The 144179-nt window shown below is 46.4% G+C and overlaps 1 protein-coding gene across 1 annotated transcript; it reads right to left on the reverse strand.

Annotated features, from left to right (window-relative positions):
* Positions 1-25398: 25398 nt before the first annotated feature.
* LOC139242360 (uncharacterized) lies at positions 25399-99895 on the reverse strand. The gene is made up of 6 exons (XM_070870338.1): positions 99724-99895; positions 87350-87421; positions 70194-70220; positions 67894-67968; positions 41143-41275; positions 25399-25613 (listed from the first exon to the last, which is right to left on the reverse strand). Exons 1-6 carry the CDS (start codon positions 99881-99883, stop codon positions 25448-25450), a joined length of 633 nt encoding a protein of 210 aa, XP_070726439.1. The 5' UTR covers positions 99884-99895; the 3' UTR covers positions 25399-25447.
* Between the last annotated feature and the right edge of the window lie 44284 nt (positions 99896-144179).

The raw sequence follows: 144179 nt of genomic DNA on the forward strand, positions 1-144179 counted from the left end.
ACTGAAATGACGGGGGTGGTGGTGGTGGAGGTGAGAGAGGAGAGGTTCAGCAATACATCCATCCCCGGCTGGATAAACTTGCACTTTAATGTCATATTTATAAAAAAAGAAAGATGTAGAGTTGTAGAGCATTACTTTACCCATGTGCTTAACGGCGAGAAAGAATATTACCGCCCGCCCACCTGTTTTGGGCAGAATCAGCAGAATGGGCGAATTCAATACCCATAATATCACCCACGGAATTAACGCTGAGATTCAATATTAATGCCCACCCACTGTTTTTTGTTGTAAAGAGCATATTTACCCAAACTAGTGGCCATGGAGATCGTCCATCGTCAATTTCACCACCTCGCACATATTTTGCCCACAATATCGCTCACTCAAAAAACCGCCCACAAAAAGTGGAACTTACTGTAACGAATCACAATGTTATGTACATCATGTTGTAGATCACATGTCACATCCTTTAAAAGACTGCTGTGTTTCAACCTCGGCGGCGTTCGGATGTACTGTGTAGGTCGTTGGAGTTGATGTGAACATCTTTAAAAACATCTTGACCACACTGTGACCGATTGGAATTGAAGAGGTGTGTTTGTCGGGATATTCCTTGTTAGTGAGCAATCGTTGGAAACCAGAGGGCTACTGCAATGGGGCCTGTCCTTTCTCACCCTTTCATCACCGAAGGTACGCTCCACTGCATTATGTGCCCAATGTATGAAGTGACAGACAGATGAGGAGGACCAGATGTTACACCCTCCGCAAGTACAGGGAGAAGCAGTCTTACCTCGACTTGCCTGACACCACCTGCCTTCAGAGACTGCGCTTCCACAAAGAGGTTATCACAGAGGTATGCCAGCTGATAAGGGCAGATTTGCAGCTTATCAGCACCATCAGAACTGCACTGTCCGTCAAGGTCAAAGTCACCGCGACACTGTCGCTCTACACCTCGGGTTCTTTTCAGGCCACAGCTGTCGACATTTGCGGACTTTCTCAACATGCCACACATCGTTGCATTAGACAAGTCACTAAAGCCCTGTACGCACGCAGGAGGGACTTGATCAGCTTCCCTATGACCAGGGAGGCACAGAGTGAGAGGGCTCTAGGATTCTCCAGAATTGCAAACTTCCCCAAGGTGCAGGGAGCAATAGACTACACACATCGCGATGCGGGCATCTTTTCAGGATGCAGAACTTTTTAGTAACCATAAGGGATTCCATTCCCTGAATGCCCAGCTAGTTGTCGACCACCAGCAAATTATAATGGCAGTGAATGCTCAATTTCCGGGCAGCATCCATGATTCTCACATCCTGCGTGAGAGCACTGTATCTGACTTGTTTAACAATGAGCCACAAGGTTAATGCTGGATGCTTGGGGACAAAGGATATGGCCTCGCCACCTGGCTGATGACCCCCCTGTGTGACACCCACAGCAAAGCCGAGAGGTGATACAACAAGAGCCACAGAGCCACTCGCAATATCGTGGAGAAAACCATTGGAGTGCTGAAGCACTGCTTTGGATGCCTGGACCGCTCAGAAGGCGAGCTCCAATACCACCCTGAGCAGGTAGCTCAATTTGTGGTGGTGTGCTCCATGCTACACAACTTGGCTATCAGGAGGGGTCAAGAATTGCCTGATGAGTCTGACAGTCCACCTCACCAGAGAGAGGAAGAGGAGGACGAGGAGGCGGACACTGACATCGGGCCAGACAATCAGGATGACGCTGAAGCCATGACCCCGCCCTCCTGTAGACTGCATGAAAGGGCCCATGGTGGCATGATAGCTGCAAGAGCCTTACGTCAGGAGCTCATCAATGATCGCTTTGCCTGAAAGAACGTTGGTGTTATTTACAAGGCTGACACACCGCTGGGTATGCAGGTCAGACATCAATGGTGGTCATCACCTTGGTGACAGTTAAAGTTTAAGTTGATTGAAGTTAAGTGTGATTATACCCTTTGATAAGGAATCACCAGCATGTAATGGTGCAGCTATCTGAGCTAATATGCTACAAGGTTTTGTTAAATAAAAAACATTTAAACTGAACATTAGTCTGAAATCATCAGTATTTCTGTACAAACCAACCCTTCCCCCCCCCCCCCCCCCACCCCCACTGCTTCTTCTCCCCACCTCTAACCCTTACCCTTACCCTCCTGACTCCATGCCGCCTGACCCAGGAGGTCCTCAGGCGATGCTTCATTGGGGGGGGGGGGTGTCGGCTGAAGCGCTGCTTGGACTGATTCAGGAGAGGACGGTCCCGAGGTGGGAGCGTGCTCCGAGCCATAAGCAAGATGTTGCTGCTGGATCTCGTGTGGTTGGCAATAGGAGTGCGTCACCTTGGGGTGCAGTGCGGCGCTCTGGGACCACTGGGAGCCTTGTGCCACCAGTGTTCCTGGCTACCAGCTCCAGAGCCTCCTCCATCCCTTCAATGCTATTTCTTCTTTGTTGGACAAAAACTCGGTGCCAACTATGTTCTTGGTGCTTAGCAGGCTTTCTGCTACTGGTGAATCTCCGTCGTTCCTCCCACAACAGCCAAACAAGCACACACCACAGCCACACACGCTTTCAGTCCCTCTGAGTTCTCTCTCTCTCTGTCTCCTCTTCTGCGCATGTCATGACCTCCTGAATCGCGGGAATCGAGTGTTGCCATGCTGTTGCTAACGACGGCCACACTTTACGGCAGAAGGCCAGAAAAATTTAACGCTACTGCCCATTTGATATCGCTCGCGGTAACGCCCATTTTCAAAAATGTAAACTAGGTGTTTTGAGAATGGGCGAGAAGCCGGCACCCTGAAAACCTTTTTTTAATGCCCACGCCAGAAATAACGCCCATTTTTGGGCGATAAGCTCAAAAGTGGAGGTTCCAACCCCTAGCCTTGTACAAGAATGAGTCACGTATACACATTGCCCTTTCCATTTAAACTCTGTCACGTTCTCATGTCTAATTTAGCTTTTTTCATTTAATGTTTTTTTTAAGTCTTATATGGAAAGCATATGTTAAGGAGATCTGTTTTTCTTCCCTTTGTCTTCTGCTCATTACTAATTTTCAAAGCTTGCTCTGAAAGGTTTGGCGAGCTAAGGGGCACCATCATTCTTTCATATTGATCCTGTTGGCAGATACTGAAATGATTTCTGAACCATTTCTGCATTTAGTAATAATCTCTTCAAAAGACACAAGCGGTTTGTTGACAAATATATCAAGAAACATTTCTGTCCTCATTTTCTTCCAAATCTGCCTTGTTTAAGAACATACGAATGTAAGAAATAGCAGCAGAAGTAAGCCATACGGCCCCTCGAACCTGCTCCATCATTTAATAAGATCATGGCTGATCATTGACCTCAACTCCACTTTCCCCCCCGATCCCCATATCCCTTGATTCCCCTAGACTCCCAAAATCTATCTATCTCAGCCTTGAATATACTCAGAGACTCAGCATCCACATACCTCTGTACCAGAGAATTCCAAAGATTCACAACCATCTGAGTGAAGAAATTCCTCCTCATCTCTGTCTTAAATGTCCTACCCCTTATCCTGAGACTGTGCCCCCTAGTTCAAGACACGCCAGCCAGGGGAACCAACCTCTCAGCATCTACACTGTCAATCCCCTTCAGAATCTTGTATGTTTCAATGAGAATACCTCTCATTCTTCTAAACTCAAAAGTGTAATGTATCTACAATAAGGTCTGCCCACCACCAGGGGGCACTACCGTCAGAGGGCCTAGGGTCATAGGTACACTCGTGCTGGGTATATAACCTGAACTTCACCTTTGTATCTTCAATTCTGGAAGCCATTAAAGACTGACTAAATTACAACTAGTCACTGGCTCACAGTACGGAGTTCATTGTATCATTACATACACTACAACTGGTGACGAGGCAAATACGAACCCACGCAAAGTATGGCAAGCACAGCACGATCAAGTACTGTTGGAATTCTCGAGAGATTCAATGAGGGAGAGGATTGGGAAGATTTCATGGATCATTTTGACCAGTATTTTGTGGCAAACGACCTAAACAAAGATGAAGATGCAGAGAGGCGCAGGGCAGTTCTCACTGTCTGTGGCCCCACGATCTATGCACTCATCAAGAACCTGCTCTCATCCACTCTTTCTACAGAAAAGGATTACAAAGAACTGTGTGCTCTAGTTCGGGAACACCTTAAATCCTCAGAAGGAATCCTCCTATCCAGATATCGCTTCTATATGCACGTTCGTCCAGAAGGCCAGGACATAGCGGCATTTGTTGCCAACCTGAGACGTCTTGCAGGGCCTTGCAAATTTGGGCCTGTGTTCGAAGACATGCTGCGTGACTTTTTCGTGATCAGGGTCAACCATGAGGCGATCTTAAGTAAGCTGCTGGCTGCGTAGATGGCGGACCTCAGCAAGGTCATCACCATTGCACAGGCTTGCATGTCCACGCAGAAAAGCACGAAGCAGATATCGTGACAAAACAGGAACTCCACGGCAAATATTGTGTACAAAATTGTATCGCCGGTCGGCAGAGCTGCACATGGCAGGGACTACTCGACTGCGTATGCGAGAACGGGAGGCACTCAAAGCCCGCCATCGGGCGCATATACGAGCTCAACGTGTTGGCATTGCGATGGCAATCACTGACCCCATCAATGCCGCTTCAGGCAGTATTTATGCAGAGGCTGTGCAAAGACGGGGCATCTTCAGCGGACGTGTCCGCAGCGGAGCAAGCGAGCTGCGACACACCATGGTGATGTTGATCAATTCAGTGTGGATATGGCGATGCAGCCTGAGGCATTTGAAAGCTCTGAGGAGGAAGTGTATAGCATATGTGCATTCCTAACAAAGAGCCAACCGATAATGATGGAGGTAAAATTAAATGGCGTGCCGGTATCTATGGAATTAGACACGGGTGCAAGTCAGTCAATAATGAGCCAGAGGACTTTCGAAAAGCTGTGGGAGAGCAAGGCAGAGAGACCCAAGCTGAGCCTGATAAATGCGAAGTTGCGTACCATGATCTACCATTATGGATTATCCCGGGCAACGGCCCATATTTATTTGGCAGGAGTTGGCTTGAGAAAATAAAATGGAAATGGTACGATATCGAAGCTTTGTCATCAACGGATGATGATTTGTGTGCTCAAGTGCTGAACAAATTTCCCTCACTGTTTGAACCGGGAATTGGCAGCTTCAAGGGAGCCAAGGTGCAGATTCACCTCGGCCCAGACGCAAGGCCCATCCATCACAAAGCCAGGGCGGTCCCGCACATGATGAGAGAAAAGGTTGAGCTCGAATTGGACAGGCTACAACGGGGGTCAAATTTAATGACTGGGCCAGCCCCATTGTTCCAGTGTTAAAGAGCGACAGCACGGTCAGGATTTGTGGTCACGATCAACCGAGTTTCGAAACAAGATCAGTAACTACTACCGAAAGCTGATGACCTGTTTGCAATGCTAGACGGGGGAAAATCGTTCACTAAATTGGCTCTAACATCGGCCTACATGACACAGGAACTGGTTGAACCATCAAAGAAATTTACGTGCATCAACACGCACAAAGGACTGTTTATTTACAACAGGTGCCCTTTTGGCATTCGTTCGGCGGCAGCCATATTTCAGAGAAACATGGAGAGCCTATTGAAATCCGTCCCCAGGACCATGGTATTCAAAGACGACATCCTAGTCACAGGTCGTGACACTGCCGAGCACTTGCACAATCTGGAAGAGGTTCTGCGTCGTCTAGACAAAGTGAGACTCAGGCTGAAACGTTCGAAGTGCGTTTTCATGGTACCAGAGGTCGAATTCCTTGGACGAAAGATTGCTGCAGACGGAATCAGACCTACAGACGCGAAAACAGAGGCCATCAAAAATGCACCCAGGCCCCAGAATGTGACGGAGCTGTGTTCGTTCCTGGGTCTTCTCAACTACTTCGGTAACTTCTTATCCAAATTGAGCACAGTATTAGAGCCTTTGCACAAGCTGCTCAGGAAAGGAGATGACTGGGTATGGGGTGAACTTCAAGGCAGAGACTTTGAGAAGGCTAGAAATCTGTTGTGTTCCCATAAGCTACTGGTACTGTATGATTCATGTGAGCATCTAGTTTTGACCTGGGATGCGTCGTCCTATGGGGTCGGCTGCATACTTCAGCAAGTCAATGAGTCAAGCAAACTACAACCAGTTGCATACGCGTCTTGAAGCCTATCCAAGGTGGAAAGAGCCTACGGCATGGTAGAGAAAGAGGCTTTAGCATGTGTTTATGGGGTAAAAAAAATGCACCAGTAATTGTTTGGTTTCCATCTCGAAGTGAAGCCCAATCACAAACCGCTTATATCGTTGTTCTTGGAACATAAAGCTATCAATACCAATGCGTCGTCCCGCATCCAGAGGTGGGCGCTGACACTGTCTGCCTATGATTATGTCATTTGCCATAGACCAGGCACCGACAACTGCGCTGATGCATTGAGCCGGTTACCGTTGCCCACACAGGAGGTGGAAACGCCAATACCCTCAGAGCTACTCATGGTCATGGGTGCCTTTGAGAGTGACGGGTCACCTGTCACTGCTCAACAAGTTAAGACCTGGACCAGCCAGGATCCGACCCTATCGGTTGTAAAACATTGTGTTCTTAACGGGGACTGGTCGACCATCCCCAAGGAAATGGGTGATGAAACCAAACCCTACAGCTGTCGCAAAGATTAACTTTCCATCCAATCCAACTGTTTACTGTGGGGTAATCGTGTTGTAATGCCCAAGAAAGGCAGGGCGAGATTTGTACGGGAGTTACATAGTACGCATCCCGGTACTGTCATGATGAAGGCCATCGCCAGGTCCCATGTTTGGTGGCCTGGCATTGACTCGGACTTAGAGTCATGCGTGCATCAGTGCAGCAATTGCATGCAGTTAAGCAATGTCCCAAAGGAAGCTCCGCTCAATCTGTGGTCATGGCCATCCAAACCGTGGTCTAAAATCCATATCAACTTTGCGGGTCCTTTCCTCGGTAAATGCATACTCCAAATGGATAGTGTTATGTATGAATGTCTGACTAGATACTGTGACCTCAAAATAAAGTGTGACCTTGCAGGTCTCCAGAGTGCCTCTCCAGCCTATGAGGCCTCCTTAAGTACAGGTGCTCCCAAGGGATTGTGGGTTCCCTTGGGACTCCAGGGGATGAGCCCTCTGGTGGCTACACAAGGTATTTACAGGTTTACATATATAACAACACTCCCCCCCAAAGTCAATAGTGCAACTATTTACAAGGTGAGTCGATCTGGGGCCTTTCTTTCCCTGGTTGGTCGTCTCGGTGCAATGCTGGTTTTGATGAGTCATTGTTGGGCCCTTGCTGGGCTGCTGTGCAGCTGGGCCTTGCTGGGCTGCCTGTTGTGATGAGTCCTGCTGGGCTGCTGTGGATGATGGAATCTGCTTCATGATCAACCGCTGTGTCGGTTGCCACTGGTGTGTATGTTGGGGGTCAAAGAAGTTAGGGTCCAATGTGGGTTGTTCTGGATAGTCTGTGAATCTGAGTTTGATTTGGTCCAAGTGTTTCCGGTGAATGAGTCCATTTGAAAGTTTGACCCAAAACATCCTACTCCCCTCTTTGGCCACAACAGTGCTGGGAAGCCACTTGGGACCTTGTCTATAGTTCAACACAAATACATGTTCATTGATTTCAATTTCGCGTGACACATTTGCGCTATCATGATATGTACTTTGTTGAAGCCGCCTGCTCCCTACCTGTTCATGTAGATCAGGGTGGACTAACGAGAGCCTTGTCTTAAGTGCCCTTTGCATGAGCAGTTCAGCGGATGGAATCCCAGTGAGCGAGTGGGGTCCCTGTTATATATGTGGACTTGTATTTACTCTGTACAGCCACCAGAGGGCTCATTCCCCGGAGTCCCAAGGGATTCCATAATCTCTTGGGTGCACTGGTATGTAAGAATGCTTCACAGGTTGGAGAGGCACCCTGGTGACCTGCAATAAAAGACTAAGGTCACACTTTACTTTGAGGTCACAGTGTTCAGTCTGACTCTTTCTCCATACACAACAACTGGCAACATGATACAGATAGTGAACCCAAAGCTGCAGAGATCAGTGGGCATCCTGGAGAAATTTTAGGAGGGAGATGATTGGGAAACTTTTATGGAGCGACTCGACCAATACTTCGTGGCCAACGAGGTAGATGGGGAAGAGAGCGCTACCAAATGTAGAACGATCCTCCTCACCGTCTGTGGGGCACCATCGTATGGCCTCATGAAGAATCTGCTTACTCCAGCGAAAACCACGGAGAAATCGTATGACGATTTGTGCACACTGGTCCGAGAGCATTTGAACCCAAAGGAAAGCGTTCTGATGGGGAGGTACCGGTTCTGCACCTACAAAAGGTCTGAAGGCCAGGAAGTGGCGAGTTATGTCGCCGAGCTGAGACGCCTTGCAGGTCATTGCGAATTTGAAGGACATTTGGAGCACATGCTCAGAGACTTTTTCATACTTGGCATTGGCCACGAAACCACACTTCGCAAGCTTTTGACTGTAGAGACCCCAATCTTGAGTAAGGCCATGGCAATAGCCCAGGCGTTCATTGCCACTAGTGACAATACGAAGCAAATCTCTCAGCACACAAGTGCTGCTACAAGTACTGTGAACAAAGTGATGTTGTTTTTGAATCGTAACGTACAGGGCAGGCCACACATACGTGCAGCTACATGTCCGCAGATGTCTCAGAGTCCACCATCGAGGGTGATGAATGCAAGGCCATTAACTCCTTGTTGGAACTGCGGGGGTGATCATCGTTTCCATTCATGCCGATTCAAAGGATATGTTTGCAAGGGCTGTGGAACAATGGGATACCTCCAATGAGTGTGCAGGCGAGCTGCTAAGCCTGTTCAACCCGCAAACCACCATGTTGCAGAGGAGGACAGATCCACGGAAGATCATAACGAATGAGAGCCTCAGATAGAGGAGGCAGAGGTACATGGGGTGCACACATTCACCACGATTTGTCCCCCGATAATGCTGAATATTGAACTAAATGGACTCCTGGTGTCAGTGGAACTGGACACGGGCTCGAGCCAGTCCATCATGGGCAAAAAGACTTTCGAAAGATTGTGGTGCAACAAGGCCTCAAGGCCAGTCTTAACTCCAGTTCGCACGAGACGAAGAACGTACACGAAAGAACTGATTCCTGTAATCGGCAGTGCTATGGTAAAGGTCTCCTACGATGGAGCGGTGCACAAGCTACCACTCTGGGTGGTACCGGGCAATGGTCCCACGCTGCTCGGCAGGAGCTGGCTGGGAAAGATACGCTGGAACTGGGGCGACGTCTGACGCTATCGACCGCTGACGACACTTCGTGTGCCCAGGTCTTAAACAAATTTCCTTCGCTGTTCGAACCAGGCATCGGGAAATTCCAAGGAGCAAAAGTGCAGATCCACGTAGTTCCAGGGGCGCGACCCACCCATCACAAGGTGAGAGCAGTACCGTACATGATGAGAGAAAGGGTAGAGATCGAGCTAAACTGTCTGTAACGAGAGGGCATCATTTCACCGATCGAGTTCAGCGAGTGGGCCAGTCCTATTGTCCCAGTCCTCAAGGGAGACGGCACCGTCAGAATCTGTGGCGATTACAAAATAACTATCAATCGTTTCTCTCTGCAGGACCAATACCCACTACCAAAAGCCGACGACCTCTTTGCAACATTGGCGGGAGGAAAGACGTTCGCGAAGCTGGATCTGACTTCAGCCTACATGATGCAGGAACTGGAGGAATCATAGAAGGCCCTCACCTGCATCAACACGCACAAAGGTCTTTTTGTTTATAACAGATGCCGGTTTAGAATCCGATCAGTGGCGGTAATATTCCAGAGAAACATGGAAAGTTTACTGAAGTGGGTCCCGCACACCGTGGTCTTCCAGGACTACATCTTGGTCACAGGTCGGAACACAGTCGAGCACCTGCAGAACCTGGACTCAACCGCGTGGGGCTCAGGTTAAAACACTGGGGCCTGAAGTGGAGTTCCTGGGAAGGAGGATTGCGGCGGATGGCATCAGGCCCACCAACGTGAAAATGGAAGCAATCGAGAACGCACTGAGGCCACAGAACGTGACGGAGCTGCGGTCCTTTCTGGGACTGTTGAACTAATTTGGTAACTTCTTACCGGGTCCCAGCACACTGCTAGAACCACTGCATGTCTTACTACAAAAAGGGGGCGAATGGGTTTGGGGTGAAAGCCAAGAAAATGCCTTTGTAAAAACGAGAAACTTGTTATGCTCAAACAAATTGCTTGTGCTGTATGATCCATGTAAGCATTTGGTACTAGCATGTGTTGCGTCGTCATAGAGCGTCGGGTGTGTATTGCAACAAGCTAATGATTTCGGGAAACTGCAACCGGTTGCTTATGCATCCAGGAGTCTGTTTAAGGCCGAGAGAGCCTATAACATGATTGAAAAAGAAGCATTAACAGGTGTCTATGGGGTAAAGAAAATGCATCAATACTTGTTTGGGCTAAAATTCGAATTGGAAACTGACCATAAGCCACTTATATCCCTGTTTTCCGAGAGTAAAGGGATAAATACTAACGCATTGGCCCGCATCCAGAGATGGGCACTCAAGTTGTCCGCATACACCTACGCCATCCGCCACAGACCAGGCAAAGAAAACTGCGCCGATGCTCTCAGAAGGCCGCCATTGCCCACCACGGGGGTGGAAATGGCGCAGCCCGTAGATCTAGCCATGGTTATGGAAGCTTTTGAGATTGAGCAATCACCCGTCACTGCCCAGCAGATCAAAACCTGGACAAGCCAGGACCCCTTATTATTTCTAGTCGAAAGCTGTGTGCTTCACTGGAAATGCAGGAATAGATAAAGCCGTTCAGCGGCGCAAAGATGAAATGTCTACACAGGCATACTGCCTTCTGTGGGGCAATCGAGTAGTGGTTCCCAAGAAGGGCAGAGACACCTTCATCAATGACCTCCACCGTACCCACCCAGGCATCGTAATGATGAAAGCGATAGCCAGATCTCACGTGTTGGCTCGGTATCGATGCGGACTTAGAGTCCTGCGTTCACAGATGTAATACATGCTCGCAGTTAAGCAATGTACACAGGGAGGCACCACTAAGTTTATGGTCTTGGCCCTCTAAACCGTGGTCTAGGGTACACGTCGACTATGCAGGCCCGTTCTTGGGTAAAATGTTCCTTGCGGTTGTAGATGCGTACTCCAAGTGGATTGAATGTGAGATAATGTCGGCTAGCACGTCCGCTGCCACTACTGAAAACCTGTAGGCCATGTTTGCCACACACGGCTTACCTGATGTCCTGGTGAGCGACAACAGGCCATGTTTTACCAGTGCTGAGTTCAAAGAATTCATGACCCGTAATGGGATCAAGCATGTCACATCTGCCCTGTTTAAACCAGCGTCTAGTGGTCAGGCAGAGAGACCATCAAGCAAGGCCTGATGAGGGTAACTGAAGGCTCACTGAAGCTTCGCCTATCGCGAGTCCTGCTTAGCTACCGCATGAGATCACACTCACTCACTGGGATCCCACCTGCTGAACTGCTCATGAAAAGAGCACTTAAGACAAGGCTGATCGACATGAACAGGTAGAGAGCAGACGGCTTCAACAAAGTACATATCATGATAGTGCAAATGTGTCACGCGAGATTGAAATCAATGACCCTCTATTTGTATTAAATTATGGACAAGGTTCCAAGTGGCTTCCCAGCACTGTCATGTCCAAAGAAGGGAGTAGGGTGTTTCGGGTCAAACATTCAAATGGACTCATTCACCGGAAATACTTGGACCAAATCAAACTCTGATTCATGGACTATCCTGAGCAACCCACCTTGGACCCTACCTTCTTTGATCCCCCAACGCACACACCAGTGGCAACCGACACCACGGTTGACCACGAAGCAGAACCCATCATCCACAGCAGCCCAGCAGGGCCCAACACACCAGGCAGCCCAGCAAGGCCAGCTGCACAGCAGCCCAGTGAGGGCTCAACAAATGATTCAACAACACCAGCTTTCACACCGAGATGATCAACCAGGGAAAGAAGGGCCCCAGATCGACTCACATTGTAAATAGTTACACTATTGACTTTGGGGGGAGAATGTTGTTATATATGTGGTCTTGTATTTACTCTGTACAGCCATCAGAGTGCTCATTCCCTGGAGTCCCAAGGGATCCCATAATCCCTTGGGAGCACAGGTATTTAAGAAGGCTTCACAGGTTGGAGAGGCACTCTGGAGACCTGCAATAAAAGACTAAGGTCACACTTTATTTTGAGTTCACAGTGTTCAGTCTGACTCTTTCTCCATACACAACAGTCTCGTGTGGTAGCTATGCAGGACTTGGGATAGGCGAGTCTGCAGTGAGCCTTCAGTTACCCTCTTCAAGCTCTACTTGATGGTTTGCACTGCTCTCTCTGCCTGATCATTGGATGCTGGTATGAACAGGGCAGATGTAACATGTTTGATCCCATTACGGGTCATGAACTCTTTGAACTCAGTACTGGTGAAACATGACCCGTTGTCGCTCACAGGGACATCAGGCAGGCCGTGCATGGCAAACATGGTCCGCAGGCTTTCAGTGGTGGCAGCGGACATGCTTGCCGACATTATCTCACATTCAATCCATTTGGAGTACGCATCTACAACCACTAACATTTTACCCAAAAATGGGCCTGCATAGTCGACATGGACCCTGGACCACGGTTTGGAAGGCCAAGACCATAAACTTAGTGGCACCTCCCTGGGTGCATTGCTTAACTGCGAGCATGTGTTACATTTCTGCACGCAGGACTCTAAGTCCGCATCGATACCGGGCGATATCGATATCGATGGGGCATCTGGTTATCACTTTCATCATTACAATGCCTGGGTGAGTACTGTGGAGATCACTGATGAAGATGTCCCTGCCCTTCTTGGGGACCACTACCCGATTACCCCACAGAAGGCAGTCTGGCTATATAGACATTTCATCTTTGCGCCGCTGGAACGGCTTTATCTCTTCCTACATTTCCACTGGGACACTAGACTAGCTCCTGTGAGGCACACAATTTTTTACTCGGGACAGGAAGCGGTCCTGGCTCGTCCAGGTTCTAATCTGTCGGTGATTGCTCACTCTCGAATGCTTCCATTACCGTGACTAAATCTGCGGGCTGTGCCATTTCCACACCTGTGGTGGGCAATGGCAGCCTACTGAGAGCATCGGCACAGTTTTCTGTGCCTGGCCTGTGGCGGACGGCATAGTTGGCCATCTCTGGATGCGGGTCGATGCATTCGTATTTATCCCCTAACTTTCGGAAAAAAGGGATATCAGTGGCTTATGGTTAGTTTCCAATTCAAATTTGAGCCCAAACAGATATTGATGCAATTTCTTTACCCCATAAACACACGCTAACGCTTCTTTTTCAATCATGCTGTAGGGGTACTGAGGTGAATGAACATATTGAATGGTGGTGCAGGCTCGAAGGACCGAATGGCCTACTCCTGCACCTATTTTCTATGTTTCTATGGAACAGTTGGAAGAAGACACCGCGAGCTTAGAAACATAGAAACATAGAAAATAGGTGCAGAAGTAGGCCATTCAGCCCATCGAGCCTGCACTACCATTCAAAATGATCATGGTTGATTAGTTTTGCAATTTCAGTACCCCATTCTGCTTTCTCTCCATACCCCTTGATCCCTTTAGCCGTCAGGGCCACATCTAACTCCCTTTTGAATATATCTAACAAACTGGCCTCAACAACTTTCTGTGGTAGAGAATTCCACAGGTTCACAATTCTCTGAGTGAAGAAGTTTCTCCTCCTCTCGGTCCTAAATGGCTTACCGCTTATCCTTAGATTGTGACCCCTAGTTCTGGACTTCTCCAACATTGGGAACATTCTTCCTGCATCAACCTGTCCAATCCCGTCAGAATTTTATACGTTTCTATGAGATCCCCTCTCATTTTTCTAAATTCCAGTGAATATAAGGCTAGTTGATCCAGTCTTTCTTCATATGTTAGTCCTGCCATCCCGGGAATCAGTCTGGTCAACCCTCGCTGCACTCCCTCAATAGCAAGACTGTCCTTCCTCAGATTAGGAGACCAAAATTGTACACAATATTCAAGGTGTGGCCTCACCAAGGCCCTGTACAACTACAATAAGACCTCCCTGCTCTTATAATCAAATCCTCTCGCTATGATGGCCAACATGCCATTTGCCTTCTTCACCACCTGCTGTACCTGCATGCCAACTTTCAATGGCTGATGTACCATGACACCCGGGTCTTGTTGCACCTCCCCTTTTCCTAATCTGTCACCATTCAGGTAATATTCTGCCTTCCTATTTTTGACACCAAAGTAGATAACCTCACATTTATCCACATTATACTGCATCTGCCATGCATTTGCCCACTCATCTAACCTGTCCAAGTCACCTTGCAGCCTCTTCGCATCATCCTCACAGCTCACACTGCCACCCAGCTTAGTTTAATCTGCAAACTTGGAGCTATTACATTTAATTCCTTTGTCTAAATCATTAATGTATATTGTAAATAGCTGGGGTCCCAGCACTGAACCTTGTGGTACCCCACTAGTCACTGCCTGCCATTCTGGAAAGGACCCGTTTATTCCTACTCTTTGCTTCCTGTCTGCCAACCAGTTCTTTATCCACATCAATTCATTACCCCCAATACCATGTGCTTTAATTTTGCACATTAATCTCTTGTGTGGGATCTTGTCAAAAGTCTTTTGAAAGTCCAAATACACCACATCCACTGGTTCTTCCTTGTCCACTCTATTAGTTGCATCCTCAAAAAATTCTAGAAGATTTGTCAAGCATGATTTCCCTTTCATAAATCCATGCTGACTTGGACCGATCCTGTCACTGCTTTCCAAATGCGCTGCGATTACGTCTTTAATAATTGATTCCAACATTTTCCCCACTACTGATGTCAGGCTAACCGGTCTATAATTCCCTGTTTTCTCTCTCCCTCCTTCTTTAAAAAGTGGGGTTACATTAGCTACCCTCCAATCCATAGGAACTGATCGAACGTCCATAGAATGTTGGAAAATGATCACCAATGCATCCACTATTTCCAGGACCACTTCCTTAAGTACTCTGGGATGTAGACTATCAGGCCCTGGGATTTATCGGCCTACAGTCTCATTAATTTCCCTAACACAATTTCCTGACTAATAAGGATTTCCTTCAGTTCCTCCTTCTCGCTAGACCCTCGGTCCCCTGGTATTTCCGGAAGGTTATTTGTGTCTTCCTTAGTGAAGACAGAACCAAAGTATTTGTTCAATTGGTCTGCCATTTCTTTGTTCCTCATTACAAATTCACCTGATTCTGACTGCAAGTGACCTACATTTGTCTTTACTAATCTTTTTCTCTTCACATTTCTATAGAAGCTTTTGCAGTCAGTTTTTATGTTCCCAGCAAGCTTCTTCTCGTACTCTATTTTCCCCTCCTAATTAAACCCTTTGTCCTTCTCTGCTGAATTCTAAATTTCTTCCAGTCCTCAGGTTTGCTGCTTTTTCTGGCCAATTTATATGCCTCTTCCTTGGATTTAACACTATCCTTAGTTTCCCTTGTTAGCCACGGTTGAGCCACCTTCCCCGTTTTATTGTTACGCCAGACAGGGATGTACAATTGTTGAAGTTCATCCTTGTGATCTTTAAATGTCTGCCACTGCCTATCCACCATCAACCCTTTAAGTATCATTCGCCGGTCTATCCTAGCCAATTCACACCTCAAACCATCAAAGTTACCTTTCTTTAAGTTCAGGACCCTAGTCGCTGAATTAACTGTGTCACTCTCCATCTTAATGAAGAACTCTACCATATTATGGTCACTCTTCCCCAAGGGACCTCGCACAACAAATTGCTAATTAATCCTCTCTCATTACACAACACGCAGTCTAGGATGGCCAGCATTCTAGTTGGTTCCTAGATGTATTGGTCTAAAAAACCATCCCTTATAGACTCCAGTAAATCCTCCCCACCATATTGCTACCAGTTTGGTTAGCCCAATCTATATGCAGATTAAAGTCATCCATGATAACTGCTGTACCTTTATTGCACACATCCCTAATTTCCTGTTTGATGCCGCCCCCAACCTCACTACTATTGTTTGGTGGTCTGTACACAACTCCCGCTAGTGTTTCTGCCCTTTGGTGTTCCGCAGCTCTTCCCATACAGATTCCACATCATCCAAGCTAATGTCCTTCCTTACTATTGTGTTAATCTCTTTAACCAGCAAAGCTACCCCACCTCCTTTTCCTTTCTGTCTATCCTTCTTGAATATTGAATACCCTTGGATGTTGAGTTCCCAGCCTTGGTCACCCTGGAGCGATGTCTCCGTAATCCCAATTACGTCATATCCGTTAACAGCTATCTGCGCAGTTAATTCATTCACCTTATTACGAATGTTCCTCGCATTGAGATGACCAACCAACTCACGTCCAGCCATCAGAAGAACCCACTGTGGTCAACGTCCAGCCCCAAGTCGTGAGAGACTCGGAAGCACTGGGATTGTACTGAAATGGTCAACCAGGTAGTGAAGGGCTCTGGACCATCTGAACTTGTAATATGGATTTGTGCCAAGAACTGGAGTGGGGTCCGGGGGGCGGGGGGGACAGGGGATGATGTAATGTATGTATAATAAGTGTGCCCACCACCAGGGAGCACTACCATCGGAGGTCCAAGGGTCATAGGTACACTCGTGCTGGGCCTGGTATATGACCTGAACTCCACCTTTGTATCTTTACTTCTGGAAGCCATTAAAGACTGACCACGTTACAGCTAGTCACTGACTCACAGTATGGAATTCATTGTATCATTTCATACACTACAAAAAGAGTATAGGCCCATTCTACACAATCTCTCATCATAAGACAGCCCCCTCATCCCAGGAATCAATCTAGTGAACTTCTGTTGCCCCGCCTCCAAGGCAAGTATATCCTGACACACCACATAATACACTGTCAGGTATCTTTTCTTCCATTTTTTACTAGTATTGACTATTGCTGACTGGAGAAAGATATTCTTCTCATTCTGACAAAGCTTGTGGCGTTCTACCTCCAGCTCTATTTTATGGCTTTCTTCGCAATCCTTAATGATGTAACTTGCACATACAGAGTTCTCTTTGTTGCCACAATAGAAACAGCCCCGTGGCAAACATTTTTACCTAAAAATTTCTGCTGAAGTCAAGCTGTGTGCCAATGGCCATTTTATGATACAAGGCAGCAATGCCTGCCCTGATTCCAACCCCCCACAACTACTGTTTAAGCACTGAGAATGTTGTGTGTAATTGCATCTAAACCACGTATCATCCTCGTTGTGCTAATTGTTTCCTGGACAATTGCTGAGTGGGTGGGTAGTCCATTGAACAGCAGTCGTCCATGTGTCAGCTGTGGCTCAGTGGGCGGCACTCTTGCCTCTGAGTCAGAAGGTTGTGGGTTCATAACCCCACTCCAGAGACTTGAACACAAAATCCCGACTGACATTGCCAGTGCAGTACTGAGGGATTGCTCTGCTGTTGGAAGTGCCAAATTTCAGATGAGATGTTGAACTGAGGCCCTGTCTGCTCTCTCAGGTGGATGTAAAAGATCCTACAGGACCATTTCAAAGAAGAACAGGGGAGTTATCCCCAGTAACCTGGGCCAATATTTATTCCTCAACCAACATCACGAAACAAACAGATTATCTGGTCATTTATCAGATTGTGGTTTGTGGGGTCTTGCTGTGTGCAAATTGGCTGCCGTGTTTCCTACATTACAACAGCGATTACACTTCAAAATTGGCTGTAATGCATTTTGGGACATCCTGAGGTCATGAAAGGCAAGTTATTTTTTTTCTTTTTTTACGTATGCGTTCCTACCTCCAAATGTAACATTCGATGCAGCTGAGGATTGATGGGGAACTGCTGTTTCACTGAGCCTTTGTTGCAACGGAAATGCATTCAGTGATCCTCTGGCATGTGACTGAGTGCATACTCATGACCAGGAGCAGAGATGGGAATTCTGAGATGTAAAGTGGTATTCAATCCCAAACTATTGCGTTTAATGTATCACTCTGCAAAGGTCAATGGCCAATGCTGTGAAGCTATAGCCAAAGTGAACAGGATTCCAAAGTGTATTCACAGGACAATTCATAAGAACAAAAGAATTAGGAGCAGGAGTAGGCCATTTGGCCCCTCGAGCCTCCTCCGCCATTTAATAAGATCATGGCTGCGCTGCTTTTGGGCTCAGCTCCACTTCCTTGCTTGCTCCCCATAAGCCTTCACTCCTTATCGCTCAAAAATCTGTCCATCTCCACCTTAAATATATTCAATGACCCAGCCTCTACAGCTCTCTGGGGCAGAGAATTCCACAGATTTATGACCCTCTGAGAGAAGAAATTCCTCCTCATCTCAATTCTAAATGGGCGACCCCTTACTCTCAAACTATGCCCCCTAGTTCTAGATTCCCCCATGACGGGAAACATCCCCTTTGCATCTATCTTGTCGAGCCCCTTCAGTGTCTTATATGTTTCAATAAGATCACCTCTCATTCTTCTAAACTCTAATAAGTATAGACCCAACCTGCTCAACCTTTCTTCATAAGTCAACCCCTTCATTTCAGGAATCAACCTGGTGAATCTTCGCTGAACTGCCTCCCATGCAAGTATATCCCTCACTCAATAAGGAGACCAAAACTGTATGCAGTACTCTAGGTGTGGCCTCACCAATACCCTGTACAGTGTCACAGGATTTCCCTGCTTTTATACTCCATCCCCTTTGCAATAAAGGCCAACATTCCATTTGCCTTCCCGATTACTTGCTGTACCCTGCATATTAACTATTTGTATTTCATGCACAAGGACCCCCAGGTCCCTCTGTACTGCAGTATTTTGTAATTTCTCTGCATATAAATAATAATTTGTTTTTTTATTTTTCCTGCCAAAGTGGATAATCTCACATTTTCCCACATTATACTCCATCTGCCAAATGTTTGCCCACTCACTTAGCCTGTCTATATCCCTTTGCAGATTTTTTGTGTCCTCCTCACAACCTGCTTTCCCACCCAAGTTTGTATCATCAACAAACTTGGCTACATTACACTCGGTCCCTTCATCCAAGTCAAATTGTAAATAGTTGAGGCCCCAGCACTGATCCCTGTGGCACTCCACTTATTATCGTTTATGACCCATTTATCCTGACTCTCTGTTTTCTGTTAGTTAACCAATCCACTATCCTTGCTAATATGTTACCCCAACCCCATGAGCTTTTATTTTGTGCAGTAACCTTTTATATGGCTTCTGGAAATCCAAATACACCACATCCACTGGTTCCCCATTATCCACCCTGCTCGTTACATCCTCAAAGAATTCCACTAAATTTGTCAAACATGATTTCCCTTTCATTATACCATGCTGACTCTGCTTGACTATATTATGCTTCTCCAAATGTCCTGCTACTGCACCCTTAATAATGGACTCCAGCATTTTCCCAATGACACTTGTTAGGCTAACTGGTCTATAGTTTCCTGCTTTCTGTCTGCCTTCTTTTTTTAAAGAGGGGCGTTACTGTTGTGGTTTTCCAATCTGCTGGGACCTCTCCAGAATCCAGGGAATTTTGGTAGATTACAACCAATGTATCCACTATCTCTGCAGCCACTTCGTTTAAGACTCTAGGATTCAGCCATAAGGTCCAGGGGACTTGTTCATCCTTAGTCCTATAATTTTACCAAATACAATTCACTATAAAACAAAACATACCATTTTGTCCTTGTACAGACCTTGGTTAGACCTCAGATAGTTTACTGTGCCAAGTTTTGGTCTTCGACAGGGTGGAGAATATTGAGGCTTTGGGAAGGGTGCAGAGCAGAGCCAATAGACTAATTTCCAGTTTAAAATACCTTTGTTACCCAGATTGGCTCATTGTAGATTTAGGGGTGATTTGATGGGAGATTTATAAAACAATGAAGGGATTAGATTGTGTTCGTGTAGACCAAATATTTCAACTTAATAGATTAGGGAGGACCAGCATCATGCTTCTAAGTTATGTTAGGGCAGAACTAAGTTAGATGTTGGATGCTTCTTTTCTTCCCAGAGACTAGTGGGTCTCTGGAACAGGCTGCCATCACGTGCGGTGGATGCCGATTTGCTGAATTCTTTCAAGCGAGAACTGGACCTATTTTTGGCTGGGGCGGAGCTATCCTGGTACAAGAGGACATTCAGTGCCAGAGTGCTCTCCTGAACTAGTTTTGATTGACTAAAGTGTCGGAGAGGAATTTTCCAATTTTATTTTCGCTCATTGGCCTGTGCTTTTAATCTAGCTTTGCCTCTAGCAGGAGATTGCATGGTCTCAGATAGGGTGGAGCGTCAATGCCCTGGATTTTGTGGTCAATGGCAAAGGAGACATTTTGTGGGTTTTTGAACGGAGGTTTCCTCTAATCCGGCATCTGATCCAGTGTGGCGTCCTCTACGGGGGATCTGTGATTTGTGTGAGCAGTTGAAATAACAATGAGGCTCTTCAACCAATCAGACTGAAGAATCCTCACTGAGACACGAACTAGAAATTGGCCTCGTTTGCTTCCGGGGCGAGGTAAGGGGACGCTAGTGGCTCTGCGTCCGGGCACTGCGAGAATGCCAACGCTCACTAAATTCCCGTGGAGCTTTGCAGCAGCAGTAACTGCTAGCGCCACGATCTTCTGCTCCTGAAGATTGTGACATCATCGTGCTGCGCATCGCCCTGGTAGTGCTCAGACCCGAACTTCAGTTCCGCCCCCTGCAGCATCTCTGGGCGACAACAGCGACAGCTGCAGGATGCATTGTTAGGGAGGCTGGCCGCTTGGGGAGTGGTAATTAAATCAGGCCATTTGTGTCCATAAAAAATGTTTTTTTTATCCCTTAGGTTGTGTTTTGTAGATCTTAATGTGCCACGATTGATCAGCCCTGCACTTTGTTACAGTGCTTGGGGCTGATCGTAACAGATTGCAGCTGCCATCAGCGACGAGGGACATCGTTGAAATGCAGAGCCTGCAGCAATGACCCTTCCCTTTAAGGGAGGGAAGGAGCCTCCGTTCCTGGCAGTGCTAACCTCGACATTGGGCAGCGCTGCACCACTACTGCTCCTCATAGTGCTCCTAGGGAAGTGGTAGTGCTTGATTTAGCACTCCAATTCCTTCCTGGAGGGCTAAACCGGATGTTCATGTCAGAGTCCCTCATGTAGCACCTGGCGATACTTTTGCGCTACCGCAAAAGTTATTGCTCCAAACGAGGATCTACACAATTTCACCCCCGCAGAGTCTAAACCAGGAAGTATAAATTAGATTTAAATCATGTACATAAAGCAAAATAGAGATTAAGAAAGACAGATGGGATTAACAGAGAGAGATAAAAGAGACAGACAAAATTAAAAAAAAAATCTCCAACACTAATTATCTTCTGAGGGAATGAGACTCCGCACTTGTAAAATTAATTTTTCAGCGGCAGAGAGGTGGCTCAGCAGTAATTATCACTTATCACGCCGTTAAAAATTCACTTACTCCTGAATGCACCAGATCTAACATTTTCTGCCATCTTTAGTGGGGAACTAGTGGGTAAGTATCCCAAGTTCACGCCATTGCATGTCTTTCAAATCCGAGTCTATCAGTGAGGACAGCAGCGATGCACTCTGTGAAGGAGCAGGATATCTCCAACAGCAACTTCTGAATTTCCGCGTTTAAATGCGCATGTGCAGATGCTAGAAGTTGCTGTCAGATTTATCCTGTTATAATGGTGAGCGCTGTTAACATAAGAACATAAGAACATAAGAATTAGGAACAGGAGTAGGCCATCTAGCCCCTCGAGCCTGCTCCGCCATTTAACAAGATCATGGCTGATCTGGCCATGGACTCAGCTCCACTTACCTGCCCTCTCCCCGTAACCCTTAATTCCCTTATTGGTTAAAAATCTATCTATCTGTGATTTGAATACATTCAATGAGCTAGCCTCAACTGCTTCCTTGGGCAGAGAATTCCACAGATTCACAACCCTCTGGGAGAAGAAATTCCTTCTCAACTCGGTTTTAAATTGGCTCCCCCGTATTTTGAGACTGTGCCCCCTAGTTCTAGTCTCCCTGACCAGTGGAAACAACCTCTCTGCCTCTATCTTGTCTATTCCTTTCATTATTTTAAATGTTTCTATAAGATCACCCATCATTCTTCTGAACTCCAACGAGTAAAGACCCAGTCTACTCAATCTATCATCATAAGGTAACCCCCTCACCTCCGGAATCAGCCTCGTGAATCGTCTCTGTAACCCCTCCAAAGCTAGTATATCCTTCATTAAGTAAGGTGACCAAAATTGCACGCAGTACTCCAGGTGTGGCCTCACCAATACTCTATACAGTTGCAGCAGGACCTCCCTGCTTTTGTACTCCATCCATCTCGCAATGAAGGCCAACATTCCATTCGCCTTCCTGATTACCTGCTGCACCTGCAAACTAACTTTTTGGGATTCATGCACAAGGACCCCCAGGTCTCTCTGCACCTGAGCATGTTGTAATTTCTCCCCATTCAAATAATATTCCCTTTTACTGTTTTTTTTCCCAAGGTGGATGACCTCACACTTTCCAACATTGTATTCCATCTGCCAAAGCTTAGCCCATTTGCTTAACCTATCTAAATCTCTTTGCAGCCTTTCTGTGTCCTCTACACAACCCGCTTTCCCACTAATCTTTGTGTCATCTGCAAATTTTGTTACACTACACTCCGTCCCCTCTTCCAGGTCATCTATGTATATTGTAAACAGTTGTGGTCCCAGCACCGATCCCTGTGGCACACCACTAACCACCGATTTCCAACCCGAAAAGGACCCATTTATCCCGACTCTCTGCTTTCTGTTCGCCAGCCAATTCTCTATCCATGCTAATACATTTCCTCTGACTCCACGTACCTTTATCTTCTGCAGTAACCTTTTGTGTGGCACCTTATCGAATCCCTTTTGAAAATCTAAATACACCACATCCATCGGTACACCTCTATCCACCATGCTCGTTATATCCTCAAAGAATTCCAGTAAATTAGTTAAACATGATTTCCCCTTCATGAATCCATGCTGCGTCTGCTTGATTGCACTATTCCTATCTAGATGTCCCACTATTTCTTCCTTAATGATAGTTTCAAGCATTTACCCCACTACAGATGTTAAACTAACCGGCCTATAGTTACCTGCCTTTTGTTTGCCCCCTTTTTCAAACAGAGGCGTTACATTAGTTGCTTTCCAATCCGCTGGTACCTCCCCAGAGTCCAGAGAATTTTGGTAGATTATAACGAATGCATCTGCTATAACTCCCGCCAACTCTTTTAATACCCTGGGATGCATTTCATCAGGACCAGGGGACCTATCTACCTTGAGTCCCATTAGTCTGTCCAGCACTACCCCCTTAGTGATCGTGATTTTCTCCAGGTCCTCCCTTCCCACATTCCTGTGACCAGCAATTTTTGGCATGGTTTTTGTGTCTTCCACTGTGAAGACCGAAGCAAAATAATTGTTTAAGGTCTCAGCCATTTCCACATTTCCCATTATTAAATCCCCCTTCTCATCTTCTAAGGGACCAACATTTACTTTAGTCACTCTTTTCTGTTTTATGTATCTGTAAAAGCTTTTACTATCCGTTTTTATGTTTTGCGCAAGTTTACCTTCGTAATCTATCTTTCCTTTCTTTATTGCTTTCTTAGTCATTCTTTGCTATCGTTTAAAATTTTCCCACTCTTCTATTTTCCCAGTAACCTTGACCACCTTATACGCATTGGTTTTTAATTTGATACTCTCCTTTATTTCCTTGGTTATCCACGGCTGGTTATCCCTTCTCTTACCGCCCTTCTTTTTCACTGGAATATATTTTTGTTGAGCACTATGAAAGAGCTCCTTAAAAGTCCTCCACTGTTCCTCAATTGTGCCACCGTTTAGTCTGTGTTTCCAGTCTACTTTAGCCAACTCTGCCCTCATCCCACTGTAGTCCCCTTTGTTTAAGCATAGTACGCTCGTTTGAGACACTACTTCCTCACCCTCAATCTGTATTACATTGTTAGACTGTTAGACTCACCATTATTCTTATTGCAAAATCCATCCCAATTATATTGCGATAAACTGTGTGGGAAAGGCTCAATGGTCCACAGGATCTTTTCCTATCCGTCATTGTTTGTACGTTCTTAAATTGCAATCTTCAACTCACTGATCTCACTCCTTTCACTTTCCTGTAACTGATTTTAATAATTTGTCTGGTTGTGACATTTTCATGATGGCTTAAGTGAATTTACAGCACCCAAACCAAGCCTACACTTTAATTGTTTAGTTCTATTTTTGACTCTTGATTCAAGTTTTGGCTGACTTCATCTAATAATCAATCATCCAGCATGATGCCCTTAGGAAGGGAGACTTCAATTGTTTAAACAATGATACACTTATTAGCATTCTAGGCCTAGAAGTTTGGGGGTTTAGTGCTGGCTGTTAAGGCCAGTTTTATGAGAAAAATGGCATTTGCTCGCTTCCAACTAGTTCCAGAGTGGGCCGTGCAGAACGCCATATTGGTGAAGGCAAAATAAGAGCCATTGTTTAGCTTCATCTGCAGCAGGTGTTAGGCAGGCCTAGCATCTGCTTCTATTCCCTCTCGCAAATTTGGCTTGTGTGTGAGGCAGGCAGTGCCAGCGACGTTTACTCCTGGGAAAACAAACGTTAAACAGTGCCAAATGAAAGAAAGGTAAGTACTTACCATTATCGTTTCTGACCTCACTCCTGACTCTGACCTCCAGGCCCTTTCCGATCTCCCCCCAATTCTGGCCCCAAGCTCTAGGTCCCCGCTAATCCTGGTGCCAACCTCCCTCCAGATCCTGGCCATGACCTCCCCTCTGCCCCGCCCCCCCCCGCCCCCTGCCATCCTCGCTGATATTGGCCCTTAGTCCTGACCTACCTCACAGTTCTGATAAAGGGTCATCAACCTGAAACGTTAACTCTGTTTCTCTCTCCACAGATGCTGCCTGACCTGCTGAGTATTTCCAGCACTTTCTGTTTTTATCTCACTGTCCTTGCTGGGTGTTCAGCCATGCAGCGCGGAGCTGAACGCCACAATAATGATAATGAGCGGGCAGCACCAAATAACGGTGCTGCCTGCGATGTTCTTACAAACTTTGTCCCACAGTGGTACCGCTTGTTTACGGGCTTTATCGGATTTCTCGGCCTTCAACCGTATATGATATATATTAAGTGTAAATAAATTCAATATCTGGCTGTTATTCTCCACTCTGAATAAATCAAAATTCTTCCTCTTCCGTGTATTTTACAAAATGTTATTAAAATTCCAGTGTGTTTAATGATGCAACTACAGAACATTCAAGAACATGCTTCCAGTTTAAGATATTTTCGTATATTTTAATAAAGGGTTCAAGCTCTCTACAAAGTTGGTAATCTAATTATTCTATATTCGGTTTAATTTATTTTGAGGCTTTGTGTGTTTAGTGCATCGCCGGGTTACTTCAATCAGTTGAATTCATCTCATGTTTCTTTCTCCATTTTCTTCTCTTCCATTTCTTTAGATGCCGACGTTTAGAAACCACTTTGCCGGACGAGTTTATTTCCCCATTCTTTGACATTTCTCTCTTCCCCTCAGTATCTTTATTCTTTGGACGTTTTCTGCAAAAGCTAAAGAGAAGCACAGATTATAATTATATGTGTATATATATATATATAAATATACATATATACAGACAGAGAGTTCAAGATTTACAGCTGCAGATTTGAAAAAGCCAGAACTAATCTTGGTTAATATCAAATGTGATATTCATCCCTTCTGCCTTTATTCATTATGTCATAACATTACTCATTATATCAATTGGTAGAGTTGTTCCACAGACAAGTCAAGCAACAACCTGACATAGACATACTCACAGAATCATACCATCCCAGGGTATGTCCTGTACCACTGGCAGGACAGACCCACCAGAGGTGGCAGCACAGTGGTATACAGTCAGAAAGGAGTAGCCCAGGGTGTTGTTAACATTGACTCCGGACCCCATGAAGTCTCATGGCATTAGGTCAAACATGGGCAAGGAAACATCCTGCTGATCACCACGTGCCGCCCTCCCTCACGTGATGAATCAGTACTCCTCCATATTGAACACCACTTGAAAGAAACATTGAGAGTAGCAAGGGCACACAACATACTCCCAACATTGCAGATGGTGGGAGAACCAACATGAGAGAAAAACCTACTTGACCTTGTTATCACCAATCTACCTATTGCAGATGCATCTGTCCATGACAGTATTGGTAGCAGTGACCACCGTACACAGAGGACACTCTCCATCATGTTGTGTGGCACTATCACTGTGCTAAATGGGATAGATTCAGAACAGATCTCACAGCTCAAAACTGGACATCCATGAGGTGCTGTGGGCCAACAGCAGCAGCATTTATTCCACCACAATCCGTAACCTCATGGCCCAGCATTGGTCTCAATTTACCATTACTATCAAGCCAGGGGACCAACCTGGTTCAATGAGGAATGCAGAAGTGCATGCCAGGAGCAGCACCAGCTGCACTGAAAAATGAAGTGTCAATCTGGTGGAGCTATAACATGAGACTCCCAAAGCAAGCGCTCTACTGGGAACTCCTTCATGGCAAACGAGCCAAAGGTGGGCAGAGGAAACATTACAAGGACACCCTCAAAGCCTCCCTGAAAAAGGGCAACATCCCCACTGACACCTGGGAGTCCCTGGCTAAAGACTGCGCTAAGTGGAGGAAGAGCATCCAGGCGGGCGCTGAGCACCTTGAGTCTCATCACCGAGAGCTGCAGAAATCAAGCGCAGGCAGCGGAAAGTGCATGCGACAAACCTGTCCCACCAACCCTTCCCTCAACGACTATCTGTCCCACCTGTAACAGGGACGGTGGCTCTTGTTCAGCCACCTAAGGACTCATTTTAAGAGTGGAAGCAAGTTTTCCTCTATTGTGAGGGACTGCCTAGGATGATGTGATGATAACACAGGACTACATGCATGCTAATCAGTGGAAATAGCATGCTATAGACTGAGCTAAGCGATCTCACAACCAATGGATCAGATCAAAGCTCTGTAGTGCTGCCACATCCAGTCATAAATGGTGGTGGACAATTAAACAACTAACGGGAGGAGGGGGCTCCATGAACATCCCCATCCTCAATGATGGCGGAACCCAACACATAAGTGCAAAAGACAAGGCTGAAGTGTTCGCAATCATCTTCAGCCAGTGGATGATCCATATCGGCATCCTCCTGAGGTCCCCATCATCACAGAAGCCAGTCTTCAGCCAACTCGAGTCACTCCAAGTTATATCAAGAAACGGCTGAGTGCACTGGATACAGCAAAGGCTATGGGCCCCGACAACATCCCGGCTGCCATACTGAAGACTTGAGCTCCAGAACTAACTGCGCCTCTAGCCAAGCTGTTCCAGTACAGCTACAACACTGGCATCTACCCAACAATGCAGAAAATTGCCCAGCTATGTCTTGTCCACAAAAAGCAGGACAAATATAATCCAGCTAATTACCATCATTCTACTCTCAATCATCAGCAAAGCGATGGAAGGTGTCGTCGACAGTGCTATCAAGTGGCACTTACTCACCAATAACCTGCTCATTGGTGCTCAGTTTGGGTTCCACCAGGACCACTCAGCTCCAGACCTCATTACAGCCTTAGTCCAAACATGGACAAGAGCTGAATTCGAGAGGTGTGAGAGTGACTGCAAAGCAGCATTTGACCGAGTGTGGCATCAAGGAGCTTTAGTAAAATTGAAGACAATGGGTATCAGGGGGAAAATTTTCCATTGGCTAGAGTCATACCCAGCACAAAGGAAAATGGCTGTGGTTATTGGAGGTCAATCATCTCAGCCCCAGGACATCATTGCAGGTGTGTTCTTCAGGCCAGTGTCCTAGGCTCAACCATCTTCACGTGCTTCATCAATGAACTTCCCTCTATCATGAAGCAGAAATGGGGAGGTTCGCTGATGATTGCAGTGTTCAGTTCCATTCACAACACCTCAGATAATGAAGCAATCCGTACTCGCATGCAGCAAGACTTGGACGACATTTAGGCTTGGGCTGATAAGTGGTAAGTTACATTCATACCAAACGAATGTCAGGCAATAACTGTCCCCAATAAGAGAGTGTCTAACCATCTCCCTTTGACATTCAACAAGTAACATGTCCCAATCCCCCACCATCAACATCCTGGGGGTCGCCAATGACCAGAAACTTAACTGGACCAGCCACAAAAATCATCATCATCATCATCATAGGCAGTCCCTTGAAGTCGAGGATGACTTGCTTCCAAACTAAAAATGAGTTCTCAGGTGACTGAGGAGTCCAATGCGGGACCGACAGTCTCTGTCACAGGTGGGGCAGATGGTGGTTGAAGGAATGAGTGGGTGGGGTGCCTGGGTTGCCGTGCGCTCCTTCCGCTGTTGACTGGAACGCTTGGCTTCCGCGTGCACTCAAGGAAGGGACTCGAGGTGTTCAGCGTCTCCCCGGATGCTTTTCCTCCACTTTTGGCGGTCTTGCGCCAGGGACTCCCAGGTATCGGTGGGGATGTTACATTTTTTCAGGGAGGCTTTGAGGGTGTCCTTGAAGCGTTTTCACTGTCCACCTGGGGCTCACTTGCCATGTTGGAGCTCCGAGTAGAGCGGTTGTTTTGGGAGTCTCGTGTCAGACATGCGGACAATGTGGCCCGTCGAGCGGAGCTGATTGAGCGAGGTCAGTGCTTCGATGCTGAGGATGTTGGCCTGAGCGAGAACACAGACGTTGGATTGGCAGGATCTTGCAGAGGCAGCGTTGATGGTACTTCTCCAGTGTTTTGAGATGCCTGCTGCACATAGTCCATGTCTCTGAGCCACATAGGAGAGCGGGTATCATCACTGCTCTGTAGACCATGAGCTTGATGCCGGGTTTGAGGTCCTGGTCTTCAAACACTCTCTTCCTCAGGCGACCAAAGACTGCATTGGCACACTGAAGGCGGTGTTGAATCTCGTCGTCGATGTCTGCCCTTGGTGACAGTAGGCTCCAGAGGTATGGAAAATGGTCTACGTTGTTCAAGGCCTCATCGTGGATTTTTATAACCAGGGGGCAGTGCTGTGTGGTGGGGACAGGTTGGTAGAAGACCTTTGTCTTACGGATGTTTAGTGTAAGGCCCATGCTCTCGTACGCCTCGGTGAAGGTGTTGATGATGGCTTGGAGACCGGCCTCCGAATGTGCGCAGACGCAGGCGTCGTCTGCATACTGTAGTTCGATGACGGAGGATGGGATAACCTTGGATCTGGCCTGGAGTTGGCAGAGGTGAAACAGATTCCCATTTGTCTTGTAATTTAGCTCCATTCCAGCGGGGAGCTTGCCGAGGGTGAGATGGAGCATTGCAGCAAGGAAGGTCGAGAAGAGCGTCGGTGCGATGACACAGTCTTGCTTGACCCTGATCCGAATGTGGAATGGGTCAGTGATGGATCCGTTGGTCAGGATCACGGCTTGCATGTCATCACATAGCAAGCAGAAGATGGTGTCGAACTTTTGAGGGCAGCCGACTCTGAGGAGGACACTCCATAATCTCTCACGGTTGACAGTGTTGAAGGCTTTTGTGAGGTCAAAGAAGGCCATGTACGAGGCTTGGTGCTGTTCCCTGCATTTCTCTTGTATCTGCCGTGTGGTGAAGATCATGCCCCTTAGTGAGCGGAATCCGCATTGCGACCCTGGGAGGGAGCTCTTCAGCCACAGGGAGAAGATGATTGAGGAGGATTCTTGCGATGACTTTCCCTGTGGTCGACAGCAGGGAGACTCTTCTGTAGTTACCGCAGTCGGACTTGTCACCTTTCTTGAAGATGGTCACAATTACAGCATCTCTGAGATCTCCTGGCATGATCTCCTCCTTTCAGATAAGAGAAATGAGATCATTGATCCACGCCAATAGTGCTTCTCCGTCATGTTTTCGTCCTTCGGCGGGGATTCCACCTGCTTCTGATGACTTGTTCTTCAGTTGTTGGATGGCCTTCTCAACCTCGTGCCGGGCTGGGGTTGTGCTGAGATGGTGGTGGATGACATGCTGTGGGATGGAGTTGAGGACACTCATGTCGAAGACTGAGTCTTGGTTGAGGTGCTCCTTCCAGCGGGCACTGACTGCCTCTCTGTACTTGATAAACACCTCTCTGTTCTTGGCCAGTAATGGGGTAGGGCCTTGGGTGCTTGGGCTGTAGGTCGTCTTGATTGCGCTGAAGAATCCTCGCACATCGTGGTTGTCGGTTAGCTGCTGGATTTCTTGAGCTTTCTCCACCCACCATTTGTTCTTTAGGTCACGGGTTTTCTGTTGGACCTCGGTCTTCAGATGTCTGTAGAGCTGCTTTCTTGCCCTCGAGTTGTGTTGCTGTTTCCAGTCCAAGAATGCCTTGCGCTTGCGGCATATTAACTCCTGGATCTCCTGGTTGTTCTCGTCGAACCAGTCTTGGTGTTTCCTGGTCGAGTGACCGAGCGTCTCTTCGCAGGTGCTAGTTATGGAAGCTTTGAGGGCAGTCCAGGCAGTGTGGACACATTGCGTCTCTGGGTCACTGGAAGTCGTCAGGTTGGTAGCGAGGCGCTGACTGAATAGAGCTTTCTTAGCAGGATCATTGAGTGCTCCGCCGTTGATTTTCCTGCAGCATTGTTTCTGTTGTCGTCGCTGTTTTGGGGAAATGTTGATGGTGATGACAGAATGAATTAAGCGGTGGTCCATCCAGCAGTCGTCAGTTCCTGTCATGGCGCGGGTGATGCGCACGTCTTTGTGGCCCCTCGTTCTGACGATGACGTAGGCTAGCAGATGCCAGTGCTTGGAGCGAGGGTGCTGTCATGAAGCTATATATTTTTTCTTCTGATGGAACAGGGTATTGATTATGACGAGGCATTTCGTCAGGAGGAGGGTGCCATTGGAGTTGGCTTTCCCTACCCCCTTTCTACCGATCACACCTCCCCAGAGATCAGTGTCCTTTCCAACTTCGGCAGTGAAGCCGCCAAGGGGGATCAGCTTGTCGCCCGTTGGAATTCGGGACAGGAATTGTTCGAGGCTGGAGTAGAGTTCCTCTTTGGTCTCATCTGTAGCTTCCAGTGTTGGGGCGTATGCGCTGAAGACCATAGTGCACTGGTTCCATGCTAGGTTGAGCCGAAGAGTCATGAGGCATTCATTTATCCCACAGGGGGAGTCTCTGAGATGGCCCGCTAGCTTGTTTTTTTACGGCAAAGCCAACCCCAGGGAGGCAGCTTTCTGCTTCTGGTTTGCCTTTCCAGAGAAGGTGGAGCCACCACCTTGTTCCTTGAGCTGGCTTTCCCCTGCCCGCCGGGTCTCGCTTAGGGCGACGATACCACTGTCGAAGCGCCTGAGTTCCCGGACAACGATAGTGGTGCAGCGTTGCTGTTAGGATTGCTTCATCAATGAACTTCCCTCCATCATTAATCAGAAATGGGGATGTTCGCTGATGATTGCACAGTATTCAGTTCCATTCGCAACTCCTCAGATAATGAAGCAGTCCGTACTCGCATGATGCAAGACCTGGACGACATTCAGGCTTGGGCTGGTAAGTGACAAGTTGCATTCATGCTACACGAGTGCCAGGCAATAACTGTCCCCAACAAGAGAGTGGCTAACCACCTCTCTTTGACATTCAACAAGTAACACGTCCAAATCCCCCACCATCAACATCCCGGGGGTTGCCAATGAACAGAAACTTAACTGGACCAGCCACAAAAATACTGACAACAAAAGCAGGTCAGAGGCTGGGTATTCTGTGGTGAATGTCTCACCACCTGATTCTCCAGAGCCTTTCCACCATCTACAAGGCACAAGTCAGGAGTATGATGGAATACTCCTCTTGCCTGGATGAGTGCAGCTCCAGCAATACTCAAGAAGCTCGACACGATCTAGGACAAAGGGACCCACTTGATTGACACTCCATACACACCTTAAACTTTCACTCCCTCCATTACCAGCGCACCATCGCTGCAGTGTGTACCATCTACAAGATGCACTGCTGCAACTCGCCAAGGTTTCTTCAACAACTCCTCCCAAACCCGCAACCTCTACCACCAAGAAGGACGTGGGCAGCAGGTGCATGGTAACACCATCACCTCCAGTTCCCATCCAAGTCTCACGCCATCCTGACTTGAGAATATATTGCGATTCCTTCATCATCGCTGGGTCAAAATCCAGGAATTCCCTCACAGCACTGTGGGAGTACCTTCACCACATGGACTGCAGCGGTTCAAGAAGGCTGTTCACTACCACCTTCTCAAGGGCAATTAGGGATGGGCAATAAATGCTGGGCTTGCCCGCGACGCCCATATCCCATAAACAAAAAAAATAACATTATTCATTGTACATAGTATATTAATGAATGTGCTTATTTGTACTGCAAAAATGGCCACCCTTTTCTATGATTGGTCCCCTTGGAAGATAAGCCACATCCTGAAGTTTCACTGGAATGTGTAACTAGAGCCGCCCATCCCAAGGTCTTACTGATTTTGCACTTTGACTTCCTGAAGCAACAGAGGACAGAGCTCCCCAGAAGACAGCAAGGGCCAGCCAAAGTGCCTTATCCCAGTCCAAGTACATCCCTCCCCCAGCCAAAGTGTCTTACCCCAGCGCAAGTGGATCCTCCCCCCCCCCACCAAAGATGGGACAGGCATTGTGTATGGATTATTGGGTATGAAGTGAATAGTGACAGTGTCATGACTTATGGATATCAACAATATCCCTTGTAGGGGATTGGAAGAACGTGATCCGTCTTCCCTGAGTTCCCTCTCTCCCCTCTGATTTCCCCCCCCCCACCCGTGTCTCTCCCCCACCAGTGTCTCTCTCTCTCTCTCCCCCAGCCTCTCTCACACTCTCTCCCAGCCTCTCTCACACTCTCTCCCAGCCTCTCTCACACTCTCTCCCAGTTGTTTTTCTGCTCGCCGCCGCTATCGCTGTCAGCCGTCCATGGGCTCTCTTGGCCCCAGGCCGGCCGGCGGGCGATGCGGGGGTGGGGAGAGAGAGAGTCAGAGGGGGGCGGAGTCGGGTGGGGGGGGAAGAGAGTTGGTGGGTAGAGAGGTTGGGGGTGGGGGGGGGGGGGGGTGGTGTGGAGAGGGCCAGGGTTGGGGCCGGGGCCTGAGCAGGCAAAGAGAGTCAGAGTCTCAAGTCCTGCTTCTCGGCACCACATGGAAGGATTGATTCGGGCCGGCGGGGCGGGGCTTGACACATGCATGACTGTCAAAAAGAGTGCAGTACAAATAGTTACTACCTACATTAATTGTGACAGAACCTTATTCATTATCGTAACATTATTTACTCTGTTGTATTTATTATGTCCTACCATAGCAGGTGTGGAGAAGGAAAAGTAATTCCAGTTATAATCTAGTCACACCATGTGATCATTTGGTAAACTAGAATGGTATGCATTCTCGGAGGCTTTCAATGTTTTGTTTATATATTTGTTTTTGGGTCATGAATACACCTCATCCTTAAGGTCTTTAGTATTCTATCACGACTGTGGGACTGGAGCCAAGTGTGGCTGGACAGAAAGGTCCCTTTCCTCGAAGAACATTAGAAAACCAGTCTCAAGGCCCCAGCAATGTCCAGCAATGCCTCAATTTAAAAATTCTTTCCCTTGTTTCAAATCCCTCCATGTGCATTCGGCCCATCGTACCTGTCCTGGCTCTTTGAAAGAGCTATCCAATTAGTCCCAGTCTCCCTGCTCTTTCCCCATAGCCCTGCAATTTTTTCCATTTCAAGTATTTATGTAATTCCCTTTTGCAAGTTACTATTGAATCTGCTTCTACCACCCCTTCAGGCAGCGCATTCCACATTATAACTACTCGCTGCGTCAAGTTACAACTAACTTTTAATTTTCATGTCATCACATTCAATCAGTAACTTAATGACTAATGAAAGATTACACTGGAGGAGAGATGTGGAAAAGAAAGGATAAGGGAAATAAGCCAATCTAAATGTGTCTGGTTTGAATAAACCCAATTTCTTTGAGTTCTTTAGCTATTACACCCCCAAAAACAGGAATTCACCTGTTAACTATGCTGCTTGTAGCCTTGGGAAAACATTTCAATATGTGATAAAGTAATGCTAAGTGTGCACAATTCCATGATTGGCTTGATTCCTGCAGCCAAGGATACAGAGGCTGGTTTTGTGCCAACAATGGTATGAAATTGCAATTATTGAAACCGTGTCAGTGATATAAACAGACATGAAATTGGATCTACACAAAATGTCATCTATTTTTATAAATTGAGTCAAAATTTCTTGTTCAACTCTCACTTGACATGCACTAAAAATGGCAAATATGGTTAAAAAAAACATTCCCCTTCTTTGCAGTAAACGGAACAACAACTACTTTTATTAAATTAGCGCCTTTAACATAGTAAAACGTCCCACAGCGTTTCACAGGAACGTTATCAGACAAAATTTGACACTGGGCCCCTGGTTAAAGAGGTAGGTTTTAAGAGGCATCTTAAAGGAGGAGAGAGAGGCAGAGAGATTTGGTGAGGGAGTTACAGCGTTTAGTGCCTAGGCAGCTGAAGGCACGGCCGCCAATAGGAGAGAAAGAGGCCAGAATTTGAGATGTGCAGAGATCTTGGAGGGGCTGGAGCTTCCCTATCAATTTCCCGAACCTCTGGTGAGGACCCAGGTGTATCCTGAGAGTGCACTGAATCCTGACCAAAGGTTCAGAAAACTCTTCGGTGCAGTTCCATTTATCTCAAACAAGGAGATAGTTTGCCTCAGTTGGAAAGTCGAATGGGAATTTCTCAGCGTCCTGGTCTATGTACTGTCATCCTGGTCTATGTACGTACTACACTGTGCTTTCCTACTAATGGAAAACATAGGGGGTGAATTTCCACAGGGCTGTTCCTGCTCCACCGCTGGAAGGTCCATTTGGATGGAAAAGCGGGGTCTCCAACCAGCGCTATATAAATCACCCCAATAAACCGCCATAAATCTATAACTTATCCAAGAAACCAAAGGGAATACTACTCAATAAACCCTTCCTGTCACATTTGTGCACATTTAACGGTAATGAAAGTCTGCAGCATCTTGTTTTAATGCAAAATATCAAATTTGATACAAGGCTTCAAGGCTGTTAAACATTCACGGAAAAATGGCTTCATTCGCAAAATGCTAAACTTGTTGATCACATTCAAATTCCTTGCATTGGTCGTAGAGGACCTTGGTTATGTAAAGGGAAGGTTATGACTCCTCCCATCTGAGGGAAGGATGAGCTGGATATAGAAGTCAACAACTGGAGGATTCTAAGGGGAGAAAAAATGGGGAGTGGGACAAAGGGCAAAATGTTTCATTCTGTAGCAGTTGATACCTGTTACTCTTAAACACTCCAGGGGTGGAATTGGTTTTTGGCAGAAGGGCAAAAGAGGCGATAACGAATTGGCAGCCTGTTTCATGTGGCTAAAAAAAAACCTAGCACTTGTCATTAATAGTAGGCCATTCAGCCCTTCGAGCCTGCTCCACCATTCAATAAGATCATGGCTGATCTTCTATCTCAACTCCACCTTCCTGCACTATCCCCGTATCCCTTGAGTCCCTTAGTATCCAAAAATCTAGCGATCTCTGCCTTGAATATACTCAACGACTGAGCACCCACAGCTCTCTGGGGTAGAGATCCAAAGATTCACAACCCTTTAAAGAAATTTCTCCTCATAGAAACATAGAAACTTACATCGCAAAAGGAGGCCATGTCGGCCCATCGTGTCCAGGCCGGCCAACAAAGAGCCATACGACCCTCGGTCAACAGCCCTGAAGGTTACATACAAACCTATGAACAATGAACAATGGCGGAAAGGTAAAGAGCACCCAGCCCAACCAGTCCGCCCCACACAACTGTGACACCCCTATACTGAAACATTATATACTTCACCCCAACCGGAGCCATGTGATCTCCTGGGAGAGGCAAAAAAGCAGGTAAAAAACCCAGGCCAATTGGAGAAAAAAATCTGGCAAAATTCCTCTCCCACCCATCCAGGCGATCAAAACTAGTTCAGGAGATCACCCTAGCCGTATTCGATTCCCTGCAGTACTTACCATCATATCTGCGCTAGCCAACAAAAAGGTTATCCAGTCTAATCCCACTTATCCAGCTCTAGGTCCATAACCCTGCAGGTGACGGCACTTCAAGTGCCCATTCAAGCACCTTTTAAATGTGGTGAGGGTTTCTGCATCCACCACCCATCCAGGCAGTGATTTCCAGACCTTCACAACCCTCTGCATGAAGAAGCTTCCGCTCAAATTCCCTCTGAACCTTCCACCAACCACCTTAAAACTATGTCCTCTCATAATTGACCACTCCACGAAGGGAAATAGGCCCTTGCTTTCCACTATATCCATGTCCCTCAAAATTTTGTACACCTCAATGAGGTCTCCTCTCAACCTCCTCTGTTCCAATGAGAACAGATCCTGCCTATCCAATCTGTCCTCATAGTTAAACTTCTCCATTCCAGGCAGCATCCTAGTAAATCTCCTCTGCACCCTCTCCGGTACAATCACGTCCTTCCTGTAATACGGCGACCAAAACTGCACGCAATACTCCAGCTGTGACCCAACCAGAGTATTATATAATTTAAGCATAACCTCCCTGCTCTTGTATTCTATGCCTCGGCCAATAAAGGCAAGCATTCCATAGGCCTTCTTAATCGCCTTATCCACCTGGCTTGCTACTTTCAACCATCTATGAACAAGCACTCCAAGGTCCCTTTGTTCATCTACACTTTTAAGTAGCCTACCGTTTAATGTGTGTACCCTTTCCTTATTAGCTCTCCCCAAGTGCATTATCTCACACTTTTCCGAATTAAATTCCATTTGCCATTGCTCTGCCCACCTGACTAGTAGATTGATATCCTCCTGCAGGCCATGACTTTCCTCTTTATTATCAACCACACAGCCAATTTTAGTGTCATTTGCAAACTTCTTAATCATACTCCCTATATTCAAATCTAGATCATTGATGTATACCACGCAAAGTATTCATTAAGAATCATACCAACATCTTCCGCCTCCACACAAAGATTACCCTCATGATCTCTAATAGGCCCTACCTTTTCTTTAGTTATCCTCTTGCTCTTAATATATTTACAGAACATCTTTGAGTTTTCCTTAATTTTACTTGCCAAGAATCTTTCATGCTTTCTCTCAGCATTTCTAATATCCTTTTTAATTTTACCTCTGAACTTTCTATATTCCTCCAAAGATTCTATAGTATTTAGCTGTCGGCATATGACATAAGCTTCCCTTTTTTTCTTTATCCTCCTCTATAAGTCCCTAGACATTGTTATTCCCACCCTTTTTCTGTAAGGGCACATGTTTGGTCTGAGCCCTCCGGATCTCCTCCTTGAATGCCTCCCATTGATCCGACACTGATTTACCTACAAGTAGCTGTTTCCAGTCCACTGTGGCGAAATCAGTCCTCAACTTAGCAAAGTTAGCTTTCCCCCAATTTGGGACTTTTATGCCTAGTCTATCCTTGTCCTTATCCATAACTCACTTGAATCAGACTGAATTATGGTCACTGGCATTCGAGTACTCTCCCACTAATACCCCTTCCACCTGCCCAGCTTCATTCCCCAAAACGAAAGCCAAAACCACCCCCTCCCACGGTGCCTTGGACTTGGCTGCACTCCAAAGGCACCATCACCCTCACCGGTGCTCAGAAGATAATTTCATTTGGAAAGTGAGATGGACTCATGAGGGGACTCCTGCACTACCTGCCTAGTGTTCTTATTCTGTCTGGTGCTCACCCACTTCCCTTCCACCTGCATGCTTTTAAGTTGCAGGGTGACCACCTCCTGAAACGTGCTACCCATGTAGCTCTCAGCCTCGTGTTTGCACCGTATTGACTCCAGCCGCGCTTAAGCTCCGAAACGCGGAGCTCGAGTACTTGAAGCTGGAGACACCGACTGCACACATGGTTGTCTAGGCTGTGCGAAGCAGCCAGGACTTCCCACTGCCAACCCTCTAATTAGACTTATCTGATTAAAATCTAATTAAAAAGAAAAAGAAAGAAGATACTTATCATTCAAACAGCCAAACAATTACCTGCCCGGACGAGGGCTGTGAGCTCCGCACCAGAAGCGAACTCCTCGCCTACCTCCGGCCATTCTGCTCCTCAGACGCCTGGCCTCCCGAACTCACTGAACTCTCTGGCCTCTCGGACTCACCGAGGTCAGGGCCGCTCGGGTTGGGGCCACTCGAGTCGTGGTCACTCGGCCCTCGGGTCGAGGCCGCTCAAGTCAGGGTCACTCGGCACTCGGGTCGGGACTGCTCGGCTCGGGGCTGCTCATGTGGGGGTCACTCAGCGCTCGGGTCAGGACTGCTCAGAGTCATCGAGGTCAGGGCCGCTCGACGCTCATGCCGGGGCTGCTCGGTGCTCGAATTTTAGTCCAATCCGACCGCTATGAAGCTAAATTGTCAAAAGGAATAAAGGGGATCGGGAAATTCAAATGCTTAAACCACTAAAACTACCAACACGTTGAAAATAGAGTTAAGATTAACAATGATCTCCCGTGCGCGTCTAAGAGCACTTCACGCACTGAGAGCATCATCTCAGTCCTAAATGGTCAACCACTTATGCTAAGACTGTGGCCCCTAGTTCTAGACTCTCAGCAGAGGCAACATCCTCCCAGAACCTACGCTGTCAAGCTCATTAACAATTTTGTATGTTTCAAAGAGATCACCTTTCATTTTTCTAAATTCTAGTGAATGTAGGCCTGATCTCCTCAATCTCTCCTCATAGAACAATCCCCCCATTCCAGGAATAAGAACAGAAGAAATAGGAGCAGGAGTAGGCTATTTGGCCCCTGAGCCTGCTCTGCCATTCAATAAGATCATGGCTGATCTGATCATGGGCTCAGCATCATTTCCCTGCCCGCTCCCCATAACCCTTCCCTCCCTTATTGCTCAAAAATCTGTCTATCTCTGCCTTAAGTATATTCAATGACCCCGCCTCCACAGCTCTCTGGGGCAGAGAATTCCATAGATTTACAACCCTCTGAGAGAAGAACTGGTGCAGCACATCCAGTGGGGGGCGGAGCCGGATCCCGGCGCTGAAAACAGTGCCGGGACCTCTGCACATGCACGCTAGATTGCCGGAGGCCGAAATTGCCCACTGCTGGAAATTGGGCACACCTTCCCTGTTTCTGATGATTTTACCGGCGCGGTGGATGCAGTGGCCTCTTGAGCGAAATTTCGCTCTTTGCCTCTTTTTTTCCAGCGGACCGGAAGTTGGTCATAATGGGAGATGGAAGTGGGGCGGTAAGTGGAAGTTCGGAGTCTAGAGGGGCGGAAGTTGGGGGTAGGCGGAGTGGCCACCGTTGTCAGTCATCAGTAATAGCGCTGATGACGTCATTACGGTGCCGCGTCACCACGGCTCTCCCCTTCACTTAAAGCGGAGAGCCTGCGTGATTTTTTAAGTTCGGTCCACTGGGCCACCTGGGAGGGTTAGGGTCAGGCCAACGGCCAGGCACCCAAGAGGGGGTGCCAGGCTGCTGGTTGGCGGCCTGGCCAAACCCAGGAGGCATAATTGTCGGCCCAACATGGCAGTCGGTCGACAAAAAAAATATGGTGGCAGCGGCAGTAGGTCCTCCCCTTTAATGGGAGCCACACCTCCATTTTTCAAGGACTACAGCCTCACTGCACCAGCCAAAAAAAGCAGCTTTTGGCACCGTTCAGCGGGGACAAGATTTTTGCCATCAGAATTTTGCCATCGGGGGGGTGGGGGAGGGGTGAACATCGGCGGTGTGCGATCTGATGACACACTTAGGATGGATCGGCAGCAGCGGAGCAGTGGCGGGGGAGCGGGTCACCACCGGGATACTGCAGGAGCACAATTTTCAAAATGGCAGCCATTACACTAAAAATCGGCAGCTATTCCACTCCAGAGCATGGCCGCCGGACAGGCCTTAAGGGAAGGGGTAATTACGGCCCCCCACATCTCCATATTTTATTCCATCTGCCATGTTCTTGCCCACTCACTTAACCTGTCTATATCCCTTTGCAGCCTCTTTGCATCCTCTTCACAGTTTACTTTGCCACTTAACTTTGTATTATCAGGAAACTTGGATACATTACATTCGGTCCCCTTATCTAAGTTATTAATGTAGATCGTAAATAGTTGAGGCCCAAGCGCTGATCCTTGTGGCACCCCACTTGTTATAGCCTGCCATCCCAAAAATGACCTGTTTGTTCCTACTCTCTGTTTTCTGTCTGTTAACCAATCCTCAATCCATTCTAATGCATTACCACCAATCTCATAACCTCTTATATGGCACCATATTGAATGCTTTTTGAAAATCTGAACACACTACATCCACTGGTTCCCCCTTGTCTACCCTGCGAGTTCCAACCTCCAAAAACTCTAACGGATTTGTCAAACATAATTTCCCTTTCATAAATCCGTGTTGACTCTGCCCAGTCATACTATGATTTTCTAAGTGCCCTGTTACCATATCCCTATTAATAGATTCTAACATTTTCCCTACGACTGATGTTAGGCTAACTGGCCTGTAATTCCCTTTTTTCTCTTTCCCTCCTTTCTTGAATAGCGGGGTTACATTTGCTACCTTCCAATCCGAGGGGACCATTTTAGAATCTAGGGAATTCTGGAAGATCACAACCAATGCATCCACTATCTCTGTAGCCACCTCTTTTAGAACCCTAGGAATGTAGGCCGTCAGGTCCAGGAGATTTGTTGACTTTTAGTTCCATTATTTTCTCCAGTACTATTTCTTTACTAATTCTAATTTCTTTAAGTTCCTTATTCTCGCTAGACCTTTGGTTCCCCACTATTTCCGGAATGTTTTTTTGTGACTTGTGCTGTGACGACAGATACAAACTATTAGTTTAATGTCTCTGCCATTTCCTTATTCCCCATTATAATTTATATTATTTCTGCATGTTTACTTTCACCAATCTTTTCCTTTTTACATACCTATAGAAGCTTTTACAGTCTGTTTTTATGTTTCTTGCTAATTTACTCATATTCTCTTCCTATATCAATTTCTTAACTTCATTTAATGTTCTCAATCTCATTTTCATTAATTTGCCTTATCTTTGTTTTTTCTCAATTAAAGACAATAATGGAGAATTTGAATCATAAACTTAACTTGAAGGTACGAGTGAAGTGCTTTAATGCATTACTTACTATAAGCCCACAAGAGCTGCTAGGAACAGGATGATGGCAGCAAGAATTGGGAGTACAATTATTGCTGTAGTCTCACTTGCAGTGTGGCTTTCTCCTGCACTGGTGTTCATTGGGTGTACCAATGCTCTTTGTCCTGAAAGATAATTCATTCTAATTAATTCCGCTGTTTTAATTCTAATTAATTTCGCTGCATTCAAATATGTCATGGTTTATTTTACAAAGAGACTTACTCTGTAACATTCCCTAAGAGCTATCTTCAAAATAATTGTTTGGCAAAAAGGTATTTTCCAGTATTTGTTTTACTTCTCTTGCATGAGTCTCAGTATAAAGAGGAAGATGAACGCAGAAACAACCAACAGGCGGAGGAGCATCATGAGTATTTGGTCATTGGGGTCAAATCACTCGGTTATGACTCCTAACCTCTTTTTGTGTCGGCCCAACAGATTGGAAAAAAAGAAAGAACTTGTATTTATACAGCACCTTTCATGACCTCAGGTCATCCCACAGTGCTCTACAGCCAATGAAGTACTTTTAAAGAGTAGTCACTACTGTAATTTAAGAAATCCGACAGTCAATTTGCACACAGCAAGCTCCCACAGACAGCAATGTGATAATGATCAGATAATCTGTTTTTATATGTAAGTTGAGGGATAAATATTGGCCAGGACTCCAAGGAGAACTCCCCTACTCTTCCAATAGTGGCATGGGATCTTTTATATCTACCTGAAAGGCCAAACGTCTCATCCGAAAGATGGCACCTCTAACAGTGTAGCTCCCCCTCGGTACTGCACTGGAAGTGTCAGTCTAGATTATGTGCTCAAGTGTCTGGAGTAGGATTTTAATACATGTGGAGGTGAGAGTGTGACCAACTGAACCACTACTGACTGACAGTTCCTGCTCCCACCCAACAAACATGGGTGATAGATGTTTGGAGGAGGCCATTGTGAGTGTGCATTAAAGGGATCCTCAGCTATAGTCCACAAAACGTGGATGTGGGTTCGGCACAGTTTTCTTTTTTCGCAGTTGCTTGAGGGCTTTGAGCTTTTACAGGCTTCTGGAAGTTTCAGCATGCAGCTTTAAACCAATGCTTCTGCCACTCACTGGTACAGCTCCTGGCACTACAAGTTCAACCGCCACATGGGGAAGATTCACATCCCTCCCAGATTGGCGAGTGGCCGATTGGGAGATCATCTAATGCTGGCAGATGGGTCAACTCATTTGAATTAATTGGAAAATAGCACGGACACCACTCTGACTCCTTTGGGTGAGGAGGCAGCTCACACTGCTTGGAAGTGACATCACCAAAATGGCCGGTCCTGGGCAGTGCCCTCATCAAGATGGGCACAGCAGCCAGGAAGTGACATTATCAAAAATGACCAGTCCCGGATGGTGCCCTCATCAAAATGGACGGTGCCAAGAAGTGACATGTTTGGGGCATTTGGTTGCCTGCCTTCTAGGATTGCCCTGGAGTCTCCAGGAATTAAAGACTAATCTCCAGGGGCTAGAACCTCCACTTTTGTACTTATTACCCAAAAATAGGCGTTATTTCCGTCGTGGGCGTTAAAAAAGGGTTTTCAGATCGCCGGCTTCTCGCCCATTCTCAAACCACCTAATCTCCACTTTTGAAAATGGGCGTTACCGCGAGCGATATAAAATGGACAGTAGCGTTAAATATTTTTGACCTTCTGCCGTAAAGAGTGGCCGTCCTTAGCAACGGCATGGCAACGCTCGATTCCCGCAATTCTGGAGGTCAAGGGTCACAATGACATGCGCAGAAGAGGAGACAGAGAGAGAGGGAGCTCAGAGGGACTGAAGGCATGGCTGCGTGTGGTGTGGCTGCTTTGGGAGGAAGGAGGGAGACTTCAGAGCTTCACAGCAAGTAGGCAAACAAAAATTAGCTGATACCAGCCACATATTTGACTGAATTTGGCCTATAATGGAAAGAGAGGAGGAGGCATCACAGCACGCTGTGGAGACTGACGCTGGAAAGAACAGCGAGGTGGGAGAGGTGCACATTGGAGGCCACAAAAAAGACAGGAGGTTCTCGGACGAGGCAAATGCCTCCCTCCTGCAGGAGGTCGAGTTATGCTGGGGTGATTTGACACAGGGAGGGCGTGGGAAGCCTACCCCAAAGGCCTACCGGAGGATATGGACCGAGATAGCAGAGGTGGTCTCGTCGGCGACCAACGAGGTGCGTGAGGGAAAACAATGCCGCAAACGATAGAACAACCTTTTGGGATCCACAAGAGTAAGTATTACATTGATTTACATGTACTTTTGTATTTATATAATTTGATTTGTAGCAGTCATAAGTGACTATCAGCAGATGTGAGCTTTTGCACTTTTACCGGGAATATTTTTCTCAAAGCCTGCGGTCACGGTGTACATCTTTAGGTAAAGAATGATAATAATCATAATAATCATGATTACATCTGCCGGTTATGTGTTGTATCAGTCTCTGTGACAGTACCTAGCAATGATATCACGCAATGATCTCATGCCATGTCGTCCTGTCACCTTTTACAGGAGAAGCTATCGACGATGAGGTCCGTGCAGAGGTGAACAGGTGGGGGGCCACCAGTTCCCAGCGATATCACTGAAATGGAGGAGCGGGTGCTCGCACTCGTGGGGAAGCACCCCCGGAGAGCCATGAATGCATCTGCAGACCCTGAAGTGATGCCACCTGAGTAAAGCTTACACCATTGCGTGATGTAAAGTCAATAGATGCCACACCCACTCATATCCGAGCAATCATATATGATAGATGATTTCTAAAATTGTCACAGAAATAATGCTGGTCTAATGAAAATCATTGCAATGCAAATGTGTTGATGGTCATGAAATGTGATGTCTGTGATGATTTTGACAGTGGTGATGCTTTTATCGTGTATATGCTGTGTGTTGCCCTAGCACCCACTTCTCCTCTAATAACCTCATTTGTGTTTTGCAACTCAGCCAGCAGTGTGGCCCCAGGCAAGACCACAGAGGCCAGAAGGTGGGGGCACGGGGCAGGAGTCATCGGACGATCCTACAGCTGCTGCTGAGGAGCTCCGATTCTCGCCCGTCAATCCGCTGGGTCTGTTCTCGACGGATGAGAGCGCGGACTTTGAAGAACCTGCATCGCCACGTTCCAGAAGACATTCCACGCCAAGGCTATCGAGTGGACCTCCAGTCATTCCCGCCTCCACTCTGGAGGTGCCAGCCCCAAGCACCTCGCCACAGGGCAGCCCATTTGTGCCCAGGACGCCGCCGACCCCGCAGAGGTCCCGTGGACGCGGCAGGTCTGTTCCACAAGCGCCACATGACAGCGGAGAGATGGTTCGGTGTCCAGGAGGACTGTAGACATTGGTGACCAGCTCATCGAAGCATTGGGGAGCATATCCCGACAGCCGGCTACCATGACCGAGTACATTCCGTGCATGGCTAAGTCCCTGGAGGCGATAGCCAGGAACACTGCTGCCACAGGCCTCCCTGTGCTCTCCGAGCGCGGCACTCCACCTCTAGGTTCCGCACCACCACTGCGAACAACAGATGGGAGCAAGGACCAATATCCTGCTTCTGCATCAGCGAATGTTGCCCCCTCGGCATCCCCAGTTCCCGTACCTGTGCAACGACCACATCTGCCTTCATCCCCCCCCAATGAGGCACCGCCTGAGGAGCTCCTCAGCCAGGCGCCATGGAGCAAGGAGGGAAAGGGGTAGAGGTGGGGAAAAGGAGAGCGGGGAAGGAAAGTGAGGTGCATGTGCTCAGGTGATGGCTGTGTTATATCTCAATCAGGGTGTATGCAATTTGTTGCAATGTATGGGGGCTGGGGACCACGCTCCTGCTTTGCCTTTGTATTCTGTATTGCCGAACATGTTGAACATGTGATTGATATCAATGGTGGAAAAAGTTGGGTGTTATTGGCTGTGTTACTTGTTGTTATATATGTATACTTGTATTTGCTCTGTACATCCACCAGAGGGCTCATCCCCTGGAGCCCTAAGTGATCCCATAATCCCTTGGGAGCACAGGTATTTAAGGAGGCCTCACAGGTTGGAGAGGTACTCTGGAGACCTGCAATAAAAGACTAAGGTCACACTTTACTTTGAGCTCACAGTGTTCAGTCTGACTCTTTCTCCATACACAAAAACTGGCGACGAGATACAGATAGCGAACCCAAAGATGCAGAGAACAGTAGGCATCCTGGAGAAATTCTCAGAGGGAGATGATTGGGAAACTTTTGTGGAGCGACTCGACCAATACTTCGTGGCCAACGAGCTAGATGGGGAAGAGAGCGCTGCCAAACGAAGGGTGATCCTCCTCACCGTCTGTGGGGCACCAACGTATGGCCTCATGAAGAATCTGCTCACTCCATCGAAACCCACGGAGAAATCGAACGACGATTTGTGCACACTGAGCCGAGAACATTTGAACCCAAAGGAAAGCATTCTGATGGCGAAGTACTGGTTCCACACCTAAAAATGGTCTGAAAGCCAGGAAGTGGCGAATTATGTCGCCGAGCTAAGATGCTTGCAGGACATTGCGAATTTGAAGGACATTTGGAGCACATGCTCAGAAACTTTTTCATACTTGACATTGGCCACAAAACCATACTTCGCAAACTTTTGACTGTAGAGACTCCAACCTTGAGTAAGGCCATAGCGATAGCCCAGGCGTTCATTGCCACCAGTGATAATACGAAGCAAATTTCTCAGCACACAAGTGCTGCTACAAGTACTGTGAACAAAGTGATGTTGCTTTTGAATCGTAACGTACAGGGCAGGTCACAAATACGTCCGCAGATGTCTCAGAGTCCACCACCAAGGGGGATGAATGCAAGGCCATTAACACCTTGTTGGCGCTGCTGGCATGATCATCATTTCCATTCATGCCGATTCAAAGGGTACGTTTGCAAGGGCTGTGGAACAATGGGACACCTCCAACGAGTGTGCAGGCGAGCTGCAAAGCCTGTTAAACCTGCAAACCACCATGTTGTAGAGGAGGACAGATCCATGGAGGATCACAATGAACCAGAACCTCAGATTGTGGAGGCAGAGGTACATGGGATGCACACATTCACCACGAATTGTCCCCCGATAATGCTGAATGTTGAACTAAATTGACTCCCGGTGTCAATGCAGCTGGACACGGGCGCGAGCCAGTCCATCATGGGCAAAAAGACTTTCGAAAGGTTGTGGTGCAACAAGGCCTCACGGCCAGTCTTAACTCCAGTTCGCACGAAACTAATAACTTACACGAAAGAACTGATTCCTGTTATCGGCAGTGCTACTGTAAAGGTCTCCTAGAATGGAGTGGTGCACAAGCTACCACTCTGGGTGGTACCGGGCGATGGTCCCACGCTGCTCGGCAGGAGCTGACTGGAAAAGACACGCTGGAACTGGGACGATGTCCGAGCGCTATCGCCCACTGACGACACTTCGTGTGCCTAGGTCTTGACCAAATTTCCTTCACTGTTCGAACCAGGCATCGGGAAATTCCAAGGAGCAAAAGTGCAGATCTACCTAATTCCGGGGGCGCGACCCATCCATCATAAGGCGAGAGCAGTACCATAAATGATGAGAGAAAGAGTACAGATTGAGCTAGACCGGCTGCAAAGAGAGGGCATCATTTCCCCGATCGAGTTCAATGAGTGGGCCAGTCCTGTCGTCCAAGTCCTCAAGGGAAACGGCACTGTCAGAATCTGTGGTGATTACAAAGTAACTATCAATCATTTCTCCCTGCAGGACCAATACACACTACCAAAGGCTAACGACCTCTTTGCAATGCTGACGGGAGGAAAGACATTCACGAAGCTGGATCTGACTTCAGGCTACATGACGCAGGAACTGGAGGAATCATCGAAGGCCCTCACCTGCATCAACACGTACAAAGGTCATTTTGTTTATAACAGATGCCCGTTTGGAATCCGATTGGCGGCGGCGATATTCCAGAGAAACATGGAAAGCTTACTGAAGTCGGTCCCGCACACCGTGGTCTTCCAGGATGACATCTTGGTCACGGGTTGGAACACAGTCGAGCATCTGCAGAAACTGGAGGAGGTTCTTAGTGGACTCAACCGTGTGGGACTCAGGTTAAAACGCGTGGTGCTTTTTCCTGGCGCCTGAATTGGAGTTCCTGGGAAGAGGATTGCGGCGGACGGCATCAGGCCCACCAACGCGAAGACGGAGGCAATGGAGAACGCAGCGAGGCCACAGAACGTGATGGATTGCGTTCGTTTCTGGGACTCCTGAACTACTTTAGTAACTTCTTACCGGGTCTCAGCACACTGTTAGAACCACTGCATGTCTTACTACGAAAACGGGAGGAATGGGTTTGGGGCAAAAGCCAAGCCTTTGTAAAAGCAAGAAAATTGTTATGCTCAAACAAATTGCTTGTGTTGTATGATCCATGTAAGCGTTTGGTACTCGCATGTGATGCGTCATCATATGGCGTCGGGTGTGTATTGCAACAAGCTAATGATTTCGGGAAACTGCAACTAGTTGCTTATGCATCCAGGAGTCTGTCTAAGTCTGAGAGAGCATACAGCACAATTGAGAAAGAAGCGATAGCGTGCGTCTATGGGTAAAGAAAATGCATCAATACCTGTTTGGACTAAAATTCGAATTGGCCACTTATATCCCTGTTCTCCAAGAGTAAAGGGATTAATACCAATGCATTGGCCCACATCCAGAGATGGGCGCTCACATTGTCCGCATACAATTACGCCATCCGCCACAGGCCAGGCACAGAAAACTGCGCCGATGCTCCCAGTAGGCTGCCATTGCCCACCACGGGGGTGGAAAAGGCGCAGCCCGCAGATCTAGCCATGGTTATGGAAGCATTTGAGAGTGAGCAATCACCCGTCACTGCCTGGCATATCAAAACCTGGACAAGCCAGGACCCCTTATTATCTCTAGTCAAAAGCTGTGTGCTTCATGGGAGCTGGTCCAGTGTCCCAATGGAAATGCAGGAAGAGATAAAGCCGGTCCAGCGGCACAAAGATGAAATGACTGTACAGGCAGACTGCCTTCTGTGGGGCAATCGAGTAGTGGTCCCCAAGAAGGGCAGAGACACCTTCATCAATGACCTCCACAGTACCCACCCAGGCATCATAGTGATGAAAGCGATAGCCAGATCTCATGCATGATGGCCTGGTATCTATGCGGAATTAGAGTCCTGCGTTCACAGATGTAATACACGCTCGCAGTTAAGCAATGTACCCAGGGAGGCGCCATTAAGTTTATGGTCTTGGCCCTCCAAACCATTGTCTAGGGTACATATCGACTATGCAGGCGCATTCTTGGGTAAAATATTCCTTGTGGTTGTAGACGCGTACTCCAAGTGGATTGAATGTGAGATAATGTCGGTTAGTATGTCTGCTGCCACTGCTGAAAGCCTGCCAGCCATGTATGCCATACACGGCCTACCCGATGTCCTGGTGAGCGACAACAGGCCATAGAAACATAGAAACATAGAAAATAGGTGCAGGAGCAGGCCATTCAGCCCTTCTAGCCTGCACCGCCATTCAATGAGTTCATGGCTGAACATGAAACTTCAGTACCCCCTTCCTGCTTTCTCGCCATACCCCTTGATCCCCCGAGTAGTAAGGACTTCATCTAACTCCCTTTTGAATATATTTAGTGAATTGGCCTCAACTACTTTCTGTGGTAGAGAATTCCACAGGTTCACCACTCTCTGGGTGAAGAAGTTTCTCCTCATCTCGGTCCTAAATGGCTTATCCCTTATCCTTAGACTGTGACCCCTGGTCTGGACTTTCCCAACATTGGGAACATTCTTCCTGCATCCAACCTGTCCAAACCCGTCAGAATTTTAAACATTTCTATGAGGTCCCCTCTCACTCTTCTGAACTCCAGTGAATACAAGCCCAGTTGGTCCAGTTTTTCTTGATAGGTCAGTCCCACCATCCCGGGAATCAGTCTGGTGAATCTTCGCTGCACTCCCTCAATAGCAAGAACGTCCTTCCTCAAGTTAGGAGACCAAAACTGTACACAATACTCCAGATGTGGCCTCACCAAGACCCTATACAACTGTAGCAACACCTCCCTGCCCCTGTACTCAAATCCCCTCGCTATGAAGGCCAACATGCCATTTGCTTTCTTAACCGCCTGCTGTACCTGCATGCCAACCTTTAATGACTGATGTACCATGACACCCAGGTCTCGCTGCACCTTCCCCCTTCCTAATCTGTCACCATTCAGATAATAGTCTGTCTCTCTGTTTTTACCACCAAAGTGGATAACCTCACATTTATCCACATTATACTTCATCTGCCATGCATTTGCCCACTCACCTAACCTATCCAAGTCACTCTGCAGCCTCATAGCATCCTCCTCGCAGCTCACACTGCCACCCAACTTAGAGTCATCCGCAAATTTGGAGGTACTACATTAAATCCCCTCGTCGAAATCATTAATGTACAATGTAAACAGCTGGGGCCCCAGCACAGAACCTTGCGGTACCCCACTAGTCACTGCCTGCCATTCTGAAAAGTACCCATTTACTCCTACTCTTTGCTTCCTGTCTGACAACCAGTTCTCAATCCACGTCAGCACACTACCCCCAATCCCATGTGCTTTAACTTTGCACATTAATCTCCTGTGTGGGACCTTGTCGAAAGCCCTTCTGAAAGTCCAAATATACCACATCAACTGGTTCTCCTTTGTCCACTTTACTGGAAGCATCCTCAAAAAATGCCAGAAGATTTGTCAAGCATGATCTCCCTTTCACAAATCCATACTGACTTGGACCTATCATGTCACCATTTTCCAAATGCGCTGCTATGACATCCTTAATAATTGATTCCATCATTTTACCCACTACTGAGGTCAGGCTGACCGGTCTATAATTCCCTGCTTTCTCTCTCCCTCCTTTTTTAAAAAGTGGGGTTACATTGGCTACCCTCCACTCCATAGGAACTGATCCAGAGTCAATGGAATGTTGGAAAATGACTGTCAATGCATCAGCTATTTCCAAGGCCACCTCCTTAAGTACTCTGGGATGCAGTCCATCAGGCCCTGGGGATTTATCGGCCTTCAATCCCATCAATTTCCCCAACACAATTTCCCGACTAATAAAGATTTCCCTCAGTTCCTCCTCCTTACTAGACCCTCTGACCCCTTTTATATCCGGAAGGTTGTTTGTGTCCTCCTTAGTGAATACTGAACCAAAGTACTTGTTCAATTGGTCTGCCATTTCTTTGTTCCCTGTTATGACTTCCCCTGATTCTGACTGCAGGGGACCTACGTTTGTCTTTACTAACCTTTTTCTCTTTACATACCTATAGAAACTTTTGCAATCCGCCTTAATGTTCCCTGCAAGCTTCTTCTCGTACTCCATTTTCCTTGCCCTAATCAAACCCTTTGTCCTCCTCTGCTGAGTTCTAAATTTCTCCCAGTCCCCAGGTTCGCTGCTATTTCTGGCCAATTTGTATGCCACTTCCTTGGCTTTAATACTATCCCTGATTTCCCTTGATAGCCACGGTTGAGCCACCTTCCCTTTTTTATTTTTATGCCAGACAAGAATGTACAATTGTTGTAATTCATCCATGCGGTCTCTAAATGTCTGCCATTGCCCATCCACAGTCAACCCCTTAAGTATCATTCGCCAATCTATCTTAGCCAATTCACGCCTCATACCTTCAAAGTTACCCTTCTTTAAGTTCTGGACCATGGTCTCTGAATTAACTGTTTCATTCTCCATCCTAATGCAGAATTCCACCATATTATGGTCACTCTTCCCCAAGGGGCCTCGCACAATGAGATTGTTAATTAATCCTCTCTCATTACACAACACCCAGACTAAGATGGCCTCCCCCCTAGTTGGTTCCTCGACATATTGGTCCAGAAAACCATCCCTTATGCACTCCAGGAAATCCTCCTCCACCGTATTGCTTCCAGTTTGGCTAGCCCAATCTATGTGCATATTAAAGTCACCCATTATAACTGCTGCACCTTTATTGCACGCACCCCTAATTTCCTGTTTGATGCCCTCCCCAACATCACTACTACTGTTTGGAGGTCTGTACACAACTCCCACTAATGTTTTTTGCCCTTTGGTGTTCTGCAGCTCTACCGATATAGATTCCACATCATCCAAGCTAATGTCTTTCCTAACTATTGCATTAATCTCCTCTTTAACCAGCAATGCTACCCCACTTCCTTTTCCTTTTATTCTATCCTTCCTGAATGTTGAATACCCCTGGATGTTGAGTTCCCAGCCCTGATCATCCTGGAGCCACGTCTCTGTAATCCCAATCACATCATATTTGTTAACATTTATTTGCACAGTTAATTCATCCACCTTATTGCGGATACTCCTTGTATTAAGACACAAAGCCTTCAGGCTTGCTTTTTTAACACCCTTTGTCCTTTTAGAATTTTGCTGAACAGTGGCCCTTTTTTTTCTTTGCCTTGGATTTCTCTGCCCTCCACTTTTCCTCATCTCCTTTCTGTCTTTTGCTTTTGCCGCATTTTTGTCTCCCTCTGTCTCCCTGCATAGGTTCCCATCCCCCTGCAATATTAGTTTAACTCCTCCCCAACAGCACTAGCAAACACTCCCCCTAGGACATTGGTTCCGGTCCTGCCCAGGTGCAGACCGTCCGGTTTGTACTGGTCCCACCTCCCCCAGAACCGGTTCCAATGCCCCAGGAATTTGAATCCCTCCCTGCTGCACCACTGCTCAAGCCACGTATTCATCTGTGCTATCCTGCGATTCCTACTCTGACTAGCACGTGGCACTGGTAGCAATCCTGAGATTACTACTTTTGAGGTCCTACTTTTTAATTTAGCTCCTTGCTCCTTAAATTCTTTTCGTAGGACCTCATCCCTTTTTTTACCTATGTCATTGGTACCAATGTGCACCACGACAACTGGCTGTTTTCCCTCCCATTTCAAAATGTCCTGCACCCGCTCCGAGACATCCTTGACCCTTGCACCAGGGAGGCAACATACCATCCTGGCATCTCGGTTGCGGCCGCAGAAACGCCTATCTATTCCCCTCACCATCGAATCCCCTATCACTATCGCGCTCCCAATCTTTTTCCTGCCTTTCTGTGCAGCAGAGCCAGCCACAGTGCCATGAACTTGGCTGCTGCTGCCCTCCCCTGATGAGTCATCCCCCTCAACAGTACTCAAAGCAGTGTATCTGTTTTGCAGGGGGATGACCACAGGGGACCCCTGCACTATCTTTCTTGCACTGCTCTTCCTGCTGGCCTTCCATTCCCTATCTGGCTGTGGACCCTTCTCCTGCGGTAAGACCAACTCACTACACGTGATACTCACGTCATTCTCAGCATCGTGGATGCTCCAGAGTGAATCCACCCTCAGCTCCAATTCCACAACGTGGACCATCAAGAGCTCGAGGCGGATACACTTCCCACACACGTAGCGCCCAGGGACACCAGAAGTGTCCCCGAGTTCCCACATGGTACAGGTGGAGCATATCACGTGACCGAGCTCTCCTTAGATACACTTAAATTGGTAGTAACAATGCTAAAGTTCACTTACTGATATAAAAAATAAAAAGAAAAGCTACTCACCAATCACCAGCCAATCACTTACCCCATTGGCTATGACGTCACTTTTTGATTCCTTTCTACTTCTATTTTGCTTTCTCTCCCGCTGTAGCTGCACCGGTACGCCTTTTATAGGCCGCTCCCCTCTCACCAACTGCCGCTGGCTCTCGATCTCCAACTGGGCTTTTGATAGGTTGCTCCCCTCTCACCAACTGCCGCTGGCTCTCGATCTCGCGCTGGGCCTTTTATAGGTCGCTCCCCTCTCACCAACTGCCGCTGGCTCTCGATCTCCCGCTGGGCCTTTTATAGGTCGCTCCCCTCTCACCAACTGCCATGTTTTACCAGTGCTGAGTTCAAAGAATTCATGACCCGCAACGTGATCAAACATGTCTGATCTGCCTCGTTTATACAAGCGTCCAGTGGTCAGGCAGAGAGAGAAGTGCAAACCATCAGGCAAGGTTTGAAGAGGGTAACTGAAGGCTCACTGCAGACTCGTCTATCCTGAGTCCTGCTTAGCTACCTCATGAAACCCCATTCACTCACTGGGATCTCACCTGCTGAACTGCTCATGAAAAGAGCACTTAAGACAAGGCTCTCGTTAGTTCATCTTGATCTACATGAACAGGTAGCGAGCAGGCGGCTTCAACAAAGTGCATACAATGATAGCGCAAATGTGTCATGCGAGATTGAAATCAATGATCCTGTATTTGTATTAAATTATGGTCAAGGTCCCAAGTGGCTTCCCAGCACTGTCATGGCCAAAGAGGGGAGCAGGGTGTTTCGGGTCAAACTTTCAAATGGACTCATTCACCGGAAACACTTGGACCAAATCAAACTCAGATTCACGGACTATCCTGAGCAACCCACCTTGGACCCTACCTTTTTTAATCCCCCAACATACACACCAGTGGCAACCGGCACCATGGTTGACCACAAAGCAGAACCCATCATCCACAGCAACCCAACAGGGCCAAAACACACCAGGCAGCTCAGCAAGGACAGCTGCATATCAGCCCAGAGAGGGCTTAACAAATGATTCAACACCAGCAGCTGTCGCACCGAGATGATCAACCAGGGCAAGAAGGGCCCCAGATCGACTCACATTGTAAATAGTTACACAATTGACTTTGGGGGCGGGGATTGTTATTATATATGTAAACTTGTATTTACTCTGTACAGCCACCAGAGAGCTCATCTCCTGGAGTCCCAAGGAATCCCATAATCCCATGGAAGCACAGTTATTTAAGGAGGCTTCACAGGTTGGTGAGGCACTCTGGAGACCTCCAATAAAAGACTAAGGTCACACTTTACTTTGAGCTCACAGTGTTCAGTCTGACTTTTTCTCCATACACAATACTTATGATTTCAGACCAATGTTGGTATTAAACTTTTGTTATTGAACATAACCTTGTTGCGCATTGTCTCAGATAGCTGGACCATTACACACTGGTGATTCCTTACCATGAAAGGGTTAAATACAACTTAACATCAATCACCGTGAACTTTAACTGGCACCAAGGTGATGGGCACCATTGATGTCTGAGCTGTGCACACACAGAAGTGTGTCAGCGTTGTCACTGACATCAGCGCTCTTTCAGGCAAATCTTTCAGATATCAGCTCCTCATGTAAGAGTGGGATTTAATAAATGCCACCACACCACTGCCGTTCGTTCCAGCTAGTTCTACTTTTTGTGGCCGTTTTTTTGAGTGAGCGATATTGTGGGCGATATGTGTGCGAGGTGGTGAAATTTACGATGGGCGATCTCCATGGCTGCTAGTTTGGGTAAATATGCTCTTTACGGCAAAAAACAGTGGGTGGGCGTTAATATTGAATCTCGGCATTAATTCTGGGCAGAAAGTTACGCTGAGCGATATTAAGGACGTTGATTTTGTTCATTCTGCTGATTCCGCCCCAAAAAAGTGGGCGGGCGATAATACTTTTTCCCGGCATTAAGCACACGGGGAAAGTAACGCTTGGTGATAAGTTTCCTGGAAAAGCCCGTCAGTTTCCATTTTGTGCCAAAATGGGAGATATCTGGGTGTTATACATCATTTCAGCGGGAAAATGAACATTAAGTGGGCGTTAAGCATGCAAAAAAAGTAGAGGTTCTAGCCCCAGGACACTGGTGCGAGCAAAAGCCCAAGAAAAAACATCGGGGCATTAAAAAAAAGTTTTTTTTTGTCATTTCCTTTGAACACTTTCATTTATTGTAAAAATATTGGAGATGGGGGATAAAAAGGCTTTTTGACCAGATGGGGTGGTTGGAGGTGAGAGGTCATGTGATGAAACATCTAGGAATACATCCAATCAGATTTGGCAACCCCAGCTCCATTCCAAAATCAGCCTTACCGATTGTCGATCTCTTACTTGCTGTTCGAGTATGCCCAGGGTTACCAGAGGGAAAACCCCACCCCCAATTCACATCTGGAACTCAAATATCAAGGGCAGGCTGGTGCACATCTGAGTGAATCGACCTTCTAAGTGACCCCTTGCGCAGGTACTGAAGAATGTAGCATAAATAAGTAGAATAACAACTTGCATTTATATGGCGCCTTTAACACAGTAAAACATCCCAAGGCGCTTTGTGGGAATGTTATAAGACAAAATTTGTCAATGAATCACAAATGGAGATATTTGGACAGATGACAAAAAGCTTGGTCAAAGAGGTAGGATTTAAGGAGGGTCTTAAAGGAAGAGAGAGAGAACTAGAGAGGCAGAGAGGTTTAGGGAGGGAATTCGCGAGCTTAGGGCCCAGGAACTGAAGGCACGGCTGCCAATGGTGGAGCGATGAAAATCGAGGATGTTCAAGAGGCCAGAATTGGATAAAAGGTAGGCTTATCTACCTTTGGGCATTAATATAATTCCCCAAGATGTTATTTACATATACAGGAAATTTCTGTCCACTCCTGTGGATCCTTCGGACATATTGAACATCTTTAAATAAAAGGACCTGTCAAGCAGCACTGCGCATTGGAAGAGTCATTGAGTGGGGGGTTGCAGACGTGTGCCCCTGGTTCCAACGTGTTGGGTTCCTGATTTCAGCGACACCACAGGGTAGATGGGAAAGTAGCATGGCGGGGGAGTGGGGCGGGTGGGGGGGGGGGGGGCTGGTGATGGAGAGAGTAATTTCTGGGCCACCTTTGTGCACTTTCTAGAAACTAGTTTCAAAGCAGCATTGTGGAAACATGGGTGTAGAAGTCTCTCAGCCATCAATGGGGCACAGCCCAAGAAGACAAGATTGGGTGAGATAGAAAAATATCTTAAACGGGAACAAGTATTACTTATATCTTGCATTAGAGGAGCACTTTCTATTAGTATCTGCCATGGTTCACGGGTAGCACTCTTGCCTCTGACTCAGAAGGTTGTGGATTCAAGTCCCACCCCAGAGACTTGAGCACAAAAATCTAGGCTGATGCTGCTGTCTTTCAGATGAGACATTGAATCAAGACACGGTCTGTCCTCTCAGGTGGACATGTTCGGCTGGATTTTCAGGTGCTTTGCGACCAGGTTTTTGCGGCGGTTTGACCCTTTGTGGCGAAAACCTGGTTGCTAAGCCCGGTCGCGATCATTGGTTCCTTGTTTGCAGCGGCGCTTGGAAGCACCGCTGGGGAGAGCTGCGGCGGATGTGTAATGACTCAGATTGTGTTACCGTCTGAGTTTCGGCACTCACCCGACCTGTACACCGCACCCAGAAGACCGCCAAGTAAAACCTAGTGGTGGAGCCCTGCCAGCAGCGGTAAGTTAGAAAACCTGAAAAAAAGGTAAGTTAAAGTTTTTTTTGGTTTTTTTTGTAGTGATTTGTTAGGTAAGGGTCGTGGTAATTTTTGGGGGACTTTTTTCCCCCTCCCAAGGCCTCTCTCGCAGCGCTCCTAGCTCCGCACTAAAGTTGGCGAGGATCGTGTTTTTGCGCAAATAATTGTGCAACACCTTCCTTTGCGATGCGACCCCAAAGGCCAAAAGTTAGGCCTGAAATCATTAACGCTGCGAAAACGGTAATTTTCATGTATCACTTAAGTTTCCACCCAAAAACGGAGACACCCGAAAATCCAGCCCAAAAGGCCCCATTTCAAAGAAGAGCAGGGAATTCTCCCCGGTGTCCTGGAGCCAATATTTATACCTCAACCAAATTCACTAAAACAGATTATCTGGTCATTATCACATTGCTGTATGTAGGATCTTACTGAGCACAGTTTTGACTGCCGCATTTCCAACATTGCAACAGTGGCTACACTTTAAAAGTACTTCATTGACTGTAAAGCGCTTTAGGATATCCTAAGGTTGTGAAAGGCACTAAATAAATGCAAGTTATTTCTTTATTCTAAATCCCATGTAATGGAATACACTGCACGAGCAGTGGATTTAAATGTCATTTTCTGACCTTGTGCTCCCATTAGAGAACTGCTCCCACCAGGATTGAAAATTGGAGATTCAGGCGTGTGCTGTGCATGATTTTCCGACCATTAATTTAAATGGTTGGGAATTTATACAAAGCATATGTGCAGATTTCTGACATGCATTCCTGGAACAGTGTTCCCTGCCAGAAATGCAAGGTCAGAGCATGATCCCTTTACTATTAATTTTAACAGAGATGGGGGAAATCGGAGCACACATATTCCGCAGGGTAGAATTTTAGCAGCACAATGTGGTAATTTAAGGCTATGATTAATGCAGAGATAAATGTCCCATATACATGGATTAAACACATCACTTGAGACAGTTATTGAAGGGAAGAAAGATTAAGTTAAACTGAAGCAATGCTAAATTGTAACATGGTGTACACAAACGGTATGAATAGGCCACACCTGGAGTACTGCGTGCAGTTTTAGTCACCTTACTTAAGGAAGGATATACTAGCCTTGGAGGGGGTACAGAGACGATTCACTAGGCTGATTCCGGAGATGAGGGGGCTACCTTATGATAATAGATTGAATAGACTGGGTCTTTACTCGTTGGAGTTCAGAAGGATGAGGGGTGATCTTATAGAAACATTTAAAATAATGAAAGGGATAGACAAGATAGAGGCAGAGAGATTGTTTCCACTGGTCAGGGAGACTAGAACTAGGGAGCACAATCTCAAAATACGGGGGAGTCAATTTAAAACCAAGTTGAGAAGGAATTTCTTCTCCCAGAGGGTTGTGAATCTGTGGAATTCTCTGCCCAAGGAAGCAGTTGAAGCTAGCTCATTGAATGTATTCAAATCACAGATAGATAGATTTTTAACCAATAAGGGAATTAAGGGTTATGGGGAGCGGGCGGGTAGATGGAGCTGAGTCCACGGCCAGATCAGCCATGATTTTTTTGAATGGCGGAGCAGGCTCGAGGGGCTAGATAGCCTACTCCTGTTCCTAATTCTTATGTTCTAGATACAGACCAAACTTCCTCAGCACAAATTCACCATCTTAAAAATATAAATATACAGATGTTACAATATAAAATGAGCACCTATATCACACTATTGTATGAGGAGGATTAGTACCCAATGATCTTCTCCCACACTGTCACTCAATGCAATACACAACAAACCCTCTATCCCACACATTGGTGGGAAAGAGGGTTTCTTGATTTCAACAGAGAGGAAAATTGGGTGGGTGTATAATGGGCAGGTGTATAATGGCCGGGTGTATAATGGACGAGGTGTATAATGGATGGGGTGTATAACGGGCAGGGTGTATAACAGCGGGGTATATAATGGGCGGATGTATAACGGGCAGGTGTATGGCGGGTGTGGGTGTATAACAGTGGGGTGTATAACGGGCAAATGTATAACGAGTAGGTGTATAACAGCCAGGTGTTAAATTGGCAGGGTGTATAACGGCTAGGTGTTAAATTGGCAGGGTGTATAACGGGCGGGTTTATAATGGGCTGGATGTATAACGGCAGGTGTATAACGTGGGTGTATAACGGTGGGGTGTATAATGGGTGAGTGTAGAATGGATGTGTGTTTAACAGGCAGTTGTATAATGGTGGGGTGTATAATAGACGTGTGTATAATAGGCGTGTGATGGTGGGCGGGGTGTATAACAGGCGGGTGTATAGCGGGCGGATGTATAACAGGCGGGGTATATAACATGCAGGTGTATAACGGGCGGGTGTATAACATGTGGGTGTATAGTGGTGGAGTGCTTAACGGGCGGGTGTATCACAGGCGGGTGTATAATGGGCTGGATGTATAACGGCAGGTGTATAACGTGGGTGTATAACGGTGGGGTGTATAATGGGTGGGTGTAGAATGGATGTGTGTTTAACAGGCAGTTGTATAATGGTGGGTTGTATAATAGGCGTGTGTATAATAGGCGTGTGATGGCGGGCAGGGTGTATAACAGGCGGGTGTATAGCGGGCGGATGTATAACAGGCGGGGTATATAACATCCAGGTGTATAACGGGCGGGTGTATAACATGCGGGTGTATAGTGGTGGGGTGCTTAACGGGTGGGTGTATCACAGGTGGGTGTATAATGGGTGGGGTGTATAACAGGCGGGTGTATAATAGGCGTGTGATGGCGGGCGGGGTGTATAGCAGGCGGGTGTATAGCGGGCGGATGTATAACGGGCGGGTATATAACGGGCGGGTGTATAATGGGCCGGGTGTATATCAGGCTGGGTGTATAACGGGTGGGGTGTATTATGGGCAGGTATATAACAGGCTGGGTGTATAACAGGTGGGGTGTCTAACGGGCGGGGTGTATAATGGGCAGTGTGTATAACAGGCAGGTATATAACAGATGGGGTGTATAATTGGCAGTTGTATAACAGGCGGGTGTATAATTGCCAGTTGTATAACGGGCAGGCATATAATGGGCGGGTGTATAATGGGGGAATGTATAACGGGTCGGGTGTATAAAACATGGGTGTATAACGGGCGGGTGTATCACGGGCAGGTGTAGAATGGGCGGGATGTATAACGGTGAGTTGTATAACAGGCGGGTTGTATAATAGGCAGGTGCATAACGGGCAGGTGTATGGCGAGTGCATGTAAAATGGGCCGGTGTATAACGGGCAGGTGTATAACAGGCGCATGTATAACGGGAAGATGTATAACAAGGCACGTGTATAATGGGCGGGTGTATAACGGGCGGGTGTATAACGGGAGGGTATATAATGGGCGGGGTGTATAACAGGCTGGGTGTATAACGGGCAGGGTATATAACGGTCTGGTGCATAATGGACGGGTATTTAAAGGGCCAGGTGTATAACGGGCGGGTATATGACAGACTGGGTGTATAATGGGCGGGTGTTTAAAGGGCGGGGTGTATAACAGGCGGGTATATAACAGGCGGGTCGTATAACAGGCGGGTATATAACAGGTGGGTATATAACGGGCGGGGTGTAAAATAGTCAGGGTGTAAAATGGGCAGGGTGTATATTGGGCAGTGTGTATAATGGGCAGTGTCTATAACGGATGGGGTGTATAATTGGCAGTTGTATAACGGACGGGTGTATAATTGGCAGATTTATAACGGGCAGACGTATAATGGATGGAGTGTATAATTGGCAGGTGTATAACGAGCGGGTGTATAATTGGCAATCATACCAGCTAACAACATGCAGGGAGGGGACTTGGCATTGGTACTTTTGCATTGGCACCACACTCCCTCATAGTCACCCTATACAGATGTAACCCACACATTCCTTTCATTCATTCCATCGCTCTCACTCAAGCTTCTCTTCTTTCCCTCCTTGCAGGAGAAAAGAGCCCACATTAGCAGGAAGAGGAGTGAACCAGACGTGGCCTTCCACCCTTCGCCACTTTGGCAGCAGCAGAGATCGCCCTGGAGGTTTCAGGAGTTGCGGAGCAGCTGGCGGTGGGAGACGGAGACAGGGGGACCTCGCAGCAACCCGATGACAGAATTACATCCTCATATAGTCACATGGCATATAGCAATCACTCATATGGGACATGTGTCAGCAGAGTGCATGGTCAGCATGTGTATAATGGTATTGTGACCCATTCTCAATATAACCTTTCTAAGTCATCTCTTTATTCTCCCACAGGTCCATCAAGTGCCCACCGCGCTCCCCCATCCCACCCTCCCAATATCCAGCTGGAGGAGGAAGACGACTCCTCAGAAAAGTCTCCAGCCTCTGAGGGTGCACCATCACCAGACATAAGCGCACACAGCACGAGCACAGATACACACATTTCGGTGGGTCCAATGTGAAATAGAGTAGCGTTGTCATCTGGTGTCTCACAACTCACAAGTGAGCAAGAGGCGATGGTGGAGACAGGGACAGCAGTGGAGAGTCCTCGCCGGAGGGCACAGGACACTCCGAGCTTTGCTCAGCTGCATGCAGATGCTGAGCCTCAGGGGGCCATCCAGAAAGTGGGTGATCCTGGAGGTGCAGGAAGAAGTGCAAGAGGGCCCTGACAGGTATTGCAAGAGCGATGTCTGCAAACATTCAGAGAATGGAGGATTCCATCTCCAACATGAGCACACCGTGTTGCAGGTAAATGTGACTGTAGGCTCCTCCATGGAAAGGATGGCCGCCTACATGGAACAGCTAATGTGCCATTCACATGAGCTGTGGACAACAGATGGCAGTGGCTCATAGACCTCCTCTCTAGGAGGGATGTCAAAGTAGACTTGAATCCTTATGACCCCACTGTGTGCAGCAAGGTGCTCTCTAGCTTCTTGCTAGCAGGGAAGTGCAGGTGGCCTATGAGAGGGATGATGGTGAGAGGGGATATGAAAGTAAGGGCTGCTCTCACAGTGCTCACACTTCTCCTCCGTTGCCTCCCCCGAGCCAGAGCCCCAGATGCTTCCTCGGATCCCGATGGCTGAGTTTGCCCTTGCACAATCACAGGAGGTGCAAACTTTGGCGGGGCCCTCACAGGCTCCAAAAGCCAGTGGACGGTTGGCAAAAGTGTCTATGCAGTTGCAGCAAGGAAGTGAGCAGCTTGCTTCTACCTCTGCTGAAACCATAGGGGTTGCACCTCTTAGAAGCACGCTAAAATGGATTAAACAAGTGTTTTTATTAAGGTTCCATTACTGTTATGTCACATATAAAACTACTTATTTTCACTACTTTCTGGTCATGCCCATTTTTGTCTGCTACTTTGGAAGCTGCTTAGTGAGTTGGAGTGAATAGTGAGACATAATGTTACCTCCAACAATGGGGGTTAGTGTGAAAGGAATGGCCTGGTCATTGTAGGGGTGCTTTATAGTGTTGTTGGGTAAGGGAGAACCTGACACAGCATGTGACAGCCATATGAGTGTAATGCAGGATGTTATGTAAATCTGGCCATGATGAGGCCATCCCTAGTCTTCCAGGCAACAATGTGTTCAGGTGTTGCTGGCATCTGGACCTCAGTTTCCTCCTGCTCCTCTTCATCTTCCAGCTGATGTTCCTCCTCCTCCTTTGAAGAGGGTGTGCACTCAATGCCTTGCTCGTCATGCAGCGCTACTTCTTGTTGCTGTGCTATGTTGTGCAATGCACAGCAGATATGACAATGCTGCAGACCCTGGCTGGTGCACACTGAAGGGCACATCCAGATCTGTCAAGGCATCTGAAGCGCATTTTCAGCATGCCTATTGTTTTCTCTTTAACAGATCTGGTGGATTTGTGGCTTTCATTATAATGCTCCTCGGCTTCATTGCCTGGCCTCCTCAAGGGTGCCATGAGCCACATCTTCAGTGGATATCTCTTGTTTCCAAACAGCTCAACCTCTCTTTATCAGACAACCCCTTCATCTCAGGAATCAACACCGTGAACCTTCTTTGAACTGCCTCCAATGCAAGTACATCCCTCCTTAAATAAGGAGAGCAAAACTGTACGCAGTACTCCACGTGTGGCCTCACCAATGTCCTGTACAGTTGTAGCAAGACTTCTCTACTGTTATACTCCATCCCCCTTGCAATAAATGCCAACATTCCATTTGCCTTCCTAATTATATGTTGTACCTGTATGCTAACTTTTTGTGTTTCGTGTACAAGGACCCCCAGATCCCTCTGTACCACAGCATTTTGTAATCTCTCCCCATTTAAATAATAATTTTCTTTTTTATTTTTACTACCAAAGTGGACAACCTCACATTTTCCCACGTTATATTCCATCTGCAAAATTTTTGCCCATTCACTGAGCCTATCTATATCCTTTTGCAGCTTCTTTGCTTCCTCCTCACAACTTACTTTCCCACCTATCTTTGTATCATCACCAAATTTGGTTACATTACATTTGGTCCCTTCATCCAAGTCATTAAGATAGATTGTAAATATTTGAGGCCCCAGCACTGATCCCTGTGGCACCCCACCAGTTACAGTTTGCCAACCTGAAAATGACCCATTTATCCCAACTCTCTGTTTTCTGTTAGTTAGCCAATCCTCTATCCAAGCTAATATGTTACCCCCAACCCCGTGAGCTCGTATCTTGTGCAATAACCTTTTATGTGGCACCTTATCGAATGCTTTCTGGAAATCCAAATACACATCTACTGGTTCCCCTTTATCCACACTGCTCATTACATCCTCAAAGAACTCCAGCAAATTTGTCAAACATGATTTTCCTTTCATAAAACTATGCTGACTCTGCTTGACTGTACTATGATTTTCTAAATGTCCTGCTTTTACTTTCTTAATGATGGACTCCAGCATTTTCGCAATGACAGATGTTAGGCTAACTGGTCTATAGTTTCCTGCTTTCTGTCTCCCTCCTTTCTTAAATAAGGGCATTACATTTGCGGTTTTCCAGTCTGCTGGGACCTTTCCAGAATTCAGGGAATTTTGGTAGATCACAACCAATGCATCCACTATCTCTGCAGCCACTTCTTTTAAGACCCTAGGATGCAGGCCATCAGGTTCACGGGAACTGTCCACCTTTACACCCATTAGTTTGCCTAATACTTTATCTCTAGTGATGGTGATTGTTTTAAGTTCCACCCTCCCCCAATAGTTTCTTGATTATCAATTATTGGGATGCCTTTAGTGTCTTCTATCGTGAAGACTGATGCAAAATATTTGTTTAAAGTTCTGCCATTTCCCTATTTCCCATTATTAATTCTCCAGTCTCATCCTCTAAGGTACCAATGTTTACTTTAGCTATTCGCTTCCTTTTTATATACCTGTAGATGCTCTTACTGGCTGTTTTTATATTTCCTGCTAGTTTACTCTAATATGCTATCTTTTCTGTCTTTATCATTTTTTTGGTCGTCCATTGCTGGTTTCTAAAAATTTCCTAACCCTCTGCCTTCCACTGTTCTTAGCAACATTGTATGCCTTTGTTTTCAATTTGATACCATCCTTTACTTCCTTAGTTAGCCAGGGATGGTTCATCCTTCTCTTAGTGTCTTTTTTCTTACTGGAATAAATCTTTGCTGAGAGATATGAAATATCTCCTTAAACGTTTGCCACTGCTGATTTACAATCTTACTCTTTATTCAATTTTCCCAATCCACTTTAACCAACTCTGCCTTCATACCTTTGTAATGATCTTTATTTAAGTTCCGGACACTATTTTGAGTTCTAGCTTTCTCACCCTCAAACTGAATTTGAAATTCTACCATGTTATGATCACTCTTCCCAAGAGGATCCTTCACTGCAAGATCATTAATTAATCCAGACTCGTTACACATTACCAAATCTAAAATAGTTTGCTCCCTGGTTGATTCCACAACGTATTGTTCCAAGAAACCATCCCGCATACACTCTATGAACTCTTCCTCAAGGCTATCTTTGTCAATTTAATTTGTCCAACCAATATGAAGATTAAAATCACGCACGATTCTTGCACTGCCTTTCTTACAAGCCTCCAATATTTCTTGATTTATACTCTGTGCTACAGCGTGGCTATTGTTTGGGGGCCTGTAGACCACTCCCACCAGTGACTTCTTTCCCTTATTATTTCTTATCTCCCCCCAAACTGATTCTACATCTTGATCTTCTGAGCCAATATCATTTCTCACTACTGCACTGATCTCATCATTTATTAACAGAGCTACCCCATCTCCTTTTCCTTTCTGTCTATCCTTATGAAATGGCAAATACGTCTGAATATTTAGAAACATAGAAACATAGAAAATAGGTGCAGGAATAGGCCATATGTCCCTTCGAGCCTGCACCACCATTCAATCACGGCTGATCATTCACCTCAGTACCCCTTTCCTGCTTTCTCTCCATACCTCTTGATCCCTTTAGCCGTCAGGGCCATATCTAACTCCCTCTTGAATATATCTAACAAACTGGCATCAACAACTCTCTGCGGTAGAGAATTCCACAGGTTAACAACTCTCTGAGTTCCCAGCCTTGGTCACCTTGCCACTACGTCTCTGTAATGGCTATCAGATCATACCCATTTATTTCTATTTGTACCGTCAACTCATCTATCTTGTTATGAATGCTTTGTGCGTTCAGATATAGAGCTTTTAATTTTGTCTTATGTGTATACGTTCTGTCCCTTCCTGTCACATTCTGGTTATCATTACTCCTATCGCTACCCTGCACTTTTGCCTTCTCCTTTCTCTTTGACTTTTTTAATTTCCGCTTACTGGATCCCTCCCCTTCATTATTTAGTTCAAAGCCCTATCTACAGCCCTAGTTATTTGATTCGTCAGGAGACTGGCCCCAGCCTGGTTCAAGTGAAGTCTGTCCCGACAGAACAGCTCCCTCCTATCCCAGTACTGGTGCCAATGCCCCATGAATCGAAACCCATTCCTCCCACACCGATCTTTGAGCCACGTGTTCATCTCTCTGATCCTATTTACCCTATGCAAATTTGCTCATTATCTTTATGGTTCTGCTTTTTAATGTAGTCCCTTGCTGCTCATACTCCCTGAGCAGAACCTCTTACTTTGTTCTACCTATGTCATTGGTACCTACGTGGACCACAACAACTGGATCTTCCCCCTCCCACTCCAAGTTCCTCTCCAGCCCAGAGGAGATATCCTTAACCCTAGCACTGGGCAGACAACACAGCCTTCGGGACTCAGGATCTCGGCTGCAGAGAACAGTATCTGTCCCCCTAACTATACTGTCCCATACCACTACCACATTTCTTTTTACTCCCCAATAATCCTCTCCAGTGAATCAGTGTTAAGGCTTCCAACCAATATAACTGAGGTAATAAACTAAAAGTAAATAAGTAAACTCTACAGCTGGCCCCAAGTTAGGTTCACTGCCAACCAAAAGATCTTGGGCTAGACTTTCCTGAGAATGCCTCAACGCCAGATTGCTTGCCCAGAAAAACGCTAACGTTTAGTAAGTAATGCTGGTGAAAATTTGCACTTTTATGTTAAAACTAATTAAAACTAATTGCCCGGCAAGAAAATGGGCCTTGTACCTTTAGTTTTGGTGGTTTTCTCGGTGGTTAAGGGGACACTAAGTAAAACGGACATTTTAAAAAAAAATTTAGTCCATGGCTGTGGTTGGGCCTAGGGAGGGGGAAAACTTTTTAAAAAAATTTCACAAAATAAATATAAAAAGGTAAAAAGGATTCCCAAGACACTTTTACACATAATTGCCATTTAATTTTTTTTTTTAAATAAATAAAGAGCCTTTAACTTACCTTTCTTTGCAGAGTACTCAGCTAGCACCCTGTTTAATCAGCTTTTACAGGGCGGTTCCCCCGGTGATCTGGATGGGCTTCCGTTGAGACAAAACTTACACCCTGGCGATTTTCTCGGCAGTGCACGTCGGCAGTTTGGTCCCGGCGGACGTTTTCAGATTTGGGCGATACCACTAAAACAATGTGGAAACTTTTGCCGGGCAGAAAAAGAGCTGTACCACCGAGAAAATCTGTGAGAAGCCGCTGAAAATGATAGGAAAGTTTAGCCCCTTGTTTCGACGTACCAGAGCTTCCCATTGCCCAAATCCGCTTGCCTCAGTAACATCACTGTTGTCAAACGTCATCATACGGAAGTGAGACGGTCCATTTGAGGAGCAACACTGTGCAGGAATAGCTGAAATTGGTCAGCTTGCCCCCCAACTGTCTAGGTGGGTGGCAGTGATCAAGGTTAGACCATGCCACTCTCCTAACTGAAGTAGACATGTTGCCCAGTCTTTATTTTGTCACTATCTTCTGTAGAATAGGATATCAATGATCAGATTGCATGTGTGCACGGCACTGTAACATGTCAAAGTTGACTGACTTCACAAACAATGCAATGATTAATGCATCTGTTGATTAACATCCTTAACCAATCAACATAGAAATATAGAAACATAGAAAATAGGTGCAGGAGTAGGCCATTTGGTCCTTCGAGCCTGCACCACCATTCAATAAGATCATGGCTGATCATTCATCTCAGTACCCCTTTTCTGCTTTCTCTCCATACCCCTTGATCCCTTTAGCCGTAAGGGCCATATTTAACTCCCTCTTGAATATATCAAACGAACTGGCATCAACAACTTTCTGCGGTAGAGAATTCCACAGGTTAACAACTCTCTGAGTGAGGCAGTTTCTCCTCATCTCGGCCCTAAATGGCTTACCCCTTATCCTTAGACTGTGACCCTTGGTTCTGGACTTCCCCAGTATCGGGAACATTCTTCCTGCCTCTAACCAGTCCAATCCCGTCAGAATTTTACATGTTTCTATGAGATCTCCTTTCATTCTTCTAAACTCCAGTGAACACAGACCCAGTCAATCCAGTCTCTCCTCATATGTCCGTCCTGCCATCCCGGGAATCAGTTTGGTGAACCTTTGCTGCACTCCCTCAATAGCAAGAATGTCCTAGAATTGATTAATTAGGATAGATGTCGACAAAAGCTCCAACCTTCTAGTTTAATCCAAAAATACACAATACAACGAAGCTTTGGCTGGTCTTATACATTATATTCCAGTAGTGTACCACTATGTGTTGTGAGATGTGGTAATTTCTTAACACAGAGAGGGTTGTTAAGATCAGGAATACACTACCTAAAAGGGTGGTGGAATCAGATTCAATAGGAACTTTCAAAAGGCAAATTAAACATGAACTTGAAGAGAATTAATTTGCAGGGTGAGAGGGGAAAATGCTGGTGGTGTGGGACTAAATTGGACAGCTCTTTCAAAGAGCCGGCACAGGCACGATTGGTCGAATGAACTCCTTCTGTGCTGTAAGATTCTACGATTCTACGTGCTTTACTTTACAAATTGAACTCCTGAATATATTTTGTGTTTTTTGGGCAGTATGTACACAAATATTCACCATCAAATGACTTAGGTTTTCAAGTGGTTGTGTTACTAACATACCAAAATAACTGACTTTAATTTAACACACTGACGAGGTGGAATACACTAAACGTATTGAAGCACTATTAGAATTTACCTGAACACATATTGCCACACTCCACAGGTTTTGTTTCACAGTTTGTGCAGTCTATATAATCAATTCTCTGTATTCCTGTGAAAGACAAAAGTTGGTATAAAATAGCCTAACCTCTTAATTCCCTAATAATTCAATTTTAAAAAGACTGCAAACTAATTCCCTTATTATTCCCTTCTGTAGATTATGGGAGGATAATATTCTGCACTTAGTACATCACAATACAAACGTTAGTTTATTTAAAGCAATGAAGTAAAACAACTATCACAGACTTTGCTTCAATTTATTTAATTCCTAGGGCTTGTGAGTGCGAAAAATCTAATTTCCCTCCCTCGGAAACCAGGAATTTGGGGAAAACATAGTGATACCACCCGATTTACTGACACATGTTAAATTTGTCTCATCAATGTCTCAAACTGCTAACACCAAGCCCCACACTAATAACTCCCATAAAATTCACATACACACTGCTAGTTCAATCATGTTGCTCATGGCTTTGGAGGGAGTGCAGCCTAGATTTACCAGAATGATAGCTGGACTCCAATGGTTCAGTTACGAGGCGAGATTATACAAATTTTAGGCTTGTATTCCATGAAATTTAGAAGATTTGATCAAAGTTTTCGAGATATTAAAGGGAACTGAAAGGGTAGGTGGAGAGAAACTATTTCCGCTGTTTGGGGAATCTAGGACTAGGGGACATAGCCTAAAAACTAGAGCCAGGCCTTTCAGGAGTGAAGTTAGGAAACATTTCTACATGCAAAGGATGGTAGACGTTTAGAACTCTCTTCCATAAATGGCAGTTGGTGCTAGGTCAGTTGTTAATTTTAAATCTGAGATTGATAGACTACTGTTAACCAATGGTATTAAGGAATATCGGGCAAAGACCGTTATATGGAGTTAAGATACAGATCAGCCATCAACTCATTAAATGGTGGAACAGGCTTGAGGGGTTGAATGGTCAACTTCTGTTCCTATTTATTCAAATATTGTTTAGTCATTTCCTTTCTGCTACTTTGCAATAATTGGCCATTCCACCAGTTAAGATGGAAATAGCATCATTAAGGTTGATTTTAACCTTTGCCCTCTCCCATTACCCCCCTCACCCACTCCTCAGCCCTGATGGGTTGATGAGTGGGGTAATGGGCTAAAATCAGACCTGAGGTCTCAGCCGGCGACATTATATTTTCACCGACTTTGAAGTCTGCAAAGGTTCGTTGCAGGGCTTCAAATCTAAAAGTCATGGCCCAATGAAGTCACCTGCACCACCATGTGATTTTCATAGTGTCTGGAGGAGGGTGTGGGGGAGGGGGAGATCCGCTGGTGTCAAGCCCGCCAGAGAGACCTGGCGGCATGCAGCAAAGTGAGTGGCCAGAAGAGGCCAAGGTAAGTAATTTTTTTTTTAATTCTTCGGTCGGATTGCCCATGGGCGAGGGCGAGCAGGAGTACTTCCTCCCGGATACAGAGCCAAAAGATTTTTGCAGGGGACCATTCGTGCAAAATAAGCACTGTAGCTGTCTCCAGTTTATCGGAGAGGTTCGCAGTGGTCCCTTTAGGCCAGTTGGTCACGCCACTCAGTCCTTGGTACCATAGGTCAGGGAACACCAACTCCGCCCAATGGAACATGAAAATCATGTCCGGTTCCTACAACAAGACCCTGATTTAAATATCTCAATGAAAAGCTCCTGCAGCAACACCCAGGAGAACAATCATCGGGGCATTAAACAAAATTGTGTTTTTATTTCATATTCTTTTAACATTTTCATTTATTAGTTATAAAAATATTGGAGCTGAGGGGAACAAAATGCTTTTTGACTGTCATTCAACAATCGTCCGATTGGGTAACAAAAGAATCTGTTCCCTTTCCAATTGACCTGGTGGATGGACCAATGGCGGGGGTCTGGGGGATGGGGCAATGAGAGGTCATGTGATGAAACTTCCAGAATTATGTCCAACCAGAGTCGGCAAACCTTTTCAGGCAGGTGAGCTGGCCGCCGGTGTCAAGGCCCCCTCGGAAATCGGGTCAGGTCGGCCTCGGGCTATCAGTGGGCAAGAGATTTGTTTTTAAAAGTGCCTGTCTGTTGATCAGCTGTTTTTCAGTACAAATGGGCCCCCGGTGACAGAATTAATTACACGTGAAGCCACAGCACAGCGCAGTCCCCCAGTGCAGTGTGAACCTCTCTTCTATTACTCTAACATTGGGCTGTACCACAATTCCTCCAAAATCTTTTCCATATGTCACTGACATAGATTTATTTCTACGCGACTGGATTGTGAAAAGTGATTTAATATAGAAATTCACTCACCGCATTGTTCAGAACAGGTACGTACAGCTGAGGGGATGAAGGGAAACACTTATAAATCAAACAATTCCCACTTCTATTGCAATAACTTGCATATATTATACCATTTCACTTTTCATTAAGATTTATGGATAAAATGTGAAGGGTTTGTGATTAGGCAATTCGAGAAAAAACTTATTTCCACTGGTCAGTTAATGAGAAGGCATAAATTTAAGAGCATTACCAAAAGAACAAAGGGAGAAGTTAGGAGAACTTTATTTACCAGGAGGGTTGTTAAAATATGGAATGTCCAACCAGAAACAGTGTTGAAAACAGAATCTAGAATAGCTTTTAAACAGAAATTGCATACAACTGACAACCCCAAACTGGACGTTGTCATGTATTCAAACAGCATTGTAACCCATGTCTAATCTGACCTAAGTTGTACACTGTGAGAACAATGACCACTAGGTGGGAGACACTCCTAACCTGGACCTTCAGGTATAAAAGGGGAAGCTCCACCCACTTCCATCACTTGAGTGCTAAGGAATAAAGGACAGGTCACAGACTGACCTTCTCTCAAGCATGGGCCTCGTGTGCATTTATACTGTATAGTAAGGACGTATCAATGGCGACAAGAAACTGGGATTTGAACCACGCGAGCATGGCCATGAGCAGAACAGACGAGAGGTAGAAACATAGAAACATAGAAAATAGGTGCAGGAGCAGGCCATTCAGCCCTTCTAGCCTGCACCGCCATTCAATGAGTTCATGGCTGAACATGAAACTTCAGTACCCCCTTCCTGCTTTCTCGCCATAACCCTTGATCCCCCGAGTGGTAAGGACTTCATCTAACTCCCTTTTGAATATATTTAGTGAATTGGCCTCAACTACTTTCTGTGGTAGAGAATTCCACAGGTTCACCACTCTCTGGGTGAAGAAGTTTCTCCTCATCTCGGTCCTAAATGGCTTACCCCTTATCCTTAGACTGTGACCTCTGGTTCTGGATTTCCCCAACATTGGGAACATTCTTCCTGCATCTAACCTGTCTAAACCCGTCAGAATTTTAAAAGTTTCGATGAGGTCCCCTCTCATTCTTCTGAACTCCAGTGAATACAAGCCCAGTTGATCCAGTCTTTCTTGATAGGTCAGTCCCGCCATCCCGGGAATCAGTCTGGTGAATCTTCGCTGCACTCCCTCAATAGCAAGAATGTCCTTCCTCAAGTTAGGAGACCAAAACTGTACACAATACTCCAGGTGTGGCCTCACCAAGGCCCTGTACAACTGTAGCAACACCTCCCTGCCCCTGTATTCAAATCCCCTCGCTATGAAAGGCCAACATGCCATTTGCTTTCTTAACCGCCTGCTGTACCTGCATGCTAACCTTCAATGACTGATGTACCATGACACCCAGGTCTCGTTGCACCTTCCCTTTTCCTAATCTGTCACCATTCAGATAATAGTCTGTCTCTCTGTTTTTACCACCAAAGTGGATAACCTCACATTTATCCACATTATACTTCATCTGCCATGCATTTGCCCACTCACCTAACCTATCCAAGTCACTCTGCAGCCTAATAGCATCCTCCTCGCAGCTCACACTGCCACCCAACTTAGTGTCATCCGCAAATTTGGAGATACTGCATTTAATCCCCTCGTCTAAATCATTAATGTACAATGTAAACAGCTGGGGCCCCAGCACAGAACCTTGCGGCACCCCACTAGTCACTGCCTGCCATTCTGAAAAGTACCCGTTTACTCCTACTCTTTGCTTCCTGTCTGACAACCAGTTCTCAATCCACGTCAGCACACTACCCCCAATCCCATGTGCTTTAACTTTGCACATTAATCTCTTGTGTGGGACCTTGACGAAAGCCTTCTGAAAGTCCAAATATATCACATCAACTGGTTCTCCTTTGTCCACTTTACTGGAAACATCCTCAAAAAATTCCAGAAGATTTGTCAAGCATGATTTCCCTTTCACAAATCCATGCTGACTTGGACCTATCATGTCACCATTTTCCAGATGCACTGCTATGACATCCTTAATAATTGATTCCATCATTTTACCCACTACTGAGGTCAGACTGACCGGTCTATAATTCCCTGTTTTCTCTCTCCCTCCTTTTTTAAAAAGTGGGGTTACATTGGCTACCCTCCACTCCATAGGAACTGATCCAGAGTCAATGGAATGTTGGAAAATGACTGTCAATGCATCAGCTATTTCCAAGGCCACCTCCTTAAGTACTCTGGGATGCAGTCCATCAGGCCCTGGGGATTTATCGGCCTTCAATCCCATCAATTTCCCCAACACAATTTCCCGACTAATAAAGATTTCCCTCAGTTCCCCCTCCTTACTAGACCCTCTGACCCCTTTTATATCCGGAAGGTTGTTTGTATCCTCCTTAGTGAATACCGAACCAAAGTACTTGTTCAATTGGTCTGCCATTTCTTTGTTCCCCGTTATGACTTCCCCTGATTCTGACTGCAGGGGACCTACGTTTGTCTTTACTAACCTTTTTCTCTTTACATACCTATAGAAACTTTTGCAATCCACCTTAATGTTCCCTGCAAGCTTCTTCTCGTACTCCATTTTCCCTGCCCTAATCAAACCCTTTGTCCTCCTCTGCTGAGTTCTAAATTTCTCCCAGTCCCCAGGTTCGCTGCTATTTCTGGCCAATTTGTATGCCACTTCCTTGGCTTTAATACTATCCCTGATTTCCCTAGATAGCCACGGTTGAGCCACCTTCCCTTTTTTATTTTTACGCCAGACAGGAATGTACAATTGTTGTAATTCATCCATGCGGTCTTTAAATGTCTGCCATTGCCCATCCACAGTCAACCCCCTAAGTATCATTCGCCAATCTATCCTAGCCAATTCACGCCTCATACCTTCAAAGTTACCCTTCTTTAAGTTCTGGACCATGGTCTCTGAATTTACTGTTTCATTCTCCATCCTAATGCAGAAATCCACCCTATTATGGTCACTCTTCCCCAAGGGGCCTCGCACAATGAGATTGCTAATTAATCCTCTCTCATTACACAACACCCAGTCTAAGATGGCCTCCCCCCTAGTTGGTTCCTCAACATATTGGTCTAGAAAACCATCCCTTATGCACTCCAGGAAATCCTCCTCCACCGTATTGCTTCCAGTTTGGCTAGCCCAATCTATGTGCATATTAAAGTCACCCATTATAACTGCTACACCTTTATTACATGCACCCCTAATTTCCTGTTTGATTCCCTCCCCAACATCCCTATTACTGTTTGGAGGTCTGTACACAACTCCTACTAACGTTTTTTGCCCTTTGGTGTTCTGCAGCTCTACCCATATAGATTCCACATCATCCAAGCTAATGTCTTTCCTAACTATTGCATTAATCTCCTCTTTAACCAACAATGCTACCCCACCTCCTTTTCCTTTTATTCTATCCTTCCTGAATGTTGAATACCCCTGAATGTTGAGTTCCCAGCCCTGATCATCCTGGAGCCACGTCTCCGTAATCCCAATCACATCATATTTATTAACATCTATTTGCACAATTAATTCATCCACCTCATTGCGGATACTCCTTGCATTAAGACAGAAAGCCTTCAGGCTTGTTTTTTTAACACCCTTTGTCCTTTTAGAATTTTGCTGTACAGTGGCCCTTTTTGTTCTTTGCCTTGGGTTTCTCCGCCCTCCACTTTTCCTCATCTCCTTTCTGTCTTTTGCTTTTGCCTCCTTTTTGTTTCCCTCTGTCTCCCTGCATTGGTTCCCATCCCCCTGCCATATTAGTTTAAATCCTCCCCAACAGCACTAGCAAACACTCCCCCTAGGACATTGGTTCCGGTCCTGCCCAGGTGCAGACCGTCCAGTTTGTACTGGTCCCACCTCCCCCAGAACCGGTCCCAATGCCCCAGGAATTTGAATCCCTCCCTGCTGCACCACTGCTCAAGCCACGTATTCATCTGCGCTATCCTGCGATTCCTACTCTGACTATCACGTGGCACTGGTAGCAATCCCGAGATTACTACTTTTGAGGTCCTACTTGAGGTACTGGGTTAAGGAATGGTTGGGACAGAGATTCAACATTGTTCAAGCAGCACACAGTTCTCCAGGCAGACAAGGGCAGTCGGACATGCCCCAACATGTAGTCGAACCCAGAGGGGGAGTTCGACAGAGACAATGGAAAGCTGAACAACAATTCACGCCATTGCAAGGGACAATGCGGCCAGTAATGGGGCCATCAACACCTGTTAATGGCGCAATCAAGGGCAATAACAGGGGCAGTCAGGGACGATCGACTGTCAAGAGACCTTTTGTTCCAAACCGCAGCTCATGCTGGAGGCGTGGAGGCACACACTCAGCCGGAGTTTGCAGAGGTGAGCAAAATACCTGCAGAAATTGCAGAAATGAACGCTGGGGGAAATCGCTGGAAGCTGAAGTTCAGCGAGTTCATGTGGAGCACGTATACAGTTCATACACCAGGACACCACCGATAATGATGAAAGTGCTCCTCAATGGCATCCCAGTATCAATGGATTTAGACACGGGGGCCAGCCAGTCCCTGATGAGTATCAAACAGTTCGAAAAGTTGTGGGCGTCCAAGGCCAGGAGGCCAAAATTATCGCCGATTGACGCACAGCTATGGACTTACACAAAGCAGATCATTCCGGTGCTAGGCAGCGACACGGTAGTCGTGACCCACAAAGATTCGGAGAACAGACTGCCATTCTGGATTGTCCCAGGGGACGGTCCCGCACTACTGGGGAGGAGTTGGCTTGCTGTCATGAACTGGAAATGGAGCGATGTCAATGCAATTTCCTCTGTGGAACGAGTATCATGCTCACAGATCCTGGACAAATTTGACTCATTATTTCAACCCGGCATTGGCACTTTCATGGGGGCCAAGGTAGTGATTCACATAAACCCGGACGCCAGGCCACAAGGCTGTACGTGATGCGGGAAAAGATAGAAGGCGAATTGGACCGCCTGCTGAGGGAAGGCATCATCTCGCCAGTCGAATTCAGTGACTGGGCGAGCCCGATTGTGCCGGTGCTCAAGGTGGATGGGTCGGTCAGGATATGTGGCGATTACAAGGCCACCATAAATCGGGTGTCACTCCAAGACCAGTACCCGCTACCGAGAGCGGAGGACCTCTTTGCGACGCTATCCGGTGGCAAACTTTTTTCAAAATTGGACCTGACCTCAGCTTACATGACCCAGGAGCTGGCAAGTGAGTCGAAGAAGCTGACCACCATCACGACACACAAGGGGTTGTTTGAGTACAACAGATGTCCGTTCGGGATTCACTCGGCCGCCGCGATCTTCCAACGAAATATGGAAAGCCTCCTCAAGTCGATTCCAAGGACGGTGGTTTTTCAGGACGACATCCTCATTACGGGTTATGATACTGAAGAACAGTCTGCGGGCTACGCAGACTGGACCGGGTAGGGCTGCGACTGAAAAAGGCGAAGTGCGTCTTCCTAGCTCCAGAGGTAGAATTCCTGGGGATGAGGGTAGCAGCAGACGGGATCAGCCCTACTGCGTCCAAGACGAAAGTGATCCAGAGAGGACCCAGACCCCGTAACACGACGGAGCTGCGTTCGTTCCTGGGGCTCCTGAACTATTTTGGTAACTTTCTTCCCAAATTGAGCACGCTACTGGAGCTGCTACACGTGCACCTACGCAAAGGTCGCGAATGGGTCTGGGGGGACAGCCAGGAAAGGGCTTTTAATAGAGCACGCAATTTGTTATGTTCCAACAATCTGTTAACGCTATATGACCCATGTAAGAAATTTGTGTTAACGTGCGATGCGTCGTCCTATGGTGTCGGGTGTGTGTTGCAGCATGTCAATGCCAAGGGTCAGTTACAGCCGGTAGCTTATGCCTCCAGGAGTCTGTCCCAGGCAGAAAGGGGCTACGGGATGGTAGAAAAGGAGGCGCTCGCATGCGTATATGCGGTAAAGAAAATGCACCAGTACCTGTTTGGCAGGAAATTTGAGCTGGAGACAGATCACAAACCCCTAACGTCCCTTTTGGCCGACAACAAGGCCATAAATGCAAACGCATCGGCCCGCATACAGAGGTGGGCACTCACGTTAGCCGTCTATGACTACACAATTTGGCACAGACCGGGCACCGAAAACTGCGCCGATGCACTCAGCAGGCTCCCACTAGCCACCACTGAGGGGGCTACCGAGCATGCTGCTGAGATGGTCATGGCTGTTGAAGCTTTCGGAAGCGAAGGCTCACCCGTGACAACCCGTCAGATTAAAGTCTGGACAAATAGAGACCCGCTATTGTCTCTCGTCAAGAAATGTGTCCTGAATGGGGACTGGGCAGCCATGTATAGGGCATGCCCTGAGAAATTTAAACCATTTCACAGGCGCAGGGATGTACTCTCGATTCAGGCCGATTGCCTACTGTGGGGAAACCGCGTAGTCATGCCGCAGATGGGCAGAGAGGTGTTCATCAGAGAACTCCACAATGGGCACCCGGGCATTGTCACGATGAAGGCAATTGCCAGGTCACACGTTTGGTGGCCAGGGATAGACGCAGATCTGGAACTTTGTGTTCACAGGTGCAACACGTGTACCCAGGGAAGCCCCCATTAGCCCCTGGCCATGGCCCGCCAAGCCTTGGTCACGCATCCATGTGGACTACGCAGGTCCTTTCATGGGGAAAATGTTTTTGGTTGTAGTAGACGCCTACTCCAAATGGATCGAGTGTGACATTTTAAATTCAAGCACATCCTCTGCCACGGTAGAAAGTCTACAGGCAATGTTCGCTGCCCACGGTCTACCGGACATCTTGGTCAGCGACAATGGCCCGTGCTTCACAAGCACTGAATTCCAGGACTTCATGGCAGGCAATGGAATTTACCATGTTAGAACGGCACCGTTCAAGCCGGCCTCAAACGGCCAGGCAGAACGAGCAGTGCAGATAATCAAACAGGGGATGCTCAGAATCCAAGGGGGTTCCCTACAAACCCGCTTATCACGCCTCCTGTTGGCCTCTAGATCCCGACCACACTCGCTCACAGGGGTTCCACCCGCAAAGCTGCTAATGAAAAGGACGCTCAAAACCCGGTTATCCCTTATACACCCCACCATGAAAGAAATTGTCGAGAGCAGGTGCCAGTCACAATATGACTACCATGACAGGAATGCGAGGGCGCGATGTATTGATGTAAATGATCCTGTTTTTGTTCTCAACTACGCTGCAGGGCCCAAGTGGCTCACAGGCACTGTGGTTGCCAAAGAGGGAAATAGGATTCTGGTAGTTAAACTTACCAATGGACAAATCTGCCGCAAACATGTGGATCAAACAAAAAGGAGATTCAGCAACCCCATAGAAGAAGCAGAGGAAGAACACGATGTGGAGTTCACTCCACCACAGTTGACCGAACACAGGAACCAAAGGGAGGAGAGCCCAGTCACTGTGGGCACCGCAAACAGCAGACACTCAGGCCAGCGCCCAACAACCGGAGCCCCAACTCAGGCGCTCTGCAAGGGAGCGTAAACCACCAGAGAGACTCAATCTGTGATCCCAATAAGACTTTGGGGGGGAGGTGATGTCATGTATTCAACCAGCATTGTAACCCATGTCTAATCTGACCTAAGTTGTACACTGTGAGAACAATGACCACTAGGTGGGAGACACTCCTAACCTGGACCTTCAGGTATAAAAGGGGAAGCTCCACCCACTTCCATCACTTGAGTGCTAAGGAATAAAGGACAGGTCACAGACTGACCTTCTCTCAAGCATGGGCCTCGTGTGCATTTATATTGTATAGTAAGGACATATCAGACGTCATGAAAAGGATTGTACTTTTCCAATTGAACAATAATGATAAAGGTTAGCGCAGTATTAGAGGGCGGATTTTCTGAATGTCCATTTACGACTGAAGATTTTTTGGCCGAGCGAATGTGATCCCCATAATAGTCCTTCCAGAAAAAATTATAGGGAGAGTGGCTGCAATTGCAGAGAGAGAAAAAAAGGGGTAAAATCTTATGGAGGAGAGGCAGGGGAATGGGATTGTGGATAGTTTTTAAAGAGGGCCAGCACAAGTGTAATGGGGCACATGGCCTCCTCTGTGCTGTAAAATTCTATGATAATGTATTTGTCAGCTGTCAGGAGTTGATGAGCACCACAATGATACGGGGCTAAAAGAGTTAAATTATAAAGAGATGTTGTACACCAGGCTTATATTCCCATGAGAAGATTAAGGAGTGATCGAAGGGGTGAGACCACACCTGGAGTATTGTGTATAGTTTTGGTCTCCTTACCTAAGGAAGGATATACTTGTCATAGAGGAAGTACAATGAAGGTTCACCAGGCTGATTCCTGGAAGAGGGGATTGTCCTATGAGGAGAGATTGAGTAGACTAGACCCATCTTCTCTAGAGTTTAGAAGAATGAGAGGTGATCGAATTGAAACAAAATTCTTACAGTGCTTGACTGGATAGATATAGGGAGGAAGTTTCCTCTGGCTGGGGAGCATAGAACCAGGGGACACAGTCTCAGAATAAGGGGTTGGCCATTTAGGACTGAGATGAGGAGAAATCTCTTCACTCGGGGGTTGTGAATCTTTGGAATTCTCTACCCCAGAAGCTGTGGAAGCTCAGTTGTTGAGTATATTCAAGACAGAGATCGATAGATTTTTGAATATTAAGGGAATCAAGGGATATGGGGCTAGTGCATGTAAATGGAGTTGAGGTAGAAGATCAGCCATGAGCTTATTGAATGGCGGAGCAGGGGCCAAATGGCATACTCCTGCTCCTATTTCTTATGTTCTTATGTTCTAATTGAGGTGCTTCAGATGATTAAAGGAGTTGATAGGGTAGATAGAGAGAAACTATTTCCTCTGGTGGCGGAGTCCAGAACAAAGCCGTTCAGGGGTGATGTCAGGAAGCACTTCTTCACATAAAGGGTAATGGAACTCTAGAACAAACTTTCCCCAAAAAGCTGTTGAGGCTGGGATCAATTGAAAACTGTTAAGACTGAGATTGCTAGATTTTTGTTCAGTAAGGGTATTAAGGATTACAGAACCAAGGGAGGGAGATGGAATTAAGATACAGAGCAGCCATGATTTAATTGAATGGCGGAATAGGCTCAATGGGATGAACAGCCCCCTCCTGTTCCGATGTTCATATTAATAGGCTCCTTCAAGGCTCCCACCATGGATTTAGACTGAGATCTATATTGCCACAGTCTGTCGATCTCTGTGGTCTATTGCTACTAAATCACAGGATCTTATGGTGTTCTCTAACAATATAAATACATTTAAAGATTGTTTAAATGAGCAATGTGCTTTAAATGTGGTCTAAAGCTAATTTACAGAAGACATTTGTAGGACCCTTAAGCAATCGTCAGAGGATCCATTTTTCAGAAACTTTATACATGATTTTTTTTAATATGTTGGTTCTCTAAAACAGTATTCTAGGATAGCTTATCCACAATGTTATGCAAAGAACTATTGGAAATAAAAGAAAAATGTTAAGCTAAGATTTTTCAGTGTCTGTGTTCTACATTGGCTCCCGGTCCAGCAATACCTCAAATTTAAAATTCTCGTCCTTGTTTTCAAATCCCTCCACAGCCATGTCCCTCCCTATCTCTCAAACTTACATACCCTCCGAAAACTCTGCGCTGCTCCATTTCTGGCTCCTTGCGCATGTCCCATTTCTATCGCTCCATCATTGGCGGCCATGCCTTCAGCTGCCTAGGCTCGAAGCTCTGGAACTCCCTTCCTAAACCTCTCCGCCTCTCCACCTCTCTCTCCTCCTTTAAGATGCTCCTTAAAACGTACCTCTTTGACCAAGCTTTTGCTCACCTGTCCTAATATCTCCTTACATGGCTCGGAGTAAAATTTTATTTGATAACACTCCTGTGAAGTGTCTTAGGACGTTTTCTATGTTAAATGCGCTATATTATATATCAAGTTATTGCTGTTTAAAACTGGCTTATACCAAGTGATTTCAATAATGACAGATTGATTCTTTTAACTTTTCTTGTTTTGTTTCTGAAACAGTAGAGAGGTGTTGTTTATTGCGGAAAGAGTAATGTAATGTGAATTAACGTGCTAAACTCCAAAAACCATTGTAATAATACTTTACACCATTGAGAATATTACTTTTTGAAACTGTAAAGCATTTACAGGTGGTCAATACTTTTGTTAAACCACATTGCTGTTGCAAAATTGAAAAGGAATAAAAATCTCTACATCGCCACTCAAACTTCTGACAGAAAACCTACAGAGAACACATGCCATGAATATTGTAAAGTCCTGTCCCCTCAGTACAGATTCACACGAGGCATGTAGTGAAGTCAAGGTCACTCTGGACCTGCACCTTTATTTCACAGCTCTGGAATGCTGCACTTGCCTGAGACCTGTCCTTATATACCTGTCTCTTGCAAGTGCACCCCTGGTGGTAATGTATGCTGGTGGTTTCAGGTCATATCTTATTACAGTCATGTATAGCATGTTAGGATACAGTTATATATAATAATGTAAGATACATGACATCACCCTCCCCCAAGGTCTTATTGTCTTTATAGGTTCAGTCTCTCAGGTGGTCTACGCTCTCACGTGGAGCATCTGAGTTGTGGTTCAGTTGTTTGTCTTGGTGTCTGTTTTTCTTTGGGTGTGGTTGCTGGTATCTCGCCTGGGCTGTCTGTTTCGATTGGTGTGATTGTTGTTGACTCGCCTGGGCTGTCTGTTGGGATTTCCCTTTCCTCAGGTTGTTCCCTCTGTCTGTCCACCAGGTATGGTGCAAGTTCCACATTGTAGTCTGCCTCTGGTTACGCAGTGTTGTTGGCAAATCTGCTTTTGACTTGGTCTACATGCCTCCGGCAGGTTTGGCCATTGTCCATTTGTACTACCAGTAGCCTGTTTTCTTCCTTGCCTGTTACTGTCCCTGCAAGCCATTTGGGATCCCTGCCAGAGTTTAGTACAAACACTTTGTCCCCTATCTCATTCCATCTCCCCCTTGAATTTCTGTCATGGTACTCAGTCAGCTTACGGCGCTTTGCCTCAACGATTTTATGCATGTCTGGGAGGATTAATGAGAGCCTTGTTTTTAAAGTCCTTTTCATCAACAGTTGCGCGGGAGGAATCCCAGTCAATGAGTGCGGACGAGATCTGTATACCAGCAGCAGTCGCGACAGGCGACCCTGCAGCGTGGGACCTTGGATTTTAAGCATGCCTTGTTTAATGATTTGCACTGCTCTCTCCGCCTGGCCGTTGGAGGCCGGCTTGAACGATGTCGTCTTGACGTGATTTATGCCGTGGTCAATTATAAAATCTTGGAATTCTGCGCTGGTGAAGCACAGACCATTGTCACTGACCAATATGTCAGGGATTCCGTGCGTTGCAAACATGGTTGCGAGGCTCTCCACAGTGGTGGAGATTGTGCTCGAGTTTAAAATGGTGCATTCGATCCACTTTGAAAATGCATCTACAACTACAAGGAACATTTTGCCAATGAATGGGCCCGCATAGTCTACGTGCACCCACGACCACGGTTTGGTAGGCCAGGGCCAGGGGCTCAGTGGAGCCTCCCTGGGGGCATTGCTGAGTTGGGCACAAATGGTGCACCGTTGGATGCAGAGCTCCAAGTCCGCGTCAACACCAGGCCACCAGATGTGGGATCTGGCTATGGCCTTCATGAGAACGATCCCCAGGTGCTCGCAGTGGAGCTCCCGGACAAATGCCTCTCTGCCTCGCAAAGGCATGACTACTCGGCTGCCCCACATCAGGCAGTCTGCTTGTAGTGATAGCTCATGCATGCGCCTGTGAAAAGGTTTTAATTCCTCGGGGCAGGCATCGCGAGCCTCTGCCCAGTCACCGGTTAGGACACATCTTTTTACTAAGGATAAGATGGGGTCGCTGGCCGTCCAGGCTCTGATTTGGCGAGCCGTCATGGGCGAACCTATGGACTCAAAGGCATTGATTGCCATGACTATCTCACAGTCCTGTTCGTCAAACCCTTCCGTGGTCGCCAGGGGTAGCCTGCTGAGCGCGTCGGCACAGTTGTCTGTGCCTGGTCTGTGACTTATTGTATAGTCGTAGGACGCCAGCATGAGTGCCCACCGTTCAATTCGCGCCGAGGCATTGGCGTTTATTGCCTTGCTCTTGGATAGAAGGGACGTGATGGGCTTGTGGTCGGTTTCTAACGCGAACTTGGCCCCGAAAAGATATTTGTGCATCTTTTTGACACCGTACACGCACGCGAGCGCCTTCTTCTCTACCATTCCGTACCCGTGCTCCGTCCACGAAAGTGACCTGGAGGCATAAGCTATGGGTTGTAATTTGCCCGCACTATTGACATGTTGTAAAACGCACCCGACCCCATACGCTGACGCATCGCATGTGAGAACTAGTTTTTTACCTGGATCAAAGAAAGTCAAAACACTGTTGGAACACAGAAGGTTGCGTGCCTTATTGAAGGTGCGTTCCTGGGGCGTTCCCCCAAAACCAATCGCACCCCTTCCTGAGTAGCATGTGGAGAGGCTCCAGCAGCGTGCTTAAGTTCTGCATAAAGTTTCCAAAGTAATTGAGTAGCCCGAGAAAGGCGCGAAGTTCTGAGTCATTCCAGGGCCTGGGTGCCAGGCGAATTACTTCTGTTTTGGACTCTGCTGGGCGGATTCCATCAGCGGCAATCCTTCTGCCCAAAATTTCAACCTCGGGTGCGAGAAACAGGCTCTTGGATTTCTTAACTCGTAGGCCTACACGATCCAACCGCTTTAGTACTTCCTCCAAATTACGGAGATGGGAGTCGGTGTCCCTGCCCGTGATAAGTATGTCATCTTGAAATACAAGCGTCCCCGGGATGAACTTGAGCAGACTCCCCATGTTGCGCTGGAATATGGCAGCTGTCGACCTGATGCCGAATGGGCATCGATTGTACATGAAAAGGCCTCGACGTATGTTGATGGTGGTGAGTAGCTTGGATTCCTCGGTCAATTCTTGCATCATATACACAGATGTGAGGTCTAGTTTTGAGAAAAGTTTACCTCCAGCCAATGTGGCAAATAAGTCCTCTGCTCTGGGCCGCGGGTACTGGTCCTGTAGGGAGACTCTGTTTATGGTAGATTTGTAGTCCCCACAGATTCGTACGGATCCATCAGGCTTCACGACTGGGACAATGGGACTTGCCCAGTCGCTAAATTCCACAGGTGATATAATGCCTTCCCGCAGAAGCCTGTCTAGTTCGTGTTCAATCTTTTCCCTCATCACATCGGGTACAGCTCTGGCCTTGTGATGGACCGGTCTAGCATCCTGTGTGATGTAGATTTTGACTTTGGCCCCTTTGAAAGTGCCCACACCTGGCTGAAAGAGATGTTCAAATCGCTTTATAACTGTTGAGCAGGAGTCCATTCCTCAAACGACATGGCATGGACATCATCCCATTTCCAGTTTAGTTTTGCCAGCCAGCTTCTCCCCAGCAGTGCTGGGGGGTCTCCGGGAACAATCCACAGGGGAAGTCGGTTCACTGACCCTTTGTGTGTGATGGAGAGCATGCTGAGGACTGGTACGATTTCTTTGGTATAGGTCCTTAGTTTGGAGTCAACCCTTGTGCGTTTTGGTCTGTCTCTTTTATGCGGCCACAGTTGTTCAAATTGTTGAGCGCCCATGAGAGATTGACTCGCTCCCCTATCCAGCTCCATGTTGACAGGTATCCCGTTGAGTAGGACCCTCATCATTATAGGAGGCGTCCTGTTGTAGGAGCAGCGGCCATTGATCGTGTTGACCCGCTGTACATCGGTGTCCCGGGTACTGTCCCCATCGTCTTCTGGTCCGCTTTCCGACCCATCTGATTCATATACCAGTTGAGCTGCCATTTTTTTGCACATGCGGGCCAAATGCCCTGTATATTCACAGTTCCTGCAAACAGCCTGCTGAAATCGACATCCCCTTGACGAGTGCCCACCCCCACACCTCCAGCACAGACCTGTTCCATTGTTCAAAGAGTTCCAAAGAATGAGCTGCGTCTGGCTGATCTCTCTTGAGCTTCTCTCAGTTTGTAGTTGATTGCTCGCATTGTTGGTTGATGAGGTGTGAACGGCCGTTCCTGTGGCCCTTGATGGCTTCTGGCGCCATTGCCTGCTGTCGAGGGCCTGCTCTCCCGCTTTTGTCTGTGTGTGGGGGTAGCAGCTTGTTTCATGCTGTGAACTCCTTGTTCCGATATTTCGTTAGTTGTTGTACCTGCATTGTAAATCAACCTCGTTTCTTCTTCCCCTGCCAAGAATGTCTGTGCAACCAGTGCTGCTGCCTCTAAGGTCAGGTTCTTGGTCTCTTTGGAATATGCCTGCGTGGCCTATTCCTTCAATGAAAAAGTCTTTCAGCATTTCTCTCCTCAGTTCATCGGAGAACTCACATAAACTAGTCAACCTCCGAAGTTCCGCCACGAAGTCGGGTATGCTCTGGCCCACATAGCGTCTGCAGTTGTAGAACCTGTGTCTGGCCATGTGTAGGCTGCTCACTGGCTTCAGGTGGTCTCTTACCAGTGTGCTCAATTCTTCAAACGACTTGCCTGCTGGTTTCTCGGGTGCCAACAAATCCTTCATTAAAGCGTATGTTTTCGAGCCACAGCTGGTCAGGAGATGGGCTCTTCTCTTGTCTGCCTTGTCGTCTCCTAACCAGTCTTTGGTTACAAAGCTTTGCTGGAGCCTTTCTATAAAGTCCTCCCAATTGTACTTTTCATCTGATCCGTTGTTCGCCATTCTGTGGATTCTGAAATCCCGTAACTCGTCGCCACTGTAAAGTCCTGTCCCCTCAGTACAGATTCACACGAGGCATGTAGTGAAGTCAAGGTCACTCTGGACCTGCACCTTTATTTCACAGCTCTGGAATGCTGCACTTTCCTGGGACCTGTCCTTATATACCTGTCTCTTGCAAGTGCACCCCTGGTGGTAAGGTATGCTGGTGGTTACAGGTCATATCTTATTACAGTCATGTATAGCATGTTAGGATACAGTTATATATAATAATGTAAGATACATGACAAATATAACATGCAATGGGATTTTGACCCCATCTTTCAACATTTAAATGCTGCATGTTATTCAAAAAACATTATCAGGTATCTTGCCAGGAGGGAGAATTGTAAAGTAGGTCATTGGTTAACACTATTAGATCTAGGACTCTGAAAGTTGAATTTCATTTGGAATTCAGGTCAGGAATCAAGAGTCAAAGTGGAGGAAAAGTTAATACAAATATTGATGTCCTGCCTCACTTGTAGCATGATTTATAAATCTGATACAAAATATGGACACCTAACAAGAAGCTAATTGTCTGCATTGACGGGACACTTTTAGATATGGTTGAACATAAGAGCATAAGAACATAAGAAATAAGAACAGGAGTAGGCCATACGGCCTCTCAAGTTTGTGCCACCATTTAATACAATCATGGCTGATCTGATCATGGACTCAGGCCCGCTTCCCTGTCCACTCCCCATAATGCCTTATTCCCCTTTCGGTTAAGAAACTGTCTATCTCTGGCTTAAATGTATTCAATGTCACAGCTACCACAGCTCTTTGAGGCAGCGAATTCCACAGATTTACAACTCTCTGAGAGGAGAAAGTCCTCCTCCTCTCAGTTTTAAATGGGCGGCCCCTTATTCTAAGATTATGCCCCCTAGTTCTAGTCTCCCCTATCAGTGGAAACATCTTCTCTGCATCACCTTGTCAAGCCTCCTCATAATCTTTTACATTTCGATAAGATTACCTCTCATTCTTCTGAATTCCAATGAGTAGAGGCCCAACCTACTCAACCTTTCCTCATAAGTCAACCCCCTCATCTCCGGAATCAACCTAGTGAACCTTCTCTGAACAGCCTCCAAAGTAAGTATATCCTTTCGTAAATATGGAAACCAAAACTGCACGCAGTATCCCAGGTGTGGCCTCATCAATACCCTGTATAAATGTAGCAAGACTTCCCTGCTTTTATACCTATTGCAATAAAGGCCAAGATTCCATTGGTCTTCCTGATCACTTGCTGTACCTGCATACTAACCTTTTGTGTTTCATGCACAAGTACCCCCAGGTCCCGCTGTACTGCAGCACTTTGCAATCTTTCTTCATTTAAATAATAACTTGCTCTTTGATTTTTTTCTGCCAAAGTGCATGACCTCACACTTTCCAACATTATACTCCATCTGCCAAATTTTTGCCCACTCACTTAGCCTGTCTATATCCTTTTGCAGATTTTTTTGTATCCTGCTCACATATTGCTTTTCCTGCCATCTTTGTATCGTCAGCAAACTTGGCTTCGTTACACTCGGTATCTTTTTCCAAGTCGTTAATATAGATTGTAAATAGTTGGGGTCCCAGCACTGATCCCTGTGGCACCCGACTAGTTACTGGTTGCCAACCAGAGATTGAACTATTTATACTGACTCTGTGTTTTCTGTTCGTTACATCTTCAAAGAATTCCAGCAAATTTGTCAAACATGACTTCCCCTTCATAAATCCATGCTGACTCTGCCTGACCGAATTATGCTTTTCCAAATATCCTGCTACTGCTTCGTTATTAATGGACTACAACATTTTCCCAACCACAGATGTTAGGCTAAGTGATCTATTTTTTCTTCTTTTTGTCTGCCTCCTTTTTTAAATAGGGGCGTTACATTTGCAGTTTTCTAATCTGCTGGGACCTCCCCAAATTCCAGGGAATTTTGGTAAATTACAACCACTGCATCCACTATCCTTGCCGCTACTTCTCTTAAGACCCTAGGAGGCAAGCCATCAGGTCCAGGGGATTTATCCGCCTTTATTCCCATTATCTTACTGAGCACCACCTCCTTAGTGACTGTGATTGAGTTAAGTTCTTCCCCCCCATAGCCCCTTGACTATCCACTGTTGGGATATTTTTACCACTACCATAAAGACTGATACAAAATACTTATTCAGAGTTTCTGCCATCTTCATGTTCCCCATTACTAATTCCCCGGTCTCGTCCTCTAAGGGACCAACATTTACTTTTGCCACTCTTTTCCCCTTTGTATACCTATAGAAACTCTTACTATCTGTTTTTATATTTCGTGCTAGTTTACTTTCATAGTCTATCTTCACTTTCTTAATCATTTTTTTAGTCATTCCTTGCTGGTTAGGTCCAACCCTGTTAACCTTTGACACAACTCAAACAGAAGTGGACGTATTGCTTAAGTTTGACAACTGAGGGTTTTACTTACAGTTTTTAATGGCTTCATTCACTTTTTCTACTTCATATCTTTTTATTCGTTGTAAAGCTTGAGGAAAGTAACCTGAAATATTACCATAGATAATAGTAACAGCATGAAGGATCATTAATACCCTCAATAATCAGTTAAAACATTCAGGGGTAGGTGTTAATTTTCGTCTCCAGGTGAGAAACTGGCGTTCGCGGACTGGCTTAGTATAGGTCGTGCCTAATGGAAAGCAAAATGTGGCGGGGCATATAACGAGCGGCCAATCCACCAAACCCCGTTTCCGGAAAATTAAAATCTACCCGTCAATCTTAAACAATACAAGCGATATAAGATAAGGTAAATTTATAGGGGAATCCAAAACCAGGGGCCATAAATATAAGACAGTGACTAATAAATCCAATACAAAATTCATGAAGAAACTTCTTTACCCATAGAGTGGTGAGTATGTGGAACTCGCTACCAATGGAGTCGTTGAGGCAAATAGCACAGAAGCATTTAAGGGGAATCTAGACATTCCCAAGACTTGGATAATGAGGCTGGAGACTCACTGTTTTTGAGAAGATGAACTCGTTAAGTTAAATCGGCTGGGAGATCGAAACGAGGTCGAAGCCATCACCGACCATTAAGGACATTAAAACATCAAGAAGACATCAAACCTGAAGCACCTTTTGTTACCCTGGAGGCCAGGCCCCGGAAGGCGGAAAGAGGCCACAAAGGACTCGAGTGGATGACCCATCCAAACCTGGGAGGAAGCATGGAAACCATGCCCAGAGGCCTGCGTCCATTAAAACACTGACAGCGGTGTGTGGATTGGGGGTGTATATCAGAGAGCCGTTTTCGATAGCTCTTTCTCTCTCTCTCCTGCCCTCACCACAATGGAACATCAAGAGGAGCTGAGCCTTGCTCTTCCAACTGAGACGGACTTCAACTCAGACTGGGACTCGCATACCACAAGGCCGGTACGGAACCAGGTAGCCAAGACACACGGGAAGAAGCTGCAAGGGCAATCTAGGTGAGCATTGCCAAGCCTACACCCGCACAAGACCTTTAAGCTGGGAAAGCGGGTATCTGTATATTCTAACTGAACCAGAGGAAGTTTAGTGTTGGCTCTAATGAACAAAATGTTGAATCATTGTGGGTGGAGATTAGAGATAGTAAGGGGACAAAGTCACTGGTGGGCGTAGTTAATAGGCCCCCAAATAATAACTTCACGGTGGGGCGGACAATAATCAAGGGAGTAATGGAGGCATGTGAAAAAGGAACGGCAGTAATCATGAGGGATTTTAACCTACATATCGATTGGTCAAATCAAATCGCACGGGGTAGGCTTGAGGAGGAATTCATAGAATGCATACGGGATTGTTTCTTAGAACAGTATGTTACAGAACCTACAAGGGAGCAAGCTATCTTAGATCTGGTCCTGTGTAATGAGACAGGAATAATAATCAATCTCCTGGTAAAAGATCCTCTCGGAATGAGTGATCACAGTATGGTTGAATTTGTAATACAGATTGAGGGTGAGGAAGTAGTGCCTCAGACAAGCGTACTATGCTTAAACAAAGGGGACTACAGTGGGATGAGGGCAGAGTTGGCTAAAGTAGACTGGGAACACAGACTAAAGGGTGGCACAATTGAGGAACAGTGGAGGACTTTTAAAGGAGCTCTTTCATAGTGCTCAACAAAAATATATTCCAGTGAAAAAGAAGGGCCGTAAGAGAAGGGATAACCAGCCATGGATAACTAAGGAAATAAAGGAGAGTATCGAATTAAAAACCAATCTGTATAAGGTGGCTAAGGTTAGTGGGAAACTAGAAGATTGGGAAAATTTTAAACGACAGCAAAGAATGACTAAGAAAGCAATAAAGAAAGGAAAGATAGATTATGAAAGTAAACTTGCGCAAAACATAAAAACAGATAGTAAAAGCTTTTACCAATATATAAAACGGAAAAGAGTGACTAAAGTAAATGTTGGTCCCTTAGAAGATGAGAAGGGGGATTTAATAATGGGAAATGTGAATTGGCTGAGACCTTCACAGTGGAAGACACAAAAACCATGCCAAAAATTGCTGGTCACGGGAATGTGGGAAGGGAAGACCTTGAGACAATCACTATCACTAGGGGGGTAGTGCTGGACAGGCTAATGGGACTCAAGGTAGAGAAGTCCCCTGGTCCTGATGAAATGCATCCCAGGGTATTAAAAGAGATGGTGGAAGTTATAGCAGATGCATTCGTTATAATCTACCAAAATTCTCTGGACTCTGGGGAGGTACCATCGGATTGGAAAGCAGCTAATGTAACGCCTCTGTTTAAAAAAGGGGGCTGACAAAAGGCAGGTAACTATAGGCCAGTTAGTTTAACATCTGTAGTGGGGAAAGTGCTTGAAGCTATCATTAAGGAAGAAATAGCGGGACATCTAGATAGGAATAGTGCAATCAAGCAGACGCAACATGGATTCATGAAGGGGAAATCATGTTTAACTAATTTACTGGAATTCTTTGAGGATATAATGAACATGGTGGATAGAGGTGTACCGATGGATGTGGTGTATTTGGATTTCCAAAAGGCATTCGATAAGGTGCCACACAAAAGGTTACTGCAGCAGATAAAGGTACGCGGAGACAGAGGAAATGTATTAGCATGGATAGAGAATTGGCTAACTAACCGAAAGCAGAGAGTCGGGATAAATGGGTCCTTTTCAGGTTGGAAATCGGTGGTTAGTGGTGTGCCACAGGGATCGGTGCTGGGACTACAACTGTTTACAATATACATAGATGACCTGGAAGATGGGACAGAGTGTAGTGTAACAAAATTTGCAGATGACACAAAGATTAGTGGGAAAGCGGGTTGTGTAGAGGACACAGAGAGGCTGCAAAGAGATTTAGATAGGTTAAGCAAATGGGCTAAGGTTTGGCAGATGGAATACAATGTCGGAAAATGTGAGGTCGTCCACCTTGGAAAAAAAAACAGTAAAAGGGAATATTATTTGAATGGGGAGAAATTACAACATGCTGCGGTGCAGAGGGACCTGGGGGTCCTTGTGCATGAATCCCAAAAAGTTAGTTTGCAGGTGCAGCAGGTAATCAGGAAGGCGAATGGAATGTTGGCCTTCATTGCGAGATGGATGGAGTACAAAAGCAGGGAGGTCCTGCTGCAACTGTACAGGGTATTGGTGAGGCCGCACCTGGAGTACTGCGTGCAGTTTTGGTCACCTTACTTAAGGAAGGATATACTAGCTTTGGAGGAGGTACAGAGACGATTCACTCGGCTGATTCCGGAGATGAGGGGGTTACCTTATGATGATAGATTGAGTAGACTGGGTCTTTACTCGTTGGAGTTCAGAAGGATGAGGGGTGATCTTATAGAAACATTTAAAATAATGAAAGGGATAGACAAGATAGAGGCAGCGAAATTGTTTCCACTGGTCAGGGAGACTAGAACTAGGGGGCACACCTTCAAAATAAGGGGGAGCCAATTTAAAACTGAGTTGAGAAGGAATTTCTTCTCCCAGAGGGTTGTGAATCTATGGAATTCTCTGCCCAAGGAAGCAGTTGAGGCTAGCTCATTGAATGTATTCAAATCACAGATAGATAGATTTTTAACCAATAAGGGAATTAAGGGTTATGGGGAGCGGGCGGGTAAGTGGAGCTGAGTCCACGGCCAGATCAGCCGTGATCTTATTGAATGGAGGAGCAGGCTCGAGGAGCTAGATGGCCTACTCCTGTTCCTAATTCTTATGTTCTTATGTAAGGGTTCGGTGATAGTTTAGTTGACGGGAGGGTGTTTTGAGGTCGTGGTAAGTTAGAATGACAGGGGCTTATTGGACAAGCCAGGGTTGTACTGTTGTAAACTGTACTGTTGTGTACATACTACTTGTAATGTATCTGAGCAGGATGGTTTTGTTAACCTTAATAAATACTGTACGGGTGAGCCCAAAAACACTGTCCATGTTCAAATCTGTCCTCAGTAACCTCTATCATCCAGAACTTGTAGTAAGAGGGTTTGCGTACTCGCTACAGGCGGTGCGAAACCACTTACAATAACCGGCAATTGCAGCGGGGCCTATTGGTTACCGCAAAAAATGGTTACAGATATTGGCGACCGCGGCAGGACGATAGGTTGTGGATTAAATATGGACAATTTGGAGGGCAAGAGGTCCGGAATGGAGGACAGAATTTCCTCTGACGTGTTTACAAAGGTTAACCTTTCTCAGCACTGGGTGCTGAAGATGCTGCACTCTGAGAGTCCCCAGGTTAGGGCCACAGAGTGGACAGGTAGCAAGGATCACAGGAAGTCCAAAAAGAAAGCGATTTGGCTCCTGTGTCTGCAGAAGCAAATTCAACTGCTCAGGGAGCAGGGTTGAAAAGCTCAAAAATGAGCTGAAGGAGGCTGAAGACAGGTCAGTCGCAAGGGGGTTAGTCGGGAGTAGACTAGTGGAGGAGTTGCATGAGGAAAGACAGGAAAGCCACGCACAGGACGAGACCTCCCGTAATATGACGGAATACCTGCAGTGCCAGGTTACGGATGCCAGGTTAAATCAACAGGCCCTACGGGAAGAGAAGGCAAGATTAACAATGAGAGCTGACGTTTTGGAGGGTCAGCTGAGGGACATTAAAATAGCTTATAGGGTAGCTAGAAGTAGAGGCTATGAAGACTCTGATCATCGTCTCTGTGAAGAAAAGATTCAAAAATTAACCTAAGCCTTGTCTGGGGCCTGTTTAATGACACCAAGGGAAACCCAGGTGGAGTGGGACAAGGAGGGTCAGGAAGCAGAGGATAAGGCTCAGGTCAGGGAAATCCCACTGGCGCCGGAAGTGCCACCGAGACCAATGTGTCCTCTGCGGCAGCAAAAGTACGGCCCACCCATACCAAACGGTGACCAGGGCCCACTGCAGAACGATTGCGTGGTCCCATTCATAACCCCTCAACTGCAAGTTATGGTAGCGGGGACACCCAAGCTAAAATAGGACGGAGACCTCTCTATTCACTTTATGGAGGTAGAACAGGTAGGGGGTATCAACAGGTGTAGTGAGGGCAAGATCCAGAGGCTGATGCTGCTCTCGCTTGATGGGAAACTGTATCTGAGCTTGTCCACAGCCACAAAGCTGGGACGAGGTACCACAGAGCGATTGAAAGAGGAGATCCTGAGGGCCATGGGACATATCCAGGGTAGCCCGTTCTCCCAAGTAGAATGGGCTCTACAGCTGGCCGGCGAGGCACCAGGTGCATTTACGTACAGGCTATGGCCTGTGTATGAAAAGGCAATGGAGGGACGCCAGATCGCGCGCAGCTAGTAGAGGTCCCCAGAAATCACTGGCTCAGGACCCTGGTGGTGAACAGCTTGCCAAGGGTCAGGGCCAAGGCAGAAGCATGGTTTGACTCCAAGGACCCCACGAATATGGAGGCAGGCGTGCTCCAAAAAATGAGCCTAGCCTTTAAGGCCGGTTCCGAGGAGGAGGTCAAACCAAAGGGGTGGATACACGAGATGAAGGCCAGTGAGAATGGTAGGAAGGAATAGCGTCAGGAAGGGACTAGTACCGATAAGTCCAGGACTGTTTCGGGTGTGGGAAGGCAGGACACTGGAGACGGGAATGCCCGGCCCAAAAGGGGGGGCCAGGCCAAGGGGGTCCTCCCATGTGAAAACCCCAGGTCACCGAGGCGAAGGAGGCGACCGATGAACCATTTGATGTTCTGGGGGCCGCCCTTCGCACGGTGCTGGGGAAGGACAAAGGAAGGCTAGACGCTGCCGTGAGCAGTATAACGCCACCTGCACCCGCATGTCCCCCTTCACCCTAACTAGAACGCGCCCAGCCTGAGTACCTGTGTCCACTCACACATGATGAGTGGGGCAGACCCTGTGTTAAGATGGGGGTGGAGATGGTGCAGGGGAGATATTTGGTGGACACCGGAGCTTCCAAGGACGCGACCAATTCACTCTGGTCTAACAAGGTCTCGTTTAGCCTAATGGGATTCACAGGGAACGAGCAGGTGGGGGCAATGACCAAACCCCTGAGAATAGAGCTAGGGTTCCTCCGCGCAATGTGGAAGTGCATGCTAATGAAATGGGAGCAACCAGGATGGGGAGTCCGCGGGGCTGATTTCATGTTAGCCAACCGGATCATCGTGGACCTGAGGAATCACTGCCTGTGGGGAGCACTGGTCTCGGACAAGACAGAGGAGGTGATAGTGATTCCCAGAGATAAGGAAGAAGGGGATAGTGTATGCACCATGAAACCCAAAGGGAGTTACGGCCTGGAACAGTTGGTTAGTAGTGCCCCAGCCCAGTGCCAGGTGTATGTACGGGGCAACCTCGCCGCATTCGCCACCCATAAACACGATTGTGGCAGAGTGACAGGGGTAGAGGTCAACATGCAAGGGGACCCCAAGTCACGGCCACAAAGGCAGTATAGTTTCCCCTGGGAGGCAGAAGCCAACCTGGAGATGGCATTGGGATCCCTAGTAAAACAGGGTGTGTTGAGACCAATAGCCACCCACGTGAACTCACCAATCTGACTGGTGAAGAAACCCAACCAGTCGTGCAGAGCCACCGTGGACTATTGGCTCCTCAATAAGAACATCCCAGCCTGCACACCCACAGTCGCAGCTGTCGCCGATCTGATAGGGAGCATTCCAGCAACCGCAACCACATTCACGTTGCTGGATATCTCCAACGGGTTTTGGTCGATTCCCCTCAGACGGGAAGACCAATACAAGTTTGCCTTCACTTTTAAAGGGCAGCAATATACATGGATATGCCTTCCCCAGAGGTTCCACAACAGCCCCTCCATATTCCATCAATGCATGGCGAATGCATTAAAAGGCCTCAGCCGACCCCACCAGTTAATCCAGTATGTGGATGATCTGCTTTTGTTCTCCGCGGAGGTGAACGAGCATGGGCCACTGCTGGACGAGCTGCTCAAGCTGTTGCAAGAGGCGGGGTTCAAGGTCAACCCCAAGAAAGCCCAGATCAACCAGGAGGGAGTTAAATTCCTCGGGTTGACCGTAAGGGCTGGTGAAAGGGCATTAGATGAAGCTAGGAGGAACCCGCCCCCAAGTACAGGAGCTACCCGCCCCCAAGAATGTGGCTGGGGTAAGATCTTTTCTGGGACTCACAGGGTACTGCTGGGACTTCATAAAGGATTACGCAGCCACGGCAGCCCCTCTGCTTCGGCTCCTCTGCAAGGGAGTCGAGTGGGAGTGGGATCAGAACTGCCAGGAAGCGTTCATTCGCCTCAAAGGAAACTTGCAGATGGCACCTGCATTGGAAGCCATCAATGGTGGGGAAGAATTCTTTTTAGAGGTAGCAGCCAGCGGGGATAGCTTGAGCGCGGTGTTGCTCCAGGAGCGGCACTGCAAGCTACAGCCCATGGTTTATTCGTCTCGGGTTCTCACCGAACCCAACTGCGAAAGGCACCTCCTAGCCATGCATTGGGCCATAAAATACTCTGTTTTTACGGGTTCATTCCCAATAGTTCTCTTGACCCACCACAGACCCACTCAGATGCTGATGGATGGGAGAATCAAAGATGGAATGGTGAGCAGTGCCCACCTTGCTCGCTGGACATATTGCTCTCATAGTTGAACTTGAGAGTGCAGGAGTTGACCGAGCCAAAGCAAGCAGCCAACATGATTTATCTAGGGACGGCCCACATGTGTACGATAGAAGTGGAGTTGGATGTAGATGAAGGATTCTGGGATACACCCAATGGGCCGGGGCATTTACTTAGACGGGTCCAGTTCGGTCGTAAAGGGGGAGTGTTATATATGCAGACTATAGATATTCTCTCTGTGTAGTCACTGTATAGTTGCAAAAGATGGAGACTTGTTTAACTGATGAACTGTCAATGTGGTTTACACTGTGTATATATATGCTAGCACCACTAGAGGGTGCAACTGGCGGAGGCCAGGGTTTCCTGCCCTGGTGGCAGGGGCTGTATAAAAGGGGAGCCACCATGCGGCTGCCTCACTCTGGAGTTAGGAATAAAGGACCAAAGTCACTACAGTTTGAGTACAACACGTTGCCTCGTGGAGTCATTCATAAGTACATTACAGACATAATAACTGGCAATGAGAATACGGACTTTCACGCGATTATGGCTATATTTGGCACATTAAAAGACTTTGCAAAGGGTGATGATTGGGATGCTTTCACGGAAAGGCTCGAGCTATATTTCGTGGCAAATGACCTGGCAGGGGAGACGGACGCATCGGCGGAGAAGCGCAAAGCTATACTGCTGACCAGTTGTGGGCTCGAGGTCTAACGGCTCATCAAGGACTGGCTGGCACCCACGAAGGCCAAGGATAAGACATACGATGAGCAGACTGAACTAATTCGCAACCAACTAAAACCAAAAGAGAGCATCCTCACGACCAGGCACAGATTCTACACTCACCGCAGACCTGAGGGCCAGGAGATTGCAAAATATGCTGCCAATCTCAGGAGACTTGCGGCTCCATGTGATTTTGGCACACACCTTAACGAAGCATTGAGAGACATCTTCATTATAGGAATTGGCCACGAGGGCCTCCTTCATAATTTATTATCTGCCGACACCAGTCAACCTGCAGAAGGCCATCGACATCAGTCAGGCGTTCATGACTTCAACCCGCAGCACCAAGCAAATAATTCATCCTGTGGACTCAAACCCGGCAAGTACTGTACATAGAATGGTGCCTTTCACAGGCAAGACTGTAGAACATGGCTCTATCCAGGGCAGAGAGCACAGACCTCAGGGTTCCAGAACTCAGAGTCCACCAAGGGGTGTTAATCGAGTCGCACCATGCTGGCATTGCGGAGGAAACCATAGGGCTCACCAGTGTCGTATGCAAAGCCTGTAACATGAAGGGCCACCTTCAGCGTATGTGTAAAAGAAATACGACTCACGGTCTAGCAGAGGAGTCTGTAGATAAGAACAGAAGAATTAGGAACAGGAGTAGGCCATCTAGCCCCTCGAGCCTGCTCCGCCATTCAACAAGATCATGGCTGATCTGGCCTTGGACTCAGCTCCACTTACCCGCCCGTTTCACGTAACCCATAATTCCCTTATTGGTTAAAAATCAACCTATCTGTGATTTGAATATATTCAATGACCTAGCCTCAACTGCTTCCTTGGGCAGAGAATTCCACAGATTCACAACCCTCTGGGAGAAGAAATTTCTTCTCAACTCGGTTTTAAATTGGCTCCCCCGTATTTTGAGGCTGTGCCCCCTAGTTCTAGTCTCCCCATCCAGTGGAAACAACCTTTCTGCCTCTATCTTGTCTCTCCCTTTCATTATTTTAAATGTTTCTATAAGATGACCTCTCATCCTTCTGAACTCCAACGAGTAAAGACCCAGTCTACTCAATCTATCATCATAAGGTAACCCCCTCATCTCCGGAATCAGCCTCGTGAATCGTCTCTGTACCCCCTCCAAAGCTAGTATATCCTTCCTTAAGTAAGGTGACCAAAAGTGCACGCAGTACTCTAGGTGCGGCCTCACTAATACCCTGTACAGTTGCAGCAGGACCTCACTGCTTTTGTACTCCATCCCTCTCGCAATGAAGGCCAACATTCCATTCCCCGTTCCTGATTACCTGCTGCACCTGCAAACTAACTTTTTGGGATTCATGCACAAGGACCCCCAGGTCCCTCTGCACCGCAGCATGTTGTAATTTCTCCCCATTCAAATAATATTCCCTTTTACTGTTTTTTTTTCCAAGGTGGATGACCTCACACTTTCCGACATTGTATTCCATCTGCCAAACCTTCGCCCATTTGCTTAACCTATCTAAATCTCTTTGCAGCCTCTCTGTGTCCTCTACACAATCCGCTTTCCCACTAATCTTTGTGTCGGCTACAAATTTTGTTACACTACACTCTGTCCCCTCTTCCAGGTCATCTATGTATATTGTAAACAGTTGTGGTCCCAGCACCGATCCCTGTGACACATCACTAACCACCAATTTCCAACCCGAAAAGGACCCATTTATCCCGATTCTCTGCTTTCTGTTAGCCAGCCAATTCTCTATCCATGCTAATACATTTCCTCTGACTCCGTGTACCTTTATCTTCTGCAGTACCCTTTTGTGTGGCACCTTATCGAATGTCTTTTGGAAATCTAAATACACCACATCCATCGGTACACCTCTATCCACCTTGCTCGTTATATCCTCAAAGAATTCCAGTAAATTAATTAAACATGATTTCCCCTTCATGAATCCATGTTGCGTCTGCTTGATTGCACTATTCCTATCTAGATGTCCCGCTATTTCTTCCTTAATGATAGCTTCAAACATTTTCCCCACTGCAGATGTTAAACTAACTGGCCTATAGTTACCTGCCTTTTGTCAGCCCCCTTTTTTAAACAGAGGCGTTACATTAGCTGCTTTCCAATCCGATGGTACCTCCCCAGAGTCCAGAGAATTTTGGTAGATTATAACGAATGCATCTGCTATAACTTCCGCCATCTCTTTTAATACCCTGGGATGCATTTCATCGGGACCAGGGGACTTGTCTACCTTGAGTCCCATTAGTCTGTCCAGCACTACCCCCCGAGTGATAGTGATTGTCTCAAGGTCCTCCCTTCCCACATTCCTGTGACCAGCAATTTTTGGCATGGTTTTTGTGTCTTCCACTGTGAAGACCGAAGCAACATAATTGTTTAAGGTCTCAGCCATTTCCACATTTCCCATTATTAAATCCCCCTTCTCATCTTCTAAGGGACCAACATTTACTTTAGTCACTCTTTTCCATTTTATATATTGGTAAAAGTTTTTACTATCTGTTTTTATGTTTTGCGCAAGTTTACTTTCGTAATATATCTTTCCTTTCTTTATTGCTTTCTTAATCATTCTTTGCTGTCGTTTAAAATTTTCCCAGTCTTCTAGTTTCCCACTAACCTTGGCCACCTTATACGCATTGGGTTTTAATTTGATGCTCTCCTTTATTTCCTTGGTTATCCACGGCTGGTTATCCCTTCTCTTACCGCCCTTCTTTTTCAACTGGAATATATTTTTGTTGAGCACTATGAAAGAGCTCCTTAAAAGTCTTCCACTTTTCCTCAATTGTGCCACTGTTTATTCTATGTTCCCAGTCCACTTTAGCCAACTCTGCCCTCATCCCACTGTAGTCCCCTTTGTTTAAGCATAGTACGCTCGTTTGAGACACTACTTCCTCACCCTCAATCTGTATTACAAATTCAACCATACTGTGATCACTCATTCCGAGAGGATCTTTTACTAGGAGATCGTTTATTATTCCTGTCTCATTACACAGGACCAGATCTAAGATCGCTTGCTCCCTTGTAGGTTCTGTAACGTACTGTTCTAAGAAACAATCCCATATGCATCCTATGAATTCCACCTCAAGGCTACCCCGTGCGATTTGATTTGACCAATCGATATGTAGGTTAAAATCCCCCATGCTTACTGCCGTTCCTTTTTCACATGCCTCCATTATTCCCTTGATTATTGCCTGCCCCACCGTGAAATTATTATTTGGGGGCCTATAAACTACACCCACCAGTAACTTTTTCCCCTTACTATCTCTAATCTCCACCCACAATGATTCAACATTTTGTTCATTAGAGCCAATATCGTCTCTCACAACTGCCCTGATATCATCCTTTATTAACAGAGCTACCCCACCTCCCTTCCCTTCTTGTCTATCTTTCTGAATTGTCAGATACCCCTGTATGTTTAATTCCCAGTCTTGGCCACTCTGCAACCACGTTTCTGTAATGGCCATCAAATCATACCCATTTGTAATGATTTGTGCCGTCAACTCATTTACTTTATTTCGAATGCTGCGTGCGTTTAGGTAGAGTGTTTTAATACTAGATGACTTTGAATCCAGCGGGGAGTCTGATGCTTTGTCCAGGGAGGCAGCTCAGCCCCAAGAAAAAGTTATGGAGTGTATACCTGCACCACCGATTGTCCTCCAGTGAAGATGGAAGTTGAGATAAACGGCATTCCAGTCTTCATGGAAGTGGACACAGGAGCGAGCCAGTCAGTGATGAGCCAGGCTGCCTTTGAGAGGCTATGGAACGAAAAACGACCCGAGCTGGTTCCAGTGCAGGAAAAGTTGTGCACCTACATCAAGGAACTGATCCCAGTCCTTGATAATGCAGATGTAAATGTAATCCATAATGGCATGGTGCACAAGTTACCTCTGTGGATTGTTGCAGGTGAGGGTCCAATGCTACTCGGAAGAAGGATGAGGAAGATCCAGTGGAAATGGGAAGACCTCTTCATTCCAGCAATCGATGTCCCCGTGCTCAGAGGCAGAGAAAAACCTCACCTTCACTTGTGCTAGGCACCAGAGAACAGACCAGTGCAACACCTGAGGCACAGACCAACCGGACTGCGTGGCAATGATTCAACCGGAACGACCTAAAAGTACCTTCCTGACTCCAGTGGCAGGACTCCTGGGGAGGAAGATCGAATTCACAGGCACTCTTCCAGCTTTTGTGGCAGAATCGCGGGAGAGAAGGATCAAGGCAGTCGACCTCGAGGACAGAGGCAAGATGGCGTTCCTGCTGCGGCGAGGAGCAGCACGGCATGGCAGGGTTCTCTTAAAGGAGACTTGCAACCAACTGAACTTAAAGAGACATTGTATGCATGGCAATCAATGTAACTAACCGATTAAGAATGTAAAGAACAAAATGTTGCGAGATGTCGGGAATAGAGTGTCCCCAAAAGTAGCAAACGAGTGAATTTGGAGGGTAAAGGCGCTGATCCTGATACCCTGCCCCAGGTCTATCCCACGCTGCAGGCACCCGATGGCACTATTCGCCACGGACCCCTGGAAACGAAAACGGCGCCAATATGTGCAGTCGGCCGGTGTTGCCCACCACCTGGGTGGAGACGGTGCAGCTGGCAGACCCAGTCGCTACCTCGGCCATGTCCGGGAGCGAAAGGTCAGAAGCAAGAGTTCCCCAATTGAGACCAGGAACAGCCAGGTTCCCAACACCGTTAGAGAGCAGGCAGAATATTCTGCAGCCCTCAAAGGAGGAGGACAGGGAGGCCACACACATCTGTGGCTCTGCCCACCACTAGGCAATGGCAAAGGCCCTGAGTCCTGGCAAGGTGAGCAAACCAAGCCCACCCTGCTAGCAGCGCTGCCATCAGATGATTAGGATCCTGTCCAGTTGCTCTAGAACTAGCGTCCTCACATACCTGTACTGCTACCTCAGTACTGACCATGACTGAACTAGTTATGGAATCTACCCAATCATGGCGCACGACCGTAAAACGTAACAAATGTAAGTCACTGAACCAAGGTGTCACGATACAAAATGTAAAAAAAATGTTCTTCTTCCTTTCTTTGTACTTGCACTGTGTCTGATCCTGTATGTTAATGTAATGGGCCTGCTGCATGATCTCTCTGTGGTGGTGGGGGGTGGGGAGCAGGGGTAATGGATATGTGTAGCCATGGACACACACATGGATCACACCCAGAACCCTCTGGAACCTCCACTGCATCATCGAACCATCCAAACTGGTAACCACCACCCAACGTTGTGGCAAAAGGACTTGGGGGTTAACAGGGAGAGAGCCAAGCCAAAGCACAGCCAAGGTGCAAGGGCTATTGGCACTTAAATCTGGGGAGAGCTAAGCTAGAGCACATAGTGCAAAGATAATTGGCTCAAAGGACTTGGGGGAGAGTGATGTTATATATGCAGACTATAGATATACTCTCTGTGTAGTCACTGTATAGTTGCATCACATGGAGACTTGTTTACCTGATATACTATCAATAAGGTTTACACTGTGTATATACATGCTAGCACCACTAGAGAGTGCAACTGGTGGAGACTGAGGTTTCCTGCCCTGTATAAAAGGGGAGCCAACATGCGGCTGCCCCACTCTGGAGTTACGAATAAAGGACCAAGGTCACCACAGTTTGAGTACAACACATTGCCTCGTGGAGTCATTCATAAGTACATTCCAGACATAATAGGGAGCACCTCACCTTAAAACTCTTGGGGATTCAAGGGAAGTGGCATATAGCTCACAACCCCCAGTCATCGGGGATTGTGGAGCGTATGAACCGGACACTAAAAGAAAGGCTAAGAAAGAAGATAAGCCTATTCCCGCAGAAATGGGATGAGGTCTTGCCTCTGGTATTAATGGGTGTCCGGGCCAGCCCCTCCAGAAGAACAGGGTACTCCCCACACAAGCTTATGACCGGGAGGATTATGCGCACCCCAATCCATGTGTTGGCGCCAGTCGTCAACGAAGCTCAGGTCAGGAAGGTAAACCGGGTCAGGTTTGTCCAGAATCTGTTCGAAACATTAGAACATATTCACTGGCAGGCAGCCAGTAATCTGGGGAACCAGCACCGGAAAAATCGGTTGCTGCTAGAACCCCAGAGAACCCACGAGTGGAAGGTGGGAGACCAGGTATGTTGTGTATGCATGCCTGTTCACTGTGTGATGTCTGTAACACTGTCATGCAACATTGAATGTACCCTTGTACTGTACACACCTTACCGGTACACTAGAGGGTGCTGTTGCTGGAGACTCAGGGGTTGCCTGCACACAGCAGGTAACCGAGTATAAAAAGGAACACACAGCTTGTTGTCGGCACTTAGGAGCTGCTAATAAAGGACTGCAGGTCTGCACAGTTAAAGCACCATACCCTGCCTCGTGGAGTCATTACTAAATACCACAACATATACCACAACTGGCGACGGGAATACGGGATCACGAATTACACGCTCAACATGTCTAACCTCAGCAACTTTCAGCATTTTACAGAGGAAGATTGGGATGCTTTTGTGGAAAGATTGGAACACTTCTTTATAGCCAATGACCTGAATGGGGACACACCAGCCACACTACCGAACAAACGCAGGGCCATCCTGCTTAGCAGTTGTGGGCCCACCATCTACAGTCTCGTCTGGGACTTACTAGCCCGGGAGAAGACAACCACCAAAAGCTATGAGGAACTTGTAACAATCATATAGGAACAACTGAAACCGAAAGAAAGCATCCTCACAGCCAGGCACCGGTTCTACACTTACCGGCGACCTGAGGACCAAGAAATTGCCAAGTATGCTGCACACTTAAGAAGATGAGCTGCATCGTGTGAGTTTGGTGACCACCTTAATGAAGCACCGGAATCGGCCACGAAGGCCTCCTACATAAATTGCTCTCGGCTGACACTACGGTCACCCTGCAAAAAGCAATTCAAGTGAGCCAGGCCTACATGGTTTCGGCCAGCGACTCCAGGTGAATACTGACCCAGGACTCTAAGCTGGCGAGAGCAGTGCACCGCATAGACACTTCTAAAGGCAGAAATACTGCCCCGAGCCCCGCAACCCTGAGTCTGCCACATGGGGCAAACCGGATGGCCCCGTGCTGGCACTGTGGAGGAAACCACAGGGCCCACCAGTGCCGCTACAAAGACTATGCATGCAAAGGCTGCAAAGAAAAAGGGCAGCTTCAGAGAATGTGCAGAAAAGGCTGTACTCACTGTGTCTCTGATGAGTTGGCTAATCACCGGGGCTCCGAAACAGATGAAGATGAAGCTGCTCTAACCCTGGGAGAAGAGTATGGAATCTTTACCTGCTCCAATGGAAGTTCTCCGTGGATGATGGAAGTGAACATTGATGGGGTCCCAGTCTCCATGGAGATCGACACAGGGGCGAGCCAGTATGTGATGAGCCAAAAGACCTTTTAAAAAAAATTTGGAGGAATCCTGCCACTTGACCAAAACTGTCTCCTGTCCAGGCAAAGCTGCTCACCTATACCAAAGGTAAAATCCAAATCGTTGGCAGTATAGACATCCAGGTCTCCCAGGGCGGCGTGTTGCACAAACTCCCCCTGTGGATTGTAGCTGGCAACGGTCCCACGCTGCTGGGCAGGAATTGGATGAACCAGGTCTACATCAGGCGAAGTGGTGCTGTGGAAGAAAAGAGCACCACAGCCTGCCTGCAGCAAGACCACAAAATGGCTGCAGCGCCCCAAGAACGTGGAAGAAAAGAGCACCATAAGAACATAAGAACATAAGAATTAGGAACAGGAGTAGGCCACCTAGCCCCTCGAGCCTGCTCCGCCATTCAACAAGATCATGGCTGATCTGGCCGTGGACTCAGCTCCACTTACCCGCCCGCTCCCCATAACCCTTAATTCCCTTATTGGTTAAAAATCTCTCTATCTGTGATTTGAATACATTCAATGAGCTAGCCTCAACTGCTTCCCTGGACAGAGAATTCCACAGATTCACAACCCTCTGGGAGAAGAAATTCCTTCTCAACTCGGTTTTAAATTGACTCCCCCGTATTTTGAGGCTGTGCCCCCTAGTTCTAGTCTCCCCGACCAGTGGAAACAACCTCTCTGCCTCTTTCTTGTCTATCCCTTTCATGATTTTAAATGTTTCTATAAGATCACCCCTCGTCCTTCTGAACTCAAATGAGTAAAGACCCAGTCTACTCAATCTATCATCATAAGGTAACCCCCTCATCTCCGGAATCAGCCTCGTGAATCGTCTCTGTACCCCCTCCAAAGCTAGTATATCCTTCCTTAAGTAAGGTGACCAAAACTGCACACAGTACTCCAGGTGCGGCCTCACCAATACCCTGTACAGTTGCAGCAGGACCTCCCTGTTTTTGTACTACATCCCTCTCACAATGAAGGCCAACATTCCATTCGCCTTCCTGATTACCTGCTGCACCTGCAAACTAACTTTTTGAGATTCATGCACAAGGAACTCAAAAGAGTTTCATGCACAAGGACCCCCAGGTCCCTCTGCACTGCAGCATGTTGTAATTTCTCCCCATTCAAATAATATTCCATTTTACTGTTTTTTTTTCCAAGGTGAATGATTTCACACTTTCCGACATTGTATTCCATCTGCCAAACCTTAGCTCATTCGCTTAACCTATCTAAATCTCTTTGCAGCTTCTCTGTGTCCTCTACACAACCCTTACCAGTACACTAGAGGGTGCTGTTGCTGGAGACCCAGTGGTTGCCTGCACACGGCAGGTAACCCAGTATAAAAAGGAACATACAGCTTGTTGTCGGCACTCAGGAGCTGCTAATAAAGGACTGCAGGTCTGCACAGTTAAAGCCTCATACCCTGCCTCGTGGCTGCAGCACACTAAGCGGAGTCAGAGGAAATGTATTGGCATGAATCGAGAATTGGCTGGCTAACAGAAAGCAGAGAGTCGGGATAAATGGGTCCTTTTCGGGTTGGAAATCGGTGGTTAGTGGTGTGCCACAGGGATCGGTGCTGGGACCACAACTGTTTACAATATACATAGATGACCTGGAAGAGGGGACAGAGTGTAGTGTAACAAAATTTGCAGATGACACAAAGATTAGTGGGAAAGCAGGTTGTGTAGAGGACACAGAGAGGCTGCAAAGAGAAGGAGGAACAGGAAATTTACGTGCATATGTGGGGGTCAGAATGAGTCTGCCTGGCGGGTGGGTCAATTGCCTTTTTGTGGCGATGGCATTATTTGGGGCCAGGATCAGATGGGATCGGAGTATGGACTCCTGCGTGATCCCAGACCCTCCCTGTTATATATGCAACACCTTGTGACCAGCATTCCACCACCACCAGAGGGTGCATCTGTTGGAGTCCCAAAGGATCCCAGCATCCCTTGGGAGCACTGCATATAAGCAGGCCTCCCATGCTGTGTGAGCACTCTGGAGTCAGAATAAAGAGACTTACTCAAGTTTACAGTACTCTGTCACATTGCTTTATTTGAGACATAACAATTGGCGACGAGTAATAGATAACGAACCGTCACGTGGAAATACAGAGAACTGTTGGTATCCTGGAGAAATTCTCAGAAGGTGACGATGGTGAGGCCACATCTGGTGTATTGTGTACAGTTTTGGTCTCCTAACTTGAGGAAGGACATTCTTGCTATTGAGGGAGTGCAGCGAAGGTTCACCAGACTGATTCCCGGGATGGCGGGACTGACATATCAAGAAAGACTGGATCAACTGGGCTTGTATTCACTGGAGTTCAGAAGAATGAGAGGGGATCTCATAGAAACGTTTAAAATTCTGACGGGTTTAGACAGGTTAGATGCAGGAAGAATGTTCCCAATGTTGGGGAAGTCCAGAACCAGGGGTCACAGTCTAAGGATAAGGGGTAAGCCATTTAGGACCGAGATGAGGAGAAACTTCTTCACCCAGAGAGTGGTGAACTTGTGGAATTCTCTAGCACAGAAAGTTGTTGAGGCCAATTCACTAAATATATTCAAAAAGGAGTTAGATGTAGTCCTTACTACTAGGGGGATCAAGGGGTATGGCGAGTAAGCAGGAATGGGGTACTGAAGTTGCATGTTAAGCCATGAACTCATTGAATGGCGGTGCAGGCTCGAAGGGCCGAATGGCCTACTCCTGCACCTATTTTCTATGTTTTCTATTGCGAAGCCTTCATGGAGCGACTTGACCAATACTTCATGGCCAACGAGCTGGAAGGGAATGAGAATGCTGCCAAACGAAGGGCAATCCTCCTCACCATCTGCGGGGCAACAACCTATGGCCTCATGAAGAATCTTCTTGTTCCGGTGAAACCAACAACCAAATCGTATGAAGAACTGTGTACGCTGGTCCGGGAGCACCTAAATCCAAAGGAGAGTGTTTTGATGGTAAGGTATCGATTTTATACATGTCAACGGTCTGAAGGCCAGGAAGTGGCGAGCTACGTCGCCGAACTAAGGCGCATTGCGAATTTGATGGATTGCTGGAGCAAATGCTAAAAGACTTTTTTGTGCTTGGTATTGGCCATGAGGTTATCCTTCGCAAACTATTGACTGTTGAAACACCGAACCTGAGCAAAGCCATAACGATAGCCCAGACATTTATGTCCACCAGTGATAACACCAAACAAATTTCACAGCATAAAGCATCGGCAAATACTGTACACAAAGTAACATCGTTTTCAGGCAGGAATGCATATGGCAGAACATACACGCCTGCAGCTGCACGACCTCAGATGACTGAGTCCACCATCAAGTGTGAATGCGAGGCAATTAACACCTTGTTGGCACTGCGGAGGTGATCATCGAGCCCATCAATGTCACTTCAAAAATTATGTGTGCAAAGGTTGTGGAACAATGGGACATCTCCAGCGAATGTGCACACAAGCTGCAAATGCTGCAAACCACCATGTTGCAGAGGAAAACCGATCCATAGTGGATCAAACTTAACTAGAGACTCGAACCGAGGAGGCAGAAGTGTACGGGGTACACACCTTCACCACGAAATGTCCTCCGATCATGTTAAAAGTTGAACTGAACGGAATTCCAGTATCCAAGGAATTGGACACGGGTGTGAGTCAGTCTATCATGAGCAAAAAGGCCTTCGAAAGGCTGTGGTGCAACAAGGCACAAAGGCTCAAGCTGAGCTCTATTCAAAACAAGCTGAGAACTTACACTAAAGATCTGATCCCTGTAATTGGCAGTGCAGCAGTAAAAGTCTCCTATGATGGAGCGGTGCACGAACTACCACTATGGATAGTACCAGGAGATGGCCCCACGCTGTTCGGCAGGAGCTGGCTGGGAAAAATCTGCTGGAACTGGGACGACGTCCGAGCGCTTTCGTCCATGGACGACGCCTCATGTGCCCAGGATTTGAACAAGTTCCCGTCGTTGTTTGAGCCAGGCATCGGAAATTTCTCTGGGACGAAGGTGCAGATCCACTTGGTTTCCGGTACACAACCCATCCACCACAAGGCACATGCGGTGTCATACATGATGCGAGAGAAAGTGGAGATCGAGCTGGACAGGCTGTAACAAGAGAGCATCTTTGCACCGGTTGAGTTCAACGAGTGGGCCAGTCCGATTGTTCCGGTTCTCAAGGCTGATGGCATGGTCAGAATTTGTGGGGACTATAAAGTAACAATTAACCGTTTTTTGCTGCAGGACCAGTATCTGCTACCCAAGGCAGATGACCTATTTGTGACACTGGCAGGAGGGAAAACGTTCACCAAGTTGGACCTGACCTCGGCCTACATGATGCAGGAGCTGGCGGACTCTTCGAAAGGTCTCACCTGCATCAACACGCACAAAGGTCCGTTCATCTACAATAGATGCCCGTTTGGGATTCAATTGGCCACGGCTATTTTTCAAAGGAACATGGAGAGTCTGCCAAAGTCGGTTCCACGCACCGTGGTTTTCCAGGACGACATATTAATCACAGGTCGGGACACCATCGAACACTTGCAGAACCTGGAAGAGGTTCTAAGTCGGCTAGATCATTTGGGACTTGGGTTGAAAGGCTCGAAGTGTGTTTTCCTGATGCCAGAGGTCGAGTTCTTCAGGAGAAGAATCGAGGCAGACGGCATCAGACCCACCGACGCCAAGACGGAGGCCATCAAGAACGGGCCGAGACCACAGAACGTGATGGAGCTGAGGTCGTTCCTGGGACTCCTCAATTATTTTGGTAATTTCCTACCCAGGTTAAGCACCTTGCTAGAACCTCTACATGTGTTGCTGCACAAGGGAGATGACTGGGTATGGGGGAAATCACAAGAGACTGCTTTTGAGAAAGCCAGAAATCTGGTATGTTCCAACAAACTGCTTGTTCTGTATGACCCATGTAAACATTTAGTGCTAGCTTGCGATGTGTCTTCGTACAGAGTCGGTTGTGTGTTACAACCAGAAAACTAATCAGGAACATTGCAACCGGTCGCTTATGCGTCCAGGAGTTTGTCCAAGGCTGACAGGGCCTACAGCATGATTGAAAAAAAAGCTCTGGCATGCGTTTACGGGGTGAAAAAAATGCACCAGTATCTGTTTGGGCTTAAGTTCAAGTTAGAAATTGACCATAAGCCGCTCATCTCAGAGAGCAAAGGTATTAATACCAATGCCTCTGCTCGCATCCAAAGATGGGCGCTCACGCTGTCTGCATATAACTATGTAATTCGCCACAGGCCAGGCACAGAGAACTGCGCTGATGTTCTCAGTCGGCTACCATTGCCCACCACCGGGATGGAAATGGCTCAGCCTGCAGACTTGTTCTTGGTGATGGATGCATTAGAAAATGAAAAGTCACCCATTACGGCCAGCCAGTCAGAACCTGGACCAGCCAGGATCCTTTCCTGTCCCTTGTAAAAAAACTGTCCTCCATGGGAGCTGGTCCAGCATCCCAGCGGAGATGCATGAAGAGATTAAGCCGTTCCAGCGACGCAAAGACGAAATGTCCATACAGGCGGACTGTCTTTTGTGGGATAATCGCGTGGTTTTGCCTAAGAAAGGTAGGGAAACATTTATACGCGACCTACACAGTACCCACCCAGGCATAGTAATGATGAAAGCCATAGCCAGATCCCATGTGTGGTGGCATGGCATCGACTCCGATTTGGAGTCTTGCGTTCTCCAATGCAACACTTGCTCTCAACTGAACAATGCACCCAGGGAGGCACCGCTAAGTTTGTGGTCATGGCCCTCCAAACCGTGGTCTAGGATCCACGTTGACTTTGCTGGCCCGTTTCTAGGCAAAATGTTTTCGGTTGTTGTGGATGCTTATTTAAAATGGATTGAGTGTGTAATAATGTCTGAAAGCACGTCCACTGCCACCATCGAAAGCCTACGAGCCATGTTTGCCACGCACGGCCTGCCTGATGTCCTTGTCAGTGACAATGGGCTGTGCTTCACCAGTGCTGAATTCAAGGAATTCATGACCCGCAATGGGATCAAGCATGTCACATCTGCCCCATTCAAGCCCGCATCTAACGGCCAGATAGAACGGGCAGTCCAAACCATCAAGCAAAGCGTGAAATGCGTGTTGGAAGGCTCCCTGCAGACCCACCTGTCCTGAGTCCTGCTCAGCTACGCACAAGACCCCACCCTCTCACCGGGGTTCCCCCTGCCGAACTGCTCATGAAAAGGGCACTCAAATCAAGGCTCTTTCTAGTCCACCCTGATCTCGATGATCATGTCGAGGGCAGGCGGCATCAACAAAACATGTACCATGATCGCGCAAATGTGTCACGTGATATTGAAGTCAATGACCTGTATTTGTACTCAACTCTGGACATGGTCCCAAATGGCTTGCTGGCACTGTTTTAGCCAAAGAAGGGAGTAGAGTGTTTGAGGTCAAATTTGCAAATGGACTGATTTGCAGAAAGCATTTGGACCAAACCAAACTGCAATTCATAGAGTCACGAGCAACCTGAAGAGGACATCACCAACTTCGACCCTCTGATACACACACAAGTGGCAACTGATATCAAGGTTGACCACGAAGCTGAACTCATCATCCCCAGCAGCCCAGCAAGGCCAGCTGTGCAGCAGCCCAACGAAGGCCCAACCAACTCACCTGCAACTGTGTTTGTACCGAGACGATCGACTAGAGAGCGGAAGCCCCAGATCGTCTCACCTTGTAAATAAGTGTACTATTGACTTTGATGTTATGTCTGCAACACCTTGTAACTAGCATTCTACTGCCACCAGAGGGCGCATCTGTTGGAGTCCCAAAGGACCCCAGCATCCCTTGGGAGCACTGCATTTAAGCAAGCCTCCCATGCTGTGCGAGCACTCTGGAGTCAGAATAAAGAGACTAAGGTCACACTTACTCAAGTCTACAGTACTCAGTCACGCTGCTTTATTTGAGACATAACACTTCCAACACGATAAATTCCACGGGACTGGTAGCACACGAGAGGAAGCCCTTGCCCACAGCCCCACCAGTGCAGGAAACACTGATTCGTTACCCCGCCACCACACCGGGACCGAGGAATGGGTTAATGTTAGTCCCAACCAGCAAGATCTTATACCAAGACGTTCACTACGAAGTCGCGTCAGTCATTCTAAATTTAACCCGGATACAGCTGCCCCGCTGGTGTCCAGCAGAAACGGAAAAATTATATGAGGCCCTGTTCTGACAATTTTCTGAATTAAGTTACAGGGACATGAACCAGGAAGGTCTGAATGATTTAACTGTAAACCATCGCATTGGTTCGGGGAGATATAGACGGGGAGCCTTCAGCACGGGCACGTCCATTATCAACAGTATGGATGATGCACAGTTGCAGATGCAGGTCAACATCTTAAGGGAGCAGCTGCGAAAGATACTAGGGGAGGGTAATGAACTAGAGGGGTCGGAGTTACGGGAAGATCAGGCTATGACTATACATTTAAAGGAAGTCATAGGCGAGCTGAAGGCACGCGCTCAGACAATCAATAGTTTGATCAGAGAGGATCAGAATGCGTTAGTGCAGGCAGAAAAAAACGATGCGTGTGTTTTGTACGGTGCATGGCTGCTGAATGAAGGGTGCAGTAAGTTGGAGGACCTACTCCCTTCATGGATCAGCAACCGGCACCTCACCGTGCTCAGCCCATACGAAAATTAATGATCCCGTACCAATTCCGACTGGCCTCAGAGGCATACCTGGTTCCAGTTGACTGTGGCCAGTCCAACCACACTGTAATGGGGATTGTACTCTGGATGCCGGTAATGGGCGGGTCACCGTGACCTGCGCCGGTATACCAAGTAGAGAATATTGATGTCCTAAGGTACAGGATGCACGTGCGACATCATGGGGCCTCACCGTTTGTTGTAAAGTGAGAGCACGCCATGACTGGTACTGACCTCAACGGATGCCAGAGCAGCGGCGCGCACATGGTGTTGTGTCCCCAGCATTTGAATGCGTTTAATCGGCCGGTGTGTGGGTTTGAATCAGAGGGTGCGGAGCCCATTAATTGCACCATGGAGGTGATGGCCCAAAGCTATGTTCCGCTCCAGGTAGCATATGCGGGCAGAGGGACGTACTGCGTCACGACAAGCATGGACCAGTACCGGGTACACAACGATATTTGGTGCCCGGTCACCGTAAAGACTTTCTGCTTCAAACCCCACACAGAAGTTCAGGTGGCTCAATAGCACATCATTCCCATTTCAGAGCCCACCACAGTACATCTCACGGTGAATGATACTGTTGTGTATGCAATAACTTTTAGACTGAGTACTGTTTAACTCCAAGAGGTATGACCTTGGCTCTGCTTTATTATAGCCCAAAGTGACAAATATACAAAATGGCTGGCCTTTTATACTTGGGCTGCATACATGTGCGTGCAGCCCAATGGCCTCCAACAGTGACGCCATCTAGTGGCTAGTGATCCCAAAAGTACATACATGACAATACCCCCTCTGAGATATTAACACAGTCTTTTACAAATTGAGACGGTCCGGTGTTTTACGTTCCCGGGTTGACCGTCTCAGTTCAACTCCAGCCTTGGGCGAGTGTTCAGAGTCTGTTGTGACTGGTGACTAGGTGGCTGACCTGGTGGGAGTGGCAGTGGCCATGTCAGGGATTGAACGTCCATTTTCATTGAACATGTCAGTGATTGAAAGTCCCGATTCACTGATGACCACTGAGTCCTCTGATGACTGGGGGTAGGTTGGTTGGTCGTCGATTGTCACTTCCTCCGACTGTTCCAGTTCATCTATGTCCTGCAGCTTTGTCTGATCCATATGTTTCCTGCATGTTTGTCCATTTTTGAGCTTGAAAATAAATACTCTGTTGCCCTCCTTGGCCATGACAGTACCAGCAATCCACTTGGGGCCCTGACCATAATTCAGAACATATACAGGATCATTTACAGAAATATTGCGTGACACAGCTGCATGATCATGATACCCTTGCTGACTTTGTCTTCTATATTCAACATGATTATTCAAGTCAGGGCGTATAAGAGATAGCTTGGCCTTAAGACCTCTCTTCATCATTAGTTTAGCAGGCGAGACCCTGGTAAGCGTGTATGGTCTTGTCCTGTAACTAAGCAGTATGCATGACAGGCGGATCTGCAGTGACCCTTGGGTTACTCGTTTCATACTCTGCTTTATGATTTGGACAGCACGTTCTCCTTGCCCATTGGATGCAGGTTTGAATGGTGCTGACCTTACATGTTTGATACCATTGAATTTCATGAACTCTCGAAACTCCTGACTGGTGAAGCACGATCCATTGTCGCTAACAATGATGCCAGGCAGGCCATGTGTCGCGAACATGACACTGAGATTCTCAATGGTAGCTGTGGATGTGCTGGATGACATGATGATACACTATCCACTTTGAATTTGCACCCACCACAACTAAAAACATCTTCCCCAGGAAGGGACCTGCAAAGTCTATGTGGATCCTGGACCATGGTTTGGACGGCCACGACCACAGACTCAGCGGCGATTCCGCTGGTGCTTTGCTGAGCTGCATGCAAGTGTTGCACTGATGCACACATGATTCCAGCTCAGAGTCAATTCCCGGCCACCATAAATGAGACCTGGCGATGGCTTTCATCCTTACAATGCCGGGATGTGTGCTATTTAGCTCACCTACAAATTTCTCTCTCCCTTTCTTGGGCATAACAACATGATTGCTCCACAGTATATAATCTGACTGAATAGACAGTTCATCTTTGCGACGAATGTAAGGTTTGGTCTCCTCGCACATTTGCTTGGGTATGGGAGACCAATCACCTTTGAGGATGCAACTCTTCACCACCGATAAAATCAAGTCCTGGCTGGTCCAGGCCTTAACTTGTTGAGCCGTGACAGGGGTTCCTTCACTCGCAAAAGCATCCATAACTAACAAAAGGTCCGCCGGTTGTGGCATTTCCACCTCCAAAGTGGGTAATGGCAGACGGCTCTAAGCATCGGCACAATTCTCAGTGCCAGGTCTATGACAAATTACATAATCATAAGCGGATAATGTCAGCGCCCACCTCTGGATGTTATTGATAACTTTGTTTTCAGAGAACAATGAAATGAGCGGCTTGTGATCTGTCTCCAGTTCAAACCGAAGACCAAACAAGTACTGATGCATCTTTTTAAACCCATACACACAGGCTAGTGCTTCTTTCTCTACCATGCTGTAGGCTCTTTCCACTTTAGACAAACATTTTGAAGCATACGCGACAGGTTGAAGTTTACCCGACTCATTAGCTTGTTGGAGTACGCAACCAATTCCATATGACGAAGCATCACAGGCCAATACTAAACGTTTACATGGGTCATAATGTACCAGCAGTTTGTTAGAGCAAAGCAGATTAGTGGCTTTCTCAAAAGCTCTGTCTTGAGACGCACCCCACACCCAGTTGTCGCCTTTTCTTAGCAGCAAGTGCAGTGGTTCTAATAAGGTGCTCAATTTAGGTTGGAAGTTACCAAAGTAGTTGAGTAGACTCAGGCCCATCACATTCTGTGGCTTGCGTGCATTCTTGATGGTCTTGGTTTTTGCGTCCGTGGGCCTGACACCGTCAGCAGCAATTTTCTTCCCCAGGAATTCGACCTCTGGTGCCATGAAGACGCACTTCGAGCGTTTCAGTCTGAGTCCCACTTTGTCCAGACGATGTAGAACCTCTCCCAGGTTGTTCAGATGTTCCGCGGAGTCACGACTTGTGATCAGGATGTCATCTTGGAACACAACGGTTCAGTAGACTCTCCATGTTCCTCCAAAATATTGCTGCAGCCGAGCGAATTCCAAAAGGGCACCTGTGATAAATAAACAATCCTTTATGCGTGTTAATGCACGTAAGTCTCTTCGACGTCTTGACCAGCTCCTGTCAAGTCCAGTTTGGTGAACGACTTCTCCCCGGCTAGCATTGCAAACAAATCATCAGCCTTTGGTAACAGGTACTGATCCTGTTTCAAAACCCTTGTAGTAGTTGTAGTCTTGTAGTCTCCACAGATTCTGACTGTGCCATCACTTTTCAGCACAGGAACAATGGGGCTGGCCCATTCATTAAATTTAACCGGTGATATGATCCCTTCATGCTGGAGTCTTTCCAGTTTGATTTCGACCTTCTCTCTCATATACAGAACTGCCCGAGCTTTATGATGGACGGGTCACCAAGTTCATGTGGATCTGCACCTTGGTTCCCGTGAAGTTGCCGATTCCTGGTTCGAACAGCGGGGGGAACTTGCTCAGTACTTGGGCACATGTATCTTTCTCCGACGATAACGCGTTGATGTCATTCCAATCGCATCTGATTTTTTCAAGCCAGTTCCTGCCGAACAGCGTTGGGCCATTGCCTGGGACAATCCATAGTAGTAACTCGTGAACCACACCTTCATACGACACTTTAATCGTGGCACTGCCAATCACCGTTATGAATTCTTTGATGTACGTGCACAACTTGGCATTGATTGGACTCAGCCTGGGCCTCACAGCCTTAGAATCCCACAGCTTATTGAATGCCCTCTGGCTCATTATCGATTGACTCGTCCCCGTGTCCAGTTCCATCGATATCGGCACCCCATTAAATTTCACGATCATTATCGGTTTGCTCTTAGTTAGGAACGAGTACAGTCCATACACTTCCTCCTCTGGTATCTCGGATTGCATATCCGGATCCGCGCTAGTCTGACCATCATCCTCCACCTGGTATGTCGCAGCACGCTTGCTCATCTGCGGACACTTGCGCTGGAGATGTCCCACTCTCAGACATCCTTTGCAACTATATTGCTTAAATCGGCACTGCTGGTGCCGGTGATTTCCCCCACAACGCCAACACGGAGAAATCGGATGCATTCCCACTGGCAGACTTTGGGCAGCCACAGGCTTCGCTTACGCAGTCGGGTAGGCCCTGCCATGTGCCGATCTGCCGAACACCGAATCAATCATATTTACAGTACTTGCCGAGTATCGATTTTTCACTGATATCTGCTTTAGACTTCTATCCGGCGTCTTACATGACTGAACGATCGTGATGGCCCTGTTCAAGTCCAACGTCTCCACCGCCAGTAGTTTACGTAGGATCACCTCATGGTTGATGCTGATTACAAAGATTACAAAGATGTCTGTGAACACAGCCCCAAACTTACACGGTCCCGCTAGACAATGTTCAGCCATGAACTCATTGAATGGCGGTGCAGGCTCGAAGGGCCGAATGGCCTACTCCTGCACCTATTTTCTATGTTTCTATGTTTCTAGACGTCTCAGGTCGGCAACGAATTCCGCCGCATTCTGGCCCTCTGAGCGAACGTGCGTGTAAAATCTGTATCTTGAGATGATGACGCCTTCGTCTGGCTTAAGGTGGTCCTGTACCACTGTACACAATTCTTCATACATCTTTTCTGTTGGACTCACAGGCAGGAATAGATTCATTATCAGACCATAAATTTTTGGACCGTAAACCATGAGGAACACCACCCGGTGCCGATCTGCGTCGTCGACCTTCTCCATTTTGTTGGCCATGAAAAACTGGCTCAAATGGCTCACAAATTCTACCCAATCTTCTCCTTCCACAAATCGCTCCAACAATCCAATGTGCTCAGTTTTGCATGCAAAGGTTCTTGTTGCCTCATCGCCAAATGTTGTGTATGCAATAACTGTTTAACTCCAAGAGGTATGACCTTGGCTCTGCTTTATTAAGGCCCAAAGTGACTAATATACAAAATGGCTGGCCTTTTATACTTGGACTGCACACACATGCGTGCAGCTCAATGGCCTCCAACAGTGATGCCATCTAGTGTCTAGTGATCTGAAAAGTAAATATATGACAGATACACTACCAGATCTGCAATTATACGTAACATGGTTCGGGTATGAAATTCATCCTCTGCCCGAACACCTCACAAAATTAATAAAGGAAGTTGAACTCTCGCAAAAGCATTTCTATACCCTCGAGCAACAGAACAGGAAAACGGGGGATGAGATAAAAGAACTGGTTTCTCCACCATGGTGGGACATCGTTTGAATATCGAGATTCCCCCATGGATGTGTGTGATTTCTCACATAATTGTAGTAGTTCAATGTGTGTTAGTGTTTTATATTCTCCGGCTGTCGTGCAGAAAGTCCGAAACCGGTGGCAAGCATTGATTAAAGAATAGCCCGGAGTTGACTGTTTGTATATATACCTGTAACTGTGATGTGATTTGTTGTATAAAGTGTGAGATACAGGACCCTGGGGTAAAATGTACGGTTTGGTTGGGACATACAGTGCGCCTCCCACAGTGGAAGAAGATGGAACTTTTGATGATATTTTTGTTTGGGAAAAGTTGAAATATCAAAGAGGGGCCTATAGCAGTATGTGCAGACCATATGGATTTTTAGATATACCCTTATTAAAAACTGGACAGGCTGTTTGGGAGTAGGAATGGAAAAACCAGGTTGCATTCATATGGTAACGGACTGTCCTTGGGAACAATGGCCCGAGGGGCCCATTCCCAAGACATGGATAACGAGGCTGGAGACTCACTGTTTCTGAGAAAAAGTTAAATCGGCTGGGAGATCGAAACGAGATCGAAGCCATCACCGACCATTAAGGACATTAAAACATATCAAGAAGACATCAAACCTGAAGCACCTTTTGTTACCCTGGAGGCCAGGCCCCGGAAGGCAGGAAGAGACCACAAAGGACTCAAGTGGATGACTCATCCAAACCTGGGAGGAAGCCTGGAAACCATGCCTGAGGCCTGCGTCCATTAAAACACTGACAGCGGTCTGTGTATTGGAGGGGTATATCAGAGAGCCGTTTTGGATAGCTCTTTCTCTCTCTCTCTCCTGCTCTCACCACAATGGAACGTCAATGTTTTCTATGTTTCTATAGATGAAGTCCTTACTACTAGGGGAATCAAGGGGTATGGTGAGAAAGCAGGAATGGGGTACTGAAGTTGCATGTTCAGCCATGAACTCATTGAATGGCGGTGCAGGCTAGAAGGGCTGAATGGCCTACTCCTGCACCTATTTTCTATGTTTCTATGTTTTCTATGTTTCAATAGGAGCTGAGCCTTGCTCTTCCAACCGAGATGGACTTCGACTCAGACTGGGACTCGCATACCGCAAGGCCGGTGCGGAACCAGGTAGCCAAGACATACGGGAAGAAGCTGCAAGCAAGATCAAGGGCAATCTAGATGAGCATTGCCAAGCCTACACCCCCACAAGATCATTTAGCTGTATATTCTTACCAAACCAGAGGGAGTTTAGTGTTGGAAGGGTCTGGTGATATTTAGTTCACGGGAGGGTGTCTTGAGGTTGTGGTAAGTCAGCACGACAGGAGCTTGTTGGACAAGCCAGGGTTCTACTGTTGTAAGCTACTGTTGTGTACACACCGCTTGCACTGTATATGAGTGGGGTTGTTTTGTTAACTTTAATAAACACTGTATGGGTGAGCCCGAAAACGCTGTCCGTGTTCAAATCTGTCCTCAATAATCTCTATCATCCAGAACTTGTAGTAAGGAGGTTTGTGCGCTCGATACAGATGGGGTGAAACCACTTACAATAACCGGCGATTGCGGCGGGACCTATTGGTTACCGCAAAAAACGGTTACCAAGGAGGCTTGTGTGGGGCATAAACACCGGCACACACCTGTTGGGCCGAATGGCCTGTTTCTGTGCTGTAAAATACTATGTATTTAATTGTTTAGCTTTACTTTGTAGAGGGGAATTCCAGATATGGCTGTAACAAACTACTGCTGTAGGAGCATTGCCAAAGGTGAGTGCTAAGAGCAGAGAAAATAGAGAAATAAATGTTTTATACAGTTTGGCAATATAAGGTAATACTGGACAGTCATAATACAGAGGAAATTTACCATTGTTGCCCAGCCAAGCATAGGAACTGGTGTAGGCCCTTCAGCCCTTTTAGTCTGTTCTGTCATTCAATTAAATCATGGCTAATTTGTATCTTAACTCCATCTACCCACCTTGGTTCCATATCCCTTTATATACTTACCTGACAAAAATCTATCAAACTCAGTTTTGAAATTTTCAATTGACCCCCAGCCTCAACAGCTTTTTGGGGGAGAGAGTTCCAGATTTCCACTGCCCTTTGTGTGAAGAAGTGCTTCCTGAATCACCCCTGAACGCCCTAGCTCTAATTGTAAGGTTATGCCCCCTTGTTCTGGACTCTCTCCACCAGAGGAAATAGTTCCACTATGATCGCTATCATCCAAAAATGGGCAATATTTTCAACCTTTGTGCTTTTTTTATTTTTCAGGATCGCTGGAGTATCGCCCATTTTAAAAACCGCTAGTTTCGTCTTTTTATTTTGGACAATAGCCTTAGCGATGTGAAATGGACCTTAGCGATGTATTCAGTCGTGCAAGACTGGCATCCATAGTAACGGCCGTTCTGTGCATGCGCGTTTTTTTTCAGCAATGAACCTTTCCCACGATTGGGGAGGTCAGGGGTCACCTGCACATGCTCAGAAGACTGAAAGGGAGGGAGAGAGAGAAGGAAAGTTTGAAAAGAAGTGGAGTGCTCAAGATGTCGAATGAAAAATCCGGAGATAGTATGCAGGAGATTTCAGAGAGAAGGAGGACAAAAGCGTTTTCTGATTAGGCTAATGAGGCATTAGTTAATGAAGTGGAAAATCAGTGGGGCCAATTAACCCGGAGTGGGCATGGGAAACCTCCCCCCTGCATTTATCAAAAAATATGGGGCAATATCGCCACCCTGGTATCATCGGTGGCCCACGATAGGCATGAGGCAGATCAGTGCAGCAAGCAATGGAGCAGTCTTGTTGCTCCGGCAAGAGTAAGTATTCAATTATTACATTTTAAATTGTAATGATACACTGACTCATTAATTAGAATATAAATCTGCCAGATTGTAATTAAGCTTGGGTAGCTTTCCTGCTAAGATTTGGACTGGGGTCGGAACCAGCACCCTTTAAGTCTAATTTTGCTGAGATGCCGGCGCAGCGCAAGCATTCTCATGTCTCCCCTTCTCTTCTAATAACCTCAATTATGTGTTCCAGCTCCCCAGATGCAACAGGAGGCCTCTGCAGCAACACCTGTACTGCTGTAGATTGTGATCACAGCAAACTGAGGAGGAGGAGGACAATTCTGAGTCTGATGTGTCATCTGTGGTACTTGCGGCCACATAATCCTCAATGAATGAAGTAGCGGGGCCAAACGGCTTGCAGCAGGCCACTCCAAGTTGTCTAGTGCCCACGGTAATCCCGTGGAGGTTGAGTCGGCAAGGTAGGCACGCACTTCGATGGGCAGAAATCAATGATGATATGGTCTCACTGTCGAGGGCGAGCGTTGCTATAGGTTGAGAGCTCCTCCAGGCGCTTGGTAGGTTGACCGGCAACATTGCCACACTGTCTGCCAGAATAATGGAGGGCATGGAGCAGATAGTTGCGGCAATGGGGTGATGGAATACGGGACTGCATCCCAAGGTGCCGTACCACCAACCAGCACAACAGATGCGAGACAGGAAGAAGAACTTCCTTCTGACTCGGAAGACGTTTCTTTGCAAACGTCTTCTCCTCGATCCACTGAGGTCATTCTGCCGACGTTATCCCTCTACCGCACCCCCCCCCCTCCCCGCCACACAGCAGAAGCCCTTGAGGTGCTCTGCTGCAAGACCTCTTGGTCCCGTTACTTGGGGATTACATGGGAAACGGGGGGTTACAAGGGGGGTGTCAAATTAGAGGAGGGAAACATGGCTACAGGTAGGAAGGGGAGGCCGTATATTATTGTTTTGTTGTTATTAAAAAAAAATTGTTGAATGTTGACTGTTGGGGATGGTGGGAGGGTGTTCTTGTTATATTGTTGTGTTAAAAATGTTGTTCACTGTTGGGGGGCGGGGTGGTGTTATATATGTTTGTTAAAAAAAATTAAGTAGCTGTTAAATTATTTAAAAATATTATTTAAATTTACAATTGTTGTGAAGTATCGTATAATAACGTAAGGTAAAAGATCAATACAACGGTTGCAAACAATGGCCATGGCCATGGCCAGGCCAGGAGGAAATGTAACGCAACTGTAACTGTCACCAATGTAACTTCACGCAAAGTGTTCATTTATGAGCTGCTGAAGCAAGAGTTTTGTAGCTGTGTAACTACCATGGGGCTTTTCCAATGCTGTGGAGGGGCGTGGAGGCATGGGTTCATCGTCAGGCTGACTGTCCTCCCCGAGGTCTTCGTCCTCCTCCTTGTCCTCCGCTTCCGCCTCCCCTCTTTCCTGAGGTAGACTGGCAGTCCCATCTGGCAATTGTTGTCCTCTCCTGATAGCTAGGTTATGCAACATGCAGCACACCACAATAAACTCAGTGACCTGCTCAGGGTGATATTGTATGTTACCTCCTGAGTGGTCCAGGCATCACTCCAATTGTCTTTTCGACAATATTGCGTATAGCTATATGGCTTTTGTTGTAGCGCTTCTCGGCTTCTTTCTGGGGTTTACGCAGGGGGGGTCATGAGCCCCAAATATGGGCAATAGCCTGAATCTCAGCGCTTTTATGGGCGCTAAATGGGCGATGATGTGCCGAAAGTCTAACCCATTTATCTACCCTATAAAATCCTTTAATCATCTTAAACACGTCACTTTGATCACCCCTTAATCTTCTATATTTGAGGGAATAAAAGACTAGTCTGTGCAACATGTCCTCATAATTTAACCCTTTTAGCCCCGGTATCATTCTGGTGAATTATTGATGCCACTTCACACTTACTTTCCCACTCCCACTCAGTCTGCTTTCTATGCTGTGCCAGCTGTGGCTAAGTGGCTAAGTGACCTCCAGGTCAGAAGTTGTGGGTTCAAGTCCCACTCTAGACTCTTGGAAACAAAATCCAGGCTGACACTCCCAGTACAGTACTGAGGGAGTGCTGCACTGTTGGAGTGTGCCGTCTTTCAGATGAGATGTTAAACTGAGGTCAGGTGAATGTAAAAGATCCCACAGCACTATTTCGAAGAAGAATAGGGGAGTTCTCCCTTGTGTCCTGGCCAATATTTATCTCAAAACCAACATCATTAAAAAACAGATTATCTGATCATTATCACATTTCTGTTTGTGGGCGCTTGCTGTGTGTAAATTTTCAACCGCGTTTCCTACATTACAACAGTGATGATATCTCACATGTACTTAATTGACAATAAAGTGCTTTGGGACATCTTGAGGTGGTGGAAAGTGCTATAAAAATGCAAGTCTTTTCTTTTTATGTCTTGTCATAGGCAGGGTTCCCTGCACACCGCACTGCCCAATATGATATACTTCTAAGGAACATTGAAAGACATGTTTGAAACCAACTCCTTTTCCTTACCGATGCCTGTGTGGGACAGCTTGTATTGCTGATCCATCTGACTGTAAACTTCATGCGCTATTGATTTGAGGTCCTCTTCAGCTGCAGGAGGTAAAATTTAAACAAAAAAATCCACAAATGTAGAAATCATATGATAAAAATCTGAGCGGGAAGGGGGAGTAAAACAGGGGATCACGACCAATTGTGACATTTAATAAATAATAATAATGAAGTAAATCTCCAGTATCCTGATATAAGACGTAAGGGCAAAAGAGCAGGTTTCAGAGGCTGTTCTGTTTAATGGGGAATGAACCAGAGCAATTAAGAGAAGTAAATTTAGGGGAACATCTAGGCAATAGTGACCATGATATAATATACTTTAAGATGATAATTGAGAAAGACATAAGTATGATGAAAACCAATATTTTGAGGGGTTGAGAATAGAACCAAGGAAAATAAAATGGGCAATAATATTGGCAAAAAACGATGTAGAACAGCAATGGGAAACATTTAAGATGGTGTTCAGCAGAGTGCAGGGAAAATATATTCTGCTAAAAGGAAAGAACAAACTAAACACTAATGAGACTCGATGGGGGAACAGTTGGGGGTAAGGAAAGAGGCATACATAAAGTACATAGACAGCAGGGGATTGCATGATAAGGGAGAATACAAAAAGATTAGGAAAGAAGTCAAAAAAACAATTAGGAAGGTAAAGAGGAACTATGAAATTAAGTTATTAAGGAACATAAAACAAAATAGTAAAATATTTTACAGACACATCAATAAAAAAGGGAAGGTTGGGATGAGGGATAGAGACAAGATAATACCACAGGTAACGAGAGAGAGACGGCAGAAATATTAAATCATTATTTTGCTTCAGTATTTACTAGGGAGATAGAATAGGTGGACATGATTTGGATGATGAGATTAGTACATTTAAACCAAAAATATAATACGAGATTAGCATATAGAAACCAAAAATATAATAATGAATAGTCAGCATGGATTTCAAAAGGGAAAATCTTGCTTGACTAACTTCATTGAATTTTTTGAAGAGGTAACAGAGAGAGTAGACAATGGTAATGCAATAGATGTAATTTATCTAGATTTTCAAAAGGCCTTCGATAAGATACCCCATAATAGACTGATGAACAATGTCAGAGAATGTAGAGTCAGGGGGACAAGTAGCATAATGGATAGCTAGCTGGCTTCAAGACAGAAAGCAGAGAGTAGGGGTAAAAGGTAGCTATTCACAATGGCAGAAGGTGGGTAATGGTGTTCCACAAGAATAAGTGCTGAGACCACTGCTGTTCACAAGTTACATTAACGATTTAGACTTTGGAATCAAAAACACAATTCCTAAATTTGTGGATGACACCAAATTGTGGGCGATAGTCAATACTAAACTTGCAGAGTTGGCATATAATTGGCAAATTAAGTTCAACACAGATAAATGTGAGGTATTACATTTTGGTAGGAAGAATAGGGAAGTTATTTATTTCTTGGAGGGTGCGAGTCTAGGTGGGGTAGAGGAACAAAGGAATCTCAGAGTACAAACACAAAAATCACTAAAAGTTGCGACACAGGTTAACAAGGCCATAAAAAAGGCAAACCAAGCACTGGGGTTTATTTCTAGAGGTATAGAATTGAAAAGTAGAGAAGTTATGCTAAACTTGTATCGAACCTTGTTTAGATCACACTTAGAGTTCTGTGTACAGTTCTGGTTGCCATATTATAAAAAGGATGTAGAGGCACTGAAGAGAATGCAGAGAAGATTTATAAGGATGATACCAGAAATGCGAGGGTATACATATCAGGAAAGAATGAACAGGCTGTGTCTCTTTTCTCTTGGAGAAAAAAGAAAGCTGAGGGGTGACGTAATAGAGGTCTTTAAAATTATGAAAGGTTTGATAGAGTAGATACATAGAGAATATTTCCACTTGTGGAGAAGAGCATAACTAGAGGCCATCAATATAAGATAGTCAGCAAGAAATCCAATAGGGAATTCAGAAGAAACGGCTTTACCCAAAGTGTGGTGAGAATATGGAACTCGCTACCACAGGGAGTGGTTGAAACAAATAGTATAGATGCATTTAAGGGGAGCCTAGACAAGCATATGTGGGAGAAGGGAATAGAGGATTATGCTGATAGATTTAGATGAGGAAAGATGGGAGGAGGCTCGAGTGGAGCATAAACGCCGGCATGGTGGACTGGTTGAACCGAATGGCCTGTTTCTGTGTCATATATCCTATGTAATCCTATGTAAACACTGCTGTATAGTGTCAAACTCTCGAATGATTGTTTCCTTCAGTCCTCATTAACTGCAAACTCGTCGCAAATTATTCAACTTCAACCCCACTATAACATGTTCTGAACCACTTTTGACCTGTGCGATGTGATCTGGCCTGATACTTACGCATGGTAAGCTTACTTTCCTTGATGTCTTTCACCCATGAGTTAATGAATTTCTGGCAATAAATCAGATCTCCCGCCCAGGACGAACGCCACCACAGGTGTTTCTTGTAATAGTTAAACTTGTTGGCAAAGTCCTTGTCGCAGTGAAGGCAGCAGCGAGTGATCCTTGGCATGGCAAGGAGAGCGAGGAAGAGGAAGGAAGATGTGACCACAAGCTCCTGCACCATGACTGCAAAGGGCCTAATTCATCAGTCACTGTGTGTGGCATGAGGGGCACTGGGGACATGAGGGGCACTGGGGAGTGGTTAATGTGCACCAAGTCTCTTGGAACCTCCCATTCTTTTGAGTCACAATGGATCCCCTGGAGACCACGGCAGGGTAGTTGTGTTTGTGACCAAACACTCATGTCAGTTAACAAAAGCCTTCAGATCTCCTAACAGGGACAACCCTAGGAAACTGGTTTTAACTTAAACTTCAAAAAAGGAAGGATTACTCAATGGTACTTTTTTTTTAGAAAGTTAGAGTAGTTTCTGCTAATTTTTTTTGGGTGCATGGCCGTAAATCCATTGATCGCTGTGCAGCCGCGCAGCTTAACGGGAACATTGCAGTGGAATATGGTTTTGGGACTAGGGTTGTCAACTCTGGTTAGATGTATTTCTGGAGGTTCTATTACATGACCCTCCAACCACCTTGCCCAGTCAAAACAGACTTTTTTTCTAAACACTTTTTTAACGCCCCTATGATTTTTCTGCCCAGGATTATTCAAAGCAAGTGTCTGGCTGATGAATCTTTTAATTCCTGGTGACTTCAGGTCAGTCCTGGAGGATTGGCATTCCTATTAATGGCACTCCCAGATAGATTGGTAGCTGTGAACATCCAGGAACCATTTAAGAACCAATTGGATGTTATACTGGAGGGACTTTACGATGTTTCTGGGTGGATGAACCAAAATGGAACGAATGGCCTTCCTCATCCATAGATATCTTGTGATCTGTACATCTACAGACAGGGTAGTGGATATCACTGGCGCCTCTGAGTCAGAAGGTTTGTTCCACTCCAGAGATTTGAGCACATAATCCAAGCTGACACTCCCAGTGCAATACTAAGGGAGTGCTGCACTGTCGAAGGTGCCATCTTTCAGATACGATGTTAAACTGAGGCCCCGTCTGCTCTCTCAGATGGATGTACAAGATCCCATGGCACTATTTGCCAAAGAGCAGTGGAGTTCTCCCCGATGTCTTGGCCAATATTTATCCCTCAACCAACATCACTAAAAACAGATTATCTGGTCATTATCACATTGCTGTTTGTGGAACCTTGCTGTGCGCAAATTGGTTGCTGCTTTTCCTACATTACAACAGTAATATTTTGGCTGTAAAGTGCTTTGGGACATGCTAAGGTTGTGAAAGAGAGCTCAGTCCATAAAATTATTTCTCTTTGATGTGTTTCCAAAATAGTGGTTGTAAAATATTCTGTTTTGTAAATGTCTTTTAGTTGCCACAACTATTATTTTCCCAGATATCTTCATTTCACACCCATTAGATTTCCTACTTACACAATGGGCCTCGATCACAATGGCCACTCTGACGAACTATTATACTATTTTGTAGTGGTTTGATACAACTTGCTAGGCTATTTTAGAGGGCAGTTAAGCGTCAACCACATTGCTGTGGGTCGGCCTGGCAGGTTTTCTTCCATACAGGACATTAATGAACCAGTTTGGTTTTTACGACAATCCAGTAGCTTCATGGTTGCCATTACTGAATTTTATTACAAATATATTTAATTAACTAAACAATTCACAAACTGCGATGGTGGGAATTGAACTCACATCTTGCAGGTTATTAATCCAGGCATATAGATTATTAGTCCAATAACATAACCACTATGCTACCGTACCCATATGTCTGGGAAAACCATCACCTCCAAGTTCCCCTCCATGTCACAGACCATCCTGACTTGGAAATATGTTGCCGTTCCTTCATCGTCACTGGGTCAAAATCCTGGAACTCCCAACCTAACAGTACTGTCGGAGTACCTTCACCATATGGACTGCAGCAGTTCAAGGCGGTGGCTGAACATCACCTTCTCAAGGGCAATTAGGGATGGACAATAAATGCTGGCCTTGCCAGTGACGCTCACATCCGTGAATGAATAAAAATTTAAATAGTTACGTGATTATGTCATCTACTGCCCCGTCCACTTTCCTAAATTATAACATTACTGAGTTAATTAGAACTTATATTTGTTAATTTCTGTTATGAATCCTTGAAGAGATAAAATTCTGCACATTAGTGCTTTTCAGATTCAAGTCATTGTTGGCACTCTTGACTATGTTCTTTCCAATAAATGATCTTGGGTTTTAGTGTAAATATTGTATGCTATAAATAGGGTATATTTATAATCCAGACTTTATGATATGAAATCCCAACCATTTCGATCTTCAACTACATAGAATGTACAGCACAGAAACAGGCCATTCGGCCCAACTAGTCCATGCTGGTTATGCTCCACACGAGCTTCCTCTCACCCCTCTTCATCTCACCATATCAGCATATCCTTCTATTCCTTTCTCCCTCATGTGCTTATCTAGCTTCCCCATTAAAGGTATCTATGTTATTGACCTTAATCACTCCCTGTGGTAGCAACTCTCTGCCACATGCACAGTTACCTGATTGAAAAGATTGCTTTCTCATATCCCTGCTAATCCCATCATGCCAAAATGTCTTATGAAATCAACCCAGGTTGACTGTTTCTCCTTAGCTATGGCAAAGAGAAGAAAGACTTGCATTTCTAAAGCGCATTTCACGACCTCAGGACATCCCAAAGCACTTTAGAATCAATGAAGTATGTTTTGAAGTATAGTCACTGTTGTAATATTGGTAAATGTAATGGGAGGCCATTCTTTTTACGTCAAAAACTCACCATCTAACTACTCCACATCCTAACCTCTGTGGCAAAACACCAGCTGTTATACTTCGAACAAACATTCAATGCACACATTATCAGGAGAGATTCATTCCTCTCGCAGTCTTGAGTACTGTCTCCACACAATATTTTCTCAACCAATTGATACCGTTCCTTCTCCCGCACCTAGATATCAGTTGTCCTTTATTAAATAAAACAGGGGAAACAGCCTGAACACTTTCACTAAAGCCCCAGAACAGGTCTGGAGTGTGTAAAGGTAACAGAGGTGATCAACAGCATTCTAACTTGATAGTACCCTGCTATGTCTTAAGGAACCACCTTTCTACTGGAGGTTCCTGTGATATCCCTGGTCTAATATCATATTTTCAAACATGCCTTCCTTTCATCCCGAGCAACAATCATGAAAAATTGGCACCACTAACACAAGGTACAGAAAAGGATATAAATTGAAAAAAGAATCGTTTACAGAATACTCAATGTTATATATGCGGACTATAGATTTACTCTCTGTGTAGTCACTGTATAGTTGCATAAGATGGAGACTTGTTTCCCTGATGTACTATCAATAAGGTTTACACTGTGTATATATTCTATGCTGGCACCACTAGAGGGTGCTACTGGTGGAGACTGGGGTTTCCTGCCCTGGTGGGCAGGGGCTGTATAAAAGGGTAGCCACCATGCGGCTGCCTTACTTTGGAGTTACGAATAAAGGATCAAGGTAACTACAGTTTGAGTACAACACATTGCCTCATGGAGTCATTCATAGGTACATTACAGGCATAACACTCAAAGCTAGGACACGTAAATCATCTGAGCTCCTCAACTGTATTAAAACTGTGTAACACAATTCCAGATGTTAGTTATTCTTTATATATTGCACCCAGTCAAGGAGAATTGCCCCTTGGAATCTGTAATCTCCTCCAACCCCTTGAGATCTCTGCTGTGAACCCTGTAAATTGCTGGTAAAGTCTCAGTCTGTAAATGTCTGGTTTACAAATTTCATTCTGATCCTCATGTTCTTCAACTGGGCTGTGAACCATTGGAGCAGGCCGGGGAGCGGAAGGACCACTCCACAGAGCAGCGCGTACTGGAGCAGGAGAGCAATGGCAGCTAAGAGTGACTCACCAAGATCCAGGTCATTGATTGGAGCATGGGCAGGTACAGCAGGAGCAGCGAGGTCGGGGCGAAGGAGCAGCGAGAGATTGTAGAGGGATGTGATTGGGGCTCAGGAGAGGCGCGAGCTCGGGGTCCAGAAGAAGCGAGGGCCCAGGGGCAGCACGGGACAGCCCACACTATGATATGTATGTGCACTAGGTCTATGCAGCAGATTTGGTCTCCAGTCGTCTTGGTTAATCCTTGTCACTGGTCCAAGACTTAGCTTTGTCAAGTCCGTGTGGTGGCTGGTGTGCAACGGTCACCACACAGTAAAAAAATCCACGCACAGGCATCTTCCACCCTTTAAGATTTAGTTCAGGAATTTTAGGTCCTTCATTGAAACACCTGTGAACTTTTTGACGTGGAAATAAGTCATCCTCGATTAAAGGGACTGCCTATGATGACGATAATGAAAAACATCACAGCACAGTTGGGGCGTTCTTCTCCTACACAATGAAATGTGGAATGTCAAAACTCCCCATTTCACAAGGTGGTGTGGAGAGGCAGCTTAGTGATGCTTGAATGTGTTAAGTCATGGAATAGCATGTGGCTTTGTGTTAACAAAGAAAAGAAAGAAGAATGTGCATTTCTATAGCACCTTTAAACCACAGGACATCCTAAGGCACTTTACAGCCAATGAAGTATACACTTTTGGAGTGTAGTCATTGTTGTAATGTGGGAAACGCTGCAGCTAATTTGCACACAAGAAGCTCCCACAAACAACAATGTGATAATGACCAGATCATTTGTTTTAGTGATGTTGGTTGTGGGATAAATATTGGCCAGGACACTGGGGAGAATTCCCCTGTTCTTTTTTGAAAGAGTGGCATAGAATCTCTTACATCATGCGAGGGCAGATGGGGCCTCGGTTTAACGTTTCATCCGAAAGACACTACATCCGACAGTGCAGCACTCCCTCAGTACTACCCCTCCGACAATGCATCTCTCCCTCAGTAATGTGCCTCCGACAGGGCAGTGCTCCCTCAGTACTGACCCTCCAACAGTGCAGCACTCCATCAGCACTGCCCTGGAGTGTCAGCCTGGATATTGTGCTCAAGTCTCTTGTTTGTTGTGTGGCAACGAGGAAGCGATGTGCGAAAGAAGTGTATCCTTCTCCAGTTGCTAGACAATGTCAGAGGGAGAGTTTTTCCTCGACTACTCTCACACACCTCCTAGAACAATATTGAAGGTAGGTCTGGGAGAATTACTTCCTGTATTCTCAGATGAAAAATGACAGCATGGTTTAAAAACAAATAAAAGCAAAAAGTGGAAAAAAACACAAAATATCATTACATCTAAACAGCAACACTTTTGTCCGGCGCTGCTGCAGGGGTCGGAAGTGAATTTCTGGTCTGGGGTGCTAACGGGACGATGCGCACAGCGATGACGTCACGATCTCCGGGCGCAGGAGATTGGGACGCAACACCGCAGTGCCACCACAAATCTCTCGCAGAATATGGCGGGAGTCGATGTCAGTGCCGCACCCGGTCGCAAAGGCATTTGTGCCCCGTTGTTAACCTCAGTTAAAAAACTGACAGGACAGTCATGTCTTAGATAGAAAGATTTAGGGGGCTAAATTTGGTAGCGCCCCATTTGGGACGTTAACTTTTCACTTTTAGAAAATTTAGCGCCCGGCGAGATGCCTTGCCAAATTGTGTGAAATACGGCATTTTCGTCCCAGGAGTGAAGGGGGATGGTAAATGAGACACTAATAGCCTCAGTTGGGTGCTGCAGAGGCACTATTCACAGCCAGTTACCTAATTTCAGCTGAGATCTAGTCATCAATCAGCCTTCAATCCTTGACCCCAGCTCCATCTGGCTCTTAAAAGGGAGGTCATTTGAAACTGCTGCTGCTCATTTTCAGCATTGCTGCACTTGAGTCAGCGATCTGTGGATCTGAGGAACATTCCAAAATGGCTTCTGCTAATTCAAGGGAGAGGGCCACACGTTTTAATGATGTGGCTTTGGAGGCATTGGTGGGGGAACATTGCAGACAGAGATGGAGTCGCTGTTCCCTGCATCGGGAAGGCAAGAGGTGGCCCAGGAGGTATCGGCCAGCACAATGGTGCAGAGAAGCCTCACCGAGTGCAGGAAAAAAATTCAATGACCTATGTTGGGTGGTGAAGGTGAGGACAAGCTTTCACACCTCCTCCATATCAGCCTCTCAACCTGTCTGTGCACACTGTGTAAGCCATCACTTCCACACCACTCAACCACCAAGCATCTGCAGATACTCATACTCACCACATCCTTATCTCACGCCTTGCCTACATTCACAGCTATTTAACTATGGCAGGCATATCTTCCACATACATAGCTGAACTCTTACTCAACCGAGTTCCTTTCTTTTGCAGGCCAAGATGGCACATATCAGATGGGAGCAGTCAAGAACTGGAGGAAAGGAATCTGACCTTGCGCTGTTGACTGACCTTGAAGAGCAAGTGCTGCAGCTCATTGGCTCACAGGTGGTGGGCGACGTGGCCGGCGGAGACGTGGTCCTTCTGAGGGCAAAGACGATATCTTTATCCACCCTCCTTCTCATTCCACTTCCCCCGCCCCACCCCCCACACCAGAAGGCTTTATCACTTTCCAGCTCCTGATACTATCTGCATTCCTTGTTCCATTCCGGCCCCACTGCCCTCACCTTAATGCGAGTCTTGTGTCATTTATGCTTTTAGATACCAAGCAGCAGCTCTAGAGCCTGCACCTGAGCCTCCCCCCGCGCCCCCCACCCCAAAAGATTCTGGAGGGAGAGGAAGAGGAGAAAGAGCAGGAGCAGGAGGAGAAGGAGCCAAGCACTGCATCATTGCTTCCCTCAGCCGTAGGCACCAGTTCAGATACTGGCACTATGCATTCATTAGAGGTCAGGCTAGTAGAGGGGTCTGCACAGAGTGATGCACCGGGGCCTAGTGGGCTGCAGCAAGGCCGAGGAGAAAGTGAACCTCAGGAGCCATCTCCCCGGTGGGAAGTTCGCGCGCGAGTTCTACTCCACAGGACTCAGATGAGGAACTCGCGCGCGAACTCTCCCACCGGGGAGATGGCTCCTGAGGTTCCCTTTCCCCTTGGCCTTGCTGCAGCCCGCTAGGCCCCAGTGCATCACCCTGTGCAGACCTCGATGGGGAGAAATTCACACAAAGGTTGATGGCCATGCACTCTGACATCATAAGTGCAATGGCAAGGGTGCCCGCGAATCTCTCGGCAATGGTAAGGAGCGTGGAGGAGTCCGCCTCCAGCATTGCCCAGAGCTCTGCGCACACCATGGAGCTGATGATTGCCAGTCTGCAGACGATGGTAGACTCCCAGAAAGACCGTGCGGATCCAAACCTCATGATGCATGTTATGGCGATGTGGCAGCTTCCATTGCAGCACAGATGGGAACAACACAATGTCTTAGTGCTGTAATGCAGATAATGGTTGGTGTCATGTGTCATGTATGAAACGACCATGTAACACCACTGTATTACTGTATACACTAAACCTAGATGCACACCGTGACCACAAGGGGTGAACTTGTGGGAAACACTCCTTACCTGATCACACAGGTATAAAAAGGAAGGTCCCATGCAGAGTCATCACTTGGAGTCCTGTGAATAAAGAGTTAAGGTCACAGAGTGACCTTGTTCCCAGAATGTGCCTCGTGTGGTTTCATACTGTAGAGTAAGGACTTTTCAGCATGGAAGCTCAGACTGCTCTCGTGTATTCTCAGCTGGATGCCACACATGGTCTGGCTGGTGTCATCACCGCTGGGTCCACCAGGGATCTCAGTGTCACAGCAGCCCACCAAACTGTGCTCCAGCAGATCGGTGGGGATGCTGAGGTGTTGCCCCAGGGGGGTAGCACTGGGTCAGTAGAACAGTAACCTACTGTCTTCTCTCAGGATGACAGCATTCTTGAACCCATCACTGCCACTCCGCCATTGCACTTGTTGCTGGTGGTCACCCAGTCTGAGGTGATGCAGTCTACAGCAGTGCCTTCCAGGTCCAGAGCTGGTCCGAGAGTGTCCTGCAAGGCCATCTGTAATCTCTGCCCTGACACAAAGCAGCCTTCCACCAGCTGTGCTGCAGCCACAAGGGACTGTGGAGGAGCACTAGATTAGTTAAAGCAAAGAGGGTATATAAGGAAATGCACAAGGGTGATTATTAAATATATTATGAAAGAGTATATTGGTGTGATATAAATTTTGATTACATTGTTTCATCTTTGTTGTTGTCTCTCATTTCAGTTTTGGGGCTTTGGTAGTGAAGGGAAAATTGAGTGTGATGGGGATGTCCAGAAGAACTGGGAAGTGGGATGTAATTCACTGGAACCGAACTCTGATGAGACGGTCACAGACCGCCCTTGATTGAGTTGCTACAAACACTGACAAGCACTGCACAGAGTTGCACAGCTGCACCCAGGTTCTCCCATCATTCCCTTCTTATGCTTATGGAGGAAGTCACAGCACGCAGGGAGGTTCTCTTCCCTTCCAATGGGCGGAAGAGACCTCCCCAGGACACCAACGCAGCCTGGTTGCACATTGCACAGGAGGGCACAAGCAGGGATGTTGTCAGGAGGACCAGGCTACAGTGGCACAAGCCTTTCAATGATCTCAGTAGATCATGAAATGTTACTGCAAAGCCACACTCAACCTCATCCTGCGATGCCATTCATCACATCCCCATCACTCTGCCTTCCCTACCCTACTCCTGCGCATCTTTACTCAAACCAACATATCTTGCATTTCCAACCATCCCTTCCTTTCTATCTACATTATCATATACCCATCTCACTAGCCACCCCTCGCACTCACCATCATCCTTGTCCAATCATACCAACTAACAACACACAAGGGTAGGCACTTGGGTCTCTTAGCCAATGTTCATGGGGAGTTACTTAATTCTAAACACTTTGCATTCTTGGACAGATTTGTGTGCACCTTTGGAAGTGGCTTAGTGAGTTGTAGTGAATCATAAGACATAAGGGTAACCCCGCCCCCCTTCCCCACAATGGTGCTGAGTATGAAAGGAATGTGGCAGCCAGAGTGTACAGCATTAAGGGAAGTAAATCTGGCCATGGTGAGTCCATCCCTGGCATCCCAGGCAGCAATGTGGTCCAATGCTGATACCCTGTGCAGCATCAGGTGATTGTGGATGTTAGTGGTGATGCTGGTGTGTTTAGTGATGTTAGTGTTGTGGTTGAATGTGGTTGGATTCTGAGGACGAAGGTGAGATTTTTTCACAGGCACCGATGCTGATGGACTAGATGGCAGCTGAAGTTGAGATGACAGAAGCGATCTGTCAATGGTGAGAGCGGTTGCTCCAAAGAAATGACAGTGGATAGAGAGTTCACTGCAAACTCTTCCAAACCACATACAGCTCAAAAGTGTCTTCCAAATCCTGAAGGCTTCAGCTCCTGAGAGTGGAAAGTGAACCACTGTGAAATAGTAGCTTTTATACCACTTCTGCAGCTGTCAACTAGTCAAAGCAATAGAGAGTCATTGAGAACCCGCCACATTTACCTGACATGTTCCCTGACGGACGTGAACCTTGTAAAAAAAAAACTTGGAAAAATAGTGAGTAAAATTATTTTTAAATATTTTTAAAGTACCTCTTAATGATGTTAATTGGCTAACCCACCATTTGGTGTCAGGTCTGTGAACCGCAGCCAGACCCAGCACTTTTGAAACTTACAAGGAAGTGGTTTCAGAGTGGGCTCCTGCCCCACTGACAATCATGGCCATTTTGACAGGGGGCCGCCTCCAAACCCACACTCGCAGGGCTGGTAAGATTCTAACCAAAGTGTGGTCTAACCAAGGTTCAATACTAGTTTAGCATAACTTCCCTACTTTTCAATTCTATGGGCTGGATTTTCAGCTTTTATTTTTTCGGGACGATAATGGCGGTGGGACGAGAAAGTTAGCGGCCAGCCATAGTTTGGACTTTAGTACTTAAGTTTGGGCATTTGGGCCCTGTGTCAGGGGGTGCAGCGCTAAGGGAGGCATTGTACACCTGTCTTGGCGCACGGAAGGGAAACTTCCGAGCTAAAGAGCCGGGCTGGGAGTACTCCGAGAGAGGCCTGGGAGGGAGGGGGGAGGGGCTGGGGGGGGGGTGGTGGGGGCCGAAACCAACTAAAACACAAAAACATTGCCCACGCCACCGCAACACAAATCGCACAAAATTTAAAACAAAAAACACTCGCACTTACTTTTGTAGCCCTTCAACTCGGCATGGCTGGACCGCTCTGATTTCCCAGGCGGTCATTGAGGGCGCACTTCCGAGCAGACGGGTCGGGCAAGACTCAAAACTCTTGCCGGTGTCACAACCAGGGCTGTTGCACACATGGCGCAGCTCTTCCTGGCAGTCCTGCTCAGTGCCACCACAAAACCGACCAGAGGATCGCGGCGGGGCACTGGAGACCTCGAGGCACCTTTCACGCCGCTCCAGGGCGAAATCTGGAATGCAAAGGCTTGGAACATCCAGCCCTAGAACTCTAGAAATAAACCCCAGTGCTTGGTTTGCCTTTTTTATGACCTTGCTAACCTGTGTCGCAACTTTGTGATTTGTGTATTTGTATTACAAGATCCCTTTGTTTTTCTACCCCACCTAGACTCACACCCTCCAAGTAATAAGTGACCTTCTATTCTTCCTACCAAAATGTAATACTTCACATTTATCTGTGTTGAACTTCATTTGCCAATTATATGTCCATTATAATATAGTTCCATCTAGTGGACTACTGCTCCACCTAGTGGACTACTGTGGTAATGCAGCCATTGCTGTTTTCAAGACGAATAGAGGAATGGAGCCATTTTGTAAAGTCCTGTGTGTGTTGTGATGTCGTAAAGAATATATCACATTGGTGATGAGGATAGGATTCCTGGATGCCCTAGCTGAAATTTTTGTTGGTGGATGATTTCAGCCAAACAACAGAGAGACTTGAGAGGTCCTTTGTTTGCAGAACAGCTAAAAATCCAAGGTAAATTACAAGTACATGTGGCTGAACTGCCAGAGTCAATATGGCCATGCCTATGGGAATAACAGGGCGCTTGGGGAAGTTTCAATGCGGCCGTGAGACTTTCGGAGCGTATGTGGAGCGGCTAGAAATGTTTTTCACCGTGAATAGTATCATCGAAGTCCCCAATGATGCTAAACCATAACTGGGTGGTATTGGAAAGAAAACAGGCTATTTCCAAACCGAGGTGTATGAAACCCTGAAAAATTTGCTTGTTCCCATCAAGCCAAAGAACACATCACTTACGAGATTCTAAGTAAGTTAGAACAGTATGACAGTCCTGAGCCCCTGGAAATTGCTGAAATTATAGTTTTGGAATATGAAATTAATTACCTGATTAAAGTATCAATGAGTATATTGTAGCATTACAAAAGCTATCCATTCACAGTCATTTTGGAAACTTTCGGGACTAAGCATTGCATAACCGCTTTATTTGTGGGATGAAAAATGAAGTGATCAGAAGAAAGTTGTTGACAACTCCTAATTTGACTTTTGATTTAGCTTGTCAGACAGCTATGTCAATGGATATGGCTGTCCAATATTCCCGAGAATTTCATACTATTTCGAGTTGAATTGCCTGCAGGTTAAAAGTAAAAGGCTGTTGGGCCCCAAGGCCTCAGCAACTGGCCAAGGTAACAGAGCATTGAAGTCGTGCTATCGGTGTCTGGGACAACACATTGCTCAAAGTTGTCCATATGTGAAGGCAGAGTGTTTCTTCTGCAGGAAAACTGGCCATCTTGCGAAGACATGCCGACTGAAGAGTAAACCAACTTTCAAGGCTATAAGTAGAAATCCCCAGAGACTACATAGCATGGAAGAAAAGCAACATAACAAAGAGATACATATCATCAGGAGCTCAAGAGTATCTAACAGTGATTCGAAAAGAATCATCATCCAAGTAGACGTTGAAGGAACCAAGATACCCATGGAAATTGACACTGGTGCATCCGTGAGCGTAGTTGCGGAATCACTATATCTCGACAAATTGCCTGATTTCCCATTGGAGAAATCCAAGGTAGAGCTTCGAGGCTACTCAGGAGAGCAAATTCCTATGGTAGGTCGTATCCATCATCATCATAGGCAGTCCCTCGGAATCGAGGAAGACTTGCTTCCACTCTTAGCATGAGTTTTTAGGTGGTTGTACAGTCCAATCTGAGAACCACAGTCTCTATCACAGGTGGGACAGACAGTGGTTGAGGAGAAAGGTAGGCGGGGAGTCTGGTTTGCCGCACGCTTCTTCCGCTGCCTGCGCTTGATTTCTGCATGCTCTCGGCGACAATACTCGAGGAGCTCAGCGCCCTCCCGGATGCACTTCCTCCACTTAGGGCGGTCTTTGGCTAGGGACTCCCAGGTGTCAGTGGGGATGTCGCACTTTATCAGGGAGGCTTATAATGTTTCCTCTGCCCACCTTTGGCTCGTTTGCTGTTGACGAGTTCTGAGTAGAGCACTTGCTTTGGGAGTCTCGTGTCTGGCATGCGAACTATGTGGTCTGCCCAGCGGTGCTGATCAAGTGTGGTCAGTGCTTCAATGCTGGGGATGTTGGCCTGGATGAGGATGCTAATGTTGGTGCGTCTGTTCTCCCAGGGTATTTGTAGGATCTTGCGGAGAAATCGTTGGTTGTATTCCTCCAGCAACTTGAGGTGTCTACTGTACATGGTCCATGTCTCTGAGCCATACAGGAGGGCGGGTATTACTACAGCCCTGTAGACCATGAGCTTGGTGACAGTTTTGAGGGCCTGGTCTTCAAACACTTTTTTTCTCAGGCGGCCGAAGGCTGCACTGGAGGCGGTGTTGGATCTCGTCGTCAATGCCTGCTCTTGTTGATAGGAGGCTCCAAAGATAAGGAAAGTGGTCCACGGTGTCCAGGGCCGTGCCATGGATCTTGATGTCTGGGAGCAGTGCTGTGCGGTGAGGACAGGCTGGTGGAGGACCTTTGTCGCCGTACCGGTGAAATATAAAGATCAATTTCAGAGCTTGCCTCTCTTAGTAGTGGCAGGTGACAAGCCTACCTTACTCGGTAGAAATTGGTTGGGATCACTGAAGCTGGATTGGAGTGAGATTTTTCATGTTGAAACGAGATTTGCATTGAAGGATGATGTAATCGAAAAGTATTCGAAGATGTACTGCGAAACAGGTAGTCGATCCAAGACTTCAAGTAAAGTGTCAGGGTACAGAAGGACGCTGAACCTGTTTACTGCAAGCCACGTCCCATATGCACTCGAGGAGAAAGTTGAGCAAGAACTCAAAAGACTAGAGACTGGGAACATTAACTTTAAGATAGAGCTATATAATTGGGCTACACCCATTGTTGTTGTACCTAAATCAGATGGTAAGGTAAGGTTGTGTGATGATTATAAAGTTACCGTAAACCAAGTTCTAGAGCATAATCTACCCAATACGTTGTCAAATGTAGAAAATTTGTTCACAACGCTGACAGGTGGTCAGATCTTCTCAAAGTTAGATCTCACAAATGCCTACTTATAACTTGAATAAGATGAGGAGTCCTTGTCATGCTTGACTATAAATAGTCATCTAGGCCTATATCAATTTAATAGGCTACCATTTGGAGTGTCTTCCGCCCCCGCCATATTCCAAGGGGTGATGAACCAGATTTTGCAAGGCATTGAACGGGCAGTATGTTATTTAGATGACATACTCATTTCAGCACCAAACAGGCAAATCCATAATAACATATTGAATGAAGTGCTCAAACGACTAGAGAAGCACAGAGTACCAGTGACTGCTCACAAGTATGAGTTATTTCAAAATTCAGTGGAGTACTTAAAGCACAGTGTAGACAAAGATGTTTTACATCCAACCAAGGGAAAGGTGGATGCAATTAGAAATGCACCCACTCCCAAGAATGTCACTGAAATTCGATAATTTTGGGGTCTTTTGAACGAGTATGGGAAGTTCCTACCAAATTTGGCTACAGTGTTACATCCACTGAATGAACTGTTGAAAAAACAGGTCTATTGGAAGTGGTCAGAAGAATGCGACACATCATTCAAGGAATGTAAGAGCCAGTTGGGAGAGAGCACCATGTTAGTTCACTATGACGTATCTAAGGAGATCAAGCTAGCATGTGATGCCTCTCCATATGGAGTTGGGGCAGTGAGCTCTAATGTATTACATAATGGGGAGGAGAGACCAATTGCTTTTGCTTCAAGCACTCTCAGTGCTAGTAAACGTAATACTCCTCATACAACTACTGGTAGAACACCAACAGAGTTGTTTCTCAAACAGCAGCTACGAACTAGATTCTCATTGTTAAAGCCAAACATGGCACAGTCAGTAGATGAGAAACAATAAGACAGAAAGAGAATCATAATGGAGGTAGACTGAGAGAGAGAAGTGTGAAATCAAATCAGGTGAGAACCATCACGATACATAGAAAAATAGAAACATAGAAAATAGGTGCAGGAGTAAGCCATTCAGCCCTTCGAGCCCGCACCACCATTCAATAAGATTGTGGCTGATTATTCACCTCAGTACCCCTTTCCTGCTTTCTCTCCATACCCTTTGATTCATTTAGCCATAAGGGCCATATCTAATTCCCTATTGAATATATCCAATGAACTGGCATCAACAACTCTCTGTAGTAGGGAATTCCACAGGTTAACAACTCGCTGAGTGAAGAAATTTCTCCTCATCTCAGTCCTAAATGGCTTACCCCTTATCCTTAGACTGTGTCCCCGAGTTCTGGACTTCCCCAACATCGGGAACATTCTTCCTGCATCTAACCTGTCCAGTCCCGTCAGAATTTTATATGTTTCTATGAGATCCTCTCTCATCCTTCTAAACTCCAGTGAATAAAGGCCCAGTCGATCCAGTCTCTCCTCATATGTCAGTCCTGGCGTCCCGGGAATCAGTCTGGTGAACCTTCGCTGCACTCCCTCAATAGCAAGAATGTCCTTCCTCAGATTAGGAGGCCAAAACTAAAACAATATTCTAGGTGAGGCCTCACCAAGGTCCTGTACAACTGCAGTAAGACCTCCCTGCTCCTATACTCAAATCCCCTAGCTATGAAGGCCAACATACCATTTGCCTTCTTCACCGCCTGCTGTACCTGCATACCAACCTTCAACGACTAATGTACCATAACATCCAGGTCTCATTGCACCTCTCCTTTTCCTAATCTGCCGCCATTCAGATAATATTCTGCCTTCCTGTTTTTGCCACCAAAGTGGATAACATCACATTTATCCACATTATACTGCATCTGCCATGCATTTGCCCACTGACCTAACCTGTGCAAGTCACCCTGAAGCCTCTTAGCAGCCTCCTCACAGCTCACACCACCACCCAGCTTAGTGTCATCTGCAAACTTGGAGATATTACACTCAATTCCTTCATCTAAATCATTAATGTACATTGTAAATAGCTGGGGTCCCAGCACTGAGCCCTGCAGCACCCCACTAGTCACTGCCTGCCATTCTGAAAAGGACCCGTTTATCCCGACTCTCTGCTTCCTGTCAGACAACCACTTCTCTATCCATGTCAGTACATTACCCCCAATACCATGTGCTTTAATTTTGCACACCAAACTCTTGTGTGGGACCTTGTCAAAAGCCTTTTGAAAGTCCAAATACACCACATCCACTGGTTCTCCCTTGTCCACTCTACTAGTTACATCCTCAAAAAATTCCAAAAGATTTGTCATACTGATTTCCTTTTCATAAATCCATGCTTACTTGGACTGATCCTGTCATTGCTTTACAAATGCACTGCTATTTCAACTTTAATAATTGATTCCACATTTTCCCCACTACTGATGTCAGGCTAACCGATCTATAATTACCCGTTTTCTCTCTTCCTCCTTTTTTAAAAAGTGGTGTTACATTAGCTACCCTCCAGTCCATAGGAACTGATCCAGAATCGATAGACTGTTGGAAAATGATCACCAATGCATCCACTATTTCTAGGGCCATTTCCTTAAGTACTCTGGGATGCAGACTATCAGCCTTCAATCCCATCAATTTCCTTAACACAATTTCCTGACTAATAAGGATTTCCTTCAGTTCCTCCTTCTCACTGGACCCTTGGTCCCATAGTATTTCCAGAAGGTTATTTGTGTTTTCCTTCGTGAAGACAGAACCAAAGTATTTGTTCAACTAGTCTGCCATTTCTTTGTTCCCCATTATAAATTCACCTGAATCTGACTGCAATGGACCTACTTTTGTCTTCACTAATATTTTTCTCTTCACATATCTATAGAAGCTTTTGCAGTCAGTTTTTATGTTCCCAGCAAGCTTCCTCTCACACTCTATTTCCCCCCTCCTAATTAAACCCTTTGTCTTCCTCTGCTGAATTCTAAATTTCTCCCAGTCCTCAGGTTTCCTGCTTTTTCTGGCCAATTTATATGCCTCTTCCTTGGATTTAACACTATCCTTAATTTTCCTTGTTAGCCACGGTTGAGCCACCTTCCCCGTTTTATTTTTATTCCAGACAGGGATGTACAATTGTTGAAGTTCATCCATGTGATCTTTAAATGTTTGCCATTGCCTATCCACCATCAATCCTTTAAGTATCATTCGCCAGTCTATTCTGGTTAATTCACATCTCATATCATCGAAGTTACCTTTCCTTAAGTTCAGGACCCTACTTTCTGAATTAACTGTGTCACTCTCCATCTTAATAAAGAATTCTACCATATTATGGTCACTCTTCCCCAAGAGGCCTTGCACAACAAGATTGCTAATTAGTCCTTTCTCATTACATATCACCCAGTCTAGGATGGCTAGCCATCTAGTTGGTTCCTCGACATATTGGTCTAGAAAACCATCTCTAATACACTCCAGGAAATCCACCTCCACCATATTGCTACCAGTTTTGTTAGCCCAATCTATATGTAGTTTAAAGGCGCCCATGATAACAGCTGTACCTTTATTGCATGCATCCCTAATTTCCTGTTTGACGCTGAACCCAACCTCACTACTACTGTTTGGTGGTCTGTACACAACTCCCACTAGCGTTTCTGCCTTTTGGTATTCCGCAGCTCCACCCATACAGATTCCACATCATCCAAGCTAATGTCCTTCCTTACTATTGCATTAATTTCCTCTTTAACCAGCAATGCTACCCCACCTCCTTTTCCGTTCTGTCTATCCGTCCTGAATGTTGGATACCCCTGGATGTTGAGTTCCCAGCCTTGGTCACCCTGGAGCCGTGTCTCTGTGATGCCAATTATATCATATTCATTAATTGCTGCCTGTGCAGTTAATTCATCCACTTTATTACGAATACTCCTTGCATTGAGGCACAGAGCCTTCAGGCTTGTCTTTTTAATACACTTTGCCCCTTTAGAATTTTGCTGTAATGTGGTCCTTTTTGATTTTTACCTTGCCCTCCACTTTTAATTTTCTTCTTTCTATCTTTTGCTTCTGCCCCCATTCTACTTCCCTCTGTCTCCCTGCATAGGTTCCCATCCCCCTGCCATATTAGTTTAATCCCTCCCCAACAGCACTAACAAACACTCCCCCTAAGACATTGGTTCCAGTCCTACCCAGGTGCAGACCATCCAGTTTGTACTGGTCCCACCTCCCCCAGAACCAGTTCCAATGTCCCAAGAATTTGAATCCCTCCTCAAGCCACATATTCATCTGAGCTATCCTGCAATTCCAACTCTGACTAGCACGTGACACTGGTAGCAATCCTGAGATTACTACCTTTGAGGTCCTACTTTTTAATTTAACTCCTAGCTCCCAAAATTCAGCTTGTATGACCTCATCCTGTTTTTTTTTACCTATATCGTTGGTACCTATATGCACCAGGACAACTGGCTGTTCACCCTCCCCCTCCAAAATGTCCTGCAGCCACTCTGAGACATTCTTGCACCAGAGAGGCAACATACCATCCTGCAGTCTCGATTGCGGCCTCAGAAATGTCTATCTATTACCCTTACAATAGAATCCCCTCCCACTTTAGCTCTCCCACTCTTTTTCCTGTGCAGCAGAGCCACCCACGTGCTATGAACTTGGCTGCTGCTGCCCTCCCCTGATGAGTCATCCCCCCCCCAACAGTACCCAAAATGGTGTATCTGTTTTAGAGTGGGAAAACCGCAGGGGACTCCTGCACTACCTTCCTTCCACTGCTCTTCCTGTTGGTCACCCATTCCCTATCTGTCTGTGTAACCTTTACCTGCGGTATGACCAACTCACTAAACGTGCTATTCACGGCATCCTCAGCATCGTGGATGCTCCAGAGTGAATCCACCCGCAGCTCCAGTGCCACAATGCCGTCTGTCAGGAACTGCAGCAGGATACACTTCCCTGAGTTCCCACATAGCATAGGAGGGGCATGACATGTGTCCGAGCTCTCCTGCCATGACATAACCCCTAGGTTAACTTAATTTGGCAACAACAATGATAAAGATTACCTACTGATAAAGGAAAAGAAAAAGAAAAACTACCCACCAATCACCAGCCAATCACTTACCCCCTTGGCTGTGACATCACCCTTTGATTTCTTTCTACTTTTTTTTGCCTTCTCTCCCTGCAGCTGCACCGGCTGGTCTCCCGACTCACCACGCTGCTCCCCAACTGTTGGGCCTTTTATAGGCCGCCTCCTCCGACTCCCACCACACCTCCCAACTCACCACCCTGTTCCCCAAATGTTGGGCCTTTTATAGGCCACCTCCTCCGACTCCCGCCACACCTCCCAACTCACCACGTCGCTCCCCAAATGTTGGGCCTTTTATAGGCCACCTCCTCCGACTCCCGCCATGCCTCCCGACTCACCACGCCGCTCCCTGACTGCTGGGCCTCTAATAGGCTGCATCCTCTGACTCCTGCCACACCTCCCGACTCACAACGCCGCTCCCTCACTGTTAGGCCTTTTATAGGTCGCCTCCTCCAACTCCTGCTATACCTCCCGACTCACCATACCGCTCCACGACTGTTGGGCCTTGGTTAAAGTGGCTACCAGGGAGAGTGGTGAAGATATGTGGTCCTTGCACATATTTGGTCAAGATGTTTGATCATGGACAGGTTAGGTTCATTCACATTGATCATATTTTACCTACAGATGTGGAAGGAGTTGAAAGTTGGAATGATTCGATTATTTCTGACTCATCAGATAGTCCTATTACAAATAGAGTACCAGTCACATATCCTATATCAAATCCATAAGTCCAAGAGAAAGTCAGAATTTAAGTCAGAGTCAGGCAGACAAACATTCTGAAGTTGTAGAAAGTTCAAATGTAAATCAAGGGCATCCTTTGGAGGAAAACTTTCCCTCGGGTCAGCCTAGGATGAGTCTAAGTTTGACACCATGTTTGGAAAGTTCTCTTCAAAACAGAAAATCAATGGTTAAGTTTTTGATTTGAAAATATGGCAAAATAAGTCCATGTATAACCATGCAAGTTATGTATGATGATTGTTTGCTATAATTACTTCTTCATTAAGGAGGGAGAATTGTAACATAGGTTCCACCTAGTAGACTACTGTGGTAATGCTGTTTACAAGAAGAATAAAGGGTTGGAGCCATCTTGTAAACTCTGAGTGTGTTGTGAGGTTGTAAAGAATATATCACATCCATTCTTCAAGTTTATTAATGTCCTCCTGTAATTTGTTGCAGTCCTCCTCAGTATTGACTATCTCCCCGCTTTCCCCCCCCCACCCCCCAATTTGGTGTCATCCGCAATTTTAGAAATGGTGCTTTTGATTGATTTTAAAAGTCTAAATCATTAATGTAAATTGTGAACAACAGTGTCCCCAGCACTGATCCTTGTGGAACACCACTACCCATCTTCTGCCATTGTGACTAGCTACCCTTTACTCCTACTCTCTGCTTTCTGTCTTGAAGCCAGCTAGCAATCTATTCTGCTACTTGTCTCCTGACTCTGACCTTGTTCATCAGTTTATTCTGGGTTACCTGATCGAAGGCCTTTTGAAAATGTAGATAAATTATATCTACTGCATTATCATTATTTACTCTCTGTGTTAGATCTCTTAAATCTAACACAGAGAGTGTTAGTATTCCAATGAAATACGAACTCCGCTTGTAGTTTTAATGTCACTTTATTTTGGCAGACAGCAACAAGCACTTGGTTTTAAGCCAGGTCTTTGTCCTTCTGAGACCACATGGTCAAAATGGCTGTACTTATACCTGGATCAATTTACAGAAAAGAACTCGCCTTCTTTGACCTTATTGGCTCAATTAATAATCTTTTAACCTTTTAATTGGCTCGCTACCCAAAGGTCCTAAAATGTCAAGTTGATTGATGACTTAATGCAACATGCTCCCACTCACATAGCATCTCTGACTTGGTATCTGTAAATTTTCACAGCCTGTCTAAATGCAACCTGTTTAAATTCTCTATCAATCCCCCCTTTGATTCTTTCACAAACTGAATCATAAAACTTCAGATATCACTGGTTAAACATTCTACAAAATAATTTCTTACATGTTAATAGAGTTTCCTTCAAAAATTTGTTGAT

The sequence above is a fragment of the Pristiophorus japonicus genome, chromosome 1, assembly GCF_044704955.1.
Source record: "Pristiophorus japonicus isolate sPriJap1 chromosome 1, sPriJap1.hap1, whole genome shotgun sequence".
In the NCBI taxonomy this organism is placed as follows: Eukaryota; Metazoa; Chordata; class Chondrichthyes; family Pristiophoridae; genus Pristiophorus; species Pristiophorus japonicus.

Bases quoted from the DNA above. Each gene is read 5' to 3' on its own strand.
- LOC139242360 (XM_070870338.1), bottom strand. From the start codon at position 99,883: ATGCCGTGCTGCTCCTCGCCGCAGCAGGAACGCCATCTTGCCTCTGTC. The intron at 70,221-87,349 runs GTAAGTAAAACC...TCATCCCCTCAG, and splicing joins GAATGAAGCCATTAAAAACT to CTGTACGTACCTGTTCTGAA. The intron at 67,969-70,193 runs GTGAGTGAATTT...TGTCTTTCACAG, and splicing joins TACCTGTTCTGAACAATGCG to GAATACAGAGAATTGATTAT.